Here is a 144179-nt window from a genome sequence, read left to right on the forward strand (position 1 = left end):
TCAATTGATTATTTATATTAAAATTACTAACTTCACTGGTAGCACATTAATATTTTTGGGACTTGTCCCGATTTTAAAAAATTTGAAATTTGTTATGAGATCTCACGAGATTTTTTAAAACTACGATGATATATTAAATCGATTTATTTTTTATTTTTCACTTAAAAAAACTAGCTTTTTAAAAAAAAATCTTCTAGATAAATAATATTCATTGATCAAGATAATATTGTACAAATATTTTGAATTATTTTTATATTTTGAATTATTCAAATAAAAGTTATATATATACTATATTGTACATTTTGATTCAATGTATTTTATACTATTTAAAGAAAAAATATATATTGTTTACTAATCTTAATGAATTAATAAGTTCAACTAATATTTATAAAATTTTATTAAATTGAAAAATATTTAATTTTAGGAGAATAGTATACAATGTTATCAAATTATTATATGAATAAATATTAGAGTAGTAATGAAAGGAACTTAAAAACGGTTTAAATAACGATATAATTATAATTTTTCCTTCGAATCCTTGAAAAAAAATCATGAATATCAATAATAAGTCTTTATAATATATAATTTATTTTTATGTTACAACCATAATTGATACTCAGTTGCGTAAAAACTAGATATAGATTGTTTGTCAGTGATAATATGAATACCATATATAGATTATTGTAATTTATTTATTATATAATTTTAATTTTTGAATAATTATAAATGCATGTTATTTAAGTAATCATTTGTCTCACTAGATATTAATAGTGATTAAAAATGTACATAAATCAAATATTTAGCATATAAATAATTGAAACCATCATAATTTACTAAGAAATGTAACATACGACAATTTACATGCAGACGCACACACTTATAACTTAACGTTACTCTGGTAACCGTAATGTAAATAAAAAACTGACATTTTTCATGCATACATACGTTCAATTTCAAAAACTAACTTTTTTCATTAAAATCAACTTTTATATTAACAATAATGTAAATTTTACATTATTGTATATTATGATTGCAAGTCATCCTGGTTTCAATTATGAATTTTTTATCTTTTTAAATTGAGTAAGTTAATTGTAAGTTAGCAGTGAACTCAGTAATAATATAGACCATTACATATAGTTTATTTAAATAAAATTCAAAATTTTTGGTTAACTCTGTATTCAACATAAATGTTATTTTTAACTTTTTATTGTTAAAACATACTAACGACATTCTACAGATTAAGTATAATCGTTTCATTTTAAACATGCGCTGACTACCCTATTTATATTCATTCATTTAATACAAATTATACAACACAAACAAGAATATATATATATATATATATATATATATATATATATATTCTTATTGAGTTATATTTGAAACGCTGTGTAATTTGGTATTATCTTTTATGAAAATAATACGTATTGATAAACAATCAACTTATATTTGATATACGTTAGACATTGTACAACATTTATAAATAAGAAAATAATTAAGAACATTATAATTGCATTATGCATAAAAAAATTCTAGAAAATGACTCGTGTCTCGCACGAGTTATTATGCTAGTTTTAATAATAAGGCACAAAATAAGGCTTGTTGTTGGATTTGATGTGCAAAAACCTTGTCTTAAATCACTAGAACATTATATTTTATAATATTTACAAGTCATTTGCTAGGACACTCTTGAGTTTGCTCTTAGGTAACAATCGATAAGAGGTTCGGGAATTTTTTACTTGGTAGATCAATGCATCAAATGTTGGTTAGTCCGGTAGGGAGTAATTTTTGACTAAAAAAAATCTTTTTTTTTTCAAATTTCAATTTTAATGTCCAGAATTACTTTATTGTTCGTGTTATTGTGTTATATCCAGTATTATTAAAAGCGGAAATCGGGATTGTTCGGTGGAGGGACCTTTCAGTCGGATAACCGATGATTAATCGGATTGATTAATCGGAGTATTAATCGGAAACAATTTATTTAATAAATAATAATAAATAATTCTATTTAAATGTCACTAACTTTTAATAAGATTTACAAAATAAAACCATATATCATTAATTGAATATTAATATTTAAATGGTATTATTTATAAAAAAAATATCACAATCACTATTTCATAATTGATATTCAAGTGATTTATACTGATGAAGTACTATTGATTAGTCACTGCTTGGTAGTTAGATTATTACTACTTACTAGTCCAAATCTTAATATTTAAAATAAATCGAGTGAAGGTAGAATAAAACAATGCAAATATGAAAGATGTAATCATTGTTGAATAAATTTAAAATACCTTATTCTGAATCGATCGAGCAAGCGAGTTGATTGTTGAGATTTGAGAGTAATTCAATTATTGATTTGTGAAGAGGGTTTAGGGATATAAGAATATATGATTGTTTCTGTATGTAAAAGAGTCAATATATTAATATATTATTATTATTATTATTAATTGTTAAATGTTAATTATTATTTTCAAAACCTATGATTTTTCTTAAAAATATATATATATATATTTTATTTTTAAACTTTGATCGATTTTTGACCTATTTAAAAAAAAACCGTACTTTGACCCAATTAATAATTAATGGAGACGAGACATGTGCAAACTCCGAATAATCGACCGATTAATTAGTTAATCGATCGATTTTTAGAACACTAGTTCTGTCATCTACAAACCAAACCAAACATATCCTGTATATCCCGCTTAACGCGGGGTATGGTTGTACGCAGCCTTCCCCTCATTCCGAAGAATGAAGAGGCTGTTTCCCGAAAGACCTCCGGCTTGTGTGTGCGTGTTAAAAATACGTAAAAAGTGAAAAAAATGATATAACATATATACAAGAATCAATAGTCACTTCAAACAAACAAAAAAATTGATTACTTAAATTGAAAAAAGTCGAACAAACCTTAGCTCATGGTATAATTCACATGGGACTTAGCTAATTATTTGTTGTTTGTTTCCTGGTCGCCAGCAAGTTTCAGCCAATCGGGTAAGAAGTTTGAAAATCTATTTTAAAATGTGTAATGATCAACAAGTACGTATACATATGTGACCGGGAAATACAAAAAATAATTACGGCAGAGAAAGTTATTTCCTCCTTAATCTTAATCTTGTAATAAGTAGTGAAAAAAAGTTGAATATGATGATAGCGGTTACATGAATCGCGGTACAGACAAATTGCTCATTGATTAATCCAGGTACAACTATAGTTTGATGACAGGCCTTACTTAAATGGTCCACCTTTCGAATATGGACATTTGTAGGCCCTTTTAGATGTTTCCATGGTTGGATGTTGTACATGATTTTCCTAACCAGGGTCGGCCCAGGAACATATATTTTTTTGGTGCATAGCCCAGGAACATATGAATATTATAAATCCTAATATCCAGTATTTTGTGTTCTATGATTTCTATCTAATATTTGATGCCATAGAATATAAATCATTAAATTGTACTTTTTTTTTAATTGTAGGTAACCCGCAGCCGCTACCCTTCGGGTGCGCACTGGTAAACCCTACGGGTTCACGCAATAGCCTGCAAACTACGTGAATCAAGGTAAACCGCATTTAAGCGACAGACTCTGACTCAGGAGGCATAATCCTAATTAATAAAAGAGTAAAACGTGCTTTACATTTTCACTTCAGATTTCTTCTTATGTTGGTAACATATTTTTAGATATAATACATTATTGTTTTTAAACCGTAAAATCTCTATATTTTATTTGAAAACTTTCCCTTTAAAATTTCCATGTTGCATACATCTTTTTTGGTTGAGTGAAAATTCAACTACCAATCATTGTCGTAAAAATCGGTAATCAGTTTAGTTACCGATTAAGGATTAATTAGCAAATCGGGATTATTCAGAACAAAAATCGGATATATTTAAATATTTTAATAATATTTAATATATTTACCTTATTTATTATGAAATTTATAATTGAACAGGTCACATATTTTTTAAAAATTAATCGGAAATTAATCAGAATTTTTTTTTAAAAATCGGATATTTTTAGAACAAAATTGATTAAATTTATAAGCTTGAGCCAATCTTCCATAATATAAAGCCGTATAAAAAGTGAAATGTAAACTATTACAAAATTAATATTTCCCACTCAAAAATTCTGAGACCGCACGGTTTACCGATATCGTAGACATATTTAGAATACTAACCATAATCTTTGGACTCTACTAACCATAATCTTAGAACTCCTGCTTTTGTATAGAAGTAACCGTCGGCACACAGTTCAGTCGAAGGAAACATTTTGCTAGTTAACTTGCCATTCTTGCTTTTGCATATGAGAAAATATAGGCAAGCCTCTACCACTAAACTCTTTAAGGATAGGCTACCAACTTTATTAGTGACAGACGTTGGGTCCCATTCCACCATTCATGTAGGAGTATTTTCTACTGGTTGATGTTTGATGTTACTCTTATCTACTACCTTCCATTAACGTTTAACCCTCCTCTCTTGCCCTTAACTTCACTAGTCACATGATTATTATTCTGTAAGTAAGTAGTGTTTTTTCATTCTATTAATCAAGTTTAAGGTTCTGTTTGTAGCACTTACATTAATCAGTCACTCCTTTTTTACTTCATTATTTTCTGTCTTTTAAGTAATAAAATTTACTTACTATTTTAGTTCCAACATTAATTGGCAGATTCCAGGTACAGGGAGTGTAGTTTTGTCTGGTGATTAGAGATGGGGTGGAAGAGTGTTGTCTCATTGTCTTATTTCTGGGGTGCCCTTCAGGTTCGATATTTTTTTTTATGTAACTATAATTTACCTTTAATCTCTGTGTACTAGATACATAAATTTACTCTAGTACTAGTTTGATTTGTTTGTACCAAAGTGGCAAAGATTATGTTTGTTTCTTCATCCAGCAATCATTGCAAGAAAATGTTGGATATTTGTTAAGTTCTCAATCATTCAAATACAAGAAGATATTAGTGACATGTTTATTTCCCATGTTTAACCAGGAATGGCTATTTTAGTAACAATAACTATAATGATTCTGTGTTGCATTTTTCACATGTTGAACTAACATCAAAAGAGAGAATTAGACTTTGTATTTCCAAAAATAAAAATAAGAAGTAAAAATATTTCGGTTGTTCATAGATTTTTATCACATGCCGAGGATTTTCATGGAATGGGAAATAATTACAGCTCATGCGGAGTAGGGACAAAGCTTGCGTGCATCTCACCCGCCCCAGATCCCACTTCTGAGTGAGACATACTTGGTACTGGTTTTAGGAATTGTTAGAGTTTGTATGGGAACAACTTATTGGTAAATGCATATCGTAATTTATGGTGTCATATATGCTCTTCTTTGGGTGCAAGACCTGGTCATGTATATTTACTATCCTGGAATCTTAATCTTTTGAAAGTAACTCTAAACACTGAAGTTAGTTGTATAAATGTATTTTTCCACTTTTAACAGGGCAGCGCAAGGGATGTCGAATTGGGCACGTATACTATCAAGTCTCATGGAGTGACACTTGCAAGGAATCATAGTAATGATTGGCTTATCCTGCTCTTACTTGTGGTCATCGAAATCATCTTGTACATTATACACCCGTTCTATCGCTTTGTTGGGAAGGATATGATGACAGATCTTAGATATCCAATGAAGGACAACACAGTGCCCGTATGGGCTGTTCCAGTGAGTTTGTTGCAGTTAAATAAATTAATCGTATGCTTAAGCTAATTGCAATATTTCCCCATGAAGTAATTGACTATTTATCTAGCTACCTTTTCGATCCTATTCAAGTATCTGAATGAGGATAATCTATGAGAATTTTTGTTGAAATGCAGATGTATGCCGTGTTGTTACCTATTGTTGTTTTCAATCTTTTCTATATTCGGAGGAGAAATGTCTATGACCTGCACCACAGCATTTTAGGTAACATTCTGATATACTTTATGCAATTATCTCCTGCAACAAGGTGTGCAAATAATGTAATGATTTGAACATATCCTTGTTTCAGGTCTGCTATTTTCTGTGCTGATAACTGCTGTTCTTACGGATTCAATAAAGAATGCTGTTGGTAGACCGCGGCCTGACTTCTTCTGGCGCTGCTTTCCTGATGGAAAAGATGTACAGAAGCCTAAACTATGAATATTAACACTATAGTAACAGATTAGTATTGCTTTGTATAGTGGAAAATGAATGTCTGCTATTTGAAATCATGGTAACCTTCATAAATCTGATTAGTTATACTTAGCAAAAAAAAATTTATTAGTTTTGCAAAAACCATACTGGCCTTGTTATTGTAAAGTTGCCTATTTTCTTAAATTTAAACATCTCAGATTCTCAGAATGATATCATGATATTCCCTATCATAATGCTAGCTATCTTTGTTTACCTGATCACTGACTTCTAATAATCCTTGCTATTTTTTTCTTAGGCATATGATATCTGGGGAAATGTTATATGTCATGGTAAAGATAGTGAGATAAGAGAAGGACATAAAAGTTTTCCAAGTGGTCATACTTCATGTAAGCTCTTCTCGCTCTTATTAACTGTGATTTCAGTCTAAAGCATGGAGTTACACTAGTGTAAACTGTATGACAGCCTCAAGTAGGGCACATAATTAAGATATATTAAGACACGAATCGAGACCTTAAGTACTAGTATAGTAGTATCTAATTATTATGTAGATCGCTTGCAGTTATGAGGTGTACCATTTAAAAGAAAAACCAATGTAATCTGCGAAAGCTGTTATCGTTTATGAGGTGTACCATTTAAGTTTCCAGTTTTTCTAATTTACCAATCAATCAAAGTTGGTATATTTGCATACTCAGCTGGTAGTATGATACTGTGAAGATTTCAGTGAATATGACCATTTGACATGGAAGTGATGATGTTGCAGGGTCCTTTGCTGGTCTGGGGTTTCTCTCATTATATTTGTCAGGGAAAATAAAAGCATTTGATTGCCGAGGGCACATTTCAAAATTATGCATTGTTTTTCTTCCTCTCCTTGTTGCCTCTCTAGTTGGTGTTTCTCGTGTAGATGATTATTGGCACCATTGGCAGGATGTGTTTGCTGGGGGGTTTCTAGGTTTGTTTCTCCCCAAGTTCTATTTCCTTGCGCCATCAGCTGTAGTTTACATTTTCTTTGTCTAAGAGCATTCCTTTGCAGGATTTGTCGTCGCAACATTTTGCTACCTCCAGTTCTTCCCTCCACCTTATAACACTGAAGGTAAAGCTTTTATAGTACTTATTCTTTTGTTTATGGCAATGAAGTTTCTATATTTACTGGTCTCCATATGTGCATCAGGTTTAGAGTAGTTTGTTGTTATTATCACAAGTTTAATATCCAACCTGCATGGTGATTCCTTGAAATTTGTTTCAGGGTGGAGCCCTTATGCACATTTTCGAGCATTAGAAGAGTTGCGCAGTAATTCACAGCAAGCCCCTCTAAGAGATGTTGAAGCTGTGAGAAATGACAATAACCTTATGCTGTTATCTCTTGGTAACAATCTAAGCTCACTGCCTCAACTATATGATGTTGAATCTGGAAGGCCATAAAACCTGTATGATGACATTGCTGAAGTTTGTATAACTACTCACTAGTTGTTTTAGCTAGCTAGAATGGGGCAATTGTAATTTGTAAATGTGGTGGCCAGTAAGCCGTTACTTGTTAATGGGTCATGTATACTATGCTTTCTCCAAGATTTAGCATTGTACACTTGTTACATAGTTTTAATTTGGTCCTCCCACTGAGTACAAAAGTTTATATATACCAAATATTTTTGTTTGATGATTAATATTAGACTTTAGTTAGGATCAATTTGGTTACACTTATGGTGCGTACAATAGTGATTATATACTCCCTCTCTCAGACTCTTGTTTAATTTTCATAATTAGATTGATTAAATTTCATGTATAATAATAGGAATAAAAATTATATTACTAAAAAGTGGATTTAATTTAACTTTTTAAGTTGTAAATTATAGAAGGATGATACGTTGATGTTATTCAAAGTTGGATATGAAAAATTAGACATAGTTTTATAGCGTTAATTGAAATTATCCATGTACAAAGTTTAGTTGGGTTTAGCAAGGTTTCGTAGATCATTACACATTTTTCTAGAAAAAAATAACAAATAAAATAATAAACCAACAAAATGAACTTATGGACAACTGAACCCGCATCATATATTTATTTCACGTGTCTAGGACTAGGAATAATAGATTCACACGAGAACTCACTAAACGTTTACAACATTTGATTTGAACCACCAACTCAGGCAACAGATTCACATTCACCTTTCATTGCTTCGACAATCATTGACATTTCAAGGCACACGCAACAATTAGCCTCCGACTGCAAATGATGGGCTGAGGCTCGTTTTTCTACTTTTAATTTTCAGTCATGTCTACTTTTGTGCCTCGCACAGTCTCAACTTTCACATCAATAGATTTATTAAAAGTAACATGGTTTAAATTTTTTAAATCGGAATTAATAGGTTTAGTATCCATTCGTGATTTATATACGTTTTTTTTAAAAAAAAATTCTAATAATTTATCAACATTTTTGATGGATTTATCAATAATTTTAAAAAAATTGACTGATAATAAACAAGTCATAAAAATTGCAATGAGATGAAAGTGGACCAAAATCAAATATTCTATTTAAAAGATAAGGATACATATATATTTAATTAATATTTTGCATCAATTTTTGTAAGAGCTACAAATCGTATTGTGTACTTTGATTCGTGTCATGGCAAATTAAAGTGTTCAAAATGACACGATATGACACGCGTGTCGATTTTGAACACTATACGACTTCTCATGTCAATTTTTTTAGAGCATATAGTGAAAGCAGGTAGAAAACCATTTTGTAAAAAGATAATTTGATTTTAATTTGCTTCCTATTTTTTTAGGAAATGAGATTTTTAAGACTCCCGACTATACTTGTCAATTCGTTCGTCGCGTCGTGTATTTAAATGCCAAAAATAATACTGACTCATATAAAATTCATGTACTTTCGTGTTCGTGTAACCGCATGTTCGTAATTCTCGTATCGTATTTCGTGTAAAATTAAAATTAATATAAATATATTTAAATTATTAAATAAATGTAAATATTGGTTTTAAGGTAAAATTTTTAGAAAACTACATGAAATATATACGTTTATTTCATTTATACTTACAAGAATATTAAATTATGTATTAGTTTAAAAGTATATATTATAAATTAATATTTATATTTACACTTATTTATTATAAGTATACATAATTAGAATAAATATTACAATAATATTTTATTATAAATATATTTATTTTATGTTGTGTATTTCGTGTTCGTGTATTTTTCGTATCGTATATTTAAAATATAAATACAAACACTAAATTTTTATATTATATTCATGTCGTGTAAAAATTGTCTGATTTACCCAACATTTTCAATAACATGTAAATATTTCATTATCTCATTATTATAATGGTCTCAATTATTACTTTTATAAAAAGAAGATCCCCACACACACGTGCATTGTCTAGTATTTAATAATGAGATGCCCGCCTTTATAAGTTTACACCTATTTTTGAGTAAATAAAAAATGTTATCTAATTAATGTATATTTTCAGTGTTTTAAAAATTGGCCGAATAATCAATTAACCAGCTAATTAATTGAAGTTCAAACAGTTGTTGTCTCGATTAATTGAAATTTGAAATTGGGTCAAAGTATTATTTTTTTAATATGGTCAAAAAATGGCTGATTCATTCAAATTCGAGTAAAAAATGTTCGTTTTGGCGAAATGGTTAAAATTCATCCAAACCATTATGAATGTCTCTTTCATAAGACTCGTCGTGTAATAGTGGCTAGACTTTGCGTGCGGTTTTTGCCCCTCGCTTTTGTTTAATTATAAATAGAAAAAAATATTTTTTTAAAGAAAAAATGAAATTTAAAATAATAGTTAATATTTAATAATAATATATTGACTATCATATATCCCTAAATCCTCGTACATTTATTCAAATCTCTAATGAATAAATTTTTTCAATTAAATTACACTTATTTCACCAGATGATTTTTTCAATCGATTCATTCATTTCACAATCTCTTGTAGTTTATTTGTTGCGTAACTGATTTTGGTAAATCACGAACTTATATCACATTTATATATAGTAGGTAATAATTTTTTAACAACTAAGTGTTGAGTATTAATTAGTATATTGTTATGCACAAATCAACAATTAAAAATATATGTAAATCATTTAAATATCAAATACGAATGAATGATATATGGTATTATTGTTATAAATTTTATGAAAACTTAACAAAATTTAGATAAAAATATATAATATTTAATTAATTAAATTACTTCTAATTAATTAATTTAGCTTAATTGAGGGAAATGCTAACAAAAATTCTTAAGACTATGTTTAAGTATTTAATTAAATCTAATAAATGCATTGACAGTGCACTACTCTCAGGAATTTAAGATCCAAGTATTCACAGCATTTTTAAGGCCTAGTTTGTGTTAGAAAATTAGGATTTTAGAGCTTAATTTAATTATGTTCTTGATGTTAATCCTAAAATCTAATGATTGGAAATTGTTCAATGATATTTGAACTTAAATTTTCATGTATGGTTTTAAGAATTTTCTTAATGAAATTCATATGAAATGAGAGATGGAAGTAGCTTGGAAAAACTTGGAAAATTTGAGAATGTTTGTCCCACATTGAAATAAATAAAGGGGGTTGTGTGCTTTATATGGTATTACCCACATGAGTAGTATAACTAAGGTGTGTGATGGTCCATTGTGTTGTTGTGTGCTTCACGCGCACACACGCGCGCCCCGCCACGCACCGCACCGCCCCGCCCCGGACCGCACCGGACCGGGTCGGGTCGAAGGGCGATTTGGGCGAATGTCTCGGCGTCTCGCGTACGCGAGGCGACCTGGGCGAGGATTTTATTTATTTGAGAATTATTTTAATTCGAATTTATTTATCGGTGATTGGATTATTGGGCTGGGTTCTGAAATAGGCTAAGTAGTCTAAATATATTGAACCTGCAAATAATCTGATCTGTAACAAGTTCTGATATTAGAATCAGAACTTAAGAACTGATGAATAAAATCAGAACTTAACAAGTTCTGATATCAGAATCAGAACTTAAGTACTGATGAGTCGAATCAGAACTTAAGTACTGATGAGTTAAATCAGAACTTAACTTAAGTTCTGATAATAATGTGGGTGTTAATGTGAAAAGCTGTTACAAATAATTTAAATTCAAAAGCTGTTCAGTTTTGATTTTTTCATTTATGAATTCAAAATCTGATCAGTTTTGATTTTTTCATTAATGGAGCAGTTTAATTCAGACATTAAGTGTGTGGACAGTTTCATTTTTCCTCTCCTATAAATAGAGGCTAAACTGAATGAATATAACACACTACATTCTCATCTCTTCTCTTCAACCTCTCTGCATTTCTCTCCCATAAGTCCTGAAGTGCTAATATTTTCCGGCGACTGAGGTGCTGGTCGAAGTGGAGGTTTTGTTGCTGCTGTTAACATAAACTCCGAGCTGTTTTTATCCTGGTGGAGATATTGCGCACATCCCAAACGCAACAGGTAGGGGGCAATAATCTCTTCAAGAGCAGCCAGGACTTCCAGCAAGTCCTGGTGACTCAGCTGTGATTATTTTCTTGGCATTTTGTATCTGTAAACCTTTATTTCAGTCACTGTTGAAAGCTATGGTTTCAGGTACATCTTTCTTTCTCTCTTCGTTATTTCAGTTACTGATTTTGTTTACCTGCATGTTTTGTTTTGTTAACTGTGGTCTTGTCCTAAACTTGTTAAATTCTTTATACACTTGCCTCTATGTTGCTATACTTGTTAGTGAGTTTTTTCAACATTCTTGAAGAGATTATTAGTTATATAGAATTTAGCATAATGGTTAACGAAAGTGAGGTTATCGTTGGTGGTGGTAGCAGTTCGGGTGCAACTGCTGGGGCCATTGATTGGACCACCTATAGTTTCCCACAAGCTGTTGAACTAACCGGTTTACCGGAGAAATTCAACGGTGGCATTGGCTTTTCTCGCTGGCAAAAAAGGATGAAGTTGTGGTTGACTATAAAGGGTCTGTGGCCGGTTGTGGAATATGAGAAACCAGTAGTGGATCAAGAGAAGGCTGACACAGTTAAGGCTTTTGCGAAGTGGGCTGAGAAGGATGGAGTGGCTAGGGCGGCCATTCTGGCGGCACTGACAAACACTTTGTTTGATGTCTATTCTTCTGATGCCTACTCTGCAAAACTCTTATGGGAGAAGCTGGACCAGACACATAATACTGACTCACAAGGTCTAGAAAAGTATTCTGTGGCAAGGTTCCTCGAGTTCAAGCTGGTGGACAATAAGTCCATGACTGAGCAGGTGCATGAGTTCGAGATGATAGTGCATGCTTTGAAGGAGTCTGGAATGAATCTCCCGGAGAAGTTCAAGGTGATGAGTGTGATTGAAAAGCTCCCGAAGTCTTGGGAAGAGTTCTCTCTCTCCCTGAAAAGACAGAAAGGAGAGATCACCTGGACCAACCTTATGCTGGACATCTCGGTGCAAGAACAACACAAGTCCAAACAGGGACATGTGATGCCAACTAAACACGGTACCTCGAAGGTAAACATAGCAACTGTAGGACAAAAGAGGAAGGCTTTTGCTAAGAAAGCTAATAGTAATAAACCTAAGAGTGACAAGGACAAGGCCAAGAAACCCAAGGCAAACAAACCATGCTGGTCTTGTGGGCAGGTTGGGCACTGGAGTAAGGACTGCCCTACGAAGAAAGCGAAGAAAACCGAGGTAGCACAAGCAAATGTTGTGCTTGGAACCGCAAGTGGGCCTGTAGTGAACATGGTTGTTGGTGAGGCTACGGCTTCTGAAACCAACGTTGACCGGTATGTATCCTACAACCCTGTGATATTTTCTACCTATCTGTCAAATGAATGGTTGATAGATACTGGAGCTAATGTACATATTTGTGCTGATATTAGTTTATTTGTATCTTATCAACAGAGTCATAGCTTGACTGTGAAGATGGGGAATGCTAGTGTTGCTCAAGTACATGGAGTTGGAAACGTGGATCTGAAGTTCCCTTCAGGACGTATTCTATCTCTGACGAGAGTGCATCATGTTCCCAACATGCGTAGAAATATAATAAGTGGAAGCTGTTTAGTTTCTAGTGGTTTTGAAATTTCGTTTAAGTGTAATAAAGTAGTTCTTATTCACACTGGTACATTCTTTGGCAAGGGTTACTTGTCAAATGGTTTATTTGTTATTAATGCGGATCCCGTTTTGGGAAATTTGATTAATAATGTTATTCCTACTGTTAACTGTATCGAATCCTCAAATATATGGCATGTTAGACTAGGTCATTTAAACTTTGGTGCTCTTAAGAACATGATGAACTTAGAGTTGATTCCAAAATATACCATAGAAAAGAATTCTAAATGTCAAGTATGTGTGTCTGCTAAACAGATAAGGAAACCTTTTCATAACGTTGTTAGGGATTCAGACTTGTTAGATTTAGTACACACTGATATTTGTGAATTTGGTGGTGTGTTGACCAAGGACCAGTTTAGATACTTCATTACTTTTATAGATGATAGTAGTAGATATTGTTATGTTTATTTACTCAGACATAAGGATGAAGCACTTAGTAAATTCATTATATATAAAACTGAAGTAGAAAAACAAACTAGTAAGATACTTAAAAGGTTGAGATCTGATAGAGGTGGTGAGTATACGAGTAATGCTTTTAATGAATTTTGTGCAAACAATGGTATAGTTCATGAAGTTACTCCACCATACACACCTGAGTCTAATGGGGTTGCTGAGCGAAAGAACAGAACATTTAAAGATATGATTAATAGTATGCTTATTAACTCTGGGTTGCCTAAATACATGTGGGGAGAGGCTCTAAATACGGTTTGCCATATTTTGAATAGAGTCCCTCTGAAACACATGGATAAAACACCCTTGGAGTTATGGAAAGGCAGGATGACTAGTCTTAAGTATCTTCGTGTGTGGGGGTGCCTTGCTAAGGTGCTTGTTCCTGAACACAAGAGAAAGAAACTAGGTCCAAAGACTGTTGACTGTATCTTTCTGGGCTATCTTGAAACCACTACAGCTATGAGATTTTTTGTGTTAAAATCTGACATAGATGGTATAGTGGCAAACATGATAGTTGAATTTCGAGATGCGACATTCTTTGAGGATGTCTACCCTATGAAGACTGGAATACCTGAAATGACTTCTGAGGAAGATCCTACTCACACATCAAGTTCTATTCCTGATCATGTGGAAAAGATGACAAATGTGGGGGCGGAACCTAGTAGTAGCTCTATTCCTAAGGAATTGGAGGAACCAAGGAGAAGTAAGCGTGCAAAAGTAGTCAAGGATTTTGGAGGTGATTTCATCACTTACAATATCGAGGACGAACCTTTAACTTTCCGGCAAGCTATGGATTCTTCTGAGTCAAGGCACTGGAAGGGCGCTGTCAAGAGTGAAATTGAGTCTATTGTTTCCAATGGAACATGGGAGTTGGTTGATCTCCCTCCTGGGTGTTCTACTATTGGGTGCAAATGGGTCTTTAAAAGGAAGTTGAACCCTGACGGCTCAATAGATAAGTACAAAGCTAGACTGGTAGCTAAGGGTTTTAAGCAAAAGGAAGGAATTGATTATTTTGATACATACTCTCCAGTTGCAAGAATGGTAACAATCCGAATGCTTATAGCATTGGCTTCAGTCCATGGTCTTATCATCCATCAGATGGATGTAAAGACGGCTTTTCTTCATGGTGAACTTGAGGAAGAGATTTATATGGATCAGCCTGATGGATTTGTTGCATCAGGCAATGAAAGGAAAGTATGTAAGTTGATCAAGTCCATCTATGGCTTGAAACAAGCTCCCAGAGATTGGCATAAAAAGTTTGATGAAACTATATTGCCTTTCAGTTATAAGATTAATGAAAGTGATAAGTGTGTCTACACTAAAGTTAAAGGTAATGAGTGTGTTATTTTGTGCCTATATGTGGATGACATTTTACTGTTTGGAACCAATATTGAGATTATTAACGAGACTAAAGAATTCTTGAAAAGGCATTTTGAAATGAAGGATATGGGTGAGGCAAGTGTGATTCTTGGAATCAAATTGATTCAGTCCACAGAAGGAATAACCTTGACTCAATCTCATTATATAGAGAAATCTATACTTGAGAAATATGGTTATTCACAGTGTAGAATCGCTAGTACACCTTATGATTCGAAAGTTGCCCTTGTCAAGAATACTTCAGGAGTGCCTGTGTCTCAGTTAAGGTATTCTCAGATTATTGGGAGCTTGCAGTATCTTGCTAACTGTACTAGACCAGATATTTCATATTCTGTGTCTAAATTGGCGAGATATACAAGCTGTCCAAACAGAACTCATTGGGATGCTCTTGATAGAGTACTTAGATATCTAAAAGGCACAATGTACCTTAGTTTACACTACAGGAGATTTCCTGGTGTGCTTGAAGGGTACAGTGATGCAAGTTAGATAGCTAAGAAGTCTGGTTCCAATGGAGTGACTGGATACGTGTTCACCTTGGCTGGTGGAGCAATATCCTGGAAGTCAAGCAGACAGACTATTGTTACTCGGTCTACTTTTAAGGCTGAGTTGTGTGCACTTGATGCCACAGGGACGGAGGCTGAATGGTTACACGGACTTATGTCTGCAATACCTGTAGTAAGCATACCGCTTCCTGCTATTGCTATTCACTGTGATAGTCGAACAACTATCGACAAGATTAGCAGTAAAAAGCATAATGCTAAAACTAAGAGACACATCCAAGTTAGACTCAAGTCTATAAGGGGTTTAGTGACTGATAGGATCATAGCTATAGAGTTCATAGGAACTCAGAATAATATAGCTGATCCTCTTACTAAAGGACTGGAACCTGCAGTGGTCCTTAAGTCAAGGTTGGGGATGGGATTGTCAACCCATCATAATTCATCAACAGTGGGAACCCAATACACATGAGAGGAGATCCCTTGAAGTGTATTCAATGGGTAATAACAAGCTGTAAGGATGAGTTGGTAGTACCTTTGCTACATAGATGATACTATAGTATCTGAATCTATCCCCTGTAAACCTAGAAGGTACTGACACTGCCAGAAAAGCAAGAGTGTTAAAACTCTGAATGGGATCAAGTCATTTGACGAGATAGAGGCAGTATATCTCTGGAGATGCCCAGCTAAGCGAATGTAATTGTGTGGTCGCAATTAGAGGATAGGGTTAATCCTTGAAGCATTCGACGAACAGGATCGAGACATGACCATTAATGTCTCAAAGCCGTAGATTGGCACCATAACCTTTGACTTGTCGTCGTCTATGGAATATGGTTATACTAAACGGATTAAGATTCAAGGTGAAACATTCCATCTGAGTCCGATAGCCATTGAAGTAGAGGAATTAGGAGGGTTCAAACCCGGAAGGGTACCGACTCTGAAAAACAAGTCATGATGAGAAATTGATCACATTTCTGTATGGATTTGTGGGGGATTGTTAGAAAATTAGGATTTTAGAGCTTAATTTAATTATGTTCTTGATGTTAATCCTAAAATCTAATGATTGGAAATTGTTCAATGATATTTGAACTTAAATTTTCATGTATGGTTTTAAGAATTTTCTTAATGAAATCCATATGAAATGAGAGATGGAAGTAGCTTGGAAAAACTTGGAAAATTTGAGAATGTTTGTCCCACATTGAAATAAATAAAGGGGGTTGTGTGCTTTATATGGTATTACCCACATGAGTAGTATACAACTACTAAGGTGTGTGATGGTCCATTGTGTTGTTGTGTGCTTCACGCGCGCCCCGCCCCGCCCCGCACCGCACCGCACCGCACCGCACCGGACCGGGTCGGGTCGAAGGGCGATTTGGGCGAATGTCTCGGCGTCTCGCGTATGCGAGGCGACCTGGGCGAGGATTTTATTTATTTGAGAATTATTTTAATTCAAATTTATTTATCGGTGATTGGATTATTGGGCTGGGTTCTGAAATAGGCTAAGTAGTCTAAATATATTGAACCTGCAAATAATCTGATCTGTAACAAGTTCTGATATTAGAATCAGAACTTAAGAACTGATGAATAAAATCAGAACTTAACAAGTTCTGATATCAGAATCAGAACTTAAGTACTGATGAGTCGAATCAGAACTTAAGTACTGATGAGTTAAATCAGAACTTAACTTAAGTTCTGATAATAATGTGGGTGTTAATGTGAAAAGCTGTTACAAATAATTTAAATTCAAAAGCTGTTCAGTTTTGATTTTTTCATTTATGAATTCAAAATCTGATCAGTTTTGATTTTTTCATTAATGGAGCAGTTTAATTTAGACATTAAGTGTGTGGACAGTTTCATTTTTCCTCTCCTATAAATAGAGGCTAAACTGAATGAATATAACACACTACATTCTCATCTCTTCTCTTCAACCTCTCTGCATTTCTCTCCCATAAGTCCTGAAGTGCTGATATTTTCCGGCGACTGAGGTGCTGGTCGAAGTGGAGGTTTTGTTGCTGCTGTTAACATAAACTCCGAGCTGTTTTATCCTGGTGGAGATATTGCGCACATCCCAAACGCAGCAGGTAGGGGGCAATAATCTCTTCAAGAGCAGCCAGGACTTCGAGCAAGGCCTGGTGACTCAGCTGTGATTATTTTCTTGGCATTTTGTATCTGTAAACCTTTATTTCAGTCACTGTTGAAAGCTATGGTTTCGGGTACATCTTTCTTTCTCTCTTCGTTATTTCAGTTACTGATTTTGTTTACCTGCATGTTTTGTTTTGTTAACTGTGGTCTTGGCCTAAACTTGTTAAATTATTTATACACTTGCCTCTATGTTGCTATACTTGTTAGTGAGTTTTTTCAACAGTTTGCTGAGCACCTGTCGATTACATGTTAATTGTAAATAAAATTTTCATATGAATTATATTAATTTAAGTTTTTTAATATAATTCATAAAATAATGAATATTATGTAAAACTACAATTAAGAAACTTTTATACTTATTAAATAAAGTGAATTATCAAACAATGATTGTAATTAATTATTGAAACTTGTAATTTTTTTATGACAGACTAATCATTCAAAAAAATTCCTGTGCATAAAAAAATATTAATTAAAAGCTTTGACGTATTTAAAATTGAAGGACAAAAGAATACGAGTGTTTATTTTAGATTGATAATATGTTCCTAAATTATAATTTCAAAAAATGAAGTATTAAGAAAAGTTTCAACTTTTGTACCGTCAAAAATTATATTTCATTGATACGATTTATTAAATTAAATACAGTACATCAGTAAAATATGTTTATAATATAATAGGATGAATATGAATCGTTTCGGGTTGAAAATATTAATCAAAAGTCAAACAACATTAATAACTCGAATTACATTTAAATGGTTGTTAGTAAAAACATACCATATTAATGGTGGTATTAATTCTTATCAACACGCCTAAATACTATAGTTAACATGACCCATAAATATTATGTAGAACTACAATCGAAAAACTTTTATATTTATTAAATAAAGTAAATTATCAAGCAATGATTGTAATTAATTATTGAAACTTGTAACTTTTTTATGACAGGTTAATCATTCAAAATTTATCTAGTGCATAAAAAAATTATTAATTAAAAGTTTTTACATATTTAAAATTGAAGGATAAAAAAATACTGAGTGTTCATTTTATATTGATAGTATGTTCCTAAATAATTGAATTTATTAAATTAAATCTAGTACATCAATAAAATATGTTTATAATATATTAGGATGAATATGGATCGTTTCGGGTTGAAAATATTAATCAAAAGTCAAACAGCATTAATAACTCTAATTGTATTTCAATAATTATTAGTACGGGATCCTTTAATTAATTACCAATTAACATATTAATCATTTCAAACTAACTTTACCTACAAATGCCGATTTCCCATATTCAAACGGCCCAAGGATGGGGTAAGGGGTTATTTGGTTGGAGTATTATTGGAATCATGGTTTTTATTTATTATAATTCCTAGAGGTGAACAAAAAAAGCGAAATCGAAAAAATTACCAAAAAAAATCGATAAACCAAACCGAAAAAATCAAACCGTTAAAAAAATCGAAGAAAACCGAACCGACAAAAACCGAACTAGCGGTGCGGTTTCGGTTTTCAATCAAAACCGAACCGAAATTAACCGCACTGCTATATTATATATATATATATATATAATATTATGTATATATACATGTATATATTATCATAACCCGGTTCTAATATTTTGTTAATTAAATATTTACTTAACATTAATATGATAAATTGTATAATATAATATCATAAATTAATTAAGATTAATATGTAAATACTCTTAAATCATAATTTTTTTAATATGTATATAATCAATTTTATCATATGTTTTGATATATACTCTTTTTTTATTGTTGTGATCATATATTTTTATCATATTTTGTATCTATTATTTAAGATAATATGAATTATACATTCAAAAAATAAATTTATGAAATATATAAATTTTATTTAACGAATTCTAAAGTGACACATCTTTGGTGATTAATGTAATATTATCATTTAATTTGATATTATTTTTTTATCCAACACATTATCAACAATAAATCGTATAAATAAAAAATGTATAAAAACCCGAATAAAACCCGAATAAAAAACGAAACCGATGAATGGTTAACCGAAATCGAAAAACCGTTTTAAGCGGTTTGGTGGCGGTTAATAGCAATTAACCGAACCGAACCGCATATATTAGTTTGACTACGATTAATGCTAAAATCGCACCAAACCGCACCATGCATACCCCTAATAATTCCATTCCATGCCGGGTTTTGGTTGATGAAAAAAACCCCGATTCCTCGAATTTACGGTGGAGAACTTAACTGAACTTAACTGATTTCTAATTTAATGTAAAGGTTCTAATTTGAACATAACCAATTACATAAAAGAGAGTCAAATACAAATTTTGACCAGAAAACAAAAATGAATTTTGAGTAGAAACGCCAAATCAAGCTCAGGCGCCTCAACTAAACTTGCTTGTTTGACCGCACCACGCTACTCAATAACTTTCCTGACGGTGCTGACAGATAAGGAGGAGTATATTGGATTTTCCTCCCATATTAGATAACCGAATCTTCATTCTTTATATATTCACAAGAAGAATCACTAAAAAATAAATACTAACGCAAAATAATAGGGAAACACAGAAAGAGAGTCAACTAACAAACACTCCGATAAAACCATTCTCTCCTTTCTTACAAATCTCAAAAATGGGTTGGGCCAGCAACAAAGAAATGGCCCTCCCATTATCAAGCAACTCCGTTGATTCTGGCCATGCCCGTCTCAATGAGCTTGGTTACAAACAAGAACTCAAGCGTGATCTCTCGTATATATATATTTTTTATTCTCTCTTGCTCATTTTTATGTTTTCTTGATTTGATTTGGTTCTGAAATATGATATTGGTTTGGATTGCAGGGTGTTGTCGAATTTTGCATTTTCATTTTCGATAATATCGGTTATTACGGGGATAACTACACTGTATAATACTGGACTTAGGTTTGGTGGACCTGTTGCTATAGTTTATGGTTGGATAGTTACTGGCTGTTTTACTATGATTGTTGGTTTGTCCATGGCTGAGATTTGTTCTTCTTATCCTACTTCTGGTGGACTTTATTATTGGAGTGCTAAACTTGCTGGCCCAAATTGGGCTCCTTTTGCTTCTTGGATCACTGGATGGTAATCTCTCTCTCTCTCTCTCTCTCTCTCTCTCTCTCTCTCTCTCTCTCTCCCTCTCTCTCCCTCTCTCCCTCTCTCTCTCCCTCAATTACTACTTTGATATTTATAATTATGTTATTTGTGAGGTTGATAGAATCTTGCAATTCAATTAATACTAAAATCAGAAATGTGATGTTTTTGATCATTTAGAGTATTGTACTTGTTGCTTGTTTGGTTTATGTTTTTATTTTTTGTAGCACATTTTAAATTTGAATAGTCACGCACCCATGCAGAGGCTTAAGGCTTCGAGCTCTGTGTTACTAAGAGAGGATTAGTGTTCAGTAGGCTACTAGGGAATGGGGATTAGATTGGTGGTTTTCTCTTTGGTTGTTTGTGAATATACAAAAGAAGTTTAACGATGAAAACAGCTTTTATTTGCCAAGAGCAAATTGCTGCAGTATATGTTGTTTTCATGATCAATATGTATTTGTAATCTTATATGCAAGTGTTACATGGCAAGCATTTATTTTCAGAAACGATTACTATGAACAGAAAAATTTAGCTCTGTTGTACAAGGCAGAGGTGGAACTCACATCTCATAATGTGAAAGAGGTCCATGTGAATATGTTGTAAAAGATAATGTGATTTTTTTTTAATATGACCTGGGTGATATCCTTATGGTCCAAGATTAAGAGGTTACAACAAATGTCTCTAGTATTTGCAGCTTTGCGCTCTTAGCCTCTTTCTTTGTGTATTCCTTATATTCGTTTCTTAATATCAGTGGTCATCAACTGTGTGTGAAGTTGACCTTCCTAACAAAATTGGGAAAATAATACATTACCAACCCAAGGCCCTTGTTATTAATTGAGAGGCGTATGCTGTTCAAATTTTACACTTAATGTTGAGGAAAATCAAACAGAATTAAAATGCAGTTGTAGATACATATGCTGATCATGGTCTGTGGTCTATGTGCAAAATAGTGTCTGACTACTTTGAATTTTCGCTTGTTATTTCATGATGCAGGTTCAACATTGTTGGTCAGGTAATTCTGATTCTATAATTTTTCAAAAGCCAATAAAAAGCTAGAATGGTTTCATTTCCAGTATCATTATCTGTACGCTCTAGTCATTAGAAAGGCCATTCTCTGCAGTGGGCTGTTACAACAAGCGTCAATTATTCACTTGCGGAGCTCATTCAAGTAATCATTCTCCTTAGCACAGGAGGAAAGAATGGAGGTGGATATGAGGGCTCTAAATATGTAGTTATTGCTATTCACGGTGGCCTTCTTCTTGTACATGCTATCATAAACAGTCTTTCTATTTCTTGGTTATCATTTTTTGGACAGCTTGCTGCTGGGTGGAACATTCTGGGTAGGAGGAATCATACAAGTAAATTTGCTTTCAGTTTCATCTTTCCTTGCAATGTTCTTACTGGCGCTCACATGATTGTAGGTGTCTTTGTTCTTATGATCCTTGTTCCATGTGTTGCAACGGAAAAGGCCAGTGCCGAGTTTGTTTTCACTCATTTTAATACTGAAAATACGGATGGAGTGAATGGTAGACTCTACATATTTCTGTTAGGGCTCCTCATGAGCCAATACACTTTAACAGGATATGATGCATCTGCCCATATGGTGAGTCCTGTTTTCTTCTTTATGACCAACACAAATCCCCCCACTCTGCTACTAACAACTTTTCAAAATTAGATTCTCTAAAAAAAATTCTACCATCTGTACTTCCCTGCAGTAAGAACTCTCTAAAGAAACAATACTATCTATAATCCTGTTTTAACAATTTATAGATCACACTTCTACCTCATCCATAATATTCTTTCAGTCGGAGGAAACTAGGAGTGCAGACATAAATGGGCCAAAAGGAATCATCAGTTCTATTGGCATATCAATTATTGTTGGATGGGGTTACCTGCTTGGTATCACCTTTGCAGTTATCGATATCCCGTACCTTTTGGATGAGAATAATGATGCTGGTGGTTATGCCATTGCCGAGGTATTTTATCGAGCATTCAAGAATAGATATGGAAATGGAGTTGGAGGAATAATTTGTCTAGGTGTGGTTGGTGTTGCAATATTCTTCTGTGCTATGAGTTCAGTTACAAGTAACTCTAGGTATATAAAATAAATTGTTATGTATGGTGGATTACATTACAAACTACTCTTTAAGACTCTTCTAATATGAACTAAATTCCAGGATGGCTTATGCATTTTCAAGAGATGGAGCTATGCCATTATCCTTTTTATGGCATAAAGTAAATGGCCAAGAAGTCCCCCTGAATGCAGTCTGGCTTTCTGCTTTCATATCATTTTGCATGGCTTTGACGGTATTAATTTTTTGTTGTTTATCTTTTTTTTTATTTACAAATTAAATTGTAGAGTCTGCTTATGATAATAGGTCTGACAATTTCCATGAGAAATTGTTCTCTATTCATAATTATGTGGATTTGTTATCCTGGAGCCAGAATAACTTTTTCCATTAACTAAAAAAAGAAATTAGAGACTTTGATGTTAAAAATTACATTATTATTTAAGCTATAGTAACTCTGAATTCTTATTGGCTGTATACCTCCTTTCGTAGCACATACAGAGGTTGGACTATGTAGCAAACCGTATTAAAGTTCACTATACAAAATACAATATGATTATGTTAATATTACATTTTTGAGATGAATAATCTGTAATGTAATTGTTCAACATATAGATTATGCTTCTTTTCCTGAAAATGTTGCATTCATTACAGTTTGAAGAGTAGTTTTGGTTTTATCTTTTAGATATTAACATTGTGTACAGGTAGGGGCTAATTGTTACTTATATCTGAGTATTTGCAGTCGCTTGGGAGTGAGGTGGCATTTGAAGCAATGGTATCCATAGCAACTATCGGGCTTTACATTGCTTATGCAATACCCATATTTCTTAGAGTAACTTTGGCTCGAAGATCTTTCAAAACAGGACCTTTTAACCTAGGTCGTTACGGAGTTGTTGTTGGTTGGACTGCCGTCCTATGGGTTGCATTCATCTCTATCCTCTTCTCCTTGCCTGTAGCCTACCCCATTACTAGAGAGACGTTGAACTATACACCAGTTGCAGTTGGGGGTCTGTTCATTCTAACCGTCTCCTATTGGATAGTGGATGCTCGGCATTGGTTCAAAGGCCCTATCACAAATATAGATAGATGAATTAGAAGACTGCTTGTTTCTTCACATCCTATTCATTTTGTTATAGTGTCGATTGAGTTCCAGATTTAAGGAACCTGTAAAAAATTATATGAACACCAGCTACTGTTGTTTTCTATACACAAGCTTCAATTGCAGTCGCAGATATTTAAGTGTATTAAATGCATAGACACTAAGAGATGAATCTAGCACTCAACGATACAATATTGACATATGAGAATAAAAAGTGCTAAAGTAGAGTATAGATTATTATTAAGATTCTTAATATTGTGTTGAAACTCCATTACAGCAATTATGCAAAGCTGTGTATGTGTATTGTTATGTAACATCTGTGGAAGAAAATGTATTTTCCATTGAAGAATAAAAGTAATTCTACAGAAAAGAAAAGTGAGTACAGAATTTTTACAATAAGAGAGATTTATATTCTAATCTCTATAACAGAAACGGTTATGATAAGATGTACTAAATATCATGTTGTATATAAGCTACTACTTATCAAGATGATAAGAGTTATGGGCAATATTCCCCCCTCGGATTGAATGTGGTTCTCGCACATTTAATCCGAAAAGAATAGTTCAATGGAGATGACGATCAAGACCCTTGATAAAAATATCAGCCAACCGGTTAGAATTAGATGTGTAGACAGGAAGAATCAAGTGAGACTGGACCTGCTCGCGTACAAAATGACAATACAAAGCGAAGTGTTTGGTTTTAGGACGAAAGACGGGATCCGCTGCAATATCTAAGGTAGCCTGATTATCGGTGTAAATAACCACAGGAACTTGCTGAGACATGTTGAGTTCGGATAAAAAGGAGATTAACCGAGTTCGGATAAAAAGGAGATTAACCCATGATAACTCACAAGCTGTGTCTGCAATAGCACGCAGTTCGGCTTTAGTTGTTGAACGGGATATCACTTTCTGCTTACTCGAATGCCAAGTAATAAGCGAAGAACCCAACACTAAGCACATGCCACATGCCAGTAATGCTCTTGAGCATACCAGTAAAGTCTAAACTAGATCCCCAATCGCTATCACAAAAAGTAGTAAGCTTGAGATCAGACGAAGCAGAGTAAAATAGACCTTGAAATGGTGTTGCCTTCAAGTAACGAAGAACTCGTTGAACAGCTACCATATTAGGGACCCTAGGCTGTTGCAAAAATTGACTTAAATGATGAACCACAAACACAATATCAGGCCGTGTGACCGAGAGATATAGGAGTTTACCAACAAACTTCCTATATAAGGAAGGATTATCTAACAAATCACCATCATGAGGAGAGAGTTTAACATTTGTATCAACTGGTAAAGAAAGAGGTTTGCAATCTAGTAGACCAGCATCTACGAGCATATCGTGCACAAATTTATGATGGTGAACATACAAGCCTGTAGCAGTACGATGTATCTCCAAACCCAGATAGAATTTTGCTAAACCAAGATCTTTAATTGTAAAGGATGAGTGTAAAACAACCTTGACATGGCTGATTAAAGCAGAATCAGTTCCAGTTAATAAAATGTCGTCAACATAAACTAATGCAACAACAAAGGTATGACCATTGTGAAGGGTTTTTAGCACATAAACGCAACGGAAACGTAAATTTAAATCTTAAAAAAAACTGAAACCCTCAACAGGATCCATGCGAAAAATAATATTTAATTCGTAATTCAATATGTTTACCTTAAGAAGTTTTACATTAATGGAAAGATGGAGGTCTTTAATAGAGATCCAAGAACCACGAGCGGAGATCCTTAGCAGCTGCTCCTCAAGTGTGAAGCACTCCACTGGTATCCACTAAGAAAATGATGTAATGGAGAAGGAGAAGGTGGAGAGAATTATGGTTTTGTAAAAAAAATTAGGTTGAGGCAAAAATAAGGTCTATAATAGTATATTTATAGGCAAAATTTTCAGCTGAAAATTTTCTCATAAAATATTATTATTATTAACCCTTTATTATTCTCATTAATAATTAAAATACCTTTTAATTATTAATCCTTTTTCTAAACACTTTAGAAATAATTCTCTCTCTTGATTTAATTTCTAAAAATTAAATTCTTAATTAATAATATTAAGAACCTTTTTATAATCAATTAAATCTCATTTAATCAATTATTAAATTTGCCAATTAATTATTTATTTCATAAATAAATAATTATCAGCCATTATTAATTAATTCCTCCACCATTAAATCATTCTCTTTTATGGTGTGACCCTGAAGGTTCAATATTAAGCCGGTAGTAGAAATAAATAATAATAAAACTATTTTTATCATTATTTATATAAATTCTCTAATTCATTAAATATGATTAATTAATTAATCATATTTATTCTACATCGTGAGGGATACTTCTCAGCATATCGCGACTATCCGGATAATACGAATTCACTGCTTAGAATACCAAGAACCTATTCAGTGAGTAGTTACCGTACAATTAATTCCTTCTACCCTGCAATGTCATGATTAAATACAAGGCATGGAACTTGTGTCAAGCCTATCTTGTTTAATCACTTGCTTTCCCATTCACTATGCTTAGTTCTATTTAATGTAAATTAGAAACTCCTTTCTAATTTCATTCACTCTGGCCAGAGATTCTTGAACTAAGATAAGTGAATCAGCATTGAACATTCTCTTCCTACACTGGAAGGGGTAGATCCTTTATTGATCATACACTATCTTCGTGTACAAATTCCTATACCCAGTAGAGCGCTTATAATTGTCCCTTGAGACTAAGAACTAAACCAAAGCATAATTCAGTGTACACAAGATGACTATGATGACCTCAAGTCTAAAGATACTTGTACAACTATCACTATGTGAACAACTGCTGACACGTGAGTGAACTCCATCAGTTGTTCAGCTGTGTGAGTCATGTTCAGTGAACTTATTCTATAATAAGCACCTACATACTAGCTATAGTGTCACCACACAAATGTCTATAAGAACAGACATCCTTCATAATGAAGCAAATATAGTATGTACCGATCTTTGCGGATTATTAATTACCAGTTAGTAATCCTACAACCAGGAACTATTTAAGTTTAGAGTTATCATTTTTTAGGTCTCATTATTATGATCTCATCACAATCCATGAAAAGCTTTACTCTAAACTGTGGTATATCTTATTTAAACATTTAAATAGATAGAGCCCGCAATAAAAACAAAACAAGTCTTTTATTAATATCAATGAAATTAAAACAGATTACATAAAAGTTATTCCTAAATCCTCATACATGATTGGACTTAGGACATATCTCTTTCAATCTCCCACTTGTACAAAAGTCAATCACTCTGGTATCTAATACCCATCTTGTCTTTATGACGATCAAAGTGACTCTGAGAAAGTGGCTTTGTGAGTGGGTCTGCTACGTTGTTATGTGTGTCAACTCTCTCGACGTTGACATCTCCTCTATTTTCAACTCAGATTTACCACCAAAAACAAGAAAAATGTCCTGAGTCCTTCGCAAGTACTTAAGGATGTTTTTCACTGCTTTTCAGTGGTCTTCACCTGGATTGGACTGATATCTGCTCGTCACACTAATTGAATAAGCAACATCAGGCCTTGTACACAACATCGCGTACATGATAGATCCTATTGCTGAAGCATAAGGAATCTTACTCATACGTTATCTTTCCTCAGGTGTCTTAGGAGACATTTTTTCGGAAAGGGGCACTCCATGGCTCATCGGTATGAGATCTCTTTTGGAGTTTTCCATGCTAAACCTTTTAAGCACTTTCTGGATGTATGTACCATGGGTAAAACCTATCATTCTTCTAGATCTATCTCTATAGATCTTCATACCGAGAATGTAGGATGCTTCTCCCAAGTCCTTCATGGTGAAGTTCTTTGATAGCCATACTTTGACCGATTGTAGCATCAGTATATCATTTCCTATAAGAAGTATGCCATCCACATACAATACAATAAATGTTACCGCGCTCCCACTAACCTTCTTGTAGACACATGGTTCATCTATATTTTTTGATAAAACCAAACTCTTTGATTGTCTCATCAAAACGGATGTTCAATCTACGAGAAGCTTGCCTTAAACCATATATAATTCGCAGTAGCTTACACACTAGGTGTTCATTTCCCTTGGAAAGAAAACCCTCTGGTTGTGTCATATACACTTCCTCCTCAAGTTCCCCATTGAGGAAGGCCATTTTCACGTCCATTTGCCAGATCTCATAGTTGTAGTAAGCAGCAATCGCAAGCAAAATCCGAATTGATTTTAACAGGGTTACAGGTGAAAAAGTTTCATCAAAGTCAATCCCTTGCCTTTGTTTGAATCCTTTTGCCACGAGCCTGACCTTATAGGTCTCCAATTGGCCATCTGCTCCAATCTTTCTTTTGTATACCCACTTGCACCCAATAGGCTTAACACCTTCAGGCGCCTCAACCAGAGTCCATACTTGGTTGGTATACATAGATTACGTTTCAGATTTCATGGCACTATGCCATTTCTCTGAGTCAACACTACTCATAGCCTCATTATAGGTCATAGGGTCATCATCATCAATGATTGACAACTCATTGTCATTCTCAATGACAAGGCCATAATACCTCTCAGGTTGGCGAGACACTCTCCCTGTCCTACGAATGGGTTGTTCCACAGAAGGTTGTTCAGTCTGAAAAGGTGTTTCCACTTGATCCGTAGTAGTTTGTGCTTCTTAAACTTCATCAAGTTCAATTTTGCTCCCACTGTTTCCTTCAAGGATAAACTCCTTTTCCAAGAAGGTAGCATGTCTGGAGACAAACACCCGATGATCGGTGTAAAAGTAATACCCCAAAGTCTCTTTAGGATATCCCACAAAATTACATTTTATGGATCGAGATTCCAGCTTATCTGGGTCAACTTTCTTGACATAAGCTGGACATCCCCAAATCTTAAAGTGTTTAAGACTCGGTTTCCTTTCTTTCCATATCTCATATGGTGTTTGAGGAACAGATTTGGAAGGCACCTTATTCAGTAAATATGCTGAGGTTTCCAATACATAACCCCACAGGAATACTGGAAGATTCGCATAGCTCATCATGGACCGAACCATGTATAATAAAGTTCGGTTTCTCCTTTCAGATACCACATTTAACTGTGGAGTATATGGAGGAGTCCACTGGGAGACTATACCATTTTCTTTGAGGGATACTTCTCAGCATATCGCGACTATCCGGATAATACGAATTCACTACTTAGAATACCAAGAACCTATTCAGTGAGTAGTTACCGTACAATTAATTCCTTCTACCCTGCAATGTCACGATTAAATACAAGGCATGGAATTTGTGTCAAGCCTATCTTATTTAATCACTTGCTTTCCCATTCACTATGCTTAGTTCTATCTAATGTAAATTAGAAACTCCTTTCTAATTTCATTCACTCTGGCCAGAGATTCCTGAACTAACATAAGTGGATCAGCATTGAACATTCTCTTCCTATACTGGAAGGGGTAGATCCTTTATTGATCATACACTATCTTCGTGTATAAATTCTTATACCCAGTAGAGCCCTTATAATTGTCGCTTGAGACTAAAAACTAAACCAAAGCACAATTCAGTGTACACAAGATGACTATGATGACCTCAAGTCTAAGGATACTTGTACAACTATCACTATGTGAACAACTGCTGACACGTGAGTGAACTCCATCAGTTGTTCAGCTGTGTGAGTCATGTTCAGTAAACTTATTCTATAATAAGCACCTACATACTAGCTATAGTGTCACCACACAAATGTCTATGAGAACAGACATCCTTCATAATGAAGCAAGCATAGTATGTACCGATCTTTGCGGATTATTAGTTACCAGTTAGTAATCCTACAACCAGAAACTATTTAAGTTTAGAGTTATCATCTTTTAGGTTTCATTATTATGATCTCATCACAATCCATAAAAAGCTTTACTCTAAACTGTGGTATATCTTATTTAAACATTTAAATAGATAGAGCCCGCAATAAAAACAAAACAAGTCTTTTATTAATATCAATGAAATCAAAACAGATTACATAAAAGTTATTCCTAAATCCTCATACATGATTGGACTTAGGACATATCTCTTTCACATTGGTAAATGTAAATAAAGAATAATCAGCAACTGTTTGAACAAAACCAAGGCTGAGAAGAACATATGCCAATTTCTCAAACCATACACGGGAAGCTTGCTTTAACACCCGTAAATAGATTTGTTTAATTTGCAAACAACAGAAGTGCCATATAAAGGATGTTCTTTGGGCAACTCCATGTACACTTCCTCTACCAAATCGCCATGGAGGAAGGCATTATTAATATCCAGCTGATGTAAATCCCAACCTTTAGCTGCAACCAAAGCTAGAAGAGTACGAACAGTTGACATCTTAGCAACTAGGGCAAACATGTTGTGGTAATCTTGGCCTTCAATTTGGGTATAACCCTTTGCCACCAAACGGGCCTTGTATTTGTCTAAAGAACCATGCATTTACCAGCAGGAAGAGAATCAACAACAGTCCAACTATCATTATTTTCTAATGTAGTTAACTCCTTATGCATAGCATCGACCCACTTGGGATCTAACTTGGCCTGATTGTATGTGTGAGGCTCTTTAAGAATTACAGTGCTCACAACACAAGCATACATTGTATATGGTGGAGAATAATGAGAGAAATTATACTTTTGATGGTCAATAGGACAATTCAAAAGAATTGTATTTGCCTTGGACATTGTAGGAACAATAAAATCCTTCATCCAAGAAGGTTGTACTTTGTGCCTTAAAGAGATCCTTGGAACAACAGGTTTAATATCAGAAGGTGTAACATCAGAAGGTGGTCTAGTATCAGAAGAGGAATGTATAGTAAGAGAAGGTGGGGTAGGAGAACTAGGTGGCGTAGAAAACTGAGGAAAATGTCCAGAAGAGTCAGATTGTATATTAACAGTTGGAAGAACACGGCTCTCATGGATTAAAAAGGTGTCTAGGGGGTGTCATGTGTAGCATCACAAAAGGTTGTAGCAGGAACAGTATAAGGAAGTTTACGGGAACAAGGTAGATCAGTAGTGCAAGGAAAAACACTTCCATTAAAGACAACATGACGAGATATGTGTATTTGGTGAGTAAGTGGATCGTACAACTTGTAGCCCTTTTGTGTGATAGAATTCCCAATAAAAATAGTTTTGACAACACGAGGAGCGAGTTTGTCATTGTGATGAACATACATATATGCTAAACAACCAAAAACACGGAGATGATCGTAACAGGGTGGCTTCCCAAGTAAATTCTCATAAGGTGAAATAAAACCTAGAACAGAACTTGGAATACTGTTAATAAGATAGGTGGAAGTAATAAGGCAATCACCCCAGAAAGAAAGGGGAAGATGTGACTGAAAAAGAAGTGCTCGTGACATCTCAAGTAAATTACGATGTCGACGTTCGACCCTCCCATTCTGCTGTGGCGTATACGAACAAGAGGTTTGATGTACCACACCATGAACATCAAAGAATAAACGTAAATCAGTGTTAATAAACTCCCCCCCCCCATTATCAGTACGTATAGATGTGATGTTAGTAGAAAATTGTGTTTCAACATAAGAAAAAAAATCACATATGGATTGAGTAACGTGTTGTTTAGTAGGTAAAAGGATGTTCCAAATAGCACGAGAAAAATCATCGACAATAGTCACAAAATATCTACAACCATTATAAGTGGGTGTCCGATATGGACCCCAAACATCAAAATGTACAAGTTCAAACAAACGAGAAGCATTAGAATGACTTAAAGAGAAAGGAAGTTTGCATTGCTTAGCTAATGGACAAGTATTACAAGGTTCAAGCATCTTAGTATTAGAGGATTGCAAGTCTAATACATGAATTTTGGATAAAACTTGTGAAGGGACATGACCCAAACGCTGATGCCAGAGAGTATGTGATGAAGAAATCGAGGCAGTGAAAGCTTGTACATAATCTGATGTGTTGGAAAGTTGATACAAGCTTCCAGTAAGATTGCCAAAAACCAATTCCCTCTTCCAGTATTGGTCCTGCAAATAACACGTACTAGCGGTGAATTGAATTGTAGAAGAAAGTTGAGAGGACAATTTGCTAACAGAAAGTAAATTGAAAGTGAAGGAAGGAACTAAAAGAACCTCAGGAATAAGGATGGAAAGGGGTTGGAGAAAAACAGACCCACTATGAGTTACTACAACATTATTACCATTAGGGAATTGTACGGTTAAAGGTACATCTAGCAAAGAAATATCTTGCATAAAACTGATATTGTAGCACATGTGGTTCGTGGCTCCGGTGTCTAAAACCTAAATATTTTGTTGAAGACAAGTAGAAGATGAAAATGAATATGCAGTTACTGCCAAGTGTGTAGCAAGACTGAACTGAGGTGATACATGAGCATTGGAAGTAGAGTTGTTGAGGCATTTCATGATTGAGTGTAACTGAGTCTGTAGTTCCTCCATTTTATAAGACAAAGTAGCTGAAGATTGATCAGTGTTGGCAGGATTTGTACCCTGGGAAACCTGAGCAGCAACAGGTTTTGCAGAAGAATGTTGAAATCTAGAATGTGGAACAAATCTGCGTTTCCCTTTGTTGTTAGGGTGCAAAGGATGATCAAGAGGATACCCTATGAGCTTGTAGCATTTGTCTTTATTATGACCCTTTATATGACAATGAGAGCATTCTTGAACATAAACATTGGATCTATCACTGAATCTATTGGGAATATACGGAGAAGAACTAGAACCAGATGGAGTAGGTAAGTTGACCATCATTGAAATTGGAGATGGCACTGTGCCATGAGATTGCCTCTGCTTCTCCTCTTGTTTAATGAGCATAAACGCTTGGTTAACTGTTGGCCATGGGTTCATCATTAGTAGCTGTCCTCTGGCCGCTGTATAGCTAGAATGAAGTCCCATTAAAAATTGTATCAAACGAGTCTTCTCCAATTGTAATTCCCACTCTTTATTAGTAGCACATGTGCACTATACACCAGGTGACAAAGCTATGGGTTCATCCCAGAAACCTTTGAGTTTATTAAAGTAAAACTCGAATGAATCATTTCCTTGTTCGAGTTTAAACAATGCTCGTTGAGTCTCATAGAATTTGTGACCACTGACTGCTGAGAAACGTTCACTAAGCTCATTCCAAACCAGAGCAGCACTGTCCATATAATTCATGATGTTGCTAATGTCATCAGATACGGTGTTCAATATCCAGGTGATTACCATATCATTAACTCGTTTCCAATGAGCGTAAAGAGGAAAATCCATAGCAGGTGCCACAAAATCACCATTAACAATCACTAGTTTATTTTTCGCAGACAAGGCAATTTGCAAAGACCTTTTCCAGGACGCGTAGTTTTCAGAACCAGTAAGCTTCTTCGAGATTAAAACCATACCAGGTTGATCATTATTATGCAAGAAAAGTGGATGTGCATTGGTATCAATAAAGTTAGGATACTGAGGAGTTGTATCGGAAGGTGTTGAAGGTGATGTCATTGTATTAGATCGTATAACAACTTGAGCATATGTGCGATGAGGAGATGAATAAGATGACATTCATGTAGAGGGAGAGAAGATGAGTGATACGGTCGTAACTAATCGAACTAACACATGCTCATCAGAATCAACACATTCGAAGAAGAATTTCGTCAAACACATTTGAGTAATACAACATAAACTCAAAATAGAAGCAATCAATCAAGAAGAAACAATATAATCACGAACAAACACAACGATTAGTCGTAAAACACAATTGCAGAACTAAAGAGATATGATCAACACAAACAACAGAGAGCAAATCTATCGAATTAAAAAATATGAAGAAAAGCTCACAAAAATAATGGAGATTGCATCACACGGTTCATGAAGAGGAGATCGAAGAATCAATTACGGAAAGAAGCTCTGATACCATATTAAGATTTTTAATATTGTGTTGAAACTCCATTAGAGCAATTATGCAAAGTTGTGTATGTGTATTGTTATGTAACATCCGTGGAATAAAATGTATTGTCCATTGAAGAAGAAAAGTAATTGTACAGAGAAGAAAAGTGAGTACAGAGTTTTTTGTAATAAGAGAGATTTATATTCTATTTTCTATAACAAAAACGGTTATGATAAGATGTACTAACTATCAGGTTGTATATAAGCTACTACTTATCAAGATGATAAGAGTTATGTGCAATAATCATCATTATTATTGAAGAGTACTATTTCTTAGATATAAAGGTGGTTCGACTATTAAACAAGAAAGAAAAATTATACTTATCCAAATAATATATTGATATTTTATGCAGCTTTATGAATATTAAATCTATTTTTTTATTTTACCGATTCATTAAATTTTTTTGCGGATCAAAAATTTTCCTTTGGCAAAAATTAAAGTCCGTGACACACATTGTACATGTTACAAGAAAGTCCAAAAGTCTGGATAAAAAACGTGGGAAAAAATGCATTCTAAACACAAAATATCATAAATTTAACTTATTTTGATTGACTTCTATATATTAATAATAGTAGAATTTATGTTGGACGCCAACAGATTACTTACATGAGCTTTTAACTAAGATTATAAGAATTTTGAGCAAAAATAGTGATTTAACAGCCTCTTAAATTCCTTAAAAAGTTAAGAGTAACATCTAATAACTTATCAATAAAGATCCACTAACCATTCCTTATTTTGTTTTTATCAATAAAAAATTCAATTCTCCCACTTTTTTGACTCATTTTCTCTATTTTCCTTCACTTTTTGTCCAATTATTTATAGATATATTATATATTATTATAATAATAATAAGGAATGTATATAAAGATCGTTGTTGGAGTTGAAATACAAAACAATGTTTTAAATTATTGAAAATTATTATTTTATAATATATAAGTAACACACTAAGATACTGGCTCGGACTTGCTCTTCCTACATAAAACCTTATAAATTAAAATAGCTAATTAAAATATTCCGCGCAGACACAAGAAAAATAGAAAAAACAATCTCTGAACAATAAATCTACAGTAACTACGCGCAATTTACAGTAGTAAATGTAAGCTGCCAACAGTGACTCAGATTCGGAGCGTATCAATCAAGTTTCGGCGGGATAATAAAAAAATAAAAATTTATAAACCCATTCAGCTGCTAAAACCCAGTGTGTTACTATACTCGCAGTATAACCCCCAAATTTTGCTGATAAAAATGGTGAGATTTCCCCCTTTCTTCTTTAATTTAATTTTTCTAGGGTTTCATTCTTATTATATACATGTATGTATTAATCTCTCATCAATTAAATTTTACAGGATGATCCTAACGAAGAACTCGAACCTCTGTTCGATTACAGCCGCGTTCAGCCTCTCGATCTCGTTTCTTTAGACGGTTCGTTTCATCTCCTACATCAATTTAACCTATACATACATATATGTGTTTGTGTGTGATCATTGAATTTGAATTTAAATTGAATTTGAATTTTAGATGACGATGACGATTCAATTCCGATTCCTCCTAAAAAACAGAAATTATCGGAAGGAGAGAAGTCGGCGGATGTAAGCTTTATTGTTTTTCGGTATAGCTGAATGCTGGTGTTATGTTAGTTTAGCTTAATTTAAGTTGAATTGATTTTTTTAATGCGTGTACATTGTTTACGTGAATTAGGCTAATAATTTAGCTTCGAGTAAGAATGTGATTAAAATTGATGATGGCGAAGATGAGGAGGATTGGTTGCCTTCTCCGGTTAAAGTCTCAATTGATACTCTAAAGCGGGAAGAGGATTCTATGATTAAGGCTATTAGGTAATGTTTCAAACTTGGTTAATGAATATTTAAAAGGATTATCTTATCTGTTGAAACGGTTACTTTTGTTATGTTTGATTCGTTAAAACATGGTGAACCGGCATCGTTTAGGAAGATAAAGGGAAGTGATTTATTATTAAAATGGCGTTGTTTTGATCGATGAGAAGTGGTGTCTATTTGCTTTATATTACACTGTGTCAACTTGGGATCTTGAGCATTTAATGGCAGGATCTTTTAGCCAATTCCAAGGCGACATGTGGCAACCTTTTAGTCTAGGTATTGGATGATTAGAAAGTGGGAGCAGCAGGATTGAGCGTGAAACTTTCTGTTTGTTCATGTAATTAGTAACCGATTATTGAAGAAACCCAACTTTGTTCATTTTTAGTATCTATTAATTTTTTTGGTTGGTTGTGAATTCATTTTCATTGCTTCTTAAATCTATTGTATGGCTGCAAATTTGTAGATTAGGCTTGAACTCATCACTATGAGAACTTTAAAATTTAATCTACTTCAAGGTCTGATAAGTGGGGCTGGAATGATTTAATATCTTTTAGAAGCAAGATTTGGTATAAAATAGTTCATCTTTGGTTGGAAACATAAATAAGATAAGCAAACATATAATTTTTTTAACTCGATACAGTAATGAGTTGAGCACAAGCAAAGAAGAGTTTGGCTCTTTAAAGTTCATCAACTGCTCAAATATAAAGCATGCTGGGCAAATTTGTCAGTTATATATAAATATCCATAGTTATTCTGTAAAATTCTAAATGATATTCGATATGTTAAATAGAGTTTGTGTTTTCTTAAATATGTTAAGTTTAACTGATTTTTTTTACACTTCATTAAGAATTTTGATAAACTCTAATTATGCATATGAATTGTTATGATCGATAAGAGCTCGAGCTCAGTTCTGTTTGATTTTTTTTCCTTTTGTTTCTACCAGGTAAGCTTGCATTCTGATTAAAAGTTCGCCTTGATTGTCAAATTTTTTTAAACAGATGAAGTTGAACACAAGGGAATTTGTTTCGGCTTTGTTAAAATTCAAGTCGGTGATAATTGATAAATTAAATCTATAATGTGAACTCACTAGGTTTATTATGTGCTCTATTTTATTTTTTATTTTGTTTTACAGTTGTTACCTACTGTAGTCATCCCGTATCTGCTAATATTGTAAATTTATCTTATTATATCATGGAATGCTAATACAGATATGCTAAAATTAGCCTGACCCTGTAAATTATTGGTGAAGTCGGTAGTAAAGTGATTCTGTAATGTATTTCATAAATATTATGATATTGTGGGTTTTTTAATCTTCAAGTCCGTGTTTAAGTGAATCTATAATGTATAACATAATTGAAGTTTTTCTTCATTACAAGTGAACTTCTTCACCAAAGTTCTGTATCGTAGTTCACATATTTTCCGCACTATATATTATTGTTGCATTCTCTGCATTCAGCAGGCATAGTAATGATGAACTTGGAAGTTCAAGTGTTTGCACTTATTGTAGCCTCATAAGAACCTGGTTTAGATTTTGGATCTGACTATTTCTACTGTATTCTACTACTAATTCTTTTATTTTCTGATTTTAGCAGAAGTGCACTTTCGTGGTTACTTTGGTGTCAGTCATAGTCTCTTACCTATGTTTTTGTGTAGAATACATTCAGTTCTGACCTAAAAGATTTTTTTTTTCTCCAGTTTTTTTCTTACCCGGGTATTATGTTTATAGGTTGAAGAAGCAGGAGCTTTTGTCTTATGCTCAATCAGCTGAAGATATTCTGCAAAATGTTGATGAGCCTGTTAAAAAGAATTCAAACACTTCAGATAGTGCGGCAGAGCCCCAGCCAAAGCCTTCTAATGACAGAGCTAAGATAGTAATTTGTATTCAGGACAAAGATGAAGTCAAGCACTTTAGGGTCTACATGGTACATATACATTTCCGATCAAAGACTTGCCTTCCTTCTTATACTGACATGTCTTGCAGGATTGCATATAGTAGTCAGTTGTTTCCATGTTATTAGCTTGAACGATGTGATTGTCTGATATTGACTTGAAGTCTCCGAGTCTACATTTTCTGTGAATTATGAAATGGCCTATAGGTTTTTTAAGTAAAAAACTCATGACATAATTTAGGTCATTAATACGACAATGAGATCACTATCTTTGTATCGCATGGACCTTGCTGAACAACAATTTGCGACTTTAACACATCTGTATCCTCCATGTGTTCGGAGTGGGACAAATACAGACTACTTAGTACTGTTATAACTTATATGTATTCATTTATCTACTTGTACTCATTGTTATGATAGCATTGCCCAGGGGTTGACATGGCATCTTGATGCTAAAAAAACACCTCACCATTTTTGGATGCCATTTGATCTGGCCAGATCTATTTTACCCTTCCCCGATCCAACATTTGGACAAGTTAATGTATTCCATATCTAATATTAACATATACTATATATAACTATATAACAATTATGCTTTCATGATTTAACCATTGAAAATGATATGTAATATATAGTATATTTGGATTATGTGATATTATATCTAAATATATGTGCCAAATACTAAAACGTCGATGACAACTAAGCTATGTAACATATAAACATACATGAATTTGTATATATATGTTTGACAATATAAATATAATGCATGTACACTATAGCCATTGGTTGGCTTATCGTCATGGTGTCTTGTCGCTCCTTACAAAGGCAGTGGCGCCATCACGCTTGGCGCTGTGACGACAATGCATGTACTTGTCGGTTATATACTATGTTTTGTTGATACGGTAAATTGCAAGTTGTAAAACCTGTATACTGTCACGTTGTTGCAAATAATGTATCTATGAACAATTTATAATCTTATTTCATACATGTATACAGGATGATAAGTTTGAAAAACTTCTTAAGATGTATGCTGACAAGGTAAAGCTTGACGTAAAAACAATAGCTTTCTCTTTTGATGGTGATAAAATTAGCCCAACAGCTACCCCTGCAGACCTTGGGATGGAAGACGAGGACATTGTCGAGGTGCATATGAAGGCAAGATGATCCAGGTAATGCTAACTGTGTCATATCCTGTGTATATATGTCTTATGGGTTAGCTGTTATTATTATTCATTTTTTTTTGTAATCCCTTCCCTGGCCTATCTTCAAGATAAAAATGAATAGAGGATCATTCTGTATTAGCCAAAAAGGGCCTTTAAGTCATATCCAGATCGGTTTATCTTGTTACTAAATCAGTTCCAATGTAACATTCAGTATTTAACTATTTATTGACTACTTTTACACTATGTTGTGTATGCAATCTCATTAGTTTCCTTTTCTTGTTTCATCTAAGCAAGTCAATAAACGACTCCTTTAATATGTGTCCTGTTTTATTTGCCAGTATTAAAGGATTGTTTGCTTAGAGATTATTGGTGGTGGATTAACATGCATGAACATGTATTCTGTCTACATAGATTTAGGCTTCAGAGTGCTGACTTTTTATAACTCAAAAGGTGACAATTTTTAGTATGTTTACCTGGATTTTTATTTTGCACCATAGAAGAACCGTGTCGGATATTTGGACATTGAGCACTTCATTTCATTTTAAGTGTAATCATGCAAATTCTGTCTGTATAGATACTTTTAACTATTCCATTTAAGTTGGTATCAAATGTTTTAAATTATATATAATTTCTTACCTTTTACAAGTCCGGTATTGGTAACATCTAAATTCTCTGTTTCAGGATACCAGATAAGTTGGAGGTGTAGCAAATTTGGTTTACTTCCTCCCTATCTTTTTCTCCTCCGTTCTCTGTTGCAACTCTTTTCAAGACATTAAATGTCTCTCTGTTGCTCATTTTTGGCTTTCAATTGAACAGTGACAGTGTTTCTTGTGAAGTGTACAAGGATTAAAATCCATTACTATTAAACATACAAATATGGACCAATTTTTTTGGTTTTTGACTTTTTTCTTTAGCAATATTTTACTCAAATTATTATAGATTTAGGATTACTATTAAATTATGGTTAGTGATACTGTTTTAACCAGGTGATCTACGTTGTTGCTTTCATAATTGGACATGTGAAGGTGATGAATCAACTTATTTAACAAACATGAATCATGAGCCAAGTGCTAACTACCACCAAACAAATTATAGCCTTTTAGGTATGGTTTTAGTGAAGATCCATTTAAGTTGTTAATTACAAGTAGTAATACTGAAGCAAACCACATTCGTGCGTTGCTTCTCTATTACAATAGCTAGTTCATAGCCAGATCTGGTTTTTTTTTGGACAATCAAAGCTCCTCTGTAAGAATTATGGGAGTAAAATTTATCATAAATTATTACATGTAGATTTAATAAACTAAAATGGTATTGTAGAAGATAATTGTTACTTTTGTTGGATTTGAGGTTTATAAACTGTATTACTAGTAACAGTGTTACAGATTTCGGAAATCGGAACTATTTGGTTGAGATACCGATTTACGATTTATCGGACGATTTTTAAAAAATCGGATGATTAATTGGCGATTTATCGGAAATCGGACAAATATTTTTGACCGATTTTTGAGCGATTTATCGACAATTTTTGAAAAAATCTGCCGATTTCTATAACAGAGGTACTACTAGTAGTTTTTGTGTAAATCACCAAATAAAAAGGCCTTAACGTTAAAAGAAATTCAAAGTACTCTTACTCCTAAACTTTAAACTTTTATAGGTAATAATTTTCTTTGTCTGTAATCTATATTTTTCTATTTCATAATTACTTTAATTATTTTTTAATATTTTTAGTTACAACTCCCCTTTTTTTAAAACTTCATTTTCTCCTCATCCTTCACAGATACAACCAATACAAGCGGACCTAGGTAGGCCTTGCTTAGCTATGCTAAACATTTCCCGCCAAAACCACATTACTCTACAACAAAACGAACGGACTAAAATGCTTCAGTGAAGGGTCCCACATCCAATCCAACGTCCAGAAATCAACCTTTCCAAATTAGTTACACTTGCAAAGCAACCAAATAAATCTAGACCAAACTACCCTTGTAAACAGAGGCATGAGCAACGACTACCAAATTAATTCGCGAGGGCAATTCCAGTAATTTTCGAGACCACTCCGTTAAAGCTCTGCCAACGACATTCGCTTCATTTATAGTTGCGCGTGTATATATATATACACAGGGAGAGAAATATACTTGAGTGCTTGCTCCTTGCAAGTATAAACCCTTGCCAGAAGCCTGTTTCTGAACATTTCTTACCTCACTCACTCTCTCTCTCTAACTCTGTCTCCACCTCTCTCTCTCTCTCTCTCTCTCTCTCTCTCTCTCTCTCTCTCTCTCTCTCTCTCTCTCTCTCTCTCTTCTCTCTCTCTCTCTCTCTAACTCTCTCTCTCTCTCTCTCTCTCTCTCTCTAACTCTCTCTCCCTCTATCTCTCCCTCTATCTCTCCCTCTATCTCCTTACATATAAAATAATACTCTACAAGTTAGGGTTAAACTACGATACCAAAGAGCGTCACCGACTTCAGGTAATTCGATCGAACTTGCTCATTTATCTGCGTAATTCTTATCTGATTGAGCAATTTGATGATTAGTATTCATCTGATCGAGCTTGTGCTTTACGAATTGATCGATTTCATATTAAAGCTCTATCCGTTCTATATCTGTTTCATTGTAATCTCTCCTGCGTAGAATATTTGTTCTTTATTTAGCTGGATATGCAATTATATGATCTACAATTTGTGTTATAAGCACAAATTTCACTAATTATGACACACTGCGCACACTTGAGTGTCATTATTGTAAACGTTCCTGTAAGTTCGCTCAATCGTGACTTTTTTATCTTCGATAATTTGATCAGTGGATTATATTGAGTATGTACGTGCTTTACTTACATGAATTTTGTACTAATTGCAGAGACTTGATGAATAATGCATTAGGTTTTTGATTTGATATGTGATACAGAGTATATACACGCTTTACTGCTTCAATTTTGTTTTAGTTGCAGTGATCTGCATGGTTTCTTTCTGATTAAGCAATTTGATGATTATTTTTCATCTGATCGAGCTTGTTTTCGTACTATATAAGCTAAGAATTGATCTATTTGTTCCTCATGTCTATCTCACTATTTTCTCTCCTGCAAAGGTTTATTTGTTCTTCGTCGACTTGATATTCAAGTATTAGGCATAATCCAAACTTAATTCCTTCATCAGTTCATGCTATAGACGACCAACTTTCACCAATTATTGCACACTTAAATGTAATTATTGTTTGTGCATAATTTACATTTCTTGTAAGTGATTGCTCGATCATTACTTTTTCTCATCCTCTCTAATATGATTATTGAATTATATTTTGTACATACACGTTTCACTTGCTTGAACTCTGTACTAGTTGCAGAGATATGATGAATTATGTTCAATATATGTAATTTGATTGTTGCAGAGATTCAGTAGGTAATTTTTTACTTAGTTTCCTTCTAGTTGCAGAGATTTAGTAGATAATGTATGTTGTTTGTGAATTGATTAGTGATATGGAGAGTATATGTGTGCTTAATTGCTTGAATTTTGTTCTAGCTGCAAAAAATGATGACTGATGTATGAAGTTAATCAATAAACTGTGATTTTCTGCAGAATCAAGATGCAGAAAGATAAGCCAGCAAGCCACTGCAGATTTCACGAGCATCCATCACTCTGTTCTCCCTACTTCTGTAAATCAGAGGGCTACGATTACGCCTCACTTTATCCGGATCTCAGTTCACCTGTTCAATTTTCATCGTACGCACCTGGCTCCGTTGATTATAGTTATCCATCTCCGTACTTGTTCACTGATCAGCAGGAGGACTTAAAGGAGCAGAAGAGTTGGTGCCTCTCCCGCCTTTGTGAAACAACTAAAGAAGCAGAAGCTCTCCGTCAAGAGAACATCAATCTCCAAATTGCTAACAATGAACTGAACAAGCAATATAACAATCTGTTAATGCTTCAGTCGTCTTCTACTCTCCAGAACTCCCATGTTCCTCCGCTTCATCAGTATGTCAGTGCAGCGCCAACGCCTGCTACTTTCTCCTCCAATTCACTTATTGATGGTTTTGGACGTATGCGTATAGGAGGTACAGCTAAGAAGCAGGTGGTAAGGAATGAAGAGTCCAATGACAGTGAGAATCTGGATGTGAACAGAGTTTCGCTGCCAAAGAGTATTTCGGTGAGGTCTAATGGTTATTTGAAGACGGCGCAGGATGTTGGGAGTAGTAGCAGGGGAGGTGGTCGATTTCCTGTGTCGAACCGGATTAAACCGGTGAAAGCAGCGGTAATAAATTTCTACATTTCTAGTTACCTACCATAGAATCTAGATTACAGACTCACTATTAACAGAATCTGATTAGTTTTCATTCTCGATGCAATAGTAGTACCACTTCTTACAATTTTTTGAGCTGCGTAGTTTATAACAATCTGAATAGATACACCGAGTTGTTTTATAATTTAGGTTTGATAAATTTTTAGTTGCCGTAAGAAGTTGCACACGAATGTGTTGGATAGAAAGCATAGTATAGGGATAGTTTTTTAGTGTGGAACTTTTGATGGGATACAAAAGTAGGAATGAAAAAAAATTGATTATCGGATTATAGGTTTCTCCCATGTGAATTATTCCCAGATAGAGAATGTGCGGGTTATTTTTACTAGTTATTTGAGCCATCATTGAATTGTAATCATGAAGAATTTTTTTATACAGCCATTGGCAAATCGCATAAGACAGGTTCTTTGTGATAGTGTACAAGAATTTGTTGGATGAAAAGAGGATAACTCATATGAATAGTTTCTCAGTTTCAAAGTTTAGATGAGACACACAAGGTGGAGATAAGGTTGAGTGCTCACTGGTTTAATTCTAATAATCTGATTCTAGGTCTAATTCATCCTACAGTTCAGTACTTTTTGTAATTTAACCCCTTAACAGATACTGTGTTGGTTATTACTAGTTACTTAAGCCACTGTATTGTAATTATGGTGTAATAAATTATTGACATGCGATGGATTCATGATATGTAGCAAAGGGTTTATGTTCGTGGAGGGAAAAGAGAGGAGAAGCCACTTGAATTACAAGTGTATGATCAAGGAGTCACTAAAACTGAGCTTTGTAACAAATGGCAACAGACTGGAGCATGCCCGTATGGAAGTAACTGTCAGTTTGCTCATGGCATTGAGGAACTCCGTCCAGTCCTTCGCCATCCCCGTTACAAGACTGAAGTGTGCTTTATGGTCCTTAATGGCGAACCCTGCCCCTATGGCCATCGTTGCCACTTCCGCCATTCCCTTTCTGACCAGGAGAAACTTATTGCACATCAGTCTAAGGCTATATAAGGTCCGCAATGAGGCTGAAATACATGGTACGTACATAAAAATCTTATTATATTGTGTTGCTCAGGAAAAAATGAAAGATAAAGGCTTAAATTTGATAGAACAAAGAACTTGTTTATAATTCACATTATCTCTGTCTCTATGATTAAAGTGATACTGTAGTTGGCAGTGAGTAATATGAGGGCCGAATCTGGAGCTTATAAGGTTGATATACATGTTGAAGTAACTACCGGAATTTCATTTCAAGTGTATAGCTAATGTGATATGATAAGACTTTCAGCTTTCAGAGGTCACTGTATATTTTCTTTATATCAAGTGTATGTCCCGGATATGGATTAGTTGTATCCACGAGTTATCCAAAAATATATAAAAAATGTGCATCTGAAAAATGATGATTCGCGTAGTTGGAAGTTAATGCATAACTCTTGATGTAATGATGGCCTGTCATTTATCGAGCCCTTCTATTTCCATATATTTAGTTATGCCATTCCTCTCCTAAAGGATTGGAGTTCAGGCTGTAAATATTGGTGTAGGATCATATCAATGGGTTACTTGATCTCAATTCTGATTGAACTGATGAAGACAACCGAGAATAAATGGGAAGGAATGGAGCTGGACTTTGATATATACAATTTGATTTTTTTGCATTATCCAGTTCGCAATGCATATATTCGTTGTTCCTAAAAGTATTATATATTGTCTTTTTCCTGAATAAGTGTTTGATTTATACAAATGAATACTTACTGGGTCAATTTTGGAGCCGGATCTGAATATTAAAAAAGATAATTTGAGTCTAAATAAATTCTTTCGCAATTTTGCCTGGACAATGCATGATAAATAGCAGTTTGCTATTCAATTCAATTCAATAGAAATCTGATCCATGTTTGAAACAAACATAGGTTATTTGAGTAATAATCGCAGGGCCCATGTCATAAACAATTTGAATTTATGCATGTCATAAGTTAGTCTGAAAACTCGAGAATATATTTAATAAGTTTGCATATAAATAAGTAATTAAAATTTGGATTCTGAAAGGAACATGTTGTCAATCATTTTGGCACAAAATGACGCTGAGCATTGGACTAGACACTAGAATCGCGGTGACGGAACCATTTGAAAAGGTAAATGAGAGATGAAGTGGGGACATGGGGTCAGAGCATCTCCAAGAAGCTCCTGCATCAATTTCTAAGCCAAAATTTGACAAGAATGCACCAAAAACTTACTCCAACAAGCTCTGAAGTGCTCTTCAAAATTGGAAGAGCCAACATTCTTTCCACACATTTAGAGCAACTCCAAGAGCCTCTCCATGCACTCTTTTTAGTCAAAATTTGAGGAGAATTAAACTAAAAACACCTCCAACAACCTTTTTTACCTCCCTAGAATGTCAAGATCTCTAAATCTCTCCTCATTAGTGAGGAGCATCTCTTGTCTCCTCTTCTCATTTTTATCTCCTCTTCTCATTTTATATTAACATATATTGAATGCAGTGAAGTATAATCAAGAACCTGAATCCTGTTTTATTCATATTTAATAAAAAAAATAGACAAAAAAGATTGAAAGAGAATAAAACCCAGGAGGCTTGTTGGAGTGCTGCAAAAAAATGGATGTTAAATAAGTGAGAGACTATATAATAATATATTTTATGAGGAGAATGATAAGCAACTCTTATGGTTGCTATTAGGAGTCTCTTCTCTCCTCTCTTCTTTTTTTATTAGTATATAGTATCACTTTTCAAGTATTATTTAGAAATTAGATTTTTAGGTAAAAATGAAGTTGAGAAGAATTGTTGGAGTGAAAACATATATTTGTATCTTAAATCACTAGGAGCTCATTTAATAATATTTTTTATGAGAATAATGCAAGCTGACTCTTGGAGTTGGAGTTGCACTTGGGCCTTAGAAGTGAGCAGTTCGAAGAAGTTTACGAGGAGGATTTGGAAGCTGAACTGGAAGACGAAGTAATCCAACATAGTTTGGAAGACGAGAAATAGGAGTAAGAAAATATGCAGCAGAGAGAGTGTCATTTCGGTTGGGTTAAGAAAATATGCAGCAGAGAGAGTGTCATTTCGGTTGGGTTTTTAAAGTTGTCTGGTTAAAATTTGATGTTTAACTAAGTTTTGGGCTGGTAGGCTGCTAAGTTTGATCACATTAAATAAGTGCTAGTTGGGTTAAGAAGGTGATAGTGGGCTAGGGAGTAGTTTTTGAAAAGCCCAATGGGTTTCTGTCATGGTCAAAGATGTCGGCTGTGTGTAAAGGACTAAAGGATAAGCCACTGCAAGTGTACTGCTTATATATAAATGGTAGGTCAGTTAAGGTAGAACCTAAAACTTAAAGCTTGTGCAGCCAAGATGAAATGGAGAGGCTACTCTTTATAAGACTCTCTCTGTGGTGCTTCGACCTCATATCATATAGAGAGAGAGAGACAGAGAGAGATGAATAAGCGGGGAAGAGGTAGATCTGGATGAAGTCAGTTGGATGGCGTGATAGGGAAAGAATAATTAAGAAGTAATTTCTTTATATAAGGGAAATTACAAACATCGTCATTTTCTTTCCTATTCCGCCCATCCCATTGATTTCATCTGCTTCCTCCCCTTCCCCTTGTTCTTATTTATATGCGGCTCTTTTGCTTCCAGATCTTCGCTAGCGTCTTTCATTTGTTATCTTTTTGGTTTATTAATATTTCGATCTCTTGTTATAAATTTATAGTTTGCTATTCTGATATGCTATGATATAATAATAGAAACAAGGCATCACTTAGTTGCTCAAACAGGGGATACTTATCCTGACAGATTCAATAGCAAATTTAAGAATTTATGATTATGTCTAGTGATTCAGGATTTGTTACTTAAATATGATTTATCTTGATCTATATGATTGCAGGCTATTATGTGAGTTCAAAAAATTTATCACCTTTATCTACGATTAAAAAAATTTAATAATAATAGAAACAAGAACTAAACCCAAAATTGACCTATGATGTCCAGAAGCAATAATAACCCTACTGTAACGCATAACTTTTGACATTAGAACTAAAAAATCGTTACCTAAAAATAGTATGTTAAAATTTTCAACTGAGCTGGGACTCAAAGTCTTAATTCCGGCCAGCCCGGACTCCTTTTTTTTTCGAGATTTCCACCGACAATTGTCATTTGTCGCGGAGCTAGGGTTACCTATCCTTGAGTTAAAAGGCCCAGTTGGCACTCGGCGGCCCCTACGAATACGTGGGCCTTAATTGAATCATAGGCCCAAATACAAATGAGAACATCATGCGGATGGATGTAAAAGGGAGAAGGAAAAAGAAAAGATAAGACAAGTCTTAGTGCTCTAAAAAACTTTATTTTTAGAGTAAATTGCACGAGGTTTACGAATCGTGCAACCCGTGTGCTTCTAATTTAAAAATAGTAAAATATCTATTATCTATTACTTATTATATAAAAACAAAACATTAAAATTTTTGATATGATTGCTGTTTTTTAGTACATGCTGATTTTATCAAATTATCCGTACTTATAAATTATATATTATCAAATTACCTTTAATTATAAATTTAAAAATAGATTTTTCCTCTTTTAATTTCATACCATATATTTTCTTCTCCGACACAAATTTCTATCCCGTAAACAAACCCATCTCTCGAAAATAATTGTCTGTCTAGAATTAAGATTATAACTTTTTTTTGTGGGAAGATATAAGATTATAATTTAATTGAAGAGATATCCCATAAAATCTAAATTCAAAGGCACGGATTTTGATAACTAGCACCAATATTGATATTTACACTATCCGCGAGATTAGGCCCGTCAATAGATCGGATTTGGATCGGATCGGCCTAAATTCATATCCATATCTTTTTATTTTTTCGAATTCGGATTCGGATCAGATCGGCTCTGGATTTTTTATAGGCCGATACATATCCGGATCCGTTCGGATCACAGATTTCGGATCGAATATCCGCTCCATTTATGTATATTTATTTTTTTAACTTCAGTTATTACAAAATCTTTTTAAAACTAACAATTTCGAAAAATATAAAAGTACAAATAGAATATAACGAAGTCCAAAGATAAATTATGAACTAAAATTCGCTTTTTGAAATAAACATAATATTGGGTTGTACAGTATTTTAATTCTAACAATGAAAAAAATTGATGCTGCAAAATGAAAGTGGTATATGAATTGAGAGTTGGGTTATGCGGCTCTAAAAGGTAAAAGAACTAGGATTATAGAAATGGACTGGACTATAAAGATCGAACCGAACGAAATATAGATAATGGGACTTGACTCGAGGATAACAGGACTTGGCTTGATGATAACGGGACTTGACATATAAATAAAAGTGTTATATGAAATGAGACTTGGGTTATGCGGCTTTAAAAGGTAAAAGAACCAGAATTATAGAAATGGACTAGATCATAAAGACTGAATCAAACGAAATATAGATAATGGGACTCCACTCGAGAATAATACATTTAAAATTAGAATTATTATAAAATATTTTTTATTACATTATATATATATACCGGATCGGGTTATTAACGGATCAGATCGACCTAAATCCATATCCACTCCATTTATAATCGAATTTTTCTTATCAGATCGGATCTCGGATCGGATTTTTAATAGGTCGATCCATATCCACTAAAATGGCCTCGGATCGGGTCAGATCGGATTTTCGCTCCATTGACAGGCCTACGCGGGATTACATTACAAGAAGATTTATCTAAGCATAATGAAAGAATCAATAATTAACAATATTATTATATTACTTTTAAAAAATATAGGTACACGCTGATTTTATCAAATTACCCGTACTTATAAATTATATATTATCTAATTACCCTTAATTATAAATTTAAAAATAGATTTTTCCTCTTTTAATTTCATACCATATACTTTCTTCTCCGACACAAATTTCTATCCCGCAAACAAACCCATCTCTCAAAAATAATTGTTCGTCTCTTATAATTTTTTTGGGGGAAGATATGAGATTATAATTTAATTGAATAAATATCCAGAAAATCTAAATTCAAAGGCACGAATTTTGATAACTAGCACCAATATTGATATTTACACTATCTGCGGGGTTAAATTATTGAAGATTTATCTAAGCATAATGAAAGAATCAATTATTAACAATATTATTATATTACTTTTAAAAACTATATATATTATTATATTATCTATCTATCTGTATCTATTTATTTATTACTATTATATAAAAGAAAAAATATTAAAAAAATTGATAGGGTACATATTTTTTAGTATACACTGATTTTACGTAATTGCCTTTATAATTTTAATAAATAATGTAAATCAAAAGAACCAATTGGTACGTAATTTTTATTGTGTGTCACCCAATATAAATTATTATCCTTTCAATAAACATATTCGTATTTCCATATAGAAATTGAATAGAAATTGACCTTTCTTACACATGAGAACATGACGAGTTAGATGTACATATTGTAAATTCCTTATTGCGTGGATATAATTTATTCATGTTAATCAAGGGATGGGATGATACAAAACCTGGATCCATCAACAGTAAGCCCATACGATGTCAACAGTCCAAAATAATTAATGAGCCCAAAAAGTATCAGAACAATTTTACAATTTTGCGGAGCGCGAATGCCAAAACCACCCACATTGTTAAAATAGTTATAAATAAGAATTGTGGTTTGGTTACATACCTATTATAATCCGTACCTATTTTTTTGGAAACGGACTAAAATAAAAATAATATATATTATTACTAAAATTATTGATTATGCGTTTTGATTTAACTGAAACACAATTAAAATAAAAATATAATTCGACCTGTTAAAATAAAATTATATATCCTATTAATTTGGACTAAAACAAAATTATTAGTGGTGTAAAAAAATTAAAATCAAACTAAAAATAATTAATTAGATTTGGTTGTTTAATGTTCCTCGGGTTAAAACACGATAACGTAAACTATTGATCCGAGATAGATAAAATAAAATTAACGTTGGACTAAACATAATCTGTATACTATGATGTGAACTAAAACTTAAAATTTTAAAACTAATTCTATAATATTAGAAAAAGAGATTTGTGTATTATATGGATTTTAAGCTATTATAATAAATGAAGTATTGAAAATTTTAGTATGATGCATATTTTTTGGTACACGCTAATTTTATCAAAATATCATTTCTTTAAAATTACCTTTACTTTATATATTATATTTATATACCGTAAAAATCCCTAATATATATGGTCACATGATTAGTAGGATTATCAACTTTTGATAGCAGCAATTAGTAGATGCTGGTGCTTAAAGATGCCCAACTAGCTTTTTACGATGACCGTGAGATTTTGGGTGGTCAAATTTTTAATATTAAAAGTTTGATAGTTGGGTATTTACTGAAATTACTTAAATATTATGACTAATTTATATAATATTGAATTAATTAAGATCAACTAATATTATTAAATTTGAAACCCCAAATTCTTATACATTTATCCGTCTATATTTATTCCATTAAAATAAAACATTGAAAATTTTATTGTTAGTACCCCGAAATCAAAGAAAAACACTACACAATATTCATTCAGCTTTAACAAAATTATACTATTAATCCCGGTTAAAATAAAATAAACTAAAAAAAATAGTTAAATTTGGTTGGTGTTACAGGACTCGTGTTAAAACGCAATAATGTAAATTATTTATTAGTGTTAAAACAAAATTAATATGGAACTACACATAATTCGTATAATATAACCTAAACTAAAACTTTAAATTTTAAAAAATAATTATATAATATTAAAAAGATATTCGTATATCACACCGATAATATTGAAAGTTTTGGTAAATTACCTATTTTTTGATATACGCATAATTTATCTAATTTTCTTTACTTAATTTTTTTTTGTAAATTAGATTTAAAATAGAATACAATGACATATAAGTAGATAAGTAGAATTGCAAAAAGAATTAAGCCCTTAGTCCCGAATTTTAAAATTGAAGTAAAATAAGTGTAACGTAAATAAAGTAGTTTTATTTTCATCGATAACATTGAAAGTTTTGGTACGGTACCTGTTTTTTGGTACACGCTAAATATATCTAATTACCCTTATTTACTATTATATAAAAGACGAAATATTGAAAGTTTTGGTACAGTACCTGTTTTCTGGTACATGCTGAATTTACTAGAGTACCCTTACTCATATTTTTTTATAAGTTTAGATTAATTTATACATGCTAAATTTATCGAATTATTCTTACTTATATTCTTTTATTATAATTTTAGATTAATATTTAATATTAAAAAATGTTGGCAAGGAGCACGACATAGCGATGTTCGGGTGTGCTAATTTTGTGTAATAGAGTTTTATTATATTAATAACCATAATATGTATCATCTATTCTATTATATCAAAACCTAATTATTAGAGTTAGACCCGAGAGCTGCCTCAGTTGGTTAAGGAGGGTTCGAATCCCACTAGAGAAGAATTTATAGAAGAATTTATGATTATGCCTAATGAGCTACATCATGTCGCTTAAATGTGGTTTACCTTGGTTCACGTTAGCCCGTAAGGTTTACTCTGTGCGCACCCGAAGGGTAGCGGCTGCGGGTTACCTGCGATTAAAAAAAATTATTAGAGTTAGATTTTCATCATTTTTTGATAAATATAATATAATATTATTAATAACAATTAATCAAGTACCTTTTTAAAATTTAAATAGGAGTATCAATTAACTTTGTCGAGTAAAACACATTAACTTTTATAATTCTTATTAATAACACATCTTCTTCTTCCAAAATATCACGAGCAACAATAACCAATCAACTAAGTTTTTTAATTAAAATTCAAATTATCTTTTTCAACTAAAATATGTCACTTTTTTCAATTTAATTCAACTAAAACATTTCATTCTCCAAAAATCCGGGCAAGTAGGGTATAACACATTATTTTCTCTAACTAAACCCTAATAAATCATATACATATAATCTATTACTATTATATAAAAGACGAAATATTAAATTTTTTAGCATAATACCTATTTTTTGGTACACGCTGAATTTACAGGAGTAGCCTTACTCATATTTTTTATAAATTTAGATTAATATATACATGTTAAATTTATCGAATTATCCTTACTTTTTTATCGTAGATAACCCGTAGTCGTTATTGTTTGGGTGCGCATTGGCTAAACTCCTTACTTATATTCTTTTATTATAATTTTAAATTAAAAATTTTTGACAAGGAGCATGACATAGCAATGTTCGGGACATAGCAATGTTCGGGTGTGCTAATCTTTTGTACTAGAGTTTTATTATATTAATAACCATAATTTGTACCATCTATTCTATTATATCAAAACCTAATTATAAGAGTTAGATTTTTGTCATTTTTTGTTAATTATATTATAATATTATTAATAACAATTAATCAAGTACTTTTTAACTTAAATAAGAGTATCAATTAACTTTGTCGACTAAAACACATTACTTTTATAATTATTATTAATAACACATATTCTTCTTCGAAAATATCACGAGCAACAATAACTAATCAACTAAATTTTTTAATTAAAATTCAAATTATCTTTTTCAACTAAAATATGTCACTTTTTTCAATTTAATTCAACTAAAACATTTCATTCTCCGAAAATCAGGGCAAGTAGAGTAGAACACATTAATTTCTCTAACTAAACCCTCATAAGGCATACATATATAATCTATTACTCCTATATAAAAGACGAAACATTAAATTTTTTGGTATAGTACCTATTTTTGGGTACACGCTGAATTTACCGGAGTACCCTTACTCATATTTTTTTATAAGTTTAGATTAATATATACATGCTAAATTTATCGAATTATCCTTACTTATATTTTTTTATTATAATTTTAGATTAATATTTAATATTAAAATTTTTTGGCAAGGAGCACGACATAGCGATGTTCGGGTGTGCTAATCTTGTGTAATAGAGTTTTATTATATTAATAACCATAATTTGTACCATCTATTCTATTATATCAAATCCTAATTATAAGAGTTAGATTTTCGTCATTTTTTTGTTAATTATAATATAGTATTATTAATAACAATTAATCAAGTACTTTTTTTAACTTGAATAAGAGTATCAATTAACTTTGTCGACTAAAACACATTAACTTTTATAATTATTATTAATAACACATCTTCTTCTTCGAAAATATCACGAGCAACAATAACTAATCAACTAAATTTTTTAATTAAACTTCAAATTATCTTTTTCAACTAAAATATGTCATTTTTTTCAATTTAATTCAACTAAAACATTTCATTCTCAAAAAATCAGGGCAAGTAGAGTAGAACACATTAATTTCTCTAACTAAACCCTGATAAGGCATGCCAATATAATATGAAAATAATGAAAAATTTGATCGTCGATACCTACGTATTCGTTAAAATTACCGGATTACCCTTACTTGTATTTTTTATTAGTTTAAATTAATCAGAACATGCTAAATTTATCGAATTACCATAATCATATTCTTTTTATAAGTTTAAATCAATATTTAATATTATAAGAATTTTGATATTCTCTCAATACTTTATAAAATTGCTTAATTTCCCACAATTAGTTAATTTTTTATTTTGACTTAATTATCCTATATAATATTATCGCTAAAATTTATGAAACCTCTGAAACAATTATATATATATATATATATATATATATATATATATCCGGACACATTATGTGAGTAATGTGTGTTTGAGTATATATAGACATCTTTTAGGTCAGTAATAGTGGGTGTGTTTGAGTAGATATAGACGTCGTTCGAATTAAAACAAAATATAAATACTACTGACGCTGTCGAAACAGTTAGATTATTAAATCGGGCAAAAAGAAATTAAATTAAAAATTATTCGTTGGTCGATATAATGACATTGGACTTAAAAACAATTTATTACTTGCTTTTTAACAACTATAATAATACAATATTAATATAAAAATAATAAAATAACAGGTATTAAAAACAATCGTGCATCGCACGGGTTTTAGGCTAGTATACCTAAATTATAAAAATGATGTATTTTGCGTTTAATCATTATAATATTCCGTAATTTTTAGAATAATAATAAAAATAGGATATTAGAAAAAAAAGGATTAAAATTAGATAAAGATTAGGATATTAGAATTAGATTTTGATTAATGGGCTTAAAATTTGGATCAAATTCTAATATGGATAACTTATAGTTTAATATATAGGATTTTGTATCGTTATATATACACCATATTTGTATTTCTCATTTTTTAATAACAAAATTCTCATGGCTCTTTTCAGCATAAATCAACAGTCTTTTAAAATTCGTAGAAAATTCATCATAAGTCAGAATTCGTTGATTCTGAACTTTTCGGAAAGATCTTTTCGTTCTCTACAACTTTCGTGTTTCTTATTTTCAAGAAAATATCGTTTAGAGAGTCAATAAGTCTAAATTCAGATCTGGTCAGATTTTGAAGTAAGTTTTCGATCGATTTTGCTTTTGTTAGTGATTTCAAAATTGTGTTTTGTGCGTTTATATTTGATTATCAAAATTTGGGTTAAGTGATTAAATATTTGAAAAATATTATGTGTTACAATATATATATTGTTGTATATGTGTGGGGTCTAGACGATAATTTTGGATTTCTGATTTATGTTATGGTTTGTAAAAATATCGAATAAGAACTTAGGACCGCAGTCACCGGATTGTAGTGTCAGTTTTCCGAAAATCTAGGACCGTTATCACCAGGTTGTAATGGTCGTGGTCTGAATTATCGATTTTGAATTATTATTTATTATGTGTTATGTGTATTGTGTGTATCAAATAAGAATAAGAATAAAAATATGTATCGAAGGTTTTTGTTTCGTATATCGTATTGTATAGATTATCGAATATTGTTATAAGTGTATGTGTAAATCGATTGTTTTCTTAGTGGGCTTCGTAGCTCATTACTTACAATTTCAGGTTTCGGGTAAGAGTTCGATTTATATAACATTCAAGTTCAAGGATTTAGTATCGAAGTAATTTGACTTTTGGACTTCCGCTTTTAGCTGCACTTTTGTAATAGTACCTTTGTAATAGAATTTTGGATTAAATATTATATTATATTTTAATTTTGATTTTAGAATTAATAATTCAGAAGTGCGGGCTGTTACGATCATTAACTATTTTTTTAACATCATTCTGTTAGGGAGGGCACTTTCGAAATGTAGGATTTGTATCTGAACATTTGAAATGGGGGAACTTGTGAAATGTGTACTTAAAATTTGTAAATCAGCGCAAAATGTTTCGTATCGCGTTTTTGTGTAAAATTAAATTTTAGTATAAATAAATTTAAATAAATAAACAAATAAAATTATAAGATTTTCAAATAAATACTTTACAAGATATATTAAATATAAATATTTATATTACATTTTTATACAATATTATAATATCACGTATTATTTTATAAATAAATATGCATATTTTTTAAATTATACATATATTAACTATAAATATTAATAATTAATTAATTATTTGTATATACAGTAAAATAAAATCGACACTAAATATTAGACGTGTAGTTTCATGTTCATGTAAGATTAGGTAAACACAAATCGTGTTGTTCCGTGTCTCGTATTTCGTGTCGTGTAATAAATTGATTGGTCTAATATTTTATTTATTTATATATAGCATATATTTTATCCAAATTTTTGATAGTCATGATACTGATGATCAATGAAATAAGAACCGTTATATATTGAAAAAAATATATAATACAAAAGACATAATTCGTAACCGCCTCTTTTCTTCCTTTTCTGGATTAAAAATTATTCAAGATAGAAGTCGAAATAAAATCAAATGAAAACTGTTAAATCATTTTTGTATTTTCTGTTTCAACTTCCAATTGATTTTTTAAATATCACCTCGAATTAATATATATATTTTTAAAGAGTTCATTTGCAAGTTACGAGTTTTTTATTTTAATTCAAACTTAGGTACATAAATTGCACATTTTCGAATATTCAGCTACACATCTTACGTTATTAAAAAAAATTGTCACACTATTTGATTATTCGGAATAGATTACCGAACCACATAAATTAATTACTAATCTTTTGTAAATTAAAATGAGTTGAGATAAATGAACAAAAGTATCTGATTTGATTTTATGTTATGAGTTTTAGATGAAAAGACTCTATAAAAATGTATTGAAAGGGGGTAATGTGACAAATATTTAGGAACAATTTTGTTTTTACAAATATGACAACTATATATGACTTGGAAGGAATATCAAAGTAATTAAAATAATATGGTCTTGGTCGGTGATCCCTAAATGACAACCCGGTGGATTCTGAGATTTCATATAGACTTTCATTCTAATGGAAAGCTGAGGCTCTAGATACGGAATTTAGATGGTCTCAGTCTTTCTTCTTCCCCGTTAAAAGCAGAACAACTACATATGATAGTAACAGCAAATTCAATGTAAAATATAAAAAAACTATAAATATTGCTATAATTTGGTATTTAAAATATCTTTGAGTGATAAAATAAAATTTATAATCCAATGCTAGATTCATCACCATTTACCTCTCATACGAGAGAAATAAGTAATAGATCAAAGTTACTTCTCAAAAAATAAAAAAAGTAATAGATCAAAGTTGTTTTCTGAATCAAGCAGGTAACGTAGGCAATTCAACATGTAATTTTGTAAAGTTAATCCGTTAACAAAGGTGTTAAACAGCGCCCTTGGCAAAAAATTACACAGCCTTAGACATTAGATTCTGGAGTAATTTACATTAGGAACAGTAAAAAGTGAAGTAATTTACACAGCCAAAAACAGTAAAAAGGGGAGTAATTTACACTAGTTGGAGAGAAGATAACCCCAATACAAAAAACTTGCAACCTGCAATAACTAAAACTAAAGTTGTACTTAATTTGCAAATTTACAAAACCAACCCCTTTACTCTCGGTAAAAAAGACGAAAGCACAGGGTTAAAAATTACAAAGACTAACTTTACATTATACACTAGGTCAAAGCGAACCATGTTAAGAGATCGTCACCCACGCGCTTCTCTTTCAAACCCACGCGCTCACCGGAAACTTCCAACGGCGACCTACACAACGGACAGTTAAAATTGAGATGATCCAACCACCCATCAAAGCACTCTTTATGAAACACGTGGCAGCATGCTAACTTGCGCACATGATCACCTTTACTAAACCGGTTCAAGCAAACTATGCAATCCGAACCGGACACACCTTCATCATCTTTATTACCACTATACGTGTAAGAAAAAAGCCGGTTTATGTTGAGTTGCTCGGCAAGGACTGCTAAACCGGCTAAACTTGAACCGATGGAGTTCACTCCATTATTAGCATGCACCACCTCGTTTTGTGAAGGAGAAAAAGAGTGTAGGATAGTGGAGGAAAGGGAACGAAGATAACTTACGCAGTTGGCGATGAGTATAACTAGTAGGATCGGAAGTGATTCAGATGAGACGTTGGTTAGCTCGTTTTGTAAACCCATGTTTGCAGTTCTTGTTTTCTTAGGCTTACGAGATTACTACGTTGGTTGTGTTTGCTTAAATACCAAACGAGAGGGTAATTATAGTAACACGTACGAGTAATACTCTTTTTATAATACCACAAATAAAAATGAAGTACATTAAAACCTCGTTAAATTAATAACCTCTTTAAATTATTAATTTTTTGTAACCCCAAGTTGGACCCTTTATCCTAAATTAATAATTCGATAAATTTATAAGTTGATATTTTTTATTAATGCATATAAGTCTCATATAATAAATAAATTAATAATTGCATATTACATCAAAATTATAAATTTCTATGATATAGTAAGTCTCTATTGTAACCTGTTTTTTTTAAAATTGACATTATCTTATACTTCATCTTGAATCTTTCTTAATGCATTATATAAGTCTGGCGTACTATGTTTGTATTGCAAGTGAAAATTATGTAATGTAATTGGTATTTTAAGGACATATTTTCGTGAGATTTACTCCAATTGTGTACTGTCATCTTCATCAACTTCATCTTCTTTCTTATTTCCCAGCTAATAATTTGTTCATCATCTAACAATTTACTTAAATTCATAAATATTTTTTAATGTTATTATAAGTATTCAATAGATGAAAATAAATTATTATTCTTAGAATTGTATATGTTATAAAATTTTAAATAATATATCTCGATAAATTAATAAATTATTAATATATCGATAAATTAATAAATTATAATAAATTATTAATTTATCGATATATTAATATTTCGATTAATTAATAATTTTTCATGGTCCCAAAGGTATTAATTTGTCGAGGTTTTAATGTATAGGACGTGTAAACAAGTCAAAGGTTTTTATTTAAACGAAAATAACTCATGTAAATTAAGTTTTAATTTGAATGAGATTTCTATATTCATATAAATATGTTAAAAATAATTAAAGTTTCCAATTTTTGTGTCAATTTACATAAACTTTCGTATTCTATCTGTAAATGTAACACTATTCTTATTTAAAATAATACTCGTTTTATGAGATTGCGAGAGATTAACTTCAAATGGAAGTTAATTTGAATTATAAATTCCAGTTTATTATTTTATCATAGCAACACAAGTTTTATCAATAGTTTATTACCAAACCAACTTAAGAAACTATAAATAAGTCTCAAGTGTTAATATTAAACTTCATTTTAATTTCTGAATTATAGGAAGTCTAAGAGATTGAGTAGTAAGTACTGTGTTTTAAATGTCGGTGATTAATCGGGATTTCTCAGCAGTTAATTATTATTCGATTAAAAATTGACTGATTAAGCAAAAAATTGGGTCACAAATTATTTTTTACGAAATTCAGTCAAAAATCGGCAAAAATCAATTAATCAGTAATTTTTTTAAATTATTTAGAAAAATAAAACAAAAAAATGTAAAAATTTTAAGAAAAAATATTGTTCTCATATACATAATTACTATTTTAAATGCTTAAATACCGAACTTTCTTAATTTTCATCTTAAACCTGACCTCAATTCATAAAATAGATCTTAAAAATTATATTTACTTTAATAATATTAGATATTTTGAATTTATTTGTATATAAATATATTATAATTGTATAAGTAAAATCAAAATAATAAAATAATTACATATATTAATATTATATATATATATAATATTATATTAGTTTTAATTGGTGATCCAATTAATCAATCAAATTAATCAAGATTACCCGATTAAATACCTGATAGTACCTCTAACAATTAAGTCTGATTTTTCCTCTTTTTACAACATTGATTGTGCATGTCAAAAACAATAACCTTTGAAACTCATTTATCAATTCTCTACAAAAAAATAAATAATTATATGAACAAATTATATTTTGACTAAGTACTCTTTTGTAAAAATAGTTTATCATGAATATCATCTCGCATTCTGTCATTATGTTTCCATCTCTCTTCTTTCTCAGTATTAAAATTAAGACGCCGCATAGTTTTGATTGACGGATTATAAATTTTAGTTTGGGAACAAAGAAATGTCTAGTTGAGAAGTGGCAACCTAAAATAATGTATTAATATTAACAAACTGTAATAGTGTCACTAATATCTGAAACATACAAATATGTTCACACATGAAATAGTACAAATTCAATAGTTTTTTAATGTAATATAACAATTGGTAATTATTGTTAGGCTACTAAAAGACGCGTTTGGGGCGGTGGAAGGTAGGCACAAAGGAGATTTGCCGTGATCTTCGGGGATTAAATATTTAAACTTCAATTAATAAACTAATAATCAAGGATGTAAGAAATTAATTTCTGATATAACCACACACCTAATTCTATTGGAATAGAGTTAGACGACATGAGAGAAGAATTGAAAAAACAACACCGTTGACCAAGATCTGCATATCCACCGTCCACTCTTGTTATAGTCAACACAATCACTAATCACAACTTGTTAATCTTAAACCCATTTTAACCAAAGACTTCATACAATTATTTGATGATATGGAATATTATAGAAAATAAAACGCCATCATTTTCTCTCAGTTGTGCTCATCCAGAAGTTTTTTAGTTGAGTTTTGCCTTTGTGTGACATGATTCTAGTTTAAATTAAAATTGAATGTAAAAAAACAAACCTATGTTTATGGGCTCAAATATAATGAATTTAGCAATTTCCCAAGTTTTACTTGTAAATCCAATTTATTTGTACAGATACTCAATACTATAAACGATCCACAAATGATACGCACATTCGAGATTAGTTATTTTTTCCGGATCCACTTAATACCTGAGACAAAAATTCAAATTTGGAGGACGTAAATTCCGGCACGTATTTTAATGCTCCCGTAAAGTATAGTTACATAAATTATTTTAATTTTTCTTTTTAATTAAAATTTAATATTTAAAGTTTAATAAAAAAAATAAAAAAGAAATTATAAAAATATATTTCATATTCATCTTAAAATACATATCGAGTGTTAAAAAAACATGTAGAGAATTAAATAGAACGAAGGAGCATTTACCAGAACTAAGTTAAGCATTTAGGAGAACTATCTCACTGCGGTCTTCAATATTGGTTGTTAGATTAAATGGACGAGTATTAGTACTAACACGCATTAAGAGAAACCAATTCTCAAATTAGGGTAAAAAAATGAGAAAGGAGATCTGACTTGGTCACCACAATTACTTGAAGACTACTAACAGATTCATGCACAAAAAGAATAAGGACATCAACCTACCTGATGATGTATCATTATTAAAATGTGTTCGTACCCATTAACAATTAGACGAACCTTCAATTGTCCGTTTCACCGGACATAAGCACCGGACACAAAAAATATCTGCACAGGTGACAAAATATCTCAGTTTACTAAAATATTTGCAGGATTTCAACTGCGAGTCTGGAAATTTCAACTGAACCCCATCCTACTTCGGCCATTTAAATGTGATTTGACTTTGGTAAATATCTGTTTTTAATTCAGTCTTGCAAGCCAAATGCATTTTCACAACATACAAATAAAAATCAGACTCAAAATCAAAAAAATTGATTTTAAACTTTCCAGGCATAAACCTAGCTCCTTTTAAGTTCCAAAGATTAAAAATATATGGGATTTTCGACTTGAGCTGAACAAATCATTGGCAACAAAAACATTCATGGCCAACCACAAGAATCAAATTGCAAAACATTTGTTCTACACATAGGAAAAGCAATTCCAAGTTACAAATTGCAACAGACATTTGGCTCCAAGTATAGAATCACTTTCCATCTTTCCATTTGTGCCACTTTTCGCTTGTATTTGTCTATGCAATGGCAATGGGTTCATTTGTACTAATTACGATTTCATCTTTTAGCTATAGTACCACTACTGCAATGGATATGCTCCAACAAAGCAACTACAAGATCGAATGTACAGAAGTTGGCCATTATAAAAGAAATGCACGTTCCTTTTTTCTTAATTTACATAAGTTTCAAGGATAAAAGGAGGGGGGGGGGTGAGGATTTGAACCAAGAAAGAAAAAATGGTATGTCCATAGATGACGTCTGCTATTTCAAGTTTTTTTATTTCCCCAGCGGGAAAAGAGGTCTAGCCTTTCAAGAAGCAGCTCCTCCTGCTTTTTTCTGTAGTTCCTGGATAAGAATCGAGTAGAAACATATAAAACAGTGAAATACGATCCTTGCAAGATTTCTCAAGGTGCCTTTTAACTATACATCTGATTCTTACCAGATTAATGGCAGCAATAGAACGACGCTGCCTTTCTTTCTTTTCTCTCTGGCACTCGGCACACCAGCTTGGTGCGTGCTTTTCATACTTCCTCATCTCTCTAAAAACAGAGCTGGATTCCAAAAATTGATAAAATCAGAGGAAAAAATGCCACAAACAGTGAAGATCCAAACAAAGGATCTCTAAGATTTAAGATATACTTAATAATAACTTTAAAAGGAAGATGATATTCATATAGTGAAGGAGACAAATGTTTTTATAATCCTTTTATTTTGGAAAACAACGAATCAAGAATGCGTGAATTGCAATGTGTTCATGGGTATACTAAAAAGTGGGTGGGAAATACCTTGACTTTCAGATAACTCTAAAATGCCAAACATGACTTACTTTTGACTAATTCTATTCTATACGAGTTACCCGTCCACAAAGGTGAACAAAGGAGTCCTTTCATTGCGCAGTGTTTGAACTAGCAACACCACTCGAAACCTTAACACACATCAGTACAAATGCCCTGTTCCAGATTTCTACTAACATGTATACAAGGCAAAATTTTAAACTGAGACAATCGTTCCTTGCAAAACCCTCTTCAAAGCACTAAGTCGCGGTTTAGCACATTCCATTTTCATATAAACGAGTCACAGTATTTTAAATATGTAAACATATCAAAGTCAAAGAAGGGGGTCTGGGGGGTGATTTAAAATTTAAATCTTAAACCAAGATCTGATTAAATGATAGTTTAAAATCTGCACATTAATGTGAAAAATGACAATTTTAGGATAGGTTGTACACTATCCCTTTCACAAAAAAAAAGAAGCTTACTTTATTGACAGGGAGTATCTTTCAACAATAATGTCAACTAAATTATCAGAAAGAATTCTATTAATGTTTTATTAAATTTCGTGTTTATTTCTTAGTCATATAAGCATTAGTCATATAAGCATTAATTTACGTAAGTATTTTGCCGTAAATTCAAACAAGCAATAGAAGTCAAATGAGAGGGAGAATTTATGTACCTTCTGCACCATACAAGCATGTTTACTCTGTGCCCGGATGTAGTAGATCTAGCACCATGGCGATGACGACCACGGTGAATTACAGCTCGTCCAGGGACATGTGCATAATCGAAAATCTCCTATGAAAACACAAAAATCAGATGAACCTTGATTAGCAAAGACATTCAGAGAGAACTTTGTGTGCTTTAGTGTAACATGTAACCTATAAGTTTTTACAGGCTACTGTGCACGTACCTCCGGTTTGCTTTCTATATTTACATGCTTATCACACCGCACACCACGGAAAAATAGCTCACCGCCAGAGAATTGCTCACCCAAACAGACATTCAGAGTCACTTCAGAGTCATCCACATGAAAGCCTACCATTGGATTGTTCAAATTTTTACAAATTCAGAGCTAAGATCACTTTTACAACATTATGCAAACAGAAATTGAGTAATAAATTACTGTCTAAAGTAAGTTTCGGATTTTCCGCCATTGTAATAAAGAAGTTTAAGAGTCACCTACCAAGATCAGCATCTCTATCTGTTCCATACTCAACTACAAATCCATGATGTGAATCAAGGGTGGCTCCACCAACTTCAGGAAAGAAAACTGCACATTTCGTAAATAGTTTAAAAAAAAAAGTTAATAAAGCAAATAATTTAGATTATTGACCAAATAGTGTCAATTTAGTGGATATCAGCCCAAACTTATTACTTTTAGAAATGGGACGAATAAAATCTTCCATCAACTTGTCCAGCATTGTTTCCAGACCAAAGTCATCTAGAACCGCACCATATGCATTCATTGTGTTTGGTCGCATAATTCTGAATTTTGTATCCCGGACCCAACGCTCAAAATGTTCTACCTATGCAATCAGAACCTGATGAGAAAACATAAAAACTAAACTACAAAGCAACTGAAGGAGCATATCAGAGTTTGAACAACAGTGGATGGTACCTCATCTAGCAACATTTCACAGAAACGCGGCTGCAGCATTTCGAATGTTAAAACCCCTGGAGAAGGTTCTGATATTATACTTCGATAAGCCTCCTCTGTGTTCTCACCGATTGCCTTTATAAAAGAGGGCACAAAAAAGGCTGCAGGATTCATGTGATAAAGCTCACGATGCATAGGCTGCGAAAGAAACAAGGTTACTCTTAAAAAAGGAACAGATAAAATTGTGTGCAGAGTGCAGACTGAATGATCTACAGCTTACAGTTTTTTCTAGCTTAAACTTAAGTCTTAACAGTATTAAGGTAGGGAGGCTGTTACAAGTAATACACCTGGTCAACAACAAAGTGTCCAGGTGGTTCCTTTTCGTCATTATTACAAGAGACGCAGTCAAAATAAGCAAGCTAGAATTATGGGAGAAGATTCTGTTTGATTGCAGATTTTTAGTTGGGCTAATTACAGATTTCTAGCTTCATAAAAGTAGCAGATTTATTGCTAATTGATGCAGATTTTCAGGCTATTTGTTAGAAGCAGAATTATTGCTAGTAGCTGCTGATTATTAGTTTTTTCCTTGTAAGTATTTAAAGGTTCATTGAGAAATAAGAAAGAGGGGAAAAATATTCCTTATCAAATATCAAATGAGATCAGTGAGCTCTCTCTAACTGAGCTCTCAGTATTTTCCTATTCTTTGCAATTAAGCAAACATAGGGAGAGGTAGGAAGAATAAGAATAACACCCCCTTAAGGGAAAGAATCGACCAAGACTTCACTGTAAAAGGTCCCGTAACTCGATCCAGAACTCAGGCGCCTATCAAATTGGTATCAGAGCCAGTAATGGGGGAACAACGCACTTTGCAACAACAATTTGAGGAATTCCTTAATGTCTACAAATCAGAGCAAGCAGCGCACCAAGCAAGACATCAGCACATGACTGCTCAACTGGAACAACTTGCGAAGACCGTGCATTCTCGTGGACATGACCGAGAATCAACTGGAGGAAGCTCCCAACGAACACCTCGAGAACCCAGAAATCAATCTGACAAGACCAACACAGATGGAAACAACTTCGTGCCTAGATATACAAAACTAGATTTTCCTCATTATGATGGCACTGTTGATCCGTTGGTGTGGCTAAGCTGCTGCGATAACTTTTTTCACCATCAGAGGACTATAGAAGAGGACAAAGTAGTGCTGGCTTCGTTCCACCTTGAAGGAGATGCACAATTGTGGTATCTGAAGCTAAAAAGAGATCGACCAAATATATCTTGGGATGATTTCAAGAACCAATGTCACTTGAGGTTTGGGCCTCCAATCAGAAGCAGTAAACTGGGAGAGCTATCTAAATTAAAACAAACAGAAACAGTTGAGGCATATCAGAGGCAATTTGAAAGACTTTCTGCGCAAACCACATCTCTGACCACTGAACAGGAGAAAGAGATATTCATTAGCGGTTTGAGGGAAGCCATAGCAGTTGAAGTTGAGCTTCACAACCCACCAGATTTGACCACAGCCATGAGCCTGGCCCGACTTTATGAGCGGCGTACTGGAAAGGGGAAGGAAGATGTTGCCCAACCTCGTAAAAGTCATGTCACTTTTTCTGGTGCAGGAGGTCCTAAAACTCCTTTTATTAAAAGGCTCTCGCGAGTAGAAATGGAGGAACGCAGGTCTAAGGGATTGTGTTTTAACTGTGATGAACAATATGAAGTTGGACACAAGTGTAAACGGTTGTTTTGGTTAGAAGGTTTTGACGAGGAAGGTGTACCAGAAACTGACCCAAAAATCTCATTCCATGCAATTTCAGGAACACTGAACAATCAGACGATGCAAGTAGAGGGAAGCATAAATGGGCACCCCTTGGTGGTCCTCATTGATTCAGGATCTACTCATAGTTTTGTGAACGAATCTCTAATGCATCAGCTTCAAATCAAAGTTGAACCCAAGGAAAACCTTCGAGTCATGGTAGCAAATGGAGAGAAATTGAATAGCCCGGGATTTTGCAGAGAGCTTCCAATACAAGTGGGTAATCAAAAATTTTCTTTTGATTTATTTATTTATTTATTTATTTTTTATTTTTTATCGTAGGTAACCCGCAGCCGCTACCCTTCGGGTGCGCACTGGGTAAACCCTACGGGTTCACGTAATAGCCTGCAAACCACGTGAACCAAGGTAAACCGCATTTAAGCGACAGACTCTGGCTCAGGAGGCATAATCATAAATTCTCCTCCCGTGGGATTCGAACCTGTGACCAAGAGGTTAGTTTTCCTCTCTTTAACCAACTGAGTCAACCCTTGCGGGCCTTTTGATTTATTTTTACTTCCTTTATGTGGGTTTGGTGTTGTATTAGGTGTAAATTGGCTCAAGACATTGGGGCCAATATGTTGGGATTTTGCAACAATGAAGATGAAATTAATTGGAACGGTAAACAAGTAGAGTTGCATGGTCTTATGGATCCCGCTTAAAAGTCAGAACCATCTCTCTCAACTATGAAATTAGAAGCGGAACGAGAGCTGAATTTGAAGCAATTGTGCTCAGAATTTCATGGCATATTTAAGACACCAGTTGGTCTACCCCCTCCTCGTGCATGTGATCACAGAATATCACTGGAACCCGGATCAGGCCCAGTAGTGGTGAGACCTTACCGCTACCCACATATGCAGAAAGATGAAATTGAAGTGCAGTGCGAAGAGATGCTAAAACAGGGAATAATCAGACCAAGCAATTCTCCTTATTCATCTCCAGTTTTGCTTGTTAAGAAGGTGGACAATTCGTGGCGATTTTGTGTTGATTATCGTGCCTTGAATGCTCAAACAATTAAGGATAAATTCCCAATCCCAGTCATTGATGAACTTCTTGAAGAATTATACGGCTCAACATACTTCTCAAAGCTGGATTTAAAATCTGGATACCACCAAGTTCGCATGCACCTACCTGATGTGGAGAAAACAGCATTTCGGACGCATCATGGGCATTTTGAGTTTCTGGTGTTGCCATTTGGACTTACCAATGCGCCCTGTACATTCCAAGCTTTAATGAATGAAGTATTCCAGCCTTATCTTCGTAAGTTTGTTCTTGTTTTCTTCGACGACATACTCGTCTATAGCCGCACATGGGCTGACCATTTAAACCATTTACGAATGGTTTTTTCTGTCTTACAACAAAATGAGTTGTTTTTAAAGGAATCTAAATGCTCATTGGCTCAATCTAAGATCTCTTATCTTGGCCATATTATATCAGCAGAGGGAGTGATGGCAGATGCTGAAAAGATTGAGGCTATGACTCAATGGCCTAAACCAACAACTATTCGAGCTCTTAGAGGATTCCTCGGCCTAACCGGTTACTACAGAAAGTTCGTACATAATTATGGCTTGATTGCAGCACCTTTAACCAATATGTTGCGGAAGAACTCCTTCACCTGGACTAGAGAATCAATGGCTGCATTTGAACACTTAAAGCGTGCCATGACAACGACCCGGTATTGGCATTACCCAATTTTGAAAAAGACTTTTCTGTTGAATGTGATGCTTCTGATTATGGAATGGGGGCGGTGTTACAACAAGAAGGCAGACCCATTGCCTTTTACAGCCAACCAATGGCTCAACGACACATCAAGCTCCCGGCTTATGAAAAGGAACTCATTGCGCTTTCACAAGCTATTCGACATTGGAGACCTTATTTATGGGGAAGAAAATTCATAATCCGTACAGATCATTTCAGTCTCAAGTATCTACTTGATCAACGAATCAGTACATCCCCTCAACAACACTAGATAAGCAAACTCTTGGGTTACGATTTTCAAGTGGAGTATAAGGCAGGCAGGGAGAATCGAGTGGCAGATGCCTTGTCGCGAAGAGATGACAATGTCGGACTGATGGCAGCAATTTTTGGGCCACAACTAGAACTTTTCAAAGCCTTGATGGAGGAGGTAGAAACTACCCAACCATTGCAGTCCATTATCAACAATATCAAGTAGGGAAAATTGCCACCACAATGGTCATATAATAATGGACTGATATTCTACAAAAAGAGAGCATATTTGGATTCTAATTCCCCTCTCATCCAAGTTGTTATTTCAGCGCTGCATAACCAAGGCCACGAAGGATACCAAAAGACTCTATTTCGCATAGCATCTGACTTTTATTGGTCTGGAATGAAGAAAAATATCCAAGATTTCATCAGGTGTTGTGCAATTTGTCAAAAGAACAAATCTGAGCATTTACAACCAGCTGGTTTGCTACAACCTTTGCAAGTTCCCTTGCAAGTATGGGCTGATATTTCAATGGATTTCATTGATGCCTTGCCTCCTTCATTTGGGAAATCTGTTTTGCTAGTCGTGGTGGATCGCTTTTCAAAGTATGCGCACTTTATTCCCATGTCTCACCCGTATTCTGCAATCTTAGTGGCAAAAATGTTTTTTGATCATATATTCAAGTTGCATGGCCTGCCAGAAACAATTGTGAGTGATAGAGATGTCATTTTTACAAGCTCCTTTTGGACAGAACTCTTCAAATTGAGTGGAACAAAGTTAACTTTTAGTTCAGCCTATCACCCACAGAGTGACGGGCAAACAGAAGTTGTTAATCGCACCATTGAAGTCTACTTACGCTGTTTTACCAGTGATCAGCCCCGCAAGTGGATGCAATGGATTTCTTGGGCTGAGTATTGCTATAATACTAGCTATCATTCTTCTCTGAAAACAACTCCTTTTGAAGTCGTTTATGGGAGAGCACCACCTCGCCTTCTAAATTATTGTTCTGGGCTAAGTCGAGTGGAAGCTGTGGAGCAGGAACTCAAAACTCGAGACCAGATTGTATCGGGAATTCGTGATAGACTATTGCAAGCCCAAGATATCATGAAGAATAACTATGATAAATCTCACAGAGAAGTGCACTTTGAAGTCGGTGATCTGGTGTTGCTGAAGTTACAACCTTATCGACAACTATCTCTAGCGTCTAACAAGAACAAAAAACTCTCTCCTCGATATTATGGCCCATTTACCATACAAGCAAAAATTGGGACTGTAGCTTATCGTCTTCAACTTCCTCAAGCAGTCAAAATACACCCAGCTTTTCATGTCTCCTGTTTAAAAAAATTTCAAGGATCTATTGATGAGACATCACCTACGTATCCAGATATTCACCAGGGGGAAGTTCTGCCAAGCCCAAAAGCTGTACTGGACAAAAAGATTATTGCAGGAGAGTATCATATTCTAATTCATTGGGATGGCTTATCTCCTTCTGAAGCGTCATGGGAATCAGCTCAACTTATTGAGAAACAATATCCAACATTCGCGCTTGAGGTCAAACGCTTTTTGGAGGAAAGGAGTAATGTTACAAGTAATACACCTGGTCAACAACAAAGTGTCCAGGTGGTTCATTTTCGTCATTATTACAAGAGACGCAGTCAAAATAAGCAAGCTAGAATTATGGGAGAAGATTCTGTTTGATTGCAGATTTTTAGTTGGGCTAATTACAGATTTCTAGCTTCATAAAAGTAGCAGATTTATTGCTAATTGATGCAGATTTTCAGGCTATTTGTTAGAAGCAGAATTATTGCTAGTAGCTGCTGATTATTAGTTTTTTCCTTGTAAGTATTTAAAGGTTCATTGAGAAATAAGAAAGAGGGGAAAAATATTCCTTATCAAATATCAACTGAGATCAGTGAGCTCTCTCTAATTGAGCTCTCAGTATTTTCCTATTCTTTGCAATTAAGCAAACATAGGGAGAGGTAGGAAGAATAAGAATAACACCCCCTTAAGGGAAAGAATCGACCAAGACTTCACTGTAAAAGGTCCCGTAACCCGATCCAGAACTCAGGCGCCTATCAGAGGCATGTTATAGAGTAGTGCTGCTTAGATAAAAATTACAATTTACTTCAGAATAACATATACATATAATTTATACAACTTCATCCCTAGCACCTTTCAGAACTCTTTACGTATATTTAATACAACCCTACCCCCTCCCTTTCTTCGATAATTATAAACAGGGTTTCAACCCAAACTTTTTATGATTAAATAGATATCAAATTATAACACCAATAAAAAAAATCCTGAAACAATTATAACTAATTAATTCTCTAGTACGACACAAGTACTACTGTCTAACAGTACCCAACAAAATATCAGCATGATCATACCTGATAGTTGGACATGATTTTATCCTTGTATTCCTTGTTCTTTTTTATCTGTAAAATAGTAATACATGAACATCAAACCTTGATTGCTCAAAAGATGCAAGTATATAAAAATTTCTAACAGAAAATACAGTAAAACCTGGTAAAGCCAGTAAAATATTCATCAAACCGCATATACTAAAAACTTTGACCACATATTAAATTAAATGCTAAACTTTTAAACCTAGTAAAATTAAATAAATTCAAATTCATGCGCCTCATCATACGCCCCTTGCTAAATTCACTTTTTTCAACGAATTACAAGCTTAAAGCCAAAACATGTAAACGCAAAGTCGGAAAAAATGTGCATTTTCATTTCAGCAAAATGCAGATAGCAAACGCTGAAACTGAAACCAGAAACGAAACAAGCATAGCTAAACACCTCCTAATAATTCCGCTAACCGTCCATATCAAAAAATACTTGTTCAATTTCCAGCATTTACGAAAACCTAAACATCCACAACAAACAATTCAACTTCCAAACTTACATACAAAAATAAAAAATCAAACTTGATCAAAAACTAAAAGATATACTGAATACTGACACGAGTGCGTTCGCCATCAGGAGCGTAACGCAGGAGAAGCTGGCGCATATAATAAGCCTTAGTGTTCCTCGTAGCGCCAAGCATTGTAGGTGGTAAATAACGCTCAAGAGAGCTGTAAAGAAGAGGATTAAACTCCAATTCAAGCCCATCGTATCGTTCTGGATTGTGGTCGGTGTTAGGGTTCAGTCGAAGCCGGAGATTCGACGACGAGTTCGTCGGAACGGCGCCGTTTGATTGGCTGTTTCCTGCAGCAACAGAAGGTATGGTTGAGCGATTATCTTTTCTCGGATCCACTGCTCCGTTAGACATGGTTTGATGAAATGGGAAGTCAAATTGGGAATTAGGGTTTCTGGAAATAGTGTATTGTTTTGTTGGGGATATACTTCTGTGGGAGGATATTAATTAGAAAAAATGACATAAATAATCTATTTTCGAATTTTTTTTACATAAATAACCGCTTTCAATAAAATGATCGAATATGTTTGTACTAACACACTTTTGGAGAATGCGTAATATATATAGAGGTGCTCTTTTTTTCGACTTGCGAAGAAAGAAGAGATAAAGAAGAAGAAAAATGGGTGGAGAGCACGTGAGAGTGTGTAGTTACGGCTTTTAAGTCTATTATCCTTTTGAGAGCATGGATTGAAATCACTAATTAAATATTAGTATACGCATTCTTCTTATGCGTATTAAGTTAATATACTCTAACATTAAATGCATATTCTTTGTTTTATATTTTATAATATACTATTCCAAAATGCGTAACATTGATTACTCCAATCCTACATGCGTATAATAAATTATCCTAGTGTGACATGCGTAATCAATAGGCCAAAATTGGCCAACTCAGTGAGACCAGTTATTTTTGTTAATTTTATCAAAAAATATTCTACTTTTGTCCTTCACCCTGTTATTAACCAGTTTCGTATTTTTGGAGGTTAAATTTTAGGTCAGTGACGTGTTACGTTAACTAGCATGGTAATCCATGCAACCATGAGTCGCATTAAATTTTATTTTTTATTTTTTCAAATATGACGATAGAGTCGATTCATTTTCCGTAATAATCCATTTCATGTGTCTTAGTTCAGTCGTTGGTAACAGTTAATCAACATTTTTCGACCTTAAACTATGGACTATATATGTGATGGTATATAACACGATATACACTTAAAATTAATGGTATTCCATCTAATCAGATTAATTTATTTAAATTTTAAGATATGGAAGTTTTTTGTATTTTCTTTTGATTATTAACTTTGATAATGAATCTAAATTAGAAATATGATATATAAATTATTCATGATTTTCTTTTAAGAATTTCTTTTATAGCCTAGTAATAAGTTTAGCGAATGCCAATTAAGTCAAACTTATGTAAGTGTATTTTATGTAAAACATAATATGAATAATAATTAAAATATGATATTCATGTACATCTATCTATCTATTATCTATTATATATTCTTCTATATATAACTAGGTGCAAATACCGCGTTTCGCGCGATCCGAAAAAATAATTTTAAAAAATGCAAATAACATTAAGGTTCCTGACATTTGGCAAAAGAGAAAAAGAAAGGTTCCAGACAAAAAAATAAATTAAACTAAACATTAAGGTTAGAAAAAAAACAAAAGTTAACATTAGAGTGTTATATCTACTGCCGATCAGACATTAGGCACTAAAAATACAGTAAATCATACATTAGAGTGTTAGAGGTATCATGTATATGAAATTTATGGTTTTGACTCGATAGCTACTTGTTATATGTATTGTGTTGTCTCTAATAAGCATTATCAATGTTAATAGTTTAGTGCGCCTTAATTAGTTGTAGCTAGATCCTTCATACGAGTTTTGTACAATTCATTGAAAAATGATGTTTTCTACAAGAAAGCAAACATTGCAAGGAATAAACGACAAAAATATTGTTCTATCCATACATTAAAATGCTCAAGAAGGGCAGTAGGGAGGCCGTGCTCACTAAAATGTTGCTCTCCCTGAAACCATGCTGCTCTCCATGAAACCACGTAAGTTGCATAAAAAATCATAATATTGTTAAAATATCGGTAATATGTAGGATCAACTGCTGGTCCTAAAAATCATCAAAAGTCGAAAACATAACATTCCTAAAATTATTTAAACATTGTAATATTCAAAGGGTTAACTACCCGACAGTGAGAATCAGAGAAAATCCTTCTTTATGCCATCAAAGTAAGGATTCTACAGAGCTTCATTGACTGAAATCCATGTAGAAGGTTCATACCTCAACCTTTTCTGCAACAACCATAAACCAGAGATAAATATACATACATATGTATAATCCTCAATAAGCAATATGGCAGCATTATAGAAGATTTTTTATTAGAATCAGTTAAGGAACTTAGATTTAGCAAATCTAGACCATTCTCATCTATATTAGAGACAGTTGATGACAATCGCGAGGTTTCCACTGAGGATATTCATGCAAGTTCTTTAGTCTGCTTACCTCTGGCCATATTTCTTTATTTGGGGTTCTCAGTAGCTTGTAATGGAATTTTCCAAAGGACGGTAAGATAAGTTTTATAGAAAATGCCCAAAATCAAATCATATTTAACTACCTGAAAATGTGAAGCCGCTGTTGCAACCCAGAATCTCCAGCAAATAGTTATCAGTTCAGCTATAATTAAGAAATGAAAAAGATTACAAAATTTTAAACCATAATCGATAATACATAATATGTAATTATAATGATATACAATAAAGCATTTTGAAGAGAAGCATATCAAATACAGGGTCAATATCTGCAGTAGGTTAGAAAGTATTAAGTAAACTGAAAAAATCAAGTGTGAAAAAATTTAAAATGAAAAGACATGGAAGGACTAATAGACGTTAATACCTCACGTTTATACTCCTTAACCGGTGAAGTAAAGGCTCTGACTAATCCATGATCTGCTATTTTTAGAACAAGCGTCTTTGGATCCTTAAAAGATTATAACGCTTTGTTAGGTAATGAATACAACACATGGGGGGTGAATGTGTTTTGATTATTTTCAAGCTTTTTGAACTGTTATGGATGGTGAACAAAGTAATCTAACTGTAGAGATAATATGTTTTAATAGGAATAATGAAACATGCACATTAACACACTATCTTTCAAAACTCACTTAATTTTATATTAAAAATCAAGTATGTCTTGCTACAAAATTTTGGGTTCTTTGTTGATAAAGAACTCAGCTTCTCTCTTGAGAGTTACAAGATTTTATAGATCTAATTTGTTACTTTTAAAACAAAGCATCTAATATTTACTTTATTGAACAGTAAACACTGGTTTTACACAGCATGCAATAACATGTACTAAACCCTACTTTAAGTTAACTAAAATTTTCTATTTCTGACTTAGTGTATCTTTGAAAATCGTGCATGTCTGTGACTTTGCTTTGTCAATTAATCTTGGCCTTTAATCGTGTACTCTTCAAGCTGCTTTTTGTAGACTTTTCAAATCAGTGATTGATTTGTTTGTTGATTGATAATCTTGGATATTTAACTTATCTGCATTCTGTACTTGAGTTTTACATCGAGATCTCCAGTTTGTTATATAGAGAATTCGACATCTCGATAAGTATAATGGTTTATCGAGATCTCTTATTACTCTATAGTTATTTTGATTTATCGAAATCTCTGAGTTCTCTATAAGAGAATTAGGCTTCTCGAGGTCTTCAATCTTCATGTCTTCATTTTGACTTATCGATATCTCTGCGTTCTCTAGTGAAGAAATGACTTATCGATATCTCAGAGATCTTTAGTAATATTTTGACATATTGATATCTCAGAGATCTTTAGTGATATTTTAACTTGTCGATATCTCTGAGACTTCTCTATAAGCTTTTCTTGACTTCTCAATAAGTCATTCTGGAGTTCTCAAATGACTTATCTGTAAGACTTAATCTGTGACTTGTAGATTTCTTGACTTAGAATATTTTTCCCACAACAGATTTATTCAACTCCAAGCTTCTTCACATTGTCTCTAAGGCATGATCTTCATGATCTTCTTCCAGAGTTTATTCTTAGGCTTGAGACTGTTTACAGAATAATACTCCAGTATAATCTATTTACACTTTTACAGACTTAAGTGATACAATACAAAATGTAAACTTAGATTATCATACAACTTACTTAGGGTTGTCAATTTGATTTAGTCTTGTTATAGCACAGGCATGTCTTGTACAACAATCTCCCCCAATTTGTGAGAATATTGCTTATCACAAATTCATGCATGGTAACAAGACTAACCCCAAGCTACAATGAACAATTAAAACTTTACATACAACTTGACAGAAATACATATTTTTACACTGAGTGGTTATAGAAGTTTTAACAAGTGCATTCATTACATAAAATCCTCATAGCCTGGCTCCTTTCTAATGAGATCCTTAAGAGTTACTAACACTTCCATTTCTTCAAAAATTTCAGTTCCTCTTAAAACTTCCAGAAGCTTGAGCCACTCATCTAATGAGTAACCATTTAAGTAACCAGCTCTAAATCTGGAGTATCTGCCAACCTTTATGTTCAGAAAATGTCCATCTTTGGAAAATCTGCTCATTCCTTTTGCTTTAAGCTCATTTGATTATTTCTCAATTCTTGCAAGTTCTTCTGCATACTTCGTATCCCTTTCTTCCTTTTCAGCCTTTGCCCTTGCATTTTTCTCATCCCTTTCTTTCACCCATACACAACATACAGCTTTCCAGAACCTTGTGATTGTATCCTTATCCTTCATTAAACTGATTACTCTTTTGAATTCTGTGGTTGAAAGTGTGTCCCTTAGGTTACTACCAAGTAAAGTGAAAGAACCGTCATCATAATATATTCTAATTTATGTATATGATACAACCCAGACTTTGACTATTTCTTCAGCTAGCTGTTGAAAATATTCTTCATCTGTGAGGCGCCAATTTAGTGGCAGAAAGTCAGATTGATCATAGCAATTCCAGAGAGATCTTTCAGTAACTTGCAGTTGCTTTATTTTTCTCCCAACATATTTAAAGTGAATCTTGGTTGGTGGTTTAAATGAAGGTGGGTTTGAGATTTTATTTAGGATAGTTTGGGCGGTTGTGATTGGGATTTTGAAAAGAGAGTTTGCAGTTGGTTTATATAAGAATTTTGGCTTTGAGGTGAAGGAAGGTTGAGTGTTTGAGCTAAAAGATTTAGTGGGTTGAGCTTGGTTGATTTGTATTGGTAGGGATTGTTTTTGTGTTCCTGAACCATCTTCCTTCTTCTTCTTTCTCCTTTCATCTTCCTTTCTCTTCTCATCTCTTTCTCTCTCATCCTTCTTCTTGTCTTTGCTACCAGTTGCTCTTGAAGATTGACTTGGATTTGAGCCAGAAGGTTTTTGCTCATCATGCTTATGCTCATCATCATCCTGGTCATCTTTTCTCTTGAATTGTGAGGTTGGCAATATGGTATCAGCATTCACAAGGTACCTTTGAAGGATTCTGATCATTTCTTCATCTTCAATTTTCTTGTTCTTTTTGCGTTTCGGATCAGATTGAAGTGTCATAATCAGCCTCATGTTTCCTCTAACACAGTTCTTGGGAACATTGAAGCTCTTGCATTTCTTGGTCCGAGAACAGATGTAGGCCACCCCTTGCTTGAATATAGATAAGCTTCAGGGAAAGCATCTATTTTGAGCCTTTTTGAGTTCATGAAGCAATTGGGTGTCCTCTGTGATGACTACATGTACCTTCTCAATTACTACATCCAGCTTAGATGCTCTTAATGTTCTGAGATTTGGAAGAGACACCTGGAGACATCTGTCCACACCAGCATCATTGATATTCACAAAAATCATTTTCTCCAAATAGTTATCAATTTTCACAACCACTGCCCTAATGGAGTTGATGTTCTTGGCCAATGCTCTTTTGTAGGTGATGTAGTTGTTTTGAAGAGACATCCCCAGGACTGCAAGAAGTTCACTAGAATTCCTGATCTTGAATTGTTCCTTCTGCAGCCTTGTTGAGTCTGTCTTTTTCCACATCTTGGAATTGTTGAGCTTGTGGAGAGTTTTGGCCATGCTGAGTTGATGTAATAGGCTCCTTAAATTTACTAGCTTTTTTGAAATGTTGAATCCTAACTGATATCTCCCCCTTAGTATTGGGAACATGCATGAGTAGGGGAGTTGATATTTCTGGCCTTACAGCTTCAGACAATGAAGGCAATGGTGTGTTGAGCTTCCCCGAGATGGCTCCCAAAGCCACAAGATTCTGCATTTGGAGATGCTTGTGAGAGTCCACCAAGGTTTTGATGTATGTTTGTTGACTCTGCACCAAGGAAGTGAGAGCATGTACTTCTGCACTTAGTGAGTCATTTGAGGTTTGGAGAGAAGACACATGTTGTTGAAGTTCTTGAATTTGCATGGTTGATGAGGATTAAGATGTGGAGGAAGTAGAGACCCCAAAAGTATCATTCACAACCTTTTTAATTTATTCCATGAGCAAGGATGAAGGAGTAAATCTGCTAGAGTGTATCTGATTCTGCTTCAGTCTTGAATCATTGGGGTGAGTGAAATATTTTTGAACTTGGTCATGCAGGGCTACAAATGAGGTTCTTAGATTCTTGACACTAGATTCCACTCCACTCAGATCATACCTAGCCATTTGATCAACAAAGGTTGTGAAATAATTCTTGATCTCTGTATGTGAGGGAATGATTTGGTCCACCTTTTCTCTAACCATCTCCATAATCTTATCCTGATGCCCAATTAAAGTAATTTGAAGTGCTTTTCTAAAGTTATGGAAAGCTTTGATTTGAGCCTTGTATACTTCATTTACTGCATCATATACTTCATGTGGAGATAAGGATCTAGCATTGCTCCTCAGGATGGTTAGATACTCCACCCTGAATTTGGCTAATACAACATCCATATCAATTATAAATTCCTTGTCCAGCCATGCATCACAGTTTGCATTATGACCAGCTTCATCAACAATTTTAGCCTGTTGTTCTTCAACATCTGTCTGGTAAGATATCATGATGGCCTGGTATTCTTGATTTGACATGTTGGATGTGAGAAGTTGCCGTGACATTTGAGCAAGCCCACCAAGTTGGTCAACCATGAGATCATCAACTGTGGAAGGTTGAGATGAAGCTTCTTGTAGCCATTGGGATATGAGGTGAGGTTCTTGTGGTTAAGAGGTGGATGGTTGATTGGTTGGGTGTGAAGGAGATATGGTAATAGAATCACTTGTGACAGGAGTCACAGTTTGACTCACAATTTCCACTGTGGTTATGACAGGGTGTTATTCTTCACTTGTGGTGGGAACCCCCAGTTGAATTATAAGGAATTTTATTGGGTTACTGTCATGTGCACCAACCTCAAACCCTTGTGCTTCTTGCAAAGCACTGTCACATGAATGTGATGTTTTTGCCTCTCCCATAGCAGGGTCATTGGCAATTGTAATCCTAGCTTCAATTGTTAGTACAATTTCAGCTAGGGTTTTGAGGGAAGTTGTTCCTATAGTAGGAACCTCCAGTTGAATTGGAGAGGATTTAGATAGCTCCCCCTCAAGAGTACTACTTTCAAACCTAACAGCATGTGAAGGCTGATTTGCACATGAAGGTGCATTAGTAACTACCATGGGGTCTTTAGTGAAAACTGATGAATCTCCCATGTTTGTGATGATGTCATCAAGGTCTACCCCAACTAGTAGCCTCTCACCATCTAAATTTGGTGTCTGGGTGGTGAGCAAGGTTTCTTGAACCAAGTCACTTGAGTGGGGTTGCACTTGAGAATTAAATTCAAGTGTTGTGTAAGAAGAAGAAATTTTAGAGATAAGAATTTGTTGATCAAAAGTGAGTGTTGGCAACTCCTCCTGAATAGATGAGGGAGCTTCAAGGGATGTCCTCTTTTTGTGTGTGTCATCCTTATTTCTCCTTCCATACACTTGAATTTGTTCAAGTGATGGTTGTGCAGACTCGGTACAAGGTGAATTTGGGCTAATGCTCTTTTCAATAGAGACACCCTGTCGAGAGGATGCCCCTAGAGTCTGTTTAAGTCCCTGTGTTACAACTACATCCTTTTGGGAAGATACAGAGGTGACTTGAGTGGTCAGCTCTAAGTTTTTAGCCTTCTTTTGTTTTCTGACCAAGGGTGATTCTGTTGGTGTTTGTTCCTCATTCATGATTGTCAGGTTTGTCTGCTTTCTCTTCTTTTTACTCACTTCACCCTTTGAGAGGATAAAATGGTTGGTTTCCTAGCTTATAGTGGTATTGAAGAAGTGGTTTCAGCTTGGGAAGGCCCCTGTTGGTTTCCTGTATTTGTACTTCCACAGATTCAGGGACCATAGCTGTACTAGATTGTGCATTTGATCTCATGTCAGACATGGGGTAATGGTAAGTCTTAAATGTAACGCCTGGGAAATTACGCTTGTATTATATTGTATTAATGATAAATTATGTGTTTTAATATGTCATTTATATGTAATTAGCTATAAAACCCTAACTACTAACTGCTATGTGTATTCCGTATTATCCGGATATTTTCAGGGTATTTTTAAGATATTTTATTTTGTATTTACAGTCTTCGTATCAAAAGTTATACGACCCAAATTATGATTTAATAGATGATATTTTAAATAAAATAATTGGCCTTATTTTTCATATCGCGTTATTCTGAACATTTTGATATTTTATAAATTTTCTCGTTTCGCGAAAAGTGACTTTCTCGGGCCCCATTGGGTGTTAAAACCCCCACAAAATCACATTTTTATATTTATAAAATTACAGGACTTTCATTTATACCATTTCTTTTTATTTTTGAATTATTCATATTTTGGGAATTTTTGGCATATATATTGTATATATAAAATATTTAAAAATTGAAATTTAATACTCAAAAATTATAAAATTAGGGGCCAATTAATTTTAATAGATGTATAATTAGGGTCTTAATTTTAATTAGGAGTATTATTTTACCTACTATAAATAGACTAATTTTTATTTAATTATGATTAATTAATTACTAAAAATCAGGAAAATACACAAATTCTCTGAAATTCGGGTCGGGTATTCCAGGGCCGGGTCGAACAATCAAGCAGTGATTTTGGACTGATTTCTGCATCAAATCGATCGACGTGAGTATCAAAATTGATCCCCTTGATCCGTTCTTTCGATTCCTGGTGTTAATTTCATATTTTAATTGGTTGTTTTTTAATTTTAATTTTTAGGGTTTATACCCGATTTGGTACTTTTTGATCCTAGAGTTATTAGGATAATTTGATGATTGATATAACTTCCTATGATGATTTACAGTCGATTCATGGTTTTTAATTGAATGAACTATTCCTAGATAGTGATATTTGATTTCAAGGGTTTATTGTGACGCCCTCAATCTCGGGGTTAGGAAATGAGCACTCACACACCTCTAATCTAGAATTAAATAAGCATAAACCCCGATTAACTACTAACAGGATCAACAGGATAAAGTATGAGACAAGATTACAACTACCAATCATAAAATATAACTTACAAACCCAAAACATTATTAAATAAACAATATCGATTCCGGCTGGGAACCGACAGATAACCCATTGTATCTTTAAACATTCCCTTCTAGGCGCGAGCTCACTCATAAATACCACTACCTGCTCTGGCAACCGAAAGCCCTCAACACGGTAGGGACCACCAGGTTCGCTCTTACGAGCAGTGCGCCTAAGCCTGACCATCTTCTTGTTTAACTGCCATGGTTAGATTAAAACAAAACAAATGAGTATAAAACTCAGCAAGTAACTATATAGCAGTTCTACAATATCAATTCACAATATGCTTTACCAATCTCAGGGCATTCTACTTTATTTGATCTAGGTGGCAGATTTCCAGCTTTTGGGTTAAGGAAAGGTTTTGAAGGATAATGTGGGGCTTTCAAGGAACAAGGCTCAATGCGGGACGAAAGCCGACATCCATCACAAATCATTAAAGGATCAGAATAGATCTTTCAAGAGAGGAAAGCAACAATATTTCAATATATGGAATCAATCATATGATCAACAAATTCAAGAATCAGGGTTCTCGAGCTTTAAGCTTCACATTGACATAATCAACTCTTTTCAAAATAATATAAACCATTTTCATTTTCAAGAATCAATTTACTGAACAGAAAGTTTCAGTTCCCTTTTAAATAATCATTTAGAACCCTTGATTGGATCAATTTATCTTTCCATTTCATTATATACGGGTGATCAGCCCGTACCGACCTCCATTCTGGTCTTTAAGGTACCAATCGACACAATTTCAGCCTTAAGTTGGACTAGCCCCGCTAGCCTCTTACCATGACTGGACTAGTCCCACTAGTCTCTTATGTCCCAATCCAATCCATCAAGAATTCATTTGGAAAACCTTGATTTGGAAAAACAAATAGGTTTTCTAAAATTCATTTTATCATTACCAAGAATTTGAAATCATTCGGACTCTTTCAAGTCGAAACTCATTCTTAATTCAGATTTTAAGGAAACAAAGTTCAGGGAGTGAATCAAAGATACGCAAGGAACAATTTATAAGGATTCTGTATCAGGGATAATAAAGCACTTAAGTTAGAAGGATCAACACTTGTTTAAGAATCAATAGGGTGATCAGGAAAACATGGTATCATTAAATAGGGTTAACAAGGATAATCAGAGGGTTCAATATAATCCATGGCTTAATAGATAACTTGAACAGAAAGGACAGATTATCAAAGGGTTGAATCATTAAGCTTATCAATAACAGTTTATCAAGAACAAAGGCAGGGTATCAATATCAGGGTTTCATAATTAAACAGTTCAATACTCTACATGGTATGAACAACATTTTCTTTATAACCATTTACACAAGTAATCAGAGTTACTTGCCTGAATTTTCTTTCCTGAAGGTTGAACTACTGCTACCTAGTATTTCCTTTCCTTTCCTAGCCTGAATGCCCTCACGCTCCGAATCTACAATAAAAACCAAAACCTTAATCAGTTTCTAACTCTCGTTCCCAGAACGATCACTCGATACGATAATTCGATTATACTTTTGACTCAAACTATACGAGTATAGCTTGTATACACACAGCACATAGCACATTCTTTACTCATAGCCTTATATAACTTTACATATACTCGCTAAACCTCGACTATTTTCCCCAAATCAAATATTTATAACTCGTACAAACACACAATGATATGCACGGCTATTACTTATAGCTTTTAACCTCTATTAACTCAATTCCCTTTTCTTTTATCCATAATTCGAACCAAAACACAATCCAACAAGCAAAATTCAAAGATTTTCACACATAAACATTTAATCATTCTATCGTTTACCAAAAATCAGATTTTTGACTTTGAATTTCTTTGGCCTATTCGGCCTTAACCACAATCACAATCAAATCAAATCATGCATTAACAAGTCCTTTTCTAAATCAACATGCAATCTTATTACTTTCTAGTTAAACCTTAATTATACCAAAATTAAGTCACAAAAGTAAATTCTTCTTTTTACTAACACAAGGTCGAACCAAGACCTTCACCATGCATTCCCAAATTTGGCATCCAAACAAATGTACAAGTCCAATTATCATAGAATCATACTTAAATCATAAAAGAACATAGCCCTTTTTGGTACATGCAAACATTAATAAATTTTTATCATCCAATCTTTACTAATTTCCAAGAATGAACATCAACAAGTCATGACCATTAAAATCATTTTTGATCTTTTAAAACCAAGATTCCATTCGGGTTTTTCAAAAACAACACATGCAAATGATCTTCTTAATCCTTAAATCACACATCAACCCATAATCAAACATCAAATCAACAACTCATTCATTTTAACAAAATCAACATGATTTTCAAAAAAAAAAATAGCAAGGGCCATTCGGCCTTTCCTCGAGAAAACACACATGCAACTCAACTTTTAAGCTTTTACATCTTTAATCCTACTAATCTCTTAACATCAAACTAAATTAACATTACAACCAACAAGAATCAATCTATCAACTTGTAATCTACAAAACCATTCGGCCTTTTTATCAAAATATCACATGCAAACACAAATATTTGATTTAAAGATTCTAGAGCTCAGTTTTTAACATCATTGCTCACCACCGGTTCACCGGAGTTCATCACCGGTGGCGGTGGTTTCTCGGTGGTGCCCCATTTCGGGAAGTCGAGAATTATTGAAAATGACAATTTTAATACGTAGGCCTCGAAATTAGCTTTCCAACCATTACTCATAATAAGATTTTGAGCGTACAGTTGATTTTATATGAATTTCGCAATCTTGCCTTCATAATAACATTTTTCCACATAAAATCAATTTAAAAATGCAAAGACCACCAAATCAATCCACTCATCATTTTTAAAAAGTCTCTAGGATCACTATGAAGATAACAAAATAAATCCCATGTTTTTATCTTACTTGGATGATTTTATAAAAATGCGCGAAGGTTAATTAAACCTTTATTTAAATCACACAATCCCTTAAAAATTCATAAAAATGTCACAGAACACATATTCATGTATACAGACAACAATCTCACATATATAATCACATAATGACTCAGGTCTGATCATAGAATTTATCCTTCTTTAATCTTTATCCTTTTCTACGCGTACCGGGTCACGTTCAGCCTCACGGCCCGACGCTCAGCGTTTCGATTACGCTTCTCATTATCTTTATCAATCGACACATCACTTAGGATGAAATACTTTATTTAAACATTCATTTCATAATTCACATTTTATATTCTTTAACTCCTTATTAGGACGGGTTCCGTTCTACCTGACGACCCGACACCACAGCTTAACTTCTAAGCTGACTCTTTAAATTGGAACGTTTTGATTTACGCTCCTATATTCTAATATACAGAAAAGACAATTAATCAGCACTTAGTCACATAATTATAATTACATCATATAACACATACTTTATTGACTTAATTACGTTACAAAATTCTCAGTCGTCGCAATCTACCCTCCTTAAAAGGATTCTGTCCCCAGAATCTAATCTAAGCAAATAGATGGGGATACTTTTCTTTCATTTCGCTTTCTAACTCCCAAGTCGATTCTTCGACTAATGGATTTCTCCATAACACTCTAACTAGAGGTACAACTTTATTTCTAAGCGTCCTTTCTTTTCGATCCAAAATTCGCACTGGCTGTTCCATATAGGACAAATCTGGTTGGATTTCCACTGGTTTCAACCGATCACATGGCTCGCATCAGCAGTATACTTCTTTAGAAGAGATACGTGAAATACATTGTGCAGATGTTGTATTTGCGGAGGTAGCGCCAATTCATATGCCACTTTCCCAACTCGACGCAATACTTCAAATGGTCCTATATACCTAGGACTCAACTTTCCTTTCTTTCCGAATCCAGCTAAACCTTTCCAAGGAGATATCTTTAACAAGACTTTGTCTCCAGATTCGAGTTGCACATCTTTACGTTCTTGATTTGCGTACTTCGCTTGTCGATCTTGAGCTGCAATTAATCTCTTTTGAATCATTTCGACCTTTTCCTTCATTTGTTGAACTAGCTCTGGGCCAATTAATTTGCGCTCACCAACTTCGTCCCAATTTCCTTTGAAATCTATTGCACAGGTTCACAACATAACTTCAATTGTCTGAATTGTCCTTTCACTTTGTCCGTGTGTCTGCGGATGATATGCCGTACTCATTTTCAATTTAGTTCCCAAATGATCATGGAATTGTCGCCAAAATCTCGAGTTAAACCTTGGATCTCTATCGGACACGATAGACACAGGAACTCCATGACGCATCACAATCTCATCCAAATACAATTTGACCAACTTTTCCAACAAAAACCTTTCATTTATCGACCAGAATTGTGCTGACTTCGTCAACTGCTCGATTACCACCCAAATCGCATCATGATTTGACTTGGTTTTAGGTAATCCTACCACGAAATCCATCGCTATATGCTCCCATTTCCATTCGGGTATGTCAAGTGGCTGAAGCAATCCGCTTGGCCTTTGATGTTCCGCTTTGACTCTTTGGCACGTGTAACATTTACTTATCCATTCCACAATTTCCTTTTTCATGTTTGGCCACCAATAACTTTCTTTTAAATCCTGGTACATCTTCGTACTCCCAGGGTGAATTGAAAATCTCGAGTTATGCGCTTCTTGCAAAATCTCGTGCTTTAGTTCCACGACATTAGGTATCCAAATATGTGAATTAACACGGTATATCCCTTTTCCATCCATTTGAGCTTTAATTTCTTCTCCATTCAACTTATCCTTTTCACGATTCATCACTTGCTCTTGACAACATCGAATCTTTTCCAAAATCTCGGGTTGAAACAACATTGCATATATAGCTTCACCTCCACATTCTGGAGTCTGCACCTCTATTTCCATCTTTTCAAAATCCTTGATTAATTCTTCTGATGACGTTAACATATTCAACCTTTCTTTTCGACTTAAAGCATCAACTACCACATTTACCTTTCCAGGATGATAGTTTATCGCACAATCATAATCTTTGATCAATTCCAACCACCTTCTTTGTCGCATATTCAATTCTTTCTGAGTAAAGATATACTTTAAACTTTTATGATCCGTGTAAATCTCGCACTTTTCCCCGTACAAATAATGCCTCCAAATCTTAAGGGCAAACACAATTGCTGCCAATTCCAAATCATGCGTTGGATACTTTTGCTCGTGCGGCTTGAGTTGCCTTGACGCGTATGCTATTACCTTCCCGTGTTTCATTAACACGCATCCAAGTCCTTTATATGAAGCATCACTGAATATCACAAATTCCCCTTTGTCATCTGGTAATATCAACATTGGGGCGGTTACCAACCTCTTCTTTAACTCTTGAAAACTTTCCTCGCACTTTTCTGTCCAAACGAACTTCTCGTTCTTCCTTGTCAACTTTGTAAACGGAACGACAATCTTAGAGAAATCTTGCACAAATCTCCTGTAATATCCGGCTAATCCCAGAAAACTTCTGACTTCCGTAGGAGTCTTGGGTCTTTCCCAATTCGTTACAGCTTCTATCTTGGCTGTGTCTACTTTAATTCCTTCTTTATTAACTACATGACCAAGAAATTGCACTTCCTTTAGCCAAAATTCACACTTTAAAAACTTAGCATACAACTTCTCTTTTTGAAGAATTTCCAAAGAAATCCTTAAATGCTCCTTATGATCTTCTTCCGTCTTGGAGTAAATCAGTATATCGTCGATAAACACAATAACGAACTTATCCAAATACTGCTTGAATACTCTGTTCATAAGATCCATAAATGCAGCCAGCGCATTCATCAAGCTAAATGCCATTACCAAAAACTCATAATGTCCGTATCTCGTTCGGAACGCTGTCTTGGGTATATCTTCCGCTTTGATCTTTAACTGATGATACCCAGATCTTAAATCAATCTTGGAGAAACACGAAGCTCCTTTTAACTGGTCAAACAAGTCATCGATCCGCGGTAGAGGGTACTTATTTTTTATCGTCAACTTATTCAGTTCACGGTAATCTATGCACAATCTCATACTTCCATCCTTTTTCTTTACAAATAACACCGGTGCGCCCCACGGGGATACACTCGGTCGGATCACTCCTTTTCTAACAATTCTTGCAACTGAGCTGCCAATTCCTTCATCTCGACCGGCGCCATGCGATATGGAGCTTTTGACACTGGTTCTGTTCCAGGAGCCAAATCAATCGTAAACTCGATCTCTCTGTCTGGAGGTAGTCCAGGCAATTCATGAGGAAACACATCCGGAAAATCTCTTACTACCGGAATATCCTCGATCTTCACAGATTCTTTCTCCACATCCACGAGATGAGCCAAATAAACTTTGCATCCTTGACGTATTAATCTTCTTGCCTCAATAGCCGTTAGAAATTTCTTCTCCTGCCTCTTTCCTTTAAATATCACCTCTTCACCCTCCTTGGTTCTTAACTTCACCTTTTTACTTTTACATTCTATTTGCACTTCATGGTTTGACAACCAATCCATTCCTAGTATGACCTCAAATTCTCCTAACTTAAAGGGAATTAAGTCAGCATAAAAGTGCCGACCTTCTATAGTCACATCATATTCAGGACAAATCTTGCTAGCAATAACTTTCTCTTGATTGGCTACCTCTATAATCAAATTAGGTTCTAGAGGGTACGCAACACAATTTAACTTATCAAGAATACTTTCAGAGATAAAAGATCTAGTTGCTCCATAATCCATCAAAACTTTTACTTCTACTGAATTAATAACAAGCATACCTGCTACCACATCCACATCTTGCACCGCATCTTTCATCGTCATGTTAAAGGTCCTAGCTCTAGGTTGAGCTGATGGTGCTGGGAGAGACGGCGGTCCAGCAATCCTGAGAACATTAGCCTTCTGAACAGGCTCCTTGCAATTCCTGGCCATATGGCCCACTTTACCACACTTGAAACAAGCCGAATCAGGCTTCCTCGCTCCACTTGGGCATTTTGAAGAGTAATGCCCCTTCTGGTTGCACTTAAAACACGTTATATCCAGCTTATTACACCTTCCCAGGTGTCTCTTTCCATAATTCCTGCATTCTTGAATCTGGGGTCTGCTATCCTTCCCCGGTTGTCCAGTTTTCTGGAAGCGGTTCTTTTGAGCTCCGTTGCCGGGTTTAAACATCTGGAACTTTTGGTTCTGACCTCCACCATTCTTTCCAAACCTTCCTCTAAACTTTGAGCTTCCTTGCTCTTGCTCAGAGCTTTCAAACTTCCTTTTTCTTCCTTCATTTTCTCTTCTTGCAGCTTCTCGCTCACCTTCCACTATCATTGCTTTTTGAACCAATGCAGCATAATTCTTGATTTCCAACATTGCTATTTGACTCCTAATCCACGGCTTAAGTCCCTGTTGGAACCTCTTAGCCTTCTTCGCCTCTGTATTCACGTACTCAGGTACGAATCTAGACAATTCCGAAAACTTCACTTCATATTCCGCTACTGACATTTCCTCATGTCTAAGATCCAGAAATTTCATTTCCAACTGGTCTTGCATATAGCTTGGCAAATACTTCTCCAGAAACATCTCGGTGAACTTCTACCAAGATAAGTCTTTGCCTTCCAATAACGCCTTTGAAGACTCCCACCAGAAACTTGCTTCATCTTTCAGGTAATAACTTGCATACCGAGCTTTCTTATCATCTTTAACTTCTGCTAACTCAAAAGCTTTTTCCATTTCTCTTAACCATGACTGAGCTTTAATCGGGTCTGGCAAACCTAAGAACTCTGGGGGATGAACAGATTGAAAGTGTTTAAAGTTTCTAACTTTAGGGGCCACAGGTTGTTGCAAAAGCTGAGCAAGTCTGCTCATTATGGTAGTTTCTGGGTTTACTTCTGGGTCTTGGGTGGGAATTTCTTCTTCTTGATGATCTGGTGACTTGGCCATTTCTTACAAACCTGATTGAACAATTATTTAGCAATACGATGGCATGGCATATATATAACAGCAGTTTCTATGAAATCTCTTTTATGGGTTTTAAGTTTTACCCAATTTGCACATGCAATCCTATTACTACATAATTCTCATATCAGTGTTGTTTTATCATGGCACATAATAGGGTTTTATGAGCTTTAAACATGGTTATACGAAAACATGGTTGTATTAAAACATGGTATGGAGAACAGTTTATGAGATATTTATGGTGCATGATAGAAAGCAAGACAATGGATTTATTTAAACAAAGGGTACATAAAGATAGTTCTGGCTATCACAGGTTCTGAAATAAGGTACAATAATATAGCAGGGTTAAACAGAGGAAAAACTGGAAAATATCCCCCTATCTACCCCTAACTTCCAACAACTACTACTACGATACAAATCTGAAATATAACAAAATAAATGAAAAGGGATCCCGACATCTGACCAAGTATCCCAAAGCCTACCGGTACTGAAAAACAACAATCTACGGGCTCAACCAACAGTCCCGTCTAATCATCTAGAATCTCTCTCAACACAACCAACATCCAGCGAATGATCTTATGCAGCCTCCGGGCCTCAGCATCAACATCACTAGTGGATGGTCCCTCATCCAATCTCTTCCTGGCAACCTGCTCCACCATCTTCACCCGAACTCGCCACTCATCATCCATAACTGAAGCACTCTGCCTAGACTCTCTGGCTAGCCTTTCCACCAAAGCTCCCAACTCAAGAATGCGGGAGTACACAAATTCTCGATCCTGGGCTAACTTGCCACCAACACTGACAGGTACAGTCTTAGGCATCTCGGACTCTGGCTCAGGGCAGGGGTCTCTGAATCTGGCCTCAAGGGTGAAATCTGTATAGGGCTCTCACTACTCTCAGAAGGGTCCTCCTCTGGGTCTGAACTAACATACACAGGCTCCTCTGGAGAGGGTGGAATAGGGTCCACTGGGGTATCGGTCAAACTAATCTATGAGTCTGAGTCAGTACCACTACTAGGATCCTGAGAGAAAACACAAAACATCAACCAAGAAACAATGTTAGGGTTAAATAAAGCTTCCAGCTAACTCACACCCTAACTCTAGTTTCTACTTCACCAATAAACACTTTCCTTAGACCATACCTAATAGTCTAACTCAGCTCTATATGGGTCGAACTCTCTCGTGATATAGATATATTCCCAAAATACCCCTTTTTTAATCCTAACTTGTCTCAGGGACTAGATCCTGTAGCTCTGATACCAACTTGTGATGCCCTCAATCTCGGGGTTAGGAAATGAGGACTCACACACCTCTAATCTAGAATTAAATAAGCATAAACCCCGATTAACTACTAACAGGATCAACAGGATAAAGTATGAGACAAGATTACAACTACCAATCATAAAATATAACTTACAAACCCAAAATATTATTAAATAAACAATATCGATTCCGGCTGGGAACCGACAGACAACCCATTGTATCTTTAAACATTCCCTTCTAGGCGCATGCTCACTCATAAATACCACTACCTGCTCTGGCAACCAGAAGCCCTCAACATGGTAGGGACCACCAGGTACGCTCTTACGAGCAGTGCGCCTAAGCCTGGCCATCTTCTTGTTTAACTGCCATGGTTAGATTAAAACAAAACAAATGAGTATAAAACTCAGCAAGTAACTATATAGCAGTTCTACCAAATCAATTCACAATATGCTTTACCAATCTCAGGGCATTCTACTTTATTTGATCTATGTGGCAGATTTCCAGCTTTTGGGTTAAGGAAAGGTTTTGAAGGATAATGTGGGGCTTTCAAGGAACAAGGCTCAATATGGGACGAAAGCCGACATCCATCACAAATCTTTAAAAAATCAGAATAGATATTTCAAGAGAGGAAAGCAACAGTATTTCAATATATGGAATCAATCATATGATCAACAAATTCAAGAATCAGGGTTCTCGAGTTTTATGCTTCACATTGACATAATCAACTCTTTTCAAAACAATATGAACCATTTTCATTTTCAAGAATCAATTTACTGAACAGAAAGTTTCAGTTCCCTTTTAAATAATCATTTAGAACCCTTGATTGGATCACTTTATCTTTCCATTTCATTATATACGGGTGATCAGCCCGTACCGACCTCCATTCCGGTCTTTAAGGTACCAATCGACATAATTTCAGCCTTAAGTTGGACTAGCCCCGCTAGCCTCTTACCATGACTAGACTAGTCCCACTAGCCTCTTACGTCCCAATCCAATCCATCAGGAATTCATTTGGAAAACCTTGAGTTGGAAAAACAAATAGGTTTTCTAAAATTCATTTTATCATTACCAAGAATTTGAAATCATTCGGACTCTTTCAAGTCGAAACTCATTCTTAATTCAGATTTTAAGGAAACAAAGTTCAGGGAGTGAATCAAAAATACGCAAGGAACAATTCATAAGGATTCTGTATCAGGGATAATAAAGCACTTAAGTTAGATGGATCAACATCTGTTTAGGAATCAATAGGGTGATCAGGAAAACAGGGTATCATTAAATAGGGTTAACAAGGATAATCAGAGGGTTCAATATAATCCATGGCTTAATAGATAACTTGAACATAAAGGACAGATTATCAAAGGGTTGAATCATTAAGCTTATCAATAATAGTTTATCAAGAACAAAGGCAGGGTATCAATATCAGGGTTTCATAATTAAACAGTTCAATACTCTACATGGTATGAACAACATTCTTTTTATAACCATTTACACAAGTAATCAGAGTTACTTGCCTGAATTTTCTTTCATGAAGGTTGAACTACTGCCACATAGTATTTCCTTTCCTTTCCTAGCCTGAATGCCCTCACGCTCCGAGTCTACAATAAAACCAAAACCTTAATCAGTTTCTAACTCTCGTTCCCAGAACGATCACTCAATACGATAACTCGATTATACTTTTGACTCAAACTATACGAGTATAGCTTATATACACACAGCACATAGCACATTCTTTACTCATAGCCTTATATCACTTTACATATACTCGCTAAACCTCGACTATTTTCCCCAAATCAAATATTTATAACTCGTACAAACACACAATGATATGCACGGCTATTACTTATAGCTTTAAACCTCTATTAACTCAATTCCCTTTTCTTTTATCCATAATTCGAACCAAAACACAATCCAACAAGCAAAATTCAAAGATTTTCACACATAAGCATTTAATCATTCTATCGTTTACCAAAAATCAGATTTTTGACTTTGAATTTCTTTGGCCTATTCGGCCTTAACCACAATCACAATCAAATCAAATCATGCATTAACAAGTCCTTTTCTAAATCAACATGCAATCTTATTACTTTCTAGTTAAACCTTAATTATACTAAAATCAAGTCACAAAAGTAAATTCTTCTTTTTACTAACACAAGGTCGAACCAAGACCTTCACCATGCATTCCCAAATTTGGCATCCAAATAAATGTACAAGTCCAATTATCATAGAATCATACTTAAATCATAAAAGAACATAGCCCTTTTTGGTACATGCAAACATTAAGAAATTTTTATCATCCAATCTTTACTAATTTCCAAGAATGAACATCAACAAGTCATGACCATTAAAATCATTTTTGATCTTTTAAAACCAAGATTCCATTCGGGTTTTTCAAAAACAACACATGCAAATGATCTTCTTAATCCTTAAATCACACATCAACCCATAATCAAACATCAAATCAACAACTCATTCATTTTAACAAAATCAACATGATTTTCAAAAAAAAATAGCAAGGGCCATTCGACCTTTCCTCGAGAAAACACACATGCAACTCAACTTTTAAGCTTTTACATCTTTAATCCTACTAATCTCTTAACATCAAACTAAATTAACATTACAACCAACAAGAATCAATCTATCAACTTGTAATCTACAAAACCATTCGGCCTTTTTATCAAAATATCACATGCAAAGACAAATATTTGATTTAAAGATTCTAGAGCTCAGTTTTTAACATCATTGCTCACCACCGGTTTACCGGAGTTCATCACCGGTGGCTGTGGTTTCTCGGTGGTGCCCCATTTCGGGGTTTCCAACCTTGAAACCTCCGATTTATGTACACACAAGGCACATGCAAGACTCACTTGGCTTTGAAAATCATTTTTCAATCATAAAATCACCTCCTTAAGCACATATTAGACCATATACATACACATACACATGCATCAAACATGAACACACACACACACATCGAGCTTGCATGCAACAAGATATTCACACATGCACACTCCAATAACCACTTATATATGTTTAACAAGAGATTTTGAGAAGGATTGGTGAGAGTTATCAAAGAAACAAGTGATTTACCAAGAGAAAAGAAGAAGAACCGAGAGAGAGAGAGAGAGAGAGAGAGAGAGAGAGAGAGAGAGTAGCCGAGAGAGAGAGTGTGAGAAAGAAAGAGAGAAGAGAGATTGATGTGTTCGGGAAAAAGAAAGAAAAAGGGGGGAGAAAATGAGTTTTATACTCAATGAAAATCAAGGGCATTTTAGTACATTACTAATTCCCCTTTTTATTCTTATCTGTTCCTTCCTTTTTACTCAAATATAACAAGAATTAAATATAAAATATCTCTCTCTCGGGAAGTCGAGAATTATTGAAAATGACAATTTTAATACGTAGGCCTCGAAATTAGCTTTCCAACCATTACTCATAATAAGATTTTGAGCGTACGGTTGATTTTATATGAATTTCGTAATCTCGCCTTCATAATAACATTTTTCCACATAAAATCAATTTAAAAATGCAAAGGCCACCAAATCAATCAACTCATCATTTTTAAAAAGTCTCTAGGACCACTATGAAGATAACAAAACAAATCCCATGTTTTTATCTTACTCGGATGATTTTATAAAAATGCGCGAAGGTTAATTAAACCTTTATTTAAATCACATAATCCCTTAAAAATTCATAAAAATGTCACAAAACACATAGTCATGTATACAGACAACAATCTCACATATATAATCACATAACGACTCAGGTCTGATCATAGAATTTATCCTTCTTTAATCTTTATCATTTTCTACGCGTACCGGGTCATGTTCAGCCTGACGGCCCGACGCTCAGCGTTTCGATTACGCTTCTCATTATCTTTATCAATCGACACGTCACTTAGGACGAAATACTTTATTTAAACATTCATTTCATAATTCACATTTTATATTCTTTAACTCCTTATTAGGACGGGTTCCGTTCTACCTGACGGCCCGACACCACAACTTAACTTCTAAGCCGACTTTTTAAATTGTAACGTTTTGATTTACGCTCCTATATTCTAATATACAGAAAAGACAATTAATCAGCACTTAGTCACATAATTATAATCACATCACATAACACATACTTTATTGACTTAATTACGTCACAAAATTCTCAGTCGTCACATTTATGTTCAATTTTTAATTTATACGTTTTTGATTTTGGTGAATATTTGGTTCCATAGATGTTAGGGTTTTGATTATACAGTTCACAAGCTTTGATTTGAGCTATTAAAATCAAAGTTTCATGTACGAATGAAGAAAATCAATACTTTGCCGGAGTTTATGTCGGTTTGATCTGAGATTGATATTCAGGGATGATTCCGGTGACTGAACGATGTCTTTGTGTTTTTGAAGTGGTTTGCAATCGATCCCAGTCAAGAAGCAGACCAAACAATATCGATTTTGGCCTATAAATGGGCCACCGGAATCTGCTCCGATGATCGGATTCTGGGCAAAATCCAGCGTGTTCTTCACAACCCCGATTCTGACCCGTTTGACCCGTATATTGACCCGTGTTTGATCCGTTTTTGTCAGAGATGGTTTTCTGACAAGTGTTTTTGAGAAATTAATTTTATTTTTATTTTTTTAATTATAAAATCAGTTTTTAATTATTTTATAAATTGATTAATTAATTATTTAATTACTTGATTTATATTATAAATAATTCTGAAACATTTTCTAAAAAATAGAATTACTTATTTCTTTAATTATTTATTTATTATTTATTAATTATTTAAAAATGATTAATTATTTTGATAATTAATCAAATAATTTTCAATAAATCATATTAAATTCATTTTAATTCCAAAAATTATGGAAAAATCATTTTTAATTCTGATTTTCCCAAATAATTATTTAATAATATTTTTAGGGTTCAATAATTAGTAATAATTATTTATATTGAATAATAAATTGATGTATCTGTATTTATCGAATAATAATTGAACCGTTTATCCGATTCGAGTGAAACGAAAGCCCTTTGACTCAAAAAAATGATCTGTTTTCATTATAAATAGTTTTAAATACTAATTTCTTTTAGAAATTAGTTGACTTTCGATATTAATTACTTGTAAGCCTTGTTGCATATAGGGACGAGTCCAATAAATTCTAAAAAATAGGAAATGAGTCAGATATTGTTTGATTAAGCGAATAGCGGGTCGATTTTGATTCTAAAATTATTCTGCATCTAGAATGACTATGTGACTTATGTGCTTATATGAATCATGTGGTTAATCGAGTCTTATCTACTAATAATTAGTATACGGGTTAGTAATATGTGTATAGGTAGACGATAAGGGCTATGTGAAGTCGGTTTAAGACGCGATTGATAAGTGGCATTTTATACCACTTAGAACGTCTTAAAATGGCTTAAATTGGTGTCTTGAAATCAAGTATTTTGTGTATTTGATGCGTTTTTCTAGTGTTTATGCATTTCAGGGTATTAGTTGCATTTCGGGGGAGGAATCATCAAGAATAAGCCTTGGCATGTGTTCACCATTGCGAGAGGAAAGGAATGGGCAGATTACGGCGAAGAAAAGGAGCAAACCTGGATTTTTTCCAGTAGAGGCCTGCGCGCCCGCACAGCAATGCTGAGCGGCCGCGCAGCAACCTGCGCGCCCGCGCAGCTATGCTGAGCGGCCGCGCAGGGTCGGGGAAAAAGATAAATTATTTTAGACTTCTACTTCTGTTTGGCTTCCAACTTCTATGTAATCTGAGTTTTATGGGACTATTATATAGGTAGATTTGAGACGTTTTCACAGAGAGTATTAAGGGGATTATGTTTTAGATTGTGTTTTACGCAAGAAGCGAAGGAGATAAGGAAGAAGACCGATTTAGCACACCGCAACGAAGAGGAAGCATATTTTCTTGTGATTCTTGTTTCGTTGTAACATTGGATGCTAGTTTTCTTGCTTTGACTTATTTACTCTTGTGACGTACTCTGTTTTAATATAATTAGTTTAGTTATTATTTTCTTGTATTTGTTTGTCATGATTTCATATGAACCCATGATGGCGATAAGTTCTATTATGGGCTAATCGTGATCATGGGGTTGCAACGGATTTATTATGGAATTCTTTAGTTAATTGTTTAATACTTTAGTGTGTGATGATTGCATGATATCTAGTATTGGTTGTGCGTATTCGTCTTATGTGCATCGCGAACATATAAGATAGGGTGTTAATCTCTTGTGAAGCGACGGTGGATCTTGAGATTTAGAACTTGCTATGCTAGCATAGGTTCATGTACGTTGAGCATGATTAGTGGGTAACTCTAACAGTTTTATTTGCCCTATGTAATCAAAAAGGAATAACTTGTGCTTAAATCGTTGTGTTGTCAATTTCTATAGACATATAGGAACTCAACATAATCGATGACTATTCAACTTCTATCTTAATTGTGGATGCTTGGTAGAATGGTATTAGTACAATGAAAGTTGGCTTTTATCAGTTTCGTGTTATTCGATTAATATCATCACTGTCACATGCTAAAGGTAATAACAATGGCTATAGAAGGAAGTAATAATGAAGTTGTGATCTCATGAGTGTTTTATTATTGATAAATTGAAGTGTTAGTTAAGTGGTTAATTAAGTAGTTAATTATAGTTAATATTTAATCAACAATTTTAAGTGTTATTATCTTAACATTGAGAAGTAATCATACATTGGTGAGTGAGTTTAATTAGACAATAATTTAGTCTGAATCTCTGAGGGAACGAACTAGAAAATATTCTATATTACTTGCGAACGCGTTTACTTGCGTGAATATTAGCGCGTGTTTTCGCCCTAACAAGTTTTTGGCGCCGCTGCCGGGGACTCGGCGTATTTGTTTAGTTTATGTACTTACCATCATTGGTCATTAGGACTCAGTGATTAGGACGTAGTAGTTACTTACTCTTTTCGGTTGTGTTTCAGGTACTTTAGCAAGCGTTTATGCAAACTCGTTCTCGTGCTCGCAAGAGGACTTTAGATACAGCTGAGGAGACAGACGAAGTTCTTGATATTCCGGAGAAGTTAGATTTTGAGGATTCGGATTCAGGAACTGAGCAGAAAGAACCAGTAAACATGGGAGATCGTATTGTTCAAGCTGATCCAGCTCTTATGGATTTTTCTCGGCCTAAAATTGATGACATTCAGTCAAGCATCCTTCATCCGGCTATTCAAGCTAACACCTTTGAAATCAAGCCGGACACTATTCAGATGGTGCAAAATTCTGTTTCTTTTGGAGGAGCGGCAACTGAAGACCCCAACATGCACATAAGGAATTTTGTCGAGATCTGCAGCACTTTTAAGTATAATGGCGTGACTGATGAGGCTATCAAGTTGAGGCTTTTCCTATTCTCACTGAGGGATAAGGCTAAAGACTGGTTACATTCTGAACCAGCTGGGTCCATCACTACGTGGCAAGATCTTGCACAAAAGTTTCTGGTGAAGTTTTATCCAATGGCAAAGACTGCTGCTATGAGGAGTGCTCTTACTCAGTTTGCGCAACAACCTACAGAATCTATGTGCGAGGCTTGGGAACGCTACAAGGAAATGTTGAGAAAATGTCCACATCATGGAATGCCGGATTGGATGGTGATCACTGGTTTCTATAATGGTTTGGGGGCCCAATCTCGGCCCATGCTCGATGCAGCAGCTGGAGGAGCCTTATGGGCTAAAAGCTATACTGAGGCGTATAATCTTATAGAGACGATGACTGCAAATGAGCATCAAAACCCAACTCAGAGGATGACGTCAGGCAAGGTAACAAGTATTCTGGAAGTTGATACAGCCACCGCTATTGCAGCCCAGCTCCAAGCGCTATCAATGAAGGTTGATTCTCTGGCTACGTATGGAGTTAATCAAATAGCTATGGTTTGTGAGCTTTATGCAGGTTCTCATGCTACAGATCAGTGTTCTCTTGTCAACGAATCTGTTCAGTATGTGAATAATTATCAGCGACAACAGCAGCCTGTGCCAGCGACCTATCATCCTAATAACAGAAATCATCCAAATTTCAGTTGGGGGAATAATCAGAATGCTATTCAGCCACCACATCAACAAGGAGTGAGTAAACAGTTTAACCCACCTGGATTCCAGCAACCACAGCAGTATGCTACAAGGCAATTATATCCTCAACAGGGAAGTACAGCTGCACCCACTAGTGCTGATTTTGAGGAACTTAAGCTGTTGTGCAAGAGTCAGGCGGTTTCTATCAAGACCTTGTAAAATCAAATCGGTCAATTAGCCAATGCAGTGCTCAATCGTCAACCTGGCACTCTTCCCAGTGACACGGAAGTACCAGGCAGGAAGGAAACTAAAGAGCAAGTCAAGGCTATTACCTTAAGGTCTGGAAAAGTGGCTGATGCTGAAAAGGCAAAGGAAGTCGAAGCTGAAGTTAGAGATGAAGAATCTAAGCAAAAGGAGAAAGCGGCGGAACCAAGGAAGACTACTGTTGAACACACTCTGCCTGAGGCTAATACAGGGGAGAAACAGCTCTATCCTCCACCACCTTTTCCTAAGAGATTGCAGCAACAAAAGCTGGATAGATAGTTCGGGAAGTTTCTGGAGGTGTTCAAGAAACTTCACATCAATATACCTTTCGCTGAGGCTCTGGAACAAATGCCTAGTTATGCGAAGTTTATGAAGACTATTCTTGCAAGGAAGGTGAAACTGGATGACCTTGAAACCGTTGCTCTCACGGAAGAATGCAGCGCTGTTCTGCAGCAAAAGTTACCACCAAAACTGAAAGATCTAGGAAGCTTCACCATTCCTTGCACCATTGGCAATCTAACTTTTGACAAGTGCCTTTGTGATTTGGGAGCAAGCATTAATCTGATGCCGTTGTCGATCTTTAAAAAGCTGGATCTGCCTGATCCAAAACCCACATACATATCGCTACAATTGGCTGACCGTTCCATTACTTACCCAAGGGGCATAGTTGAGGATGTGCTCGTCAAGGTGGATAAGCTCTTCTTTCCAGCAGATTTTGTTATTCTGGATTTTGAGGAAGATAAGAAGATTCCCATAATCTTGGGAAGGCCTTTCTTGGCTACTGGTCGTACCTTGATAGATGTGCAAAAAGGTGAACTTACTATACGGGTCCAAGATCAGGATGTGACCCTCAATGTATTCAAGGCAATGAAATTCCCTACAGAAGATGAGGAGTGCTTAAAAGTGGATGTGATTGATACTGCGGTTACTTCGGAACTCGATCACATGCTAATGTCTGATGCATTGGAAAAGGCCTTAGTGGGGGATTTTGACAGTGATGATGAAGATAGCAACGAGCAATTACAATATCTGAACGCTTCTCCATGGAAGCGAAAGCTGGAGATACCATTTAAATCTCTTGGTACTTCTGACCTTAAGAATGCTGAAGGGAAGCTCAAACCATCAATAGAGGAAGCACCTACCTTGGAGCTCAAACCATTACCTGAACACTTGAGGTATGCTTTTTTAGGTGATTCATCTACGTTACCTGTTATTATTTCATCTGACCTTTCAGGTAGTGAGGAAGACAAGCTCTTAAGGATTTTGAGAGAATTCAAATCGGCTATAGGATGGACCATAGCAGACATCAAGGGGATAAGTCCTTCATATTGTATGCATAAAATTCTGCTAGAGGAAGGTAGTAAGCCAACTGTGGAACAGCAGCGAAGACTGAATCCCATCATGAAGGAGGTGGTGAAGAAAGAAATTCTGAAATGGCTAGATGCAGGCATCATTTATCCTATTTCTGACAGCTCGTGGGTGAGCCCCGTACAATGTGTACCTAAGAAGGGAGGTATCACTGTGGTCGCAAATGAAAAGAATGAGCTCATCCCTACTCGAACAGTTACAGGATGGAGAGTATGCATGGATTATAGAAAATTGAATAAAGCCACAAGGAAGGATCACTTCCCCCTTCCATTTATTGATCAAATGCTTGACAGATTGGCGGGTCATGAGTATTTTTGTCTTCTGGATGGTTATTCCGGGTATAATCAGATTTGTATTGCACCAGAGGATCAGGAAAAGACTACCTTCACTTGTCCATTTGGCACATTTGCTTTTCGCAGAGTTTCGTTTGGGTTATGTGGCGCCCCAGCCACTTTTCAGAGATGTATGATGGCTATATTCTCTGACATGATTGGAAATAACGTCGAAGTGTTCATGGATGACTTCTCCGTCTTTGGACACTCATATGATGAATGTTTGAATAATCTGCGCGCCATACCCAAAAGATGCGTGGAAACTAATTTGGTGCTTAATTGGGAGAAATGTCATTTTATGGTGTGTGAAGGCATTATCCTTGGGCATAAGGTCTCTAGCAAGGGTCTGGAGGTGGACAAGGCCAAGGTGGGAGTCATTGAAAATCTTCCCCCACCTAATTCTGTGAAAGGAATCCGTAGTTTTCTTGGTCATGCGGGTTTTTATCGGCGATTCATCAAGGACTTTTCAAAGATATCTAAGCCGTTGTGCAATTTGCTTGAGAAAGATGTGCCGTTCAAATTTGATAATGAATGTTTGGCAGCATTCGAGACTCTCAAGAAGAGTTTGATCACTGCACCAGTTATTACAACACCAGATTGGACAGAACCGTTTGAGATGATGTGTGATGCGAGTGATTATGCGGTAGGTGCAGTTCTGGGACAGTGCAAGAAAAATCTCTTCCATGTGGTCTACTATGCGAGTAAGACTTTAAATGGTGCCCAATTGAACTACACCACTACTGAGAAGGAGCTTTTGGCTATAGTCTTTGGCTTTGAGAAATTTCGATCTTATCTGCTTGGTACGAAAGTAACAGTATTCACTGATCATGCAGCTATTCGCTATCTGGTTTCTAAGAAGGATTTGAAGCCGAGACTCATTCGTTGGGTGCTTTTACTTCAGGAATTTGAGTTAGAGATCAAAGATAGAAAAGGTACTGAGAATCAAGTAGCTGACCATCTCTCTAGGTTGGAGAATCCCGATTCTACTTCACAAGATAGGACGTTAATCAATGAATCTTTTCCGGATGAGCAGTTTTTTGCAATTCAGGAGGAAGAACCATGGTTTGCAGATATTGTAAACTATCTCGTCAGCAATATAATGCCTCTTAATTTGACATCCGCTCAAAAGAAGAAGTTTCTGCATGAGGTGAAGTGGTATATGTGGGATGAACCATATTTGTTTAGACAGGGAGCTGACTAGATCATCAGGAGATATATCCCGTTCTATGAGACGGAGGGGATATTACGAGACTACCATTCCACGGTTTATGGTGGACACTATGGAGGTGAGAAGACGACAGCTCGTATTCTGCAAGCAGGTTTTTTCTGGCCTACTTTGTTCAAGGATGCTCATCAGTTTGTTTTAAGGTGTGATCGTTGCCAAAGAGTGGGAAATTTGTCAAGGAAGGATGAGATGCCATTAAATGTGATGCTTGAAGTCGAGGTCTTTGATGTGTGGGGAATCGATTTCATGGGGCCTTTTATCGCGTCTTGCAATAATCAGTACATCTTGCTGGCAGTCGATTATGTCTCAAAATGGGTCGAAGTTAAAGCTTTACCGACAAATGATGCAAAGGCAGTGCTAAATTTTCTTCATAAGCAAATTTTCACAAGGTTTGGAACACCTCGGGTAATCATAAGTGATGAAGGATCGCATTTTTGCAACCGTAAGTTCACTTCTATGATGCAGCGTTATAATGTGAATCATCGAGTAGCTACTGCCTATCATCCGCAAACAAATGGTCAAGCGGAAGTGTCTAACAGAGAGATAAAACGTATTCTAGAGAAGGTTGTTTGTCCGTCAAGGAAGGATTGGTCTTTAAAGCTCGATGAAGCTGTTTGGGCTTACAGAACAGCATACAAAACTCCACTTGGGATGTCACCGTTTCAGTTGGTGTACGGTAAGGGATGTCATCTACCGGCGGAGCTTGAGCATAAGGCCTACTGGGCATTGAAGAAATTGAACCTGGATTTAGATGCAGCTGGTAAGAAAAGAATGCTTCAGCTTAATGAACTTGATGAATTTCGACTTCAAGCGTACGAGAATAACAAAATGTATAAGGAAAAGGTGAAGAGGTGGCACGATAAGAAGCTACATCCTAAGTTATTTGTGCCAGGGCAACAAGTTCTTTTATTCAACTCTCGGCTCCGACTTTTTCCTGGAAAGTTGAAATCAAGGTGGTCTGGACCTTTTATTGTCAAAACTGTGTTTCCACATGGAGCGGTGGAAATTTTTGAGAATGATTCGGACCAAGCATTCAAGGTTAACGGTCAGCGGTTGAAGCACTACTATGGGGACATGGCAAACAGAGAGGTGGTTAGTGCCATTTTGTTGACTACTTGAGAAAGGTACGGAACGTCAAGCTAATGACGAAAAAGAAGCGCTGCGTGGGAGGCAACCCATGAATTGTTGTTACAGGAACCCTTAGAAGTTAATAACCTATCCAAAAACACAAAAAAATCAGAAAATAGGGGCTGAATTTTTTTTTTCCAGAGACCCTCTGCGCGCCCGCGCAGCTATGCTGAGCGGCCGCGCAGGGGTCGAGTTCCAGAAAATTTTTTACAGTTCAGAAAAAAAAAACAAACAAAAACACAAAAACAGTTTTAGCCCATAAACCCACAAATTGTTCCCACTACCCCATCATTTTATCCCTTAATTCCCAAACCCTAATCTAATCCACACCCTATATATACATACACCTATCCTACATATCTCCCACAAAACTTCCTACACTTAAACCCTCTCACAAACATCAGAAATCAGTTCTTACACACTTTTATTCACGAATCAATGGCACCCAAGAGAGCATGCACTATTGACAGCAGCAGCACAGTTCCTACTGCTGATTCATCGAGGGGTACTGCTGCAAGGCCTCGGTTAACTGACAGAGCTGCGGAGGAGGAGTACACTAGGCTGTTGGGGAAGCCGATTCTGAAGGAGAGGGGGTTTTTACCATCAGGGAGGGATGGTGAGTTGTTGCCCATGATTGCAGAGAAGGGGTGGATAGCTTTTTGTGAGTCACCCGAAGCAGTACCGATGAGCATTGTTCGCGAGTTCTACGCGAACGCGAAGGCTGAAAAGAATGGGTTTTCTGTAGTCCGTGGGCTGACGGTTAATTATCATCCTGCGGCGATTCGCCGTGTGATTGGACAGCGAGAGAGGAAGCCCGAGGAGGAGAACTGGAATGAAAAGACTGCTGAGGATTTTGACTTGGATTTGATTTGTGCGACTCTCTGTCGACCGGGCACAGTTTGGACCCGCAGTCCAGGCAATAATGAGTATCGTCACTTTCCGGCGATCGCCATGAACAGGTATGCCCGTGCATGGAATGCATTTATATGTGCTAATATTTTGCCTTCTTCACATGCACACAAGGTCACAGTTGAGAGAGCACAGTTGTTGTGGGGAATTCTGCATGATGAGTACTATGTGGACCTTGGTGAGTTTATCTACCAAGGAATTCTGAAGTTTTTGAGGGGAGCAAAGCATATGAACATCCCTTATGCATCCACGGTTACGAAGCTATGCCGAGCAGTGGGAGTGAACTGGCCGGCTCATGAGCAGTTGCAGTTGCCAGCAGCTCCGATTGATTCTGGCACTCTGAATGGGATGCAGGAGTGGACCGGTGGTGAGCCTGAGGAGCATGGGCTGGGTTATCGTCTTCCAGGAGGGCGTCCAGCACGAGGTGCTACTATGGCTAGGCCAGGGCGTGGTGAGGCTGGTTCTTCGAGAGCTCAGGAGGGTGCTGGGATGGGTGATGCCCAGTATAGGAGGCTTTCACGGCGGATGGATGCCATGTATGAGACGCAGAGCAGGTTTGCTCAGGAGCTCACCCTTGCATTAGGGACTGCTTTTCGAGGCCTTGGAGCTGATATCCAGTGGCCAGTTTTTGGTGAGGACTCTGCATACCCACCGCCTGATACTCCACCCACTGAGGGTGATGATGATGATGACTCCGAGTAGGTATACCCTGTGTTCCTTTCTACTACTTTCACTGAGGACATTGAAGATTTTTAGTTTGGGGGTGGTAGTTAAGGAATATTGTGTGTGTGTCATTTAGTTGCATATTCATGATAGTTTAGTTCATATAGTTGCATAATTTATGCCATTTAGTTTTTTTTTATGAATGTCATGTAGCTCATGCATTTACCATGATCCCTTTTGCAATAAGTTATCGACTGAATTGTGATATTGATGCGAGTGTAGTGATAGCATTAAAGTGATATTAAGTTGTGTAGGTTGATATGCATGCTAGAAACAATTGTAAGTCCACTAAGTCTTAAAGAATGCATAAGGGCTAGATTGTTGTTATGATTTGGTTATTTTCAAGGTCAATCTACTTATTATGCTTAGAATTCGATTATAGGTTCTTAGTGATAAAGACATGAAAAAAGAAAAAAATTTGGAGAAAAAAATATGGAAGTTGTTGCTAGTTGTGGCTAGGCGTCAAATGGCTAGTAGCCGGCTCGCATATATTGCGAGTAGTCCAGGGTTGAGCAAGATGGAGCGAAACGCACTTGCTCAGAAGTTATTAAAAAAAAAAAATTTTTTTTTTTGCATAATTGATCAAGAGTGGGCTCTTTGGTATTCGAGTTATTAAGTTCTTAGGGGACTTTGTGCCTAGTGACCTAAGGCTTTTAGAGTCTGGGATCCGCTAACCTAACGCTCGTTACATGGATACCATTGTATAAGTCTTTTGTGGACCTCACTCATTGCACGGTCAAATAAGCATTTGAGTTGTAAATAAAAAGCACGATTCCGTAGTAAGCTCCAGAGTTCTTGTAGTGTTGTATATCACTTTGTGCCTAGAATTTTTATTCTTTGTATAATCGTAGGATTGCCTTGAGGATAGTCTAGTCATAGTAATTGGTCTACTTCCGAAGCATATCTGTTAAGCATTTACACACACCACGTTTCTGGCTGTATGTCCGTTTGCATGAGTTTATTGATCTTTAGTTGTCTAATTGCATTCGTTGAGATGTGACAATTTGGTTGGTTAATTGTAGTAAGGGGGATCGTTGCATTTTCATATAGATTGCATTCATGCATATTTTTATTTGTTTTTGAGTCTGTGACGCTTGAGGACAAGCATCGATTTAAGTTTGGGGGTGTGATAAGTGGCATTTTATATCACTTAGAACGTCTTAAAATGGCTTAAATTGGTGTCTTGAAATCAAGTATTTTATGTATTTGATGCGTTTTTTGATGAATCAATGGCACCCAAGAGAGCACGCACTATTGACAGCAACAACATAGTTCCTACTGCTGATTCATCGAGGGGTACTGCTGCAAGGCCTCGGTTAACTGACAGAGCTGCGGAGGAGGAGTACACTAGGCTGTTGGGGAAGCCGATTCTGAAGGAGAGGGGGTTTTTACCATCAGGGAGGGATGGTGAGTTGTTGCCCATGATTCAGAGAAGGGGTGGATAGCTTTTTGTGAGTCACCCGAAGCAGTACCGATGAGCGTTGTTCGCGAGTTCTACGCGAACGCGAAGGCTGAAAAGAATGGGTTTTCTGTAGTCCGTGGGCTGACGGTTGATTATCATCCTGCGGCGATTCGCCGTGTGATTGGACAGCGAGAGAGGAAGCCCGAGGAGGAGAACTGGAATGAAAAGACTGCAGAGGATTTTGACTTGGATTTTATTTGTGCGACTCTCTGTCGACCGGGCACAGTTTGGACCCGCAGTCCAGGCAATAATGAGTATCGTCACTTTCCGGCGATCGCCATGAACAGGTATGCCCGTGCATGGAATGCATTTATATGTGCTAATATTTTGCCTTCTTCACATGCACACGAGGTCACAGTTGAGAGAGCACAATTGTTGTGGGGAATTCTGCATGATGAGTACTATGTGGACCTTGGTGAGTTTATCTACCAAGGAATTCTGAAGTTTTTGAGGGGAGCAAAACATATGAACATCCCTTATGCATCCACGGTTACGAAGCTATGCCGAGCAGTGGGAGTGAACTGGCCGGCTCATGAGCAGTTGCAGTTGCCAGCAGCTCCGATTGATTCTGGCACTCTGAATGGGATGCAGGAGTGGACCGGTGGTGAGCCTGAGGAGCATGGGCTGGGTTATCGTCTTCCAAGAGGGCGTCCAGCACGAGGTGCTACTATGGCTAGGCCAGGGCGTGGTGAGGCTGGTTCTTCGAGAGCTCAGGAGGGTGCTGGGATGGGTGATGCCCAGTATAGGAGGCTTTCACGGCGGATGGATGCCATGTATGAGACGCAGAGCAGGTTTGCTCAGGAGCTCACCCTTGCGTTAAGGACTGCTTTTCGAGGCCTTGGAGCTGATATCCAGTGGCCATTTTTTGGTGAGGACTCTGCATACCCACCGCCTGATACTCCACCCACTGAGGGTGATGATGATGATGACTCCGAGTAGGTATACCCTGTGTTCCTTTCTACTACTTTCACTGAGGACATTGAAGATTTTTAGTTTGGGGGTGGTAGTTAAGGAATATTGTGTGTGTGTCATTTAGTTGCATATTCATGATAGTTTAGTTCATATAGTTGCATAATTTATGCCATTTAGTTTTTTTTTATGAATGTCATGTAGCTCATGCATTTACCATGATCCCTTTTGCAATAAGTTATCGACTGAATTGTGATATTGATGCGAGTGTAGTGATAGCATTAAAGTGATATTAAGTTGTGTAGGTTGATATGCATGCTAGAAACAATTGTAAGTCCACTAAGTCTTAAAGAATGCGTAAGGGCTAGATTGTTGTTATGATTTGGTTGTTTTCAAGGTCAATCTACTTATTATGCTTAGAATTCGATTATAGGTTCTTAGTGATAAAGACATGAAAAAAGAAAAAATTTTGGAGAAAAAAATATGGAAGTTGTTGCTAGTTGTGGCTAGGCGTCAAATGGCTAGTAGCCGGCTCGCATATGTTGCGAGTAGTCCAGGGTTGAGCAAGATGGAGCGAAACGCACTTGCTCAGAAGTTATTAAAAAAAAAAAAAAATTTTTTTTGCATAATTGATCAAGAGTGGGCTCTTTGGTATTCGAGTTATTAAGTTCTTAGGGGACTTTGTGCCTAGTGACCTAAGGCTTTTAGAGTCTGGGATCCGCTAACCTAACGCTCGTTACATGGATACCATTGTATAAGTCTTTTGTGGACCTCACTCATTGCACGGTCAAATAAGCATTTGAGTTGTAAATAAAAAGCACGATTCCGTAGTAAGCTCCAGAGTTCTTGTAGTGTTGTATATCACTTTGTGCCTAGAATTTTTATTCTTTGTATAATCGTAGGATTGCCTTGAGGATAGTCTAGTCATAGTAATTGGTCTAGTTCCGAAGCATATCTGTTAAGCATTTGCACACACCACGTTTCTGGCTGTATGTCCGTTTGCATGAGTTTATTGATCTTTAGTTGTCTAACTGCATTCGTTGAGATGTGACAATTTGGTTGGTTAATTGTAGTAAGGGGGATCGTTGCATTTTCATATAGATTGCATTCATGCATATTTTTATTTGTTTTTGAGTCTGTGACGCTTGAGGACAAGCATCGATTTAAGTTTGGGGTGTGATAAGTGGCATTTTATACCACTTAGAACGTCTTAAAATGGCTTAAATTGGTGTCTTGAAATCAAGTATTTTGTGTATTTGATGCGATTTTCTAGTGTTTATGCATTTCAGGGTATTAGTTGTATTTCGGGGGAGGAATCATCAAGAATAAGCCTTGGCATATGTTCACCATTGCGAGAGGAAAGGAATGGGCAGATTACGGCGAAGAAAAGGAGCAAACCTGGATTTTTTCCAGTAGAGGCCTGCGCGCCCGCGCAGCAATGCTGAGCGGCCGCGCAGCTATGCTGAGCGGCCGCGCAGGGTCGGGGAAAAAGATAAATTATTTTAGACTTCTACTTCTGTTTGGCTTCCAACTTCTATGTAATCTGAGTTTTATGGGACTATTATATAGGTAGATTTGAGACGTTTTCACAGAGAGTATTAAGGGGATTATGTTTTAGATTGTGTTTTACGCAAGAAGCGAAGGAGATAAGGAAGAAGACCGATTTAGCACACCGCAACGAAGAGGAAGCATATTTTCTTGTGATTCTTGTTTCGTTGTAACGTTGGATGCTAGTTTTCTTGCTTTGACTTATTTACTCTTGTGACGTACTCTATTTTAATATAATTAGTTTAGTTATTATTTTCTTGTGTTTGTTTGTCATGATTTCATATGAACCCATGATGGCGATAAGTTCTATTATGGGCTAATCGTGATCATGGGGTTGCAACGGATTTATTATGGAATTCTTTAGTTAATTGTTTAATACTTTAGTGTGTGATGGTTGCATGATATCTAGTATTGGTTGTGCGTATTCGTCTTATGTGCGTCGCGAACATATAAGATAGGGTGTTAATCTCTTGTGAAGCGACGGTGGATCTTGAGATTTAGAACTTGCCATGCTAGCATAGGTTCATGTACGTTGAGCATGATTAGTGGGTAACTCTAACAGTTTTATTTGCCCTATGTAATCAAAAAGGAATAACTTGTGCTTAAATCGTTGTGTTGTCAATTTCTGTAGACATATAGGAACTCAACATAATTGATGACTATTGAACTTCTATCTTAATTGTGGATGCTTGGTAGAATGGTATTAGTACAATGAAAGTTGGCTTTTATCAGTTTCGTGTTATTCGATTAATATCATCACTGTCACATGCTAAAGGTAATAACAATGGCTATAGAAGGAAGTAATAATGAAGTTGTGATCTCATGAGTGTTTTATTATTGATAAATTGAAGTGTTAGTTAAGTGGTTAATTAAGTAGTTAATTATAGTTAATATTTAATCAACAATTTTAAGTGTTATTATCTTAACATTGAGAAGTAATCATACATTGGTGAGTGAGTTTAATTGGACAATAATTTAGTCTGAGTCTCTGAGGGAACGAACTAGAAAATATTCTATATTACTTGCGAACGCGTATACTTGCGTGAATATTAGCGCGTGTTTTCGCCCTAACAGCGATTGAGTTACGAGATGACTAAATTAGTCAATTTCTTTAATAGAATTGAAACCAACAAGGCGAGTCGAGCCGGAGATAGACGACGGTGAAGTACTTGGAGTGGATCGCGTGAAAGACAAGTTTTTCCCCTATTCTAATTTCAGAATAGTGAAATTACTTCAGATTCTTATCGCAATTGCACACTTATGATTCCTGTTTATAAACACTGATACACAATTATTATTCTTTAATTTATATTTCATTTTGATTCTTGATTTCTCCTTTTTTGTTGAATCCTATATTCATATTCCAATAGTTACACATATTAATATATTCTGGTGTTGGAATATATCAAAGCATACCGATTGTTTCGGTTGCTCCTCTATGGACTGGATAGTGACGATTGGGATCAGGTTTACACTTGATCCTAAGGATCGGGACATAACCGGATCCTTGAGATGGGCCGTAGAGCCTGAGTACCCGAATGGATCTATATATTGAGATAGATCTGCACTGTATCCTGGCTGATCAGCAGGATATAAGTGTGAAATTATGTCCAGTTTAGTGCATTTGTTATTCGCCGATAGTGGCCTTCATTCTTTTCTCGCGAGGTTATATCTTGCAGATGTAACCAAATTACCGGTTCATTTCACTTATTATAGCACTGATTATATATTGCGGACTTGTTGAGCAACTTATGGCTCACCCCTTTCTTATTGTTATTCACCTTATTGTTTTCAGTTAAGAAGGAAAATGAAACCTATCAGGATTCGAGTGGTAAAGAAGCGAGTCAAGCCACGGGACTCTCTCATATCCAATGTGTTGATCCCAATCCAGGAAGAAAGCTTTGAGTGGCCTGAGCAGGTGTAGTGTAGATAGTTAATAAGTGTGTGTGAATCAATGAGGAAAGTAGTTTAAAACTGGTTAGACAATGGTTTGTAATAAAGAGAGTTTGTAAGATTTTAAATTTGGTTTGTAATAAAGTTAGATAATGGTTCTTTTTTTCATACTTCAACCTAAAAAGATCCTGATTAATGTTAAAAGGGTTTAGATATATAGCTTTGCTTAATTATCATACAGGTTGTTCATGTTTGGTGATGTGCTAGTAACCCCCAGACTTATACCCCGGGTCTGGAGGGCGTTACATTAAACCTCTCCATCATAAATGGTGTGATTTTTAGACTTACAATTACCTTATTCTTTATAGTAAGTAAAAAAAATATAATTTTGATCACTTGCTTATAATTGTCTATTTTTGTGTTGTGTATACCATTAAACATATGTATGTCTGGTACTTTATGATTTAAAGTAGACACAATAAATCTAGGAAAGAAAATTTCCTTACCTCTTGCAGCTAGGGGCATTGTTAGCCTGGTAGCAAGTTCTTCCAGGATCAATAGACCAACATTCAAGTGTCTGTTGTGGGCTATTGAGAACACCAGCTTCTGCACCACACTTGAGATGTTGTCATATCCTGTCTTTCTGCAGGTGAAGGCCTTTACTATATAATTAAACACAAAAGACCATTCCTTCCTCAGGTTTGTTATGTTCAAACTTGCTAGGTTGATCCTTCCACCATAGTTGATGAAATCCATGAACTCATCTAGCTCATCATGTGTTGGCACCTCCACCAGATTTGCAGTTGGAAGACCCAAAGCTGCATTCACATCTTGCTTATTGAACTTTAATTGTTGGCCTCCAATTGAACATGTCACCACCATGGATACAGAGTTGTCATTCATAACTGTCCTTACTACAGTTGTTGTCCATAACTCATGCAGGATATCCAAGTACAAGATTGGGTTAGCAGTTACAGCAGCTGCAAGATAAGATTCAGACAGAAATTTGACAACCCCCTTGAAACTATCAGGGGCTTGATTAGCATCAGTGAAAGCAAGGTAGTTGGTTCCTTGTTTGGGGATATCAGCTCTAACAAGATTAAGTGCCATTATTGTTGAGTAAGAAGGAATGTGTAAGAAAATAGAGAGAGAAAGAGCTTGAAATGAGAGAGAAATCAGTTTGGAATTGAAAATTCTAGGGCACTTAGAGTTCTCGAAGGCGTGAGTATGTATATGTCGAGATGTCTGAGAATTTATAGTAAAAGATAAATGACTTATCGAGAACTCAAAAATAAACGTTTGGAATTTGCTTATCGAGAAGTCATTTTGAAAAGAGAATTTCATATCGAAAAGTCATTTTAATTTACTCTTTTAGAGAACTAAAACTGATTTGTCGAGATGTCAAATAAATACCCAGTTTGTCCAAAATGGACTGAATTGTTTCCAATTTTTATTTAAATAAATACAAATAAAATCAGAATAAATTTATCATGAGTAATTTACCAAAATAATTTATTGAATTAAATTATTTCAGTTCTGAGTTATTTATAAGTCTAAAATTGTACTTGTAGAGAACTCTGTGAGTTAATACTTATAAAGAACTCTACAATGACTTATCGATAAGTCATAATAAAACTTATCGAGAAGTCCTTCGAGAAGTCGGAAAATTGACTTGTCGAGAACTCACTCGAGAAGTCTTAAAATGACTTGTCGATAAGTTAATTAGACTTATCGAGAATTCAGTTCTCTGTATACTCTTGATCACTTTGATTCTGCCTTGTGCTAATTTTACACAATGAAAATGCAAATCAACATTTAGACAGTTTTCTCAGAATTAAAAAATTCCAAGCTAAATTTTTGAATTAATATGCAGAGATTTTTGAAATATTTATAATTCATATTTCAGTTAGTTTCCAATTAATCAAATGAATTTTGATTTATCAGAAATTAATCTGCTGCAAAACACTAGCTGAGTTCTTGCCTTAAGATGAAGAATTTAGCATTCTAATTTCACCTACAAGTTCTAGTGAAAGTTGCTTCATCCAAAGGTTTAGTAAAAATGTCAGCTAATTATTTTTCTGTTGGAACAAAAAATGAGCTCAATGGTACCATTTGTAGCATGTTCTCTAATAAGATTACCTTACATCAATGTGCTTTGTTCTAGAATGATTAACTGGATTAACCACAATAGATATAGTACTAGTATTGTCACACATAATTGGGATTTTGTGTAACACTAGGCCGTAATCCATTAGCTGGTTTCTAATCCAAAGCACTTGAGCACAACTTCCAGCAGCTATGTATTCAGCCTCAGCTGTGGAAGTTGACACATATTGTTATTTCTTGCTATAATAGGATACAAGTCTTTGTCCAAGAAACTGACAGCTTCCACTAGTGCTCTTCTTGTCAACCCTGCATCCAGCAAAATCTGCATCTGTGTATCCAACAGCTTCAAAACCAGTTCCCTTAGGATAACATAAACCCAAGTTTGGAGTCCCCTTCAAGTATCTGAAAATCCTCTTCACAACCATCAAATGTGATTTTTTTGGATTAGCTTGAAATCTTGCACACAGACATGTTGCAAATATGATGTCTGTTCTACTTGCAGTTAAGTATAACAAAGATCCAATCATTCATCTATATCTTGAGATATCTACACTCTTGCCCTTTTTATCTTCATCCAACTTTGTAATTGTAGACATAGGTGTAGATGCAGGTGAACAATCAACCATACCAAACTTTTTCAATAAATCTTTGACATACTTAGTTTGGCTGATGAAGATTCCATCACTTCTTTGACTGACTTAAAGTCTAAGAAAGTAACTTAATTCCCCCATCATACTCATTTCATATTCACTCTGCATAAGCTTAGAAAATCTTTGGCAAAGCTTTTCATTTATAGAACCAAAGATAATATCATCCATATAGATCTGAACTATGATCATATCATCACCATGCTTCTTGTAAAATAGAGTCTTGTCAATAGGACCTCTAGTGAATCTATGTTTAATCAAAAATTCAGAGACTGTGTCATACCAAGCTGTAGGTGCTTGTTTTTGTCCATAGAGAGCCTTGAGTAACTTGTATACAAAATTTGAAAATTCTGGATCTTCAAAGCTAGGTGGCTGTTGCACATTGACCTCTTCTTCCAATGAAAACAAGCTCTAGGTGCTTGTTTTAGTCCATAGAGAGCCTTGAGTAACTTGTATGAAAAGATTTTTCCGAAAAGCCCAGAATCAACAAATTCTGACTTACGATGATTTTTTTATGAATTTTACAATACTGCTGATTTTGGTGTAGAAGAGCCCTACGAATTTTGATATAAAAGACGAGGAACACGAATATGGTGTATTTATAACGATAAAAAACCCCATTTCTTAACCTACAAGTTATCGGTATTCAATTATGATCCAAATTTTAGGCCTATTAGTCTAATTCAATTTTAAATCCTAGTCCTTATATAATTTTAATCCTTTTTTTATTATTTTATTATTATTATTATTCTATAAATTACGGGATATTACAACATAGCACCTGCTTCCAAACACATGAAGATGCTACACAGTAGGCTTCCTTTTAGACAAGATTGAGTATGGTGATTTGCCAAGATTCTTATTAATGAGATATCTGTTTTGAGTGTAGCATACAGTGTTCATAACTTCTTCCCAAAAACTAGTTGGCAACTTTGCATCTTGCAACATTATTCTAGCAGCCTCTACAAGTGTTCTATTTTTTCTCTCAACTACCCCATTTTGCTGAGGTGTTCTAGCAGCTGAGAATTCTTGAACAGTGCCCTTGTCTTTGCAGAAGTCAGTTAAGGTTGCATTGTTGAATTCTGTTCCATTATCACTCCTCAATCTTTTCACACAATTCTGATCTTCAGCCTGCTTCTCAATCTTCTTGATGTGCTCAATTATGATGTGTGGAGTTTCATCTTTAGGATGCATAAATTTTACCCATGTATATCTTAAGTAGTCATCCACCATCACAAGTGCATATCTTTTTCTTGAAATTGACTGGACATTAACTAGTCCAAATAAATCCATGTGAATAAGTTGCAAAGGTGCACTTATGGAATTCACAGTTTTACTCTTGTGACTTGATCTCTTCATTTTTCTTTTTGACAAGCATCACAGACTTCATTTTGAGCAAATTCCAGATTAGGCATATCTCTTACTAACTCCTTTTTAACTAGAGTATTGATTGCCTTGAAATTCAAGTGAGACAGCTTCTGATGCCATAACTTGCTTTGCTCTACATATGCCTTGGTGTAGAAGCGACAAATTCCATCCTCATTTACCGAGTCCAAGTGTGCAATAAATAAGCTTTCTTTTCTTACTCCTTTTAGAGCGACTTCACCAGTCTTTTTGCTGATAAAAGTACATTCTTCTTTGTCAAATGAGACCTTGAATCCTTTGTCTGCAAATTGACTAACACTAAGGAGATTTACTTCAAGACCAGCTATCAGTGCTACATCTTCAATGACAATATTTCCAGAAATTAATTTTCCATAACCCATTATGAAGCCTTTGTTGTTGTCTCTAAAAGTCACTAATGGGCCAGCCTTCTCTTCAAACTATGATAGCAGGGCCATATCAGCTGTCATATGTCTTGAGCATCCACTATCTATGATTCATATGACTTTCTTCTCTTTGTCATGCACACAATGAGGATTAAGTGTGTTTAGCAACCCAAGCAGTGTTGGGTACTTTATTCTTGTTAACAGATTTGATAGAGGTAGAGTTTGATGATTCATCAAGAATATAGTTAATTGAATGATGTGCATTGTCCTTTTTAGATGAAGATTCAATATTGATTTCCTTAAGATAAACTCTCAGCTTGTGGCAACTTGTCATTACTTTCATGTTGCAAGGTATGAAATCAAACTTGTCACAAAATGAGTAAGGATCTTTAGTTTTTACTTCATTGTACTTGCATATTCCCACTCTTGGCTTACTAACAACCTTTTTGCAAAGGTGAGTTAGATGATTCATAGAGCCATATTTTTAACATTGCTTTCTTGGAGCATCTGTAACATAAGCAAAATTGTTGCTCTTGTTTATCCCAATCTTTCCATTTTTATTCTTCTTCTTCTTTCTTGTATCTTCAGTTTTCATTTATTTGACATGTGTCTTGGAATCTTGGTTGACCATGGGCTTCTTTTCAGCTTTGGAAGTTGGAGTTATTTCTGCATTTTTCTTCTCATTGTCTTTATCAACAATCTCTTGCTTTATGATCAAGTCTTCTTCACTGAAATCTACTTCACATGCTTTGAATATGAGTGAACTAACCTTTCTCAGCATAGATGGGACATCTTCAATTTCTGTTGTTTTTCCTTTATCACCTACAACTTTCTTGTTGCTATTCAAAGCATCATAATCAAGACCAATAGCTATGTTAGCACATGGCTTGTTCTTCTCATGGTACCGACCAACCAATTCAGATGCATTCCTGAATGATTTCAATTTCACCTTATTCTTCTCAATATTTTCTCTTAACACAGCTTCAATCTTATTGGCACACTTCATCTTGTTTTTCAAGTATTCATTTTCTTGCTTGACTGACTCAAGCTTCATAAGCAGTAGATCCATCTTTTGCTGCTTACTTTCAAGCTTCTCATTTGCTTTTGTTAGCCTACTGACTTCCTCGGTAACTGCTACTAAGCTAGTGTGTATATGGAACATCTCCACACTCATCTTTTCAACAGTCTCCTTATATTGACTAACATTTAAATCAATAATGGTTAGAGTTGGTGTTAGGGCAAAAACACGCGCTAAAATGACACGCAAGTATATGAAGGGTTTCGAGCACGTAAACGCAACGGAAACAGTAATTAAAACGTGAAAAACCAAAATTTTCAAAACCCACCTCAGGATCCATGCGAAAAATAGATATTTAATTCATAGATCAGATTATTTACCTTAAGAAGCTTTACAAATTGGTTGACTAATGGAGATCCAAAGCTTGTTCAATCACCACGCATCCCGCTCTCGCGATGTACGCTCTATCGGTATCCATACGAATGCTTGAACTCAAGGATTGGATGTGTACTAGCACAAACTCGTTTCTTCTTACTCTCTCTATCTTCTCTCTTGGTGGCTAGGGTTTTAGTAAAAGTCTTGCACCCAAAAATCAGCCACACAAGAGATATTATATAGAGAGTATAATAAGAATTATAACTCTTAACTAATTAGGAGTTATTATTAATTCAAAATTCCTATTTGTATAATAATTAAGTCACACTTAATTATTTAACAAATGAATTTCATAATTAATATTACTAAATTCGAATATCAATATTTATCTAATTAATTAAGTCATACTTAATTAATATTATAAATAATTCAAATTACTTTAATATAATTTAAATCCAATTTAAATTAAATAATCCTTCAAACATTCTTAGTGTGTGACCCTATAGGTTATTATTACGTTGGCAATGAATTTTAAATCTAATTTAAAATCATAAACAATGAGCGACATCTAGTAATAATAATTGCTACCCAAGTAATAATAATTGAATAAGTGATCGATTAAACCTTTCATGAATAATGTACAATTTAATATAATCCCTTTAACCAAATATTATAGATTAAACTAGAGGCATTTGATGTGTCATCCTCATCATAGTTTAATCCAAGTTTCCTTGATCAATGAGTAGACTATCACATCAAATCAACATTTGAGCGTGACCACACATTTCATAGTCTAGCTCACACAAGAGGCCAATAATATCACTCCTAAAATAGGTCTCATACGATTCATAATATACCCAATGTCCAGTTTTATTATTACCCGGTCAATGATAACTTTTAATGGAATCAATGTATATTAATTCTCATATAGAAATATAATGACTTCAGGTTTAAGGTCCATTACATCATTATCACTGTGAGAATTACTTATGACACAACACACATGTAGAATCTCACACTGGGTCTGTCCAGTGCCATGTACATATACATCTGCCTGTGTTTTTGACTTTAGTATCATCATACCCGTGATCAATGAGATGTGATCATCAGTCAACAAACACACCAGTCTTAATGTATTATTATTGTCCCTTAATAATAATACTCGACTAGGGACCTTTAGGAATATTGATACTATTCTCATAATCTCATTTTTAAGTCACGTACTTAGAGATATAGAATTGCATATCATATTCCAATGACATTTATTAATCTAGCATTTATATCGTAGTAAATTAAGAATTAATAAATTATAATGGGAATAATCGATAGAACATAAACATTAATAATCCTAATGTCTTAAACTAAAACATCATAGTGTTGTCTCTAGGGCACAAACACTAACAATCTCCCACTTGCACTAGAGCCAATCACCCATGTATCTAATACTCATGGAACTAGTATGACTATTGTGCTTCTGCTGCGACAAAGCCTTAGTCAGTGGGTCTGCAACACTATCATTACTATGCACTTTACATTTATATCTCCTTGATCATTAATCTCATTAATAAGGTGATATCACCTAAGGACATGCCTAAACAGTCTCCTTGGTTGTTTCAAAAGTATCAATATATTTGGCTTCCATTATAGAATCATCAATGTTCTTTTTGTGAACAATTCGAGCTAACATAACTTATATTTAGATAAAACAAAAACCAGACATAGACACATAATAATCCTTGTCTATCCAGAAATTAGGTTAGAAAACTAGTATCAGTGTAACCCTTTACAACCAGTTCCCTATCTTCTCCATACACCAAAAATAAATCTTTAGTCCTCTCTAAGTACTTATGAATATTCTTAAAAATTATCTAGTGACCCTCACCTGGATTAGACTGGTATCTGCTCGTCATGCTCAAAGTATACGAAACATCATGATAAATACATATCATTGTACACATTATAGATACAATTACTAAAGCATATAGAGCTTTCTCAAACGTCCCTTATCATCTAATGATTTAAGGGGCAATTATTTTTTGAGATCACTATCCCATGAGACATCGAAATATATCCTTTCTTTATCTCATGCATCCTAAAATGATGCAATATTTTATCAATATATGTACACCGTCTAGGTCTATTAATCTTTTCAATCTATCTCTATAGATCTTGATCCCTAATATATAGGTAGCATCACCTAAGTCTTTCATCGAGAAACTATTTCTTAACCAAGTCTTAACAGCCTTTAAAGAAGGTATGCCATTCTTTATTTGTTATATGTCATCTACATATAATACTAGGAATGTCACATGGCTCCCACTAACCTTCTTGTAAACACATGGTTCATCTTCATTTTGAATAAAGCCAAACTCTTTGACCGTTTCATCAAAATGAATATTCATTCTCCTTGAGGCTTGCTTCAATCTATTCAATCTATAAATAGATTGAAGCAACTTATAAACTATCTTAGCAAACTTTGGATCGAAAAAACCCTTAGGTTGTATCATATATACATCCTCTTCAAGGCTCCCATATAAGAAAGCAGTTTTGACATCCATTTGCCAAATCTCATTGTCAAAGTAAACAACTATTGCTAACAAAATCTTGATGGACTTGACCATAGCAGCTGGTGAAAAAGTCTCATCATAGTCTATACCATGAATTTGTTTGAAACCTTTTGCCACTAGTTGCACCTTATAGGTATGTACTTTACCATCCATGTCATTTTTCTTCTTGAAAACCCACTTGCACCCTATAGATTTTACCCCTTCGAGTGGATCAACTAAAGTCAATACTTTATTTTGATACATGGATTCCATCTTGGATTTCATGGTCTTCAGCCATCTCTCGGAGTCTAGACGGTTCATAGCATCTTGGTAAGTGAGAGGTTTTATCATTATCCATAAGCATCACATCGCCATTTTGAGTCAAAAGAAATCCATAATTTCTCCCAGACTCATAGTGAATCCTACTAGATCTACGAATAACCCATGTTCCTTGGACATGATTACTTTTAACATTTTGATATACATCTTGATCTTATTCCAACTCCGGTTCAATGTTATTATGTGGTTCTCGATCTTCATCGAGATGTATTATCCTCCCACTTATTTTCTTAGAAAGTAGTTTTCCCTCAAGAAATACAGTGGCCCCAGCAACAAACACTTTGTTCTCAGAAGGATTATAAAAACTATACCCTAGTCTCACTTGGGTATCCCACAAAATAGCATCTATCTAATTTTGGTCCAAGCTTGTCAGAGGCTAAACATTTTACAAACGCTTCACCTCCCCAAATTTTCATAAATGACATACTAAGACATTTATCACTCTATATCTCATACGGAGTATTTTGAACCGCTTTAGTCGGAACTTGGTTAAGTGTATATGCGCCATTTCCTGAGCATAAACCTAGAAACTGAATGAAAGATCCGCTTGACTCATCATCGATCGCACTATGTCCAACAAGGTACAATTTCTCCTCTCAGAATCTCTATTCCATTGAGGTGTTCCAGAAGGAGTAAGTTATGATACACTATCACACTCCTTTAAGAAACTCTTGAAATTGAGGTTTAAGTATTCTCCTCAACGATTTGATCGTAAAACTTTTATACTTTTCCCTTGTTTGTTTTTTTACTTCGACCTTATATTCTTTGAACATTTCAAAAGAATCGGATTTGTTCTTCATAAGAGCCACATATCCATATCTACTAAAATCATCAGTAAATGTTATGAAGTAGTATAAGCCACCCCTTGCCATCATACGCATTCGACCACATACATCATTATATATAAGTCATAATCGTTAGGTGGCCCTTTCACCTGATCAGGTAAAGAAACTTTAGTCATTTTGCCAATGAGACAAAGTTCGCATCTTCCGTATGATTCAAAATCAAACTTATCCAAGCATCCATCTATATATAACTCAGAAATGCGTTTCTCATTAATATGGCTTAACGACAATGGTAGAGGTAATTTTTGATTTGAGTCATCTTGGAACATATAAATTGTTAACTAATTGTGCAACATTATAAGCCTAATCATTAAAATAGAATAAACAACTATTGTTTATTTAATTAAAATGAAAACCTTTCATGTCCTAACAAGAAATTAATTTAATATACCCCCTAAAGGCAGGCACGTAATAACAATTTATCAAGTTCTCAATCACGCTTATATGGGTATCGAGTTCCTTCAACAAGAGCAATAACTTTTGCTCCAATTCTAACCCGATACCTGAAGCTTCACATTGCTAGTCTTCTTCTTTAGATATTCCAAACAAGATGGACAATTTAACTTCCAATCATCCAGTTATTTCCACATAAATGACAATCATCTCCCTTAGCAACACCACTATCAGGCTTCAAAAGCCCTTTGGGATTGGACTTTGGTTTGGCACCGAATAAGATCAAATCTTCACCTTGCCTGTCCACTTTCCTTTCTCATTTGCATTCCATGTGTACGTAACACCCCCAAATCCGGGGTCGGGGATCCAGATTGTCACGAGTTCCATTTCCCTTAATAACACTTAATCTTAATAAACAACCAACTACTGCGTACTGTGACCCCACAATATACACACACACCACAAGTTATAGTCTCAGAGATGAATACCAAAAATAACACAAGTCATTTTATTCCATAATTATAAGTCATTACACCTCAAAAGGGTTTATAAATAAATTTACATATTCTTTGCCATTATTACAATTCATAAATATACATAAGTCTGGTACATCAATAGTTGAAACCCTAGCCTATTCGTAGATCATACCTCAGCTACAGCGGCATCAACGCCTACATTAAACTGCAGAACATTTCTTATCCGCTTGCGAATTGGGAGCTTGGTCTTGTTCATCTTGTCTATCTGTTGTTGTGTGATGAAATAAGAAAACAAGGGTGAGCAACAAGCCCACCGAAATAATATGTATAATAATTAACAATATATGAGCATTCTCATAGTACTCATGAAAGTCTTGGTCAAGAAGAAATGAACCAAGTTTGATATCTTAACGCGACCAAGTCGCAAAATATTCAGTATATATATATATATACTTTTCAAAATCTTGGAAGTCCTCTTCCATACATAATATACATAGAGTTCCAGTTTATAACTGTATAAAAATATCGTTGCAAGGTGATCTCATATATCTAACCTTGTCTCAACATTTTTCTAAAAATCTTTGTCATGCATAAGATAATCATTTACTAGATATAAGTTGAAAAGATGAAGTTACAAGATACTCCAATATACTTATATCTTTTCCAAATACTACTTGAACTACCACCATTCAAGGTATAATCAGTTTCAAAAGTTCATCACATAAATGAGACTACAAGATAAGACTTGAATAGATTCAATCTTTGAAATATCATTTAAAGAAATGAAGTTACTAGATACTTCATTAATTCCCGATATATATATACACCTATATATATATCTCATACATTCCTTGAAACCCTCTGTTATGAAAGTATAAACAGAGTTATAATGCCCAATAAATTTGGAAAGAAGAAAACTTTGGCATAAACCCGATATCTTGCTGATCAGGCAAAGATACCCATTAAGTAACCTTTTCTACTGTAGATGGATGAATTCCTTGTCGGTCATCACCGTGGCCGCATTAGAACCTCGCGCTAGACCGTTACCCGGCCACTCACGCGTGGATGGACTGTCACCCAGCCTCTTACACTTTCATAGACCGTACCCCGGCCTGTCGCTTACAAGGCTGAGCAAAACCGAACCGAAACCGAAAAACCAAACCGAACCGTGCTAATTCGGTTCGGTTCAGTCCTGATTTTTCAGAAAATTCGGTCTATTCGGTCCGGACCGAATAGACCGAAATAAAATTCGGTTCGGTCCGGTTCTTGTAAAAAATATTTCGGTCCGGACCGAATAGACTGAGTAGTCCAAATCATAAATATCATAATTTTATATTATATCTTTTACATATATCTTCAAATTTTAATCATAAATTTTAATTTATAACTGTATTTATACACTCTTAGAACTTTACATATCACCTTACTTTAATTATATTTTAGATTTTATAATTTTTGATTTAAAATTTTAATATAGTTTTTTTTAAAAAACTCGGTCCATTCGGTCCAAAACCGGACCGAACCGAATTATTTTGGTTCGGTCCGGTCCGGTTCGGTCCAAGAAAATATGATAATTCGATTTTTCGGTCTATTCGGTTCGGTCCGATTTTGGACCGAACCGACCGAATGCTCAGCCCTAGTCGCTTATGCCGACTCAATTAGATGGACTTACTTCCCAGAGATTGGGCAAGTAATCAAATTGTTTTCTCAAAATAACAACCTTGTTGTGAATATAAAATACACCACAGAGCCGGATCCCTTAGATATTTGAGCGAGTATTCAAGTCCCCTTCAAAAGGAAGATCTTAAATTTGAAAATGAGTTTTGGGATCCGCTCTAACCTTTAAAATCATTTTGAAGACTCGAAAACATTTTAAAGAATGTTTAGAGTATATTCTATATGGAATGATCGACTCAAATCCTAAATCGTTGTGAGCGAGTCATTAGGAATGAAGTCTATATCGATAGTAAGTATGCTTTGTATAAATCCTCGAGTAGAAGAGTCTACTTGGGAATTAGAGTCAAATATGCTTGACAAATATCCTCACTTGTTTAGTTAGATCAGATTCTGAGGACATGATCTTTTTAAGGGGGGAAGGATATAACGACTCGCGTATTTTTGAATTATTTCCATATGTAATTGTGGAAGTATTAAATAAATAAAGTATGTATATAGTTTTGTCAACTCAGTGTTATTTTATTATTATGTTTGTGTTATTATTACCGGGTTGTCCTCGTAATTAATTATGGAATTGTATTGAATTGTTTTCACTTTTAAAAGTGGATTTAATACAAATTTATTTGTGTAAATATGTGGATTGTCTCTAAAGTTATTTTTATGGTTTTATAATTACAATAATTATTTTTAGGATTTTATAAAATTTAGAAATCAATATTTTATCAATTATTTAGCCCTGAATAATTTTCTGATTTCATTTATTTGTAAAATTTGTATTTAATTGCAGAATTCTTCAAAAATTATGAAACTCATATTTATTGAAGTATGGAATATTCCGAGAATTTTAAAATTATTTTGGAATTTTTTTAGAGTAACTTCACCCGCGCGTTGATTCGTTTAATTGATTAAAATGGGTATAAATTGCGTTTCAAAAATTGTTTTAAAATTATGAACATTACGTTTTTACTTACTTCAGGATATTTCTAACATTTTAAGACTATTTTGATAATTTTCCGAGATTATTTTTGTGCAACTTGGTTCGTTAAATTGCAAGTGCGGGTCGAGAAATCGGGCGAGTAGGACACATGTTTAATTTTTATAAACCTTAACAAAACTTGGTAGTCTTATAGTTTAGGTTCATTGTTGTTAATAATAATAATAAAATAAAATCAAGGAGATGGACACAAAAAATGTTCACCTTTTTCTCTCATTCCTCTCTTGACTCAATCGATCTCTCGCTTGATTTCTCTGATATCTCCCTAATTCCTCCCCATTTATTACCCCTGTTCCTCCTCCTTGTTTCGTTCCTTCTGCGCCTGTGTCTCCGATAAGCCGCCGTCGCCGCCGGGATTCCGGTTGGTTATGGCTGTTCCTGTTTTGGCCTTTGTTTTGCTTGTATTTATATATATATATATATATATTCCTGTACGTATGTATATGTTTGGGTATGATGTTGTGTTGGTGTTGTGCCTGGTTTCTGCTGCCGCCTGTCTTCTTTTTCGTTGCCGCCGTTATTTTTCCGGCGAGGTGACCTCAGGTTGTGGGCGGCACGTCTATACTCCTGTTCCTGTTGCTTGTCCGATTGGTTTTGTTGCATTTTTTTTATATATATAAATTCCACAGGAATTATTTGATTAAAGAAAAATTCTGTGAAATAAATAATTGCGTGTAGGTGGAATTTTATTTAATCTGTAAAACTCGTAGAGGACACCCGAAATAATCGGGCACCGACGAACTTTGCCGCCGTCAACAGTGATTCTCGATGAGTTGACGGTGGACTGTGATGTTTATTCTGAGTCCTAAAATTTTAAAATATTAATTTAGTTCGTAAAATTATTTTTAAAACAAAAAATATCTATCAGGTATATAAAGATTGTATCGAGATTTGGTTGCGTAAGTGATTGCGGTTGTTGTTGAATGGTTTGGATTAGAAATGGTGGTTGTTGGATTAGTTGTTTGGATTGATTGATTGTTGTGATTGATGTCAGATTGCTTTGATGGATTAGCCGATAAGTAAAGGAAGTGCTGCCCGATTTCCGGGAAATCGAACTACGGAAATACGGGAGCGTATCCGGTAATTATCGGGACGTCGAGCGAGTATAACTAAATATATATACGTATGTTTTATACGAAACCTGATTATATGTTATAGTGAAACGTTTTGCCAAAACCAATAACCCCAATTTCATACAATGACGAGTATATGTATTTTCTGAAAATGAACACCGAATCGATTTTCGAGAACTTGAACCCTAACTGATGCTTGTATTATAATAATGTATGTGTTACGAGTCGGGTTTTGTTAACGCACGGGTAAATTGTTAGCGAGGATATGTCAAGCATAATTGAAAGTCTAAATTAGGGTATTTCGACTTTGTAGGTTCTAGTCGGAAGGCCCGAGAATTGGCATTGGGCGAAAGATAGTTTGGTGGTTAGTCGAAAAGCTCAATAAGGTTCCAATCGAAGGACTTAAGTGTTGAGGTCGAATCCAGGGTGAACTAGTGGATAGACAATAAAGCTTGAGTATCCGAGTCGGTTCGAAGTCAATTAATAATAATTGTAAAGCTCTGCAAGGCAAGTACTTTTGAACCTTTCTCGAAATATATTGCAAATATTTTTACATTCTTTCGTGATATATTGTTAATATTCAAAATAGCTCTCTTTTATATTAAGAGTACTTTGAACCATACAGTCTTGAACCCAGATCACATTATTTGATCTTTGAGCCGTAAGCCTTATTCTTTGTAGACCATACCTTGTTGATTTCCAAATACTAAACCACATAAATATGATACTACTCTCCAAATACATAACCACAAAACACCAAACACTGGAACCGAATTGTTTGAACATACAGAAACTTTTATACCCAACCATTCTTTGTAACATCAAAGATCTAAACCTTGAAAAATCATTGGTCATCTACTACCTGATTCTCTTACAGGCTGGAGGCCATTTCTTTTGCATACTCTGATATACCCTCGTGGTACCTATGAATTGCACCATGCTCTTATGCAAATATTTTATATGCAAATGTTTTATTACTGTTGATTATAAACTTATTTCATTGAGTTATATTGTTTATCATACTTAACTACTTTAGAATTGGATAATTTTCTTTATGTGGACCAGATTCGTGGTCGAATTAGGCCAATGTGTGCCTTGGATCCAGTTTATAGAGCAGAGCTGTGTGTCTTGCTCGGGGTTAGGGCGTGACTGATCAGCAGCCTAACCTTGGTTTTAAAATTTAAAAATGAATATCCAATTCTACTGATTGTTTAACAAGAAATTTGATTCTTCTGAATCATCCCATTTGAACATTGTTTAACCTCAGTTATCATTATTACGACTTGCTGAGCTAGTTAGCTCACTCTTACGAATCTTTTTATGTATTCTACAGTTAAAAAGGATATGGTTGATAGCGAGGTTTCCTCAGCCCAGTGTACGAGCTAGGATTCCAGATTGAGTTGGATCAAGCTATTAGGAGCTTTATATGGTAGTGAGTTAGCAAGATTGTGCAAATAATTTCATTACCAGTTGTAAATTAAATTAGTTGGGATTTGGTATGTTGTAATAAAAGTTAAGGTTGTGGCTTGTTTTCATACTTTAACCTGTTATGATCCATGGTTGTGTAAAGCAGGGTCATTGCAAATAATATTTCATATACATGTTTATATATTATGTGTGTTGTGGACCCCAAACTTCCGATCCGGGTTTGGAGGGTGCCACAGGTTGGTATCAGAGCTACAGGTTATAAGTCACTTAAACAAGCCTAGATTGTCGGGATTGGGTAGACCTAGATTGTCAGGATTGGGTAGAGGGTTAGGATCAGTGTAACACCCCCAAATCCGGGGTCAGGGATCCGGGTTGTCACGAGTTCCAATTCCCTTAACAACTCTTAATCTTAATAAAGAACCAACCACTGCGTACTGTGACCCCACAATATACACACACACCACAAATTATAGTCTCAAAGATGTATACCAAAAATAACTCAAGTCATTTTATTCCACAATTATAAGTCATTATACCACAAAAGGGTTTCTGAATAGATTTACATTTCCTTGCCATTATTACCATTCATATAAATACATAAGTATGGTGCATCAAAAGTTGAAAGCCTAGCCTATTGGTAATTCCTACCTCAGCTACTGCAGCATCAACGCTTCCAGAAAACTGCGGAACGTTTCCTAACCGCTTGCGAATTGGGAGCTTGTTCCTGTTCATCTTTTCTATCTGTTTTTGTGTGATGAAAGAAGAAAGCAAGGGTGAGCAACAAGCCCACCGAAATAATATGTATAATAATTAACAATATATGAGCATTCTCATAGTACTCATGAAAGTCTTGGTCAAAAAGAAATGAACCAAGTTTGTTATCTTAACGCGACCAAGTCGCAAAATATTCAGTATATATATACATATATACTTTTCACAATCTTTGAAATCCTCTTACATGTATAATATACACAGAGTTCCAGTTTATAACTGTATAAAAATATCATTGCAAGGTGATCTCATATATCTAACCTTTTCTCAACGTTTTTTTGAAAATCTTTGACATGCATAAGATAATCATTTACTAGTTATAAGTTTAAAAGATGAAGTTACAAGATACTCCAATATACTTATATCTTTTCCGAATACTACTTGAACTACCACCGTTCAAGTTATAATTAGTTTCAAAAGTTCATCACACTGATGAGACTACAAGATAAGACTTGAATAAATTCAATCTTTGAAATATCATTTGAAAGAAATGAAGTTACGAGATACTTCATTAAGTCCCGATATATATATACACCTATATATATACATTTCATACACTCCTTGAAAACTTCTGTTATGAAAATTATAAACTGAGTTGCAATATCCAATGAATTTGGAAATGAGAAAACCTTGGCATAAACCTGATATCTTGCTGATCAGGCAAAGATACCAATAAGTAACCTTTTCTACTAGTAGATGGACGAATTCCCCACTGGTCATCACCTTGGCCACATTAGGACCTATGCTGGACTGCCACTCAGCCACTTACGCATTGATGGACTCCCACTGAGCCACTTACACTTTTATGGACGCCCACTGAGCCCATGTTGCTTATGCCGACTCAAATAGATGGACTTACTTCCCGAACGTTGGGTAAGTAATCAATTCATTTATCAAAACAACAACCTCGTTGCGAATATAAAATACACCACAGAGCCGGATCCCTCAGGTTTTGAGTGAGTATTTAAATCCCCTTCGAAAGAAAGATCTTAAATATAGAAATGAGTTTTGGGATCCGCTCTAACTTTTAGAAAATCATTTTGAAGACTCGAAAACATTTTTAAGAATATTTGGAGTAATGGTGATTTAATAAAATAAATCAGTCCCGATATGTTGGAGAATATCTGAATATTAGTATTTAAATAATATTCCCATAAAGGATAATCTCTTATAAAAATAATTGAAGTAGAAGTTTTAAGACTCATAATTGAAATGAATAATAAATAACCAAATATATACTTATACGAAAGTACTATCTTTATTTGAATAATCGAAAATAAGTTTGATTATCGAAATATTATTCTTTAATAAAATAAAGAGTATTGTAACACCCCCAGATCCGGGGTCGGGGATCCGGGTCGTCACGGTATTTCTTTCCACAATATCATTTCACTTAATTAATAACATTTAACCTTATGTTGTGATCCCATACTAACACACACCACAACCCGTTATAGTCTCAGAGATGAAATTGAAATAGGTACAAGTCTTTGAATCCACAATTTAAAAGTTATTACAACCCAAAATGATTACTTGATAAGTTTACAATTAATTGTCATTATCTGCCACAAGTTATAATTATACATAATTGATTCCCAAAAGTAGAAGGTCTGATCTACAGATAGATCTATCTCTGCAGCTATAGCAGCTATGATCTCAACGGGAAGGCGCGGGGCGCTTCCCACGCTCTTGCGCTGGGTCTGCTTGAGTCTGGCCATCCTTCCTAACTGTTGTTGTGTGATGAAGAAATAAAGCAAGAGTGAGCATTACAGCTCGCAAGATAATATATAATGTAAACAATAACGCAAACATCTAAATGGATAACTTGCTGGAAACCTTTATCAGGTGAAAGATAATTACTTACTGGATATAAGCAAAAACAAGGGATGAAGTTAACAATTACTTCACTATACTTATATCATTTATAAGGCTACTTGAACTACCACTGTTCAAAGTATTATAGGTTTCAAAAGGTCATCCCATAGATGAGACCACAAGTTAAGACTTGAATAGATTCAATCTTTGAAGTATTATTGAATGAAATAAAGTTACGAGATACTTTATTTAGTCCCGATATATATATCCATATATATATATCTCTTAAACATTTCCTGGAACCTCTGTTATGTAAAGTATGAACAGAGTTTGTAACATCCAATGAATTTTGGAAAGGAAAAGAATTTTGGCATAAACCCGATATCTTGCTGATCAGGCAAAGATACCAATAAGTAACCTTTTCTACTAGTAGATGGATGAATCCCCCACCGGTCATCACCCTGGCCACATAAGGATCTTGTGCTGGACCGCCACCCGGCCTCTTACGCGTTGATGGACTGCCACCCATCCACTTACACTTTGATAGACCGTACCCCGGCCTGTCGCTTATGCCGACTCAATTAGAGGGACTTACTTCCCGAACGTTGGGCAAGTAATCAAATTGTTTTCTCAAAACAGCAACCACGTTGCGAATGTAAAATACACCACAGAGCCGGATCCCCCAGGTTTTGAGCGAGTATTTAAATCCCCTTCGAAAGGAGGATCTTAAATATAAAAGAATGAGTTTTGCGATCCGCCCTAACTTTTAGAAATCATTTTGAAGACTCGAAAACATTTTTAAGAATGTTTGGAGTAATGCTGATTTATTAAAATAAATCAGTCCCGATATATTAGAAATATCTGAATATTATTATTTAAATAATATTCTCATAAAGATAATCCTTATAAAAATAATCGAAGTAGAAGTTTTAAAACTTATACTTGAAATGAATAATAATTAACCAAAGATATACTTATACGAAAGTACGATCTTTATTTGAATAATCGAAAATAAGTTTAATTATCGAAACATTATTTCTTTAATAAAATAAAGAATATTATTAAATAATAAGCGGAGTCATAATACCTCGAATGAATATTATAAATAATATTCATTAAATAAAATAAACGGAGTCATACATCCTCAAATGAATATCCAATTAATAATCATTAAATAGAATAAACAGAGTCATAAGTCCTCGAATGAATATTCAAATAATATTCATTAAATAAAATAAAGTTATCTAATAAACCTTATTCGATCAATAGTTTTGAAAACTATATCCATATATATATATATATATATATAATATACTCGGGAGCATCGACTCCTGGTTTAGAAAATGTTCGTCTTTGAGTCCCATATACTAAGGGTATACGCAACTACTGCTTATCTCTAGCATAGGTATTATGCAACTAATAAGCATTTGAACCAACAGATATATAAATCAAGAATACGAAAGATACATGCATATATACCATATCACATGCTCCAATATATCGCAAGAATTTGCTAATAACAAATATGCATTTATCACAAGATCATGCATATACACATATACATCACAACAACAGTTTATACGGGTAAAAACTTGCCTAAGCGACTGGGGGTTACAAATGGCCCGGGACGAGTCTGGTAACCTATAAACAACATGTGAGTTGGAATTAAACCAAATTCACTTGTAAATCTATACTTTAACCAAATTAGACTCTAACGCTCGCTTTGCGCTTACTGATTCTCTTAAGTCACTCGAGTACCCTCAGCTCCACCATTTTTAATAATTTAACCATTACGAGTTTTAAGGCGATTCCTTCGCGAGTATTTTACCAACTGCCTATTACACTTTACATAAATGTTTCATACTCCAATTAGTCCTTTAAGGTCTTTATCCTATATTTCAAAGTAAGGCGAGGGGTAATGGTTCGTTCGCGAAATGTCGTTACTTAAAACGGCCGTTTCTCCTAAACCGTACATCGGAATCAAACGAACCACATATCAAAACGAAGCTCGTAACATGAACTATCTAAACATGGCAATGGTTAAAACCTAGCAGGGAGTTCTCGGGTCCTAATTTTATGAACAAAAGCAGTCTAAAGTAAATCGGACATTACGACGGCTATGTTTACGCGATTTCCCAAATTTATACCATTCCAAAACAATCACCAATCAACCCCAATCCATTCATACAACCAAAGTCCATCCATATCACACTACACCAGCCCCCAAAACCTCAAGTTCTCCAATTTATGTTATTCTCAATCATGAATTTAAAACTATACTTAAGTCCTTTACTAATCAACAAGTTTCAACATTCAATTCACTACAACTCCAACTCAAACTCTAAACCTACAAGCATTAAACTACTCTTTTACCATAACAACCAAAATCATCCTAATATACAAAGTAAAGCTAGGGTTTAGAGATGATATACCTTCCTTGAAGTGATGTGAGTAGCTAGGAAGCTTTAAGAAGCCTTGGGATGTCTTAGGGATGCTTGGATCTTAAAGGAAAAACAAGAAAAATCAAGTTAAAAATCTTGAAATCACTATTCATTATCTTCTTCATTGATTTCTTGGAAGAGATTGAGAATGATTTGGAGGCTTAAACTTATAGAATAGCCATAACTATGCATAAGGAGTACTAGATAATTATCTTACCAATTTAGGAAGCTTGGAACTTGAATTTTGAAATTTCTTCTTCTTGAAATGAAGAAAAGCCGAGAGCAATGTTTGAAGAAATGAAATGATTTTGTGTTTGTGAGTTGTTTTGCCTAGCTTGGTTGCTTTTGATTTGTTTTTGGTTAATTACCTTATTAACCTTAAACTTTGTGTGGCTATCATTCATCCACACCTCCTTCCCCCCTATGTCATGTTTATGTCACCTTGTGATGTCATCATCCCTTACTTGCCCTCTTCTTATTGGTTGGATGACCTCATCATCCCTAACCTCCTTGATTAACTTCCTAATTGTTTGTCTAATGACCGCTGATCTGTTATACGGTTCGCTTAACTTTCATTCTCATTTCTCGTTTGAGGGATCATACCCGGGATCTTATTACTTGGGTTTCCTTAACCTTTCTCAATACATTATAATCCTTTTATGATCCTCTCTTATAATCCTTTAATTTAAATCCTTTTTATCCTGTTACCTTATACTCAATTCTTTCGATATCTGGTGGATTTTCGAGAAAAATCAATAGGTTCAAATTTGGATTCTGACGATCTTTACATACACTTATATATCATATAGAGTACCAATACAATCTCAGAATATCCATAAAAGAAACCCTACATAGTGTGGCATGAACAGTTTTCTTATTCAGCAATAATCTGCAAAATCACTATTCATAAGGGTTTCAAAAAATTCCAAAAATTGTGGTTATTACAAGTATTATTTAACAAAATAAGCGGAGTCATAAGTCCTCGAATGAATATTCAAAATAATATTCATTAAATAAAATAAGCGGAGTCATAAGTCCTCGAATGAATATTCAAAATAATATTCATTAATTAAAATAAACGGAGTCATAAGTCCTCGAATGAATATTCAAAATAATATTTGAAAACCATATCTATATATATATAAATATATATATAATATACTCGGGAACATCGACTCCCGGTTTTAGAAAATGTTCGCCTTTGGGTCCCCTATACTAAGGGTATACGCAATTACTGCTTATCTCTAGCATAGGTATTATGCAACTTATAAGCATTTGAATCAACAGTTAGATATCAATATTATGAAACATGCATGCATATAAACCATATCAGTATGCTCCAATATATCGCAAGATTTGCTAATAACAATCATGCATCTATCACAAGATAATGCATATACATATATACATCACAACAACAGTATAACGGGTAGAAAACTTGCCTGAGTGCTCCCGGATAGACTTAAGCTTAGAGTGGGTCCGATAACCTAAGAACAACAACATAAGTCGGAATTAAACCCCGGTCGCTTAAGAAACTAGACTTTAACCAATTGAACCCTAACGTTCGCTTTTGCGCTTAACGATTCACTTAAGTCGCTCGAGTACCCTCGGCTCCACCATTTTTAATAAATTAACCATTAAGAATTTTAAGGCGATTCTTTCGCGAGTACCCTTCCAACTGCCTAATCCAATTTACATAATTGTTTCATACTCCTATTTAAGGGCCTTAACCAAGGTTTTAAAGTAAGGCGAGGGGTAATGGTTCGTTCGTGAAACGCCGTTACTTAAAACGGTCGTTTCTCCTAAACCGTACATCGGATTCAAGCGAACCACCTATCAAAACGAAGCTCGTGACATGAACTATCTAATCATGGCAATGGTCAAAATCTAACAGTGAGTTCACGGGTCCTGAAGTTAAGAACAAAAACAGTCCAAGGAAAATTGGGCATTACGACGGCTATAACTTAGCGATTCCCAAAATTTTATCAAATCAATTCAACACCAAACCACCATCATTCAATCCACAATTCAACCCAAAATCAACATTACAACCAAAATACCTCCAAACCTCACCACATCAGTCCATTACTTCATGTTTTATCCAACTCATTCAATCACAACAAAAGCTACTAACCATACTAAGGTTCATTAACTAATAACCAAGATTCAACCATCAAAATCTCTACAAACTCAACCAAACTTTAAACAAACAAGCATCATGCTTCTCATATACTATATCAATCATAACCATTCCTAAATACTCAAAACTAAAGCTAGGGTTTGGAGTTTATACCTTCTTGAAGCTTCTTAACACAACACAAGAGCTTTGAATGCCTAAAAGAACCTTGATCCTTGCTTGTATAACCTTAAACTTTCATAAAAATTCAAGAAAACTAAAGTTATTTTTTGAAAGTTACTATTCACCATCTTCTTCATTGAATTATTGGAAGAGATTGTGAAGGAAATGGAAGCTTAGATTCATGGGATAGCTATATCTATGTATAAGGAACCTTGGATAATTACCTCATGATTTAACAATGCTTGGATCTTAGATTTTGATTTTTTTCTCCTTGAAAATGAAGGAAGGCCGAGAGCTTTTTTCTTGAAATGGGAAAGTCAACTTCTCATTTTGTGTTTATGATATTTTGTTGGTTGGTTGTTTCCTTTGTTTGTTAATTACTTTTTACCATGGTAACTTTTGCATGGCCAAGAATCAACCAACAACACACTTCCTTTTTGTCATGCTTAGGTCATCATTCTTATGTCATCCAATTACCACATGTCTTCTCCTTGTAGTGTGATGACATCATCATCCACTAACCTCTTTGATTAACCCCTAATTACTTGGCTAATGACCGCTTATCTGTTATACGGTTCGCTTAACTTTCGTCCTCGTTTATCGTTTGAGAGATCATATCCGGGATCTTATTACTTGGGTTCCCCTAAACCCCTCTCAATATTTTATATTCCTTTTATGATCCTCTCTTATAATTCTTGAATTAAGATCCTTTTAATCATGTTACCTTATATTCAATTCTTTCGGTATCTGGTGGATTTTTGGGAAAAATCAAAGTGTTCGAATTTGGATTCTGACGATCTTTACATACACTTAAATACCATATAGAGTAATAATAAGATCTCAGAATATCAATAAAAGAACCCCTACATAGTGTGGCATGAAAAGTTTTCTTATTCAGCATAATCAACAAAATCACTATTCATAAGGGTTACAAAAAGTTCAATTTTTTTTTGGGGTTATTACAATCAGGAATAGGAAATAGAAAGATAAGACGTCGTGAGGTTGAGTGCGACCGTATAGTAGGTTTTCGGTACGATTCGTGTTGCGATTTGAGATTCTTAGCCTGCAAAGTGATTTCCAGATAACGGTAATGGCAAATCCTGTTTTCCCTGTATCATCTGATCATTTAGAGCCTTCCATTCGAGGATCGTTATTTTCACTCAGATTTGAATTGCACATTATTCTTCCACCAGTATTAACTGAATTACCTCCTGTGATAACAACTGCACTCCTTCAAGCTATTCTACGCTATTCTACGCCCTTCTGGTGTAAGACCACCTATTTAAGAACCTTCATTTGCTTATTCTTGTTCTACTGGACATTTAACTATAAGTGTATCTTTTCAGTTTACTCTACACCCTGTTCTGTACCCTCAGTTTAAAACCTGTCTTATGGAGCAACAGTATCTACGAGGATGGATTCGAGAGCTACAGTAAATGGTGAGTGCATGAGCTATTTAATAAAGGTGAGAAGGAGTTTAGAAATAGAATTTATGTGTTCTGGACAGTAGCTGCTACCAGGTTAAAAGACGCCATTAGTGACTAGGCCACCCATGACTAGCTTGTGGAATGGATTAGATTAGTTTTGAAAGAGAATTAGAAAATAGTATGGATCTAGAACTTTCTTGAAGTTAGATAATAGTGTTATGATGATGTGATATATTTATAGTATCAATGTGATGTGACATCAGGCGACTTGTTGACTGTTGGATAACCTGTTCTACTTAACGACTGCAAAGATGATGACGGAAGTATTACTAGTATGGAAGCTTTGATGTGAAGCTGCGAATAAAATAATTAGCAACGACAACTAAAGTTTTCATCAATGAAGGAAGGCGAATGGACCCAATAAAGGAGAGAAGGTAGATTGAGGTGAATGGACCTTTATGTGATTGTTTCCTTAAACTGGTACTTTGTTATGGGTAAGGAGGATAACAACCAACTCATATAGTAATGACGACCAGATGCGCGATTTTTAAAATTTTTAAATAAGTTTTTAAAAAAGATTTTCTTTTATAAAATTTCTAAAAGCCTTTTTGAATAAAATAAGTTTTAAAAGTTGGTTGTCAAGTCACTACTTGAGTTTCTTGTTTGTTAAAAGAGTAGATTACTTAGAAAGTACGTGTTCCAGAAATTAGTATGGTTGATTCCGAGGGCCAAGTGGACCCACTATTACGAAGAAGTTTCTATTAATCCTAACAGCAGAATGTGAATCTTTTTTGAAGAGATTAACAATAGAACCAGAGTACGGAGAAGCTATTCATCCAGTTACAAAGACCATTAAAGTTTAAAGAATTCATTGATTTAAAAGGAGCCTGGGCATGATCGAAGAAGATTGGAAAGATTTCCAGACCTTTCTAAAGAAAGGACATTATTAACCAAAGAATCATCACTTTAAGTGGCATAGATAAAACTTGAAGTTATCCGGTAAGAGCGCCATGATGATCGAATTGTTAAAATAATATACGTGTAGTTACGATGTTAAAGACGCCAGACTTAACAAGTAAGAATCTATCATAATGCTTAATTTGTGAAGGCATTTCAGCGTACTTTCTAAAGTTGTTATATGATACAATTGGGATATGATCGAACAAGCTTGAAAGATGAAGACAAGTGAAATGTGGATGGTGACTAACGGTATCATTATTTTCTCCAATATTACAGCGTATATTCCTTTTTGATTCCTAAATACGTATGAACTTCTTTTCTTAATAAATTCTTTATGATGATATCGAAAAGGAGGATATTGCATTCCTTTCAAATTTAATTTTTCCCCTCAAGTTTTGTTCACTGATTGGGACAAGCAGTATGATGGTGAGACGCTTTTTCGGGATGACGAAGAGTCGGGTGGGACGCTACCTAATCATGTGCTGTATGCCATATGGTATGAAAGACTAGCCATCGTAAGTACCAATGTGGTTATCTCATTCATATTCAAATCACAACTTCTTCTTTCTTTTCAACTCTAAGTTTATTAAATTGCGAATTCTTCTAGTTGTTTCGTTGTACTGTCATTCTTTATAAAAGTTTTTCAAACAAAAATCAACGTATTCTGAACCAAGCGGGCAAAGTTCCATCTCCCTCTCACGCATGCAAAGAAAACAAGGGCATATGGCGAGGATTGCAAATCACTAGCTTCAGTCAGGGATGCACTAAGAATTAAGGGAATCTACTCCAATAAGGAATACGTCTCCAGGGACGAGAGTTTACGATTTATCTGTGAAATATGTTATTCTAGAATACAGACTTGATGACGTGAATGATTATTGTGAATACCTTATGCGTTAAAGTATTGAAAGATGTGGGAGCAACTTGATTGTTTATTTCTCAAGATTTTGTTGATGAGATGAATTACCCTGTTGAATTGATAAGATAATGACTAAAGGGCTAGCAAATCAAGAACGTGTAATTGTTAATGTTAGATATATTTGAGATGTCATGTCTTATATGTTTCATGTTTAGTTTTCAGATCTTAACAAACATGAAATATCAGTACTTACTGGAAGTCAAAACTTAAGGATATCAGAACTTAAATTATTAGAAGATAAATATCAGAAGTAAGGAAGAAAGCTGATTTAAAGGAAAGAAGATCGAGACTGATACAAAAGAAGATATGCATGGAAAGAGTTAGAGGACTTAAAGACTTGTATAAGGTATATGATTGATATATTTTAGGAGACATAATTATATTCCTTATCAATTAGAAGTTATCTTGTAACTGTGTACTATATAAACACAAACACAGGTTTACACTATATGTGTTATCAATATCAAGAAGATCATACATTGTAACCTAGCAGCTCTCGTGATATTTGTTCATCACTGAGAGAGAACAGTTCCATTGTAAAAGAGTTTATTATATCGAATATATCTGTTTACTGTTACTTGTGTTTGAAATTGATTTGATTGTATTCTACACTGTATTCAACCCCCTTCTACAGTGTTGTGTGACCTATCAAGTGGTATTAGAGCCTATCTGTTAACACACACACAATAAAGATCCAAAACAATCATGTCTGAAGAAGCAGAAAATCCAACCAATCCCGCCAAAACTTAAGAAACTCAAAAGACTCAAATCCACAGTCGATATGAGACTATTAGGGTTCCCATACTGAGACCTTCTGATTACCCCATATGGAAAGTGAAGATGGCTATGTTTCTGGAAGCTACAGATCCAGAATACCTTGACAGAATTAATGAAGGACCGCATAAGCCAACCAAGCTCTCTGTTGTAGTTGCAGATCAACCAGCAAAGACCACACCAAAGGAGAAAAATGAGTATACACATGAATATATCTCATCCATTGTGAAGGATGCAAAGGTAAGTCATTTGCTGTATAGTGCCATTGATAATGTCATGTCAAACAGGGTAATTCATTGCAAGACTGCAAAGGAGATATGGGATGCTTTAGAGACAAGATGCCAGGGAATTGATGCAATCAAGAAGAACAGGAGGACTATACTCACTCAAGAGTATGAGCATTTTGACTCAAAAAGTGATGAGTCATTAACTGACTTATATGACAGGTTTTTCAAACTCTTGAATGATTTGTCACTGGTGGACAAGGAATATGATCTTGAAGATTCAAATCTAAAATTCCTTTTAGCTCTTTTTGAAAGTTGGGATTTGAAGGCTACAATTATAAGAGACAACTATGCTCTTGATGAAACTACTCTTGATGAAATTTATGGTATGCTCAAGACTTATGAACTTGGGATGGATCAAAGAAGCAAGAGACATGGGAGAAAGTCAAGGAGAATTGCTCTTAAGGCTGAGGAGGAATCCCCGAAAGTGGCTGTCTCAAAGAAAGGCAAAGGAAAGGCTCTGATCATAAAGTCTGATTCAGAATCATCAAGTTCTAATGATGATGATTCAGAAACTGAAAGTTTACCTGAAATAGATGCTAATGAAGAGATGATGAAATTGTGTGCTCTTATGGTGAAGGGTATCACAAAGATAGCCTATTGGAAATTCAGAAGGGGAAAGAAGTTTTTCAAGAAAGGTGGAAGTACTGATAAGAAAGGGTTCAGAAAGTATGAAGGCAAAAATGCAAAGTCTGACAGAGGAGATAACTCAAAAGTCAAATGCTACAATTGTGGTGAAAGAGGCCACATAACTCCTGACTGCAAGAAAGGAAAGAGTGACAAAGGCAAGGCACCTGTCATAAAGAAGAAAATCTGGACAGACTCTTCAGATTCTGAAGATGAGGTGGATTATGCTTTAATGGCAAATGCTGATGGCAGCCCTGAAATTATTGAATTGAAGGTACCTCAAACAACTTATGATTTTCATACTGATGACATTACTGAGTTGAGATTATATCTTAAAACCATGTTTATTAGCTACAGAGATCAAACTTTAACATGTGAAAGATTAACTTCTGAAAATCTTGCTTATAAGAAAAGGAATGATTATTTAGAAAAAGAGTTAGTTATGTTCCATCAAACTCAGAAAGAGAGAGATGATACTTTTTATGTTAGAGATGAATTGCTAAAATTGAATAAATCTCTCAAAGCTTAGTTAGAAAAAGAAAAAGAGATTATCAGGACTTGGACTAACTCTGGCAGGATAACTCAGAATTTATTAAGTAGTGGAAACTGGAAAAAGGGCTTAGGTTATGGAGATGATAAAAGTGAAAAAAGAACTAAACAGATTGAGCCAATTGTTGTTAAACAAACTGTTAAGCCAAAGGTAAATCCAGTTGAGTTTGTAGCTAAAACTGAAAAGTCTGATTCTGAAAAGATGAAAGAGTCTGTGACAGAAGTTAAGGAGAAGTCAACTTCTGACAAATTAGAACAGGATAAACCATCTGAAGTCAACATAGGCTTAATGACAACGAAACAGCTTAAGCATAAGCTGAAAGAAATAAGGAATGTCAACAAGGTTAAGGCAGCTAGGAAAAATAGGAATAGAAAGGAAGGTGTGAATAAAAGCAATAATTATATGCCTGTTCCTAATGCTCCTAGAAAGAAATGTTATAACTGTGGAAACTCTAACCATCTTGCTTCTTTTTGTAGGAAGAATAATAATATAAACTCTTTACCTCCTAAGTCAGGAGTTAAGAGTCAGTCTGTTAGGTTTAAGCCACAAAATCCTTGTTTTCATTGTGGTAGTTTATGGCATTCCATTTATACTTGTAAGGAATATCATAGTTTGCACTATGATTATTATCAAATAAAACCTTCTTTGAAGAAAGTTGCTTTAATTCCTTCTAGTGTAAAGTCTGATGCAAAGTCTTATATAAGTTCTGATAAACTGCATGTTAGCATAAACTCTGATATTAAATCCGCTGCAAATGCCAACAAACTTAAAAAGGCCAAAGGATCCAAGCAAGTCTGGGTCCTTAAAACTAACCATTAGTGGTCTTTGTGATTGCAGGGCAACAGGAAAAACATCCTAGTACTGGATAGTGGATGTTCAGGACATATGAATGGAAATAAAGCCATGCTGTCAGACTTTGTGGAGAAAGCTGGCCCAGGAGTTTCTTATGGAGATGGAAACATGGGAAAAACTCTGGGATATGGCAATATTAATCTTGGGAATGTCATCATTGAAACAGTAGCTCTTGTCTCAGGACTTAAACACAATCTGCTAAGTGTGAGTCAAATCTGTGACAGAGGTTATCATGTGGATTTCTTTGAAGAACATTGTGAAGTAGTAAGCAATTCTACAAGCAAAATGATTCTGAAAGGTTACAGGCATGGTAACATTTATGAAGCCAGACTTTCAACAAGTTCTAATGGTTCTGCAATCTGTCTGTTGAGTAGAGCATCAATTGAAGAAAGCTGGAATTGGCACAAAAGACTCCCTCATTTAAAATTCAACAACATAAATGAGCTTGTAAAGAAAGATCTTATAAGAGGATTGCCAGAATCAGTATTTTCTCCTGATGGCCTTTGTGATTTATGTCAAAAGGCAAAACAATGAAAATCTTCTTTCAAGAGCAAAACTGAGTCATCAATTCTTGAGCCTTATCACCTAATGCATGTTGATCTATTTGGTCCAGTCAATGTCATGTCTATTGCAAAGAAGAAATATGTTATGGTTATAGTGGATGAGTTCACAAGGTACACTTGGGTGTACTTCTTGCACAAGAAGAATGAAACTGCATTTACTCTAACTGATCATGTTAGACAGGTGGATAAGTTGGTCAAAGATTCTGTTAAAATAATAAGAAGTGATAATGGCACTAAGTTCAAGAATTCAATCATGGAAGAGTTCTGCAAAGAGCATGGAATCAAATAGGAATTTTCTGCACCTGGAACTCCACAGCAAAATGGAGTTGTAGAAAGAAAGAACAGGACTCTCATTGAAACTGCACGAACTATGCTTGATGAAGCAAAGCTGCCAACCTACTTTTGGGCTGAAGCTGTGCAGACTGCTTGTTTTACACAGAATGCAACACTCATAAACAAGCATGGAAAAACATCATATGAGATGGTGAAGAAAAAGAAGCCAAATCTGAAATACTTTCATGTATTTGGATGTAAATATTTTGTTCTTAAGACTCACCCTGAACAACTGATGAAGGAATTTTTGTTGGATATCCATTTTCAAAAAAAGCCTTCAGAGTCTACAATTTAAGAACACGGGTTGTCATAGAATCTATCAATGTATCTTTTGATGATAAGAAGATTACTGGACTTGAAGATTTCAATGATCACGATCAGCTGAGATTTGAAAATGAAGACTTAAATTCTGTATAACACCCCCAAATCCAAGGTCGTGAATTCGGGTCGTTACGATCACTTATTAATTAAATAATTCTCTTTTCACAATATTACTCGATCTTTTATTCAAACACACACACACACACAGGTTATATGCTTGGAAACAATATCAAATAAATCATCTTCACTTATTTACCTGACGGGGCTGGCGCACAAAAAGCCTACAGAACTCACGAGCGTTCCTTACCCGCCTACGGACAACAGTCCTGGTCTGATCCATGCTGGTAGTCTGTTGTGATATGATATATAAAAGCAAGGGTGGGCATTATAGCTCAACAAGGTATATATCCCCATAATTAAGTATGTAAGGATAAATAAAAGTAATAATTATACTTTGTATCTCCAAAGCGTTCTGAAAGTTTTTATGCTTGTCAAATTTATAATATTCTCAAAATCAACTACAATAGTATATCCACTGGATACTTGTATTCATCTCTTTCTCAAAATCATTTTATACTCGTATTCATTTTATTTCAAAATCTCAAGATGTTACTCGAACCAAGATTCTCAAATGGGTGTGATATATATTCATCAACATCCTAATTTAAAACTCAGCCTTATTGACAGATTTATCAAATGGATTTGATATATAATCATCAACATCCTTATTTAAACTCAGCCTTATCGACAGATTTCTCAAATGGATTTGATATATATTCATCAATATCCTTGTTTAAAACTCAGCCTTATCGGCTCTCTGTTGTATATTTCACAACAGTTTTTCCAAAATGGAAGAAAGGGACTATACTGGAATAAACCACATATCTGTGATCAGCCGAATACGAAATTTTCTCTACTAGTAGAAGGAATACAAACCAAGCCGCCTTTGGGCTCATCAAGACACTACACGGTGGTTGCCCATTGCCGTGCAAGTCAGAAAGTTAATGGTCACATAGACCATATAACCGTACAATGCGCCACTCCGCGCTTGCATAATGCGCCACTCCGCGCCTGGTCACTGCCCGATACCACTCCGTGCCAGGCAGGCCACATTCCAGTCCCAAGACAATTATATCTTTTGCTCAAAATCCTTTTTCGGAGGAATAGGTCGTTAAAAGTTGACCTTTAAATAAGATGATTTATTCATCACTTTTAACTCAATTGACCTTTGGGAGTTGTCGAAGTTTTGAATTTAAAATCATTTTCAAATCCCTATCTGTAGTAGGGTGACACATATAATATCACTTGTTCTTTATTGAACGAGGAAGCAAAACTCTTATGCTTCTAGACTAAGTTCCCTAAGGTTTTGATACGTTTCAAATGATTAATCTCTTTCAAGAGTTTTGAATAATTTTGAAAGTACCTTTGGGAAATATGTCTATTTTTAAATAAGTTTTTAGAAGTCCGAAGATATTAAATATCTAAGGTCTCATAATAATTTAAGAGGGATTCAATGAATTGATAAAATCTTATAAATAAAATATCTTTGTATAAGGTTCAATGAATTGATAAAAACCTTATATATAAAATATCTCTGAATATGGTTCAATGAATTGATAAAATCTTAAGTACACAGTATTTCTAATTAAGGTTCAATGAATTAATACAAAACCTTAAATACAAAATATTTCTGAATAAGGCCCAACGAATGGAGACACCTTAATCAAATAATCAAAACATGATTTGGTATACTATAATTGCTCTTTGAATAGTTAAATCTTTATTAAATAACGTGAAATGATTTATAAACTATTTAGTATATTTTTAAATACTTTCTGGATGTTTAATAATCCCTTAAGTATCGCTTTATAAAATAATCAATCAAGTAAGGGTGTCCCTTAAATGAATAAACCAATATTTCTCGAAGTTTAAGTCAAAATCTCAATCGTTCGCTTGATATATATATATATATATATATATTACGCGAACGTACTTTGTTTATCGAAATAGAAATCTTTCGCGTCCGGCTCTCTCCGGAATTAAATCGTTATTAAAATCTGTCTGACTCCCATTATCATATATTATATTAGAACTACGTTTCAATTTCTCATACTCGTGTAAAACGAAATTTGTTTTCGTAAACAATCGCATAATTCGTATGCATTGATATCATAGATAAGCATATATATTTGAACTGTAAATCATGGAATCAATATCACAACAACATATATATAGCATGGATAGTATGAGATAGGGTTTTGAAAACTTGCCTCGAGTAATTGAAGTGGTATGGTCTCTGGTGTTTGGTTGACGATCTATAAACAAGAACCAACGGTCTAAGTTAGTACACGATTAACGTCTCGCTTTTATTAAATAACTTTCGCAACTACTCAAGTATAACGAATCTCCAATCGTCACATTCTCAACACTTATATTCTCACTTTATAACATGGTCGAGTTTTGAAATCGATCGTTCGCTTTAGAAAGTCCATTTCGGGTTTTAAGCTCGAACGTGAGAAAACGCGCGTCAAAACTAGGTTTTTATGCGTTTCTCGCTTGCGCTCGCTTTACCAAAACTTTGTTATAAAATCGAAAAATTAATATTTTCTCAAAATTCTTCTTGGACAGTCTTCTCTACTATATCCATTTTTCATAATAAATCCAGAATCTCAAAATTGTTTTAAGTCCTTCAAAATCACCATGCAAATGGACTTAAGTGCACTTGGCTAATCGCAGAAATATTTTACACTAAAATGACCATAAATCCTAAACCGTAAATCTTCTCATGATGATATACACATGTATAGAAACTAAAAAACAATATCTATCTAGTCATGGCCACTGGTTTTCAAATTTTAACCATTTCCATGGCCGAATGTCCTGCAGAAAACAGATCAAGTGCAAGAATGCCCAAACTCAATTTCTACTACTTGATCTTAACACAATCACTACCTATAACCATCATAAACACAAGTAATTCTAAAGATCCACGCACATACACCTTATATGCTCTATCTAGTACCACATACATGGATTACAACTCAACATCTCAAGCCTTTAGCAAGAACATAATCAATACAAACTCAAACAAACACAATCCTTTGGATCTTAACACTACAACAAACATAACTCTTAAATCCAACCATAAAACCTTAAAGGGTTGAAATTTATACCTTCTTGGACACTAGGAAGGTTAGTTCTAGGATTATTGAGGCTTGGTTTGCTTAGAAAACACCTAGAAGGGCTAGATCCTTAAGAAACAAAACCAAGAAATAAGTTAGAATTTCGGAGTTACCTTTCAGCACCTCATTCAAACATTTTTATAAAATTGAAAAAATAATTTGAGGCTGAAATTTTGTACGAAGCTTACCCATGATATAGAGAAGCTATGGTAAAAATTTCATGATATTTGAATGAGTATATTTTGAGTTATGAATTTTTCTCTCCCTTGCTCAGAAAACCCGAAGTGCTGGAATGAAAAATGGGAGAGCTTTAAGTGAGGGAAAATGGGTTGTTTTCTTTTGTGGCTAAAGTGTAGGAGTGTATAATGAATATATGGGATGTATGCAGCATATTTGACAATAATTTGTCAAAGGTATGGGTTGGTTTGATTGCGTGGTGAAGTGAGAAAAGGGAGAAGTATGGCTTGTGTACTTGTTTGTCTCCCATCACTATTCAACACTATTCCACTAACTATTCTAATTAACTTCTAATCATCTAGTTACACTCCTAACTACTAGTTAGGACTTGGTTATGCATGTCCAACTTGCATGGGATTTAATTTCTCATTCGTTTATTTATCGTAAACGCAATTGTCGTTCTATTCCGATAGTTTCCACGTATAACAACTTGTTTCATAGCGATTTCTTTTATCGCTTATAATCCTATAACCAATTCCATTCCTTCTCTTGATCATAGAAACACCTTGATATATTATTTATTTCACGTAGTATTCCCGGTTCTACGCCATTCTTTATGGATACGAAAACACGTAGTATAATCGTGAATCTTCGAATTCCGTCTGCTTTTACATTCACTTATTTTCCTCGATAAACAAGAATATGATCTCGGATTCTCAAAATTCCACTATTCATTTTATGATGATCCCCATACGTATTACTTAATCAGCTCAAGTTACTATTCACAGAAGTTTTAAAATATTACGAAAATCAGGGTTCATACAGTCTCCCCCCTTAAAAGGATTCCGTCCCAGAATCAATTGACAAATAGATGGGGGTACCTTTCTCGCAGGTGGCTCTCTAATTCCCAAGTCGACTCCTCGACCTTGGGATGTCTCAACCAGACTCTAAATAGATTGACACTCTTGTCCCTGAGTACTTGCTCTTTTCAACCAATAATTTCAACTGGTTGCTCAATTGTAGGACATATCTAGTACTTACTCATGTTTCACTATATTCTTGGTATCCGCATTATACTTTTTCAACATTGGCACATGAAAAACACTATGAGCCTGTTGAAGGTTTGGAGGTAAAGCCAATTCGTATGCCACGGTTTTATTCGTCACAAAATCTCAAAGGACCCATATATCGGGAACTCAGCTTCCCTTTCTTTCCAAATCTCATCAGTCCTTCCCATGGTGATACTTTCAAAAAAATACCCGGTCACCCACTTCATACTCTCTTTCTTTTCGTGCTAAGTCGGCATATTTACACTGTCAGTCTTGGG

The 144179-nt window shown here is 34.7% G+C and overlaps 7 protein-coding genes and 1 non-coding gene across 10 annotated transcripts; 4 read left to right on the forward strand and 4 right to left on the reverse strand.

Moving 5' to 3' along the window:
• The first annotated feature begins 4191 nt into the window (after positions 1–4191).
• On the forward strand, positions 4192–7797 carry LOC141668916 (lipid phosphate phosphatase 2-like). 2 transcript variants are annotated; one of them, XM_074475980.1, is made up of 9 exons: positions 4192–4512; positions 4662–4753; positions 5442–5663; positions 5816–5903; positions 5989–6098; positions 6409–6499; positions 6874–7062; positions 7144–7203; positions 7357–7797. In XM_074475980.1, the coding sequence occupies exons 2-9, from the start codon at positions 4703–4705 to the stop codon at positions 7530–7532; spliced, it is 987 nt and encodes a 328-aa protein (XP_074332081.1). In that variant the 5' UTR covers positions 4192–4512; positions 4662–4702; the 3' UTR covers positions 7533–7797. The 2 variants fall into 2 exon arrangements, with proteins under 2 accessions (XP_074332081.1, XP_074332080.1); XM_074475979.1 differs by having other exon boundaries at positions 4193–4508.
• A 12399-nt stretch (positions 7798–20196) lies between these two features.
• On the forward strand, positions 20197–24093 carry LOC141666915 (amino-acid permease BAT1 homolog). The gene is made up of 8 exons (XM_074473162.1): positions 20197–20430; positions 20521–20781; positions 21784–21802; positions 21911–22130; positions 22212–22393; positions 22596–22885; positions 22968–23097; positions 23602–24093. The coding sequence occupies exons 1-8, from the start codon at positions 20315–20317 to the stop codon at positions 23947–23949; spliced, it is 1566 nt and encodes a 521-aa protein (XP_074329263.1). The 5' UTR covers positions 20197–20314; the 3' UTR covers positions 23950–24093.
• Positions 24094–32895: 8802 nt separating this feature from the next.
• Positions 32896–33411, reverse strand: LOC141664697 (uncharacterized). The gene has a single exon (XM_074470652.1). The coding sequence runs from the start codon at positions 33409–33411 to the stop codon at positions 32896–32898; it is 516 nt and encodes a 171-aa protein (XP_074326753.1).
• Positions 33412–34925: 1514 nt separating this feature from the next.
• LOC141667161 (uncharacterized) lies at positions 34926–39656 on the forward strand. The gene is made up of 7 exons (XM_074473548.1): positions 34926–35104; positions 35203–35278; positions 35375–35445; positions 35555–35691; positions 37418–37613; positions 38577–38749; positions 39425–39656. The coding sequence occupies exons 1-6, from the start codon at positions 35102–35104 to the stop codon at positions 38742–38744; spliced, it is 651 nt and encodes a 216-aa protein (XP_074329649.1). The 5' UTR covers positions 34926–35101; the 3' UTR covers positions 38745–38749; positions 39425–39656.
• Positions 39657–40861: 1205 nt separating this feature from the next.
• On the forward strand, positions 40862–44689 carry LOC141664098 (zinc finger CCCH domain-containing protein 15). Of its 2 annotated transcripts, XM_074469982.1 has the most exons (4): positions 40862–41205; positions 42310–42982; positions 43720–44057; positions 44191–44689. In XM_074469982.1, the coding sequence occupies exons 2-3, from the start codon at positions 42317–42319 to the stop codon at positions 44029–44031; spliced, it is 978 nt and encodes a 325-aa protein (XP_074326083.1). In that variant the 5' UTR covers positions 40862–41205; positions 42310–42316; the 3' UTR covers positions 44032–44057; positions 44191–44689. The 2 variants fall into 2 exon arrangements, with proteins under 2 accessions (XP_074326083.1, XP_074326082.1); XM_074469981.1 differs by having other exon boundaries at positions 43720–44687.
• Positions 44690–56908: 12219 nt separating this feature from the next.
• LOC141667515 (E3 ubiquitin-protein ligase RHA2B-like) lies at positions 56909–57611 on the reverse strand. Its single transcript, XM_074474040.1, has one exon. The coding sequence runs from the start codon at positions 57547–57549 to the stop codon at positions 57049–57051; it is 501 nt and encodes a 166-aa protein (XP_074330141.1). The 5' UTR covers positions 57550–57611; the 3' UTR covers positions 56909–57048.
• Positions 57612–61168: 3557 nt separating this feature from the next.
• Positions 61169–70832, reverse strand: LOC141667112 (2-oxoglutarate and iron-dependent oxygenase domain-containing protein CP2-like). The gene is made up of 9 exons (XM_074473474.1): positions 70420–70832; positions 69839–69886; positions 63711–63887; positions 63468–63618; positions 63276–63362; positions 63003–63127; positions 62769–62887; positions 61756–61867; positions 61169–61661 (listed from the first exon to the last, which is right to left on the reverse strand). The coding sequence occupies exons 1-9, from the start codon at positions 70726–70728 to the stop codon at positions 61626–61628; spliced, it is 1164 nt and encodes a 387-aa protein (XP_074329575.1). The 5' UTR covers positions 70729–70832; the 3' UTR covers positions 61169–61625.
• A 25744-nt stretch (positions 70833–96576) lies between these two features.
• LOC141669557 (small nucleolar RNA R71) lies at positions 96577–96683 on the reverse strand. Its single transcript, XR_012553831.1, has one exon. It is a non-coding gene; the product is annotated as a small nucleolar RNA R71 (small nucleolar RNA).
• Between the last annotated feature and the right edge of the window lie 47496 nt (positions 96684–144179).

This window comes from Apium graveolens, chromosome 6 (assembly GCF_009905375.1).
Source record: "Apium graveolens cultivar Ventura chromosome 6, ASM990537v1, whole genome shotgun sequence".
Lineage (NCBI taxonomy): Eukaryota > Viridiplantae > Streptophyta > Magnoliopsida > Apiales > Apiaceae > Apium > Apium graveolens.

Coding starts and splice junctions, on each gene's coding strand:
- LOC141668916 (XM_074475980.1), top strand. CDS start 4,703: ATGGGGTGGAAGAGTGTTGTCTCATTGTCTTATTTCTGGGGTGCCCTT. Junction 5,904..5,988: donor CCTGCACCACAGCATTTTAG/GTAACATTCTGA, acceptor TCCTTGTTTCAG/GTCTGCTATTTTCTGTGCTG. Junction 6,099..6,408: donor GCTTTCCTGATGGAAAAGAT/GTACAGAAGCCT, acceptor TTTTTTTCTTAG/GCATATGATATCTGGGGAAA.
- LOC141666915 (XM_074473162.1), top strand. CDS start 20,315: ATGGGTTGGGCCAGCAACAAAGAAATGGCCCTCCCATTATCAAGCAAC. Junction 20,431..20,520: donor GAACTCAAGCGTGATCTCTC/GTATATATATAT, acceptor TTTGGATTGCAG/GGTGTTGTCGAATTTTGCAT. Junction 22,131..22,211: donor TGCTGGGTGGAACATTCTGG/GTAGGAGGAATC, acceptor ACATGATTGTAG/GTGTCTTTGTTCTTATGATC.
- LOC141664697 (XM_074470652.1), bottom strand. CDS start 33,411: ATGACATCACCTTCAACACCTTCCGATACAACTCCTCAGTATCCTAAC.
- LOC141667161 (XM_074473548.1), top strand. Junction 35,446..35,554: donor AAGGAGAGAAGTCGGCGGAT/GTAAGCTTTATT, acceptor TACGTGAATTAG/GCTAATAATTTAGCTTCGAG. Junction 35,692..37,417: donor TCTATGATTAAGGCTATTAG/GTAATGTTTCAA, acceptor TTATGTTTATAG/GTTGAAGAAGCAGGAGCTTT.
- LOC141664098 (XM_074469982.1), top strand. CDS start 42,317: ATGCAGAAAGATAAGCCAGCAAGCCACTGCAGATTTCACGAGCATCCA. Junction 42,983..43,719: donor TTAAACCGGTGAAAGCAGCG/GTAATAAATTTC, acceptor CATGATATGTAG/CAAAGGGTTTATGTTCGTGG.
- LOC141667515 (XM_074474040.1), bottom strand. CDS start 57,549: ATGGGTTTACAAAACGAGCTAACCAACGTCTCATCTGAATCACTTCCG.
- LOC141667112 (XM_074473474.1), bottom strand. CDS start 70,728: ATGTCTAACGGAGCAGTGGATCCGAGAAAAGATAATCGCTCAACCATA. Junction 62,888..63,002: donor ATATAGAAAGCAAACCGGAG/GTACGTGCACAG, acceptor GTGTTTTCATAG/GAGATTTTCGATTATGCACA. Junction 61,868..62,768: donor ATGCTTGTATGGTGCAGAAG/GTACATAAATTC, acceptor TTTGGAATCCAG/CTCTGTTTTTAGAGAGATGA.